Source organism: Chenopodium album, chromosome 25 (assembly GCF_948465745.1).
Source record: "Chenopodium album chromosome 25, dcCheAlbu1.1, whole genome shotgun sequence".
Taxonomy (NCBI): domain Eukaryota; kingdom Viridiplantae; phylum Streptophyta; class Magnoliopsida; order Caryophyllales; family Amaranthaceae; genus Chenopodium; species Chenopodium album.
Window position 1 is genome coordinate 19,226,265 of NC_137858.1, and position 119,124 is coordinate 19,345,388.

Below are 119,124 nucleotides of genomic sequence, written 5' to 3' on the forward strand. Positions count from 1 at the left end.
CACAAACTTCTTTTATGTGTTGAATTACCGACCTTAACCATACACATTCACGACTAGCCTCGTGAATTGCTAAAATCTCATAATGATTGGAAGAAGTAGCTGCAATGGTTTGTTTCATAGAACGCCAAGAAATGGCAGTACCACCATATGTGAACACATATCCAGTTTGTGATCGACCATTATGAGGATCAGATAAATAACCTGCATCTGCAAAACCAATCAAATTTTCTTTGGACAACTTTGGGAAAAATAAACCCATATCCTTCGTACCTTGAAGATAACGAAGTAAATGTTTAATCCCATTCCAATGCCTCCGAGTTGGACATGAACTAAACCTTGCTAATAAATTAACTGAAAATGATATGTCGGGTCGTGTATGACTTGCAAGGTACATTAGCGCTCCAATTGCACTAAGATATGGTACTTCAGGACCAAGAATCTCTTCATCATTTTCCCGAGGTCGGAATGGATCTTTATCTACTTCAAGTGATCTTACAACCATAGGGCTACTCAATGGATGTGCTGTATCCATAGAGAATCTTTTAAGAACCTTTTCTATGTATGTTGATTGATGCACAAGGATTCCATTCTCTAGGTGCTCTATTTGTAACCCCAAGCAGAATTTTGTCTTTCCAAGATCTTTCATTTCGAACTCTTTCTTTAAATAATTGACAGTCACTGAAATCTCTTCAGGAGTTCCAATGATATTCAAATCATCAACATACACCGCAATTATAACAAATCCCGATCCAAATTTCTTTATAAAAATACATGGGCTGATAGGATCATTCTTATAACCTTCTTTTAACAAATACTCACTTAGACGGTTATACCACATACGCCCGGATTGTTTCAATCCATAAAGAGATTTGTTCAATTTAATACAGAAATGTTCTCGAGAACTAGATTTTGCTGCTTCTGGCAGTTTGAATCCTTCTGGGAGCTTCATGTAAATGTCATTATCCAGTGGGCCATATAAATAAGCTGTGACTACATCCATCAAACGTAAGTCAAGTCCTTCTCTTATTGCCAGACTAATCAAAAATCTAAAGTAGTTGCATCCACCACAGGAGAATATGTCTCCTCATAATCAATACCAGGTCTTTGTGAGAATCCTTGTGCAACTAAGCGTGCCTTATATCTTACAACTTCACCCTTTTCATTTCTTTTTCGCACAAAGACCCATTTATATCCCACTGGCTTTACACCTTCAGGTGTACGGACTACAGGTCCGAATACTTCTCTTTTTTCAAGAGATTTTAATTCTGCTTCAATTGCTTCTTTCCACTTTGGCCAATCATTTCTTTGTCTACATTCTTCAATGGATTTTGGTTCATGATCCTCATTATTATCCATGAAATCTAATGCTACATTGCATGCAAAAACATCATTGACGTCGATTTGATTTCGGTTCCATGTAATTCCAGACATGATATAATTTGTTGAAATTTCTTCATTATCAGGTACCTGAATTTCTTCCTGTATCATGTCTAAATTCTCTTCTGGAGATCCTTCGGAAATTGTTTCCTCAATTTGACCATCATCAATCAATGCTCCTTTTCTTTTCCGAGGATTCTTATCTTTGGAACCTATTGGTCTTCCACGTTTCTGACGTGGTTTAGACTCATAAGCAAATTTATTTTGTCCTTCCGGGACATCTATTTTAAATGGAGCATTTACAGCTGGAATATGTGACTTGGTCACTCTTTTTGGGTCAGCAAACGAGTCTGGCAATTGATTCGCTAAACTTTGTAAATGAATTATCTTTTGAACTTCCAGTTCACATTGTTTAGTTCGAGGATCAAGATGGGATAATGATAATTCATTCCATTTAATTTCCTTTTCCAGCTCTCTTTTTTCTCCCCCTAATGTTGGGAAAAGTGACTCGTTAAAATGACAATCTGCAAAACGAGCCGTAAATAAATCCCCTGTTGTAGGCTCAAGATATTTAATTATTGACGGGGATTCAAACCCAACATATATTCCCAACCTCCTTTGAGGACCCATCTTAGAGCGTTGTGGTGGAGCTATTGGAACATAAACCGCACATCCAAAAATTCTTAGATGGGAAATATTTGGTTCCTGACCATAAACCAATTGTAATGGGGAGAACTTATGATAACTTGTTGGCCTAATGCGAATTAGTGCTGCTGCATGTAATATTGCATGTCCCCAAGAAGAAATTGGGAGATTGGATTTCATAAGTAATGGTCTAGCAATTAACTGAAGACGTTTAATTAATGACTCAGCCAGACCATTTTGTGTATGAACATGTGCTACAGGATGTTCAACATTTATCCCAATGGACATGCAATAATCATTGAAAGCTTGAGATGTAAATTCACCAGCATTATCAAGCCGAATAGTCTTAATAGGAGTATCTGGAAAATGTGCCCGTAACTTAATCAATTCGGCAAGTAATCTCGCAAACGCCAGGTTACGAGTTGATAACAAGGACACATGTGACCATCTAGTTGATGCATCAATTAAAACCATAAAATATCTAAATGGTCCACATGGGGGATGTATGGGCCCACAAATATCTCCTTGTATACGTTCCAGAAAACTAATTGATTCAAAATTAATTTTAGCTGGTGATGGGAGAATTATTAACTTGCCTACTGAGCAAGCAGCACATGAAAAATTATTATGAAGAATCTGCTGGCTCTTCAAAGAATGTCCACATGAATTCGTAATTATTTTTCGCATCATTATTGAACCGGGAAGGCCTAACCGGTCATGCCAAACAACAAAATTATCAGTAAACTTCTGGTTTACTATAGCATGAGTTTCAATAGTATTGATTTTTGTGTAGTACAAACCACTAGAGAATGTAGGGAGTTTCTCCAAAACATGTTTTGTGCCTTGAGTTATTTTTGTGATTTGAAGGAATTCGCTATTTTCTTCATTGATTGTCTCAATATGATAGCCATTGTTGCGAATATCCTTAAAACTTAATAAATTTCTTTGAGACAATGGGGAGTATAAAGCATCAATTATTTTAATTTCAGTTCCCCAAGGCAATTTTATAGTGGCTCTTCCGGAGCCCTCAATAATATTTGTGCTACCCGATATGGTACTCACATTAATCCTTTTCATCATTAATGTAGAGAAGTATTTTTTATTTCTAAGTATTGTATGAGTAGTTGCACTGTCAGCAAGACATAATTCTTCACCATTCATAGCAAACTGAACTTGAGTAATATCCATGTTCTTCATGAAATAAAATATACGTCAAAATATTAAGCATAAAAATAAAAAATGATAAAATAACTAATTCAATAAAAACACCCAAATAGTTCATAAATTCATAAAACATATAAAGTCCTTATTACAACCGTAGAAAATAACATAAGAAAATAACTAGATAAAGTCTAATACTTAAAGTTGACATAAAATAATATAAATTTAATTATTCCCTTCCGGGGCATTGAAGAAATCACCAACTTCTAAATGAGTTGTACTGCCGAAATTAAAATTATTCCCTTCCGGGGAAGTAAGGAAATTAGCAACATCGAAATGATTTGCATTGCCAAAATCAAAATCACCTTCACCATCTTCAAGAACAAGGTTTGCCTCAACTTTCTTTCCTTTCTTTAATGATTCTTGATAAAGTTCAATAAGATGCTTTGGAAACCCGAGACCAATGACCTTTTCCTCCACAACGGTAACATATATTGGTCTCATTTTTCTCTTTATCATCCCTACGTTCCCACTTCTGGTGGGAATGATAATTTGTGTAATGACCTCCACGACCTCTACCATATCCACTAAAACCACGCCCACGACCGCGACCACGCCATTGGCCACGACCGCGACCGCGACCTCTACCTCGACCACTACTACCGGAATGGTCTCTGTTCTTAGTTTCTTTCTCGTTATGGGTTGTTACATTCGCTTCAGGGAATGGAGTAGAGCCAGTAGGACGTGATTCATGATTTTTCATTAGCAGCTCGTTATTTTGCTCAGCCACAAGAAGACAAGATATTAATTCAGAATATTTTTAAAACCTTTTTCTCTATATTGTGTCTGCAGGACAATATTATTAGCATGGAAAGTGGAGTATGTCTTTTCAAGCATTTCTGCATCAGTAATATTTTCTCCACATAATATCAATTTAGAAGTTATTTTAAACATAGCTGAGTTATATTCACTAACAGATTTAAAATCTTGTAATCTCAAATTCAACCATTCATAACGAGCTCTAGGGAGTATCACTGTTTTTTGGTGGTCATACCTTTCCTTTAGATTACTCCAAAGGATTTGTGGGTCTTTCACAGTTAAATATTCATTTTTGAGCCCTTCATGGAGGTGATGGCGAAGGAAAATCATGGCTTTAGCCTTATCTTGAGCTGTTGCCTTATTAGCCTCCTTAATAGTTTCACCAAGGCCTTTAGCATCTAGGTGTATTTCAGCATCTAACACCCATGATAAATAATTCTTTCCGGTAATATCAAGGGCCACAAATTCAAGCTTGGCAAGATTCGACATATTTCACTATATAAAATAATATTCAAAATTAGATCTCATAAAATATCAAACATATACATATCAAAACATAATGGTTGATATTAAAGTGTATACAAATAAGGATAATAAAAACTTGTAATGGGTGAAGTTGTAAAGAAATATCAGATTATCACAATTATGGCAAAACTTGTAATGTCAGAAAACAATATTGGATAGAGTGTATATCTAGGCAAAAAAAGTATGAGAATAATATATACATGAACCACCATACTTAAGATAGTCATAAAAGTGATATTTACAAGCTATAATGACCATCCATTATTAACATATTTTATAACAGGATTGCTATTGAGTTGGAATAATGGAGAGTGAAAACCTAAAGCTAAGAGAGACAAGCAAGACTAGACACAAGAAACAAGTCTCTAGCAAGAGTGGAAGCATGGTCGAGCCCAAAGATAAACTACTGCTAAATGGAGACAAAAAAGACTCAACTACAAGTAAAAGCTCACAAATAGAAAATCAAGGAAGCATCTCTAAAACAAATACTTAAGGAGGCTAACTTCTATTAGAAGCCAAGAGAACCGGATCATCAAGACTTGGAGAATAAGGGCCTGTTCTGTTACGTTGAAATTCAGTTCAGTTAAATTCAGTTCAGTTCAGCTGAGTTCAGTTCAGTTCAGTTCAGTTCAGCTCCTAATTTCCTTCTCTTATAAAATATTCATTTCAGTTCAGTTCAGTTCAGCTGAGTTCAATTCATTTCAGTTCAGCTGAGTTCAGTTCAGTTCAGTTCAGTTCAGCTGAGTTCAATCAATGAGAACAGGCCCTAAGTCCTCAAAATGTTGCTCGAAAAGTATTGTAACAAAAACAATCCCCTTGCCAAAGATTTAGAAATAATGAAGACTTCATTAAGTCACCCTAATTAACAAGGAAATTGCTCACTTGTATGGAATATTTCAAGCATCCCAAACTTGAACCCCACTGTAATCATAAAATTAAGTATGGTGGCGTCCAAAAGGAAAGAAACAAGAGCAAAAGAGTCGCCTACAAGTTTTAGGAACTTGTTAATCGTTCATATGGTAAAGGTTACACCCCTCCACGATCCATGAGATCGCTAACTCCATGGTCTGGTACCATGAATGGATATTCGGGGATGAGGGTACGAGTCCAGTCTAAAAGAGAAAGAACCCGCTCTATAAAATAGGCCGCTACTTTATTCTACTCGTATTCATGTGTGCTTTCGGACTAATATGAAATCATTAGGTTAACCCTAAACCTGTTCAATCTATGTTCGTTGAGTATTAGTGCACAAATATAACTATTATTGGCGATCATTTGAATTAAAATCATATTAGCCTAAACCAAATTATTAATTATCTTATTAAGCGTGATTTCAAGCACAAATTCCCTTTAAACCTGCATAAAAGGCGTGATCAAACAATAACAATAATACATATCATCAAACAACCTGATTTTAATCATCATCATAATAAAATTATCATTAAAGCATAATAACATCAGCAAGATCCTAAGCATAATACTAACAAGATTAATAACAAACATTAGCATGTCACTAAGCAATAAAGATCGAAGCTTTAGCCCTAACATGATACTAATATGATATTAGAATGAAGAAAACACCTAAACAAGATACTAGAAAGCAATAATAACATCCTAACATGATACTAGGAATTAATAAAATAATAAACATGCTTTCTACAAGAATAGAGCAATAAGATTACATACTTTGATGCCTCGTGCCTCTTTCTAATAACAAAATACACGCGTTAGTAAACTTCAATGAAATAATAATCAAAGAATTAAATTAAATAATTGAAAGAAAGAGTTAAAAAGTTTAGACTAGATTTAGGTCCAAACCCTCAAAAAGTATCAATCTTTCACGTTTGGGGCGAAGACAACTTTGAACTTGGCTAGGTGTGTCTAGAATTAATGAATGCGGTATGGTGTATTTTGAGAAGGCTAGTTTAAAAAGCAAGAGAGAGAAAGAATAAGCTATATTGCTCAAAGAGAGAGGAGAATATTAGAGAATTCGGGGATTATTGGTGACTGAAAACGGAGGTCCAAGGATCTTATTTATAGAAAAAAGTCCGGAAACCGATAGAAAAGAGATCGAGTTCCATTCGGAATAAAAAACTTCCTGTCGCCAGACGACAGGACCAACGCCGGACGACAGGGGTCAGCGCCAGGCGCTGAGTACCAGCGCCAAGCGACAGACCTTAGCGCCAGGCTCTGATTAAGAGTTTAAACACGCTTTGTACACGAAATCCACTTCTTAATACGATTAAGTCATAAATTCTGTGTTTTACAATTAAAATTAGATTTTCATAAAACACTTATTTTATTCCAAATAAAACTCTTTAAAATATAATTATCAATCCTAATTCCATTAGGATTTAAGAGAACCTTAAGTATTCTAGAAAACTATAATCAATCCTAATAGCTTAAGGAATGATAATTAATAATAGGCCCTCCTCTAGATCATTGGGCCGTATGTAAGAACCAAATCGAGCCCAATTTAGTATTTTGGTCATAACTTCCTCATAATTCATCGGAATTGGGCTTATAATCTATCTTTGGAAAGCTCTTTTCGAGCCCGATCCAACTACACTTTTATTGGACCCTTATCATGGACCAAACTAAATTGGATTGGCTATTTTCATAAATAGCGCAGGTTTTCGGAAATAGAAAGAAGGATTTTTAATAAAAATTATCGCATCAATAGACTTTTCACACTTTCACTTCAATCGATTATCATTCGACGTAAAAGGTATTCATAACTGGGTTTTGTTTTGGGGAGACATATTTGGGTGTCTACACTCATGAATGTCCCCAGGGCGTTGGATAAACTAGCTAAAAGTAGAAAAGTTAAATCAAGATTAACATTATTTATACCGATCGAAGCGTGATTTTATCATGTTTTCCCAAATTAATGTCATTTTAGGTAACAATTTAAATTCTTATCTAATGCCCCGAGGGCGTTCATTAGCAAGATCCAATTAACAACAACACAGAAATAAACTTTGAAGGAGCAAGTAGAATAAAATTTTCATTTTCATGTAATCTTTCTTGAATGTCGTTAGTACTTTTTATGACTTTTCCTTTAAGTTTTCTAAAATTTTGATGTTATTATCATGTTACAATCAATGAAATGAAATGCAAACTCCTCATTGTTGTCTCTTTTTGTATTACTTATGTATTGTTTAAGCCTACATAAATATTATGCCACACTTGCTTTAAAGCTCCCAAAATCAACTAAATTCAATATAGACCCTAAAATAGGTTAAATATCATGAATGGTTATCACAAACCCAATTGACCTCATTGGTGATGTGAGGCTTTGTGAGACCATTGTTTCTCCTCCCCTTCCTCATGTCCCTTTTTCAAGGAAATTCGACCACATCCCCTATTATCCTATGTTCCTTCCTTCTTTTTCTCTAAGAGCCTATTGGGGACCCTCCTTCTATTTGTGATATTAAAGATCCCCACTCATTAATTACTAAGGAAAAGGATGATTATGCCACCCAAAAAGATTTTGAGGAGGTTTTGCCTTTTTATTCTTCTTCTTTTTCTTCTTTTTTTTCTTGAATTTTCTTTTGATTTTCCTTCTTTCTTTTGGCATCTCCCTCCTCACTTGTGTGCAATAATCTTGTTGCATGTCCTCTTACCTTCATTTGCCTATTGCTTATCCTGCTCTTGCGTTCGTTGCAATATTATTTACTTGGGCGTTAAACAAGCCTTTCTCGGCAAGTAACCCAAGTTTTTATTGCTTTCACTTTCTTTTCTTTTTAGATTAGATTTTCTCTCATGGAAATGTTTGTGTGCCTTTTTCTAGGTACATGACTTGATATACACTTATGCGTTGGTTTGGATCAAGAAACAAGGAAGTTTGTCGCCTTTTTTAGCTAGCATATCGAAACCAAGATTCAATTCAAGAGGAATTGGCTTTGAAAAGTTAAATTGGGTCATTTTCGGGTATTTACACCCACCAATATCCGGTAATATCTTTCCTTGCTCTTTCTCTAATGGCTGGTGACTTGTTGGACATGTGTTGGCTTGTTGGATTGATTTCCTTCTTTTCCCCTCCCATGAATTCTTTGATAAATGTTTGAGCATGTTGTCTCATTCAAGTTTGGGGGAAGGTATTCTATCATGCTTGGGTAGAATGTTGATTCATTTATGCCATGCACTTGAGTATATGCATTTCCATGTCTTTTCTTATATTTAGAAAAATCTAAAAAGATTTTTATTTACTTTCAAGGTAATTTTGGCAAATTGTGTTTTGTTTGTTCTTGTTTTGGACATTCTATTTTGGGACTTGTATCCTTGGATGCTTTTCTTCCTAAGTGAAAATGTGTGCACAGTTTGAGAGTATCATTGGTTAACTCTAGGATACTATATGCTAAGGTAGCCGATTCAAGAACTTTTAGGGGTCCATGAAGCCTTAGTTCACGGGAATGCGGTAAGATGGAGTTGCTCTCTATGATGGATTTGAAACCCTTGGTTGGTATTTGCTTGGTTATTGTTTTGGGTGTTTTTGTCCCTCGGGAGAGTTACAGCTCGAAGACTGGTCCGGAGCGGCCTGTACCTGCAAGACAAACGGAGACACCTGTTGGTTGGTGCTTCGCCTCCGACGATTAAGTTAGTAACTTGAAAGGAGAGAAAAAGGTGCGAAAATTTAGGTGGGGATCTTCTAGGATTTCTAGCTCAGTTGTCTCTATCAAAGGGACAGTTTGTAATAAAAGGAAAAAACGTGCCTTCCAAAAGAGGGGAATCTCCCTATTTATAGGGTCCTTGGGAATTGTGCCCCTGATTAGATTACAGAACCCTAATCAGTGATGGGCTGCGCCGCATTGCGGCTTTCTCGGGATTTCGGCCTGAAGGCCGACATTTTTCCCCCAAATATCTGGGATGACACGTGTCAAGCAGGGATAGGTCCATTTTGGACCATCCCCGGGCTGACACGTGTCGCCCTCTAATTGGGCCACATGACGGGGTAAAATTACCTTAAACATTTGCCCCTCACAGATGTGACGTGGCACGCCAAGTGGCATCCGTGACATGTGTCACTCTTTGAATGGTGGTAATTTTACCGCCAAAATTTTGCTGTTCAACTTCTGGGTAAATTACGGGAATACCCCTTCATTTACCCTCTTTATATAGCCGTTTACCCTCATATTTTTGGTACGTTTCACAAAAATTTTCAGAGTAAACTTAGAGAGAGAATCTTGAAATAGAGAGCAGAAGTCATCCGTCTGAGTCAGGCGTAAGTTAAAGGAAACTTAATTTCACCAACACAGGCGGACCCGTCTACCTTCAGATTTCAAATCTAAAGGTATCGTCTCTGACTCTCTCAGCTCTTTTTTCATTTTACCGCTTGTATATATTCCTTGCAATAAATGGATTCATCACCAACACACACGGCACAACCTAGGATAGAATCAAGCCGTTCACCAGGAACGGCTGAGTCTAGGACTGGTAGTGCCGTCTCAGGGTGTTGGGACCACCCTCATGCTTGGATTCCGACCATTTGCGCGTCTGTGCAGGATACAATGGCCCGGACAATGCAGACGGCACAGGACCCAAACTATAGAAGCAAAGGCTCAGGCGACCAAACGCCTGAGGGAGACACGTCTGGCTCTGAACACCAAACGACTCCGGAGAGATCCCCTCCGCGTGGCACCCCAACTCCTCCTGACTCGTTTTTGGACGAGTGTGACCAAGACGGGGAGGAGGCCGTCGACCAAGGCGGTGAGGAGGCCGCCTCAGCTTCCGTTTCCTTATTTGGGGAGGAGACGGGAAGCGGACTTGACATCTCCTCCTTAGAGAGCAGCGACGATCTCCCTCCGCTTGAGGATAGCGAGGAAGAAGAAAAGAAGAAATGGAAAGAGAAGGATGATCCCTTCAAAATCCACGTCTCCCTCAAAGATAGAGACCTTATGGAAAGAGGTCTTGAAAACTTCTTGAAGATGCACCCAATGGGAGACGGGTGGAAAATAAGGGTGCCTCCCCCAGACGGCACCATTTTCTGGACAGACGAAGAACGAAACGCAAACGGCTACTTCGGCTGTTATGAAGTGACGTTCAAGGCGGGTCTTCGCTTCCCCCTTCACGAGGCGGTGAAGGCAATTTTGAGAGGCTATGGCCTCGGAGTCTGGCAACTTACCCCCAACTCTTGGGCAAATATTCTGGGGTACGTTGCCGCATGTGAATTCCAAGGGATTCACCCCGGCTGGGAAGCATTTGCTAAGATGCATTATCTTAGCCGAAACCCAGGAGGGTACAGAGCGTGGTATACTCTAACCACGTTTCCTCAGTACATGATGACCTTAGACAAGGTCTCAAAATTCGACGGCTGGAAGAACAGATTCTATCTGTTGACGGCTCCCACCAGGCGGGAGAACTTCGAGCTCCGTCAATACAATAAGAAGCCTGACCTTCTGGGTTGGAAATGTTGTCTTCCCCGGATCCCGGATGAGGACTATGACAAAATAATTGAGGCTGACTTCTTCGGCCTCACAGACGCCACATTGTCAACCGGGGAGACAATAAAAGTCCCCAAGAACTGGATCCCTAAAAGCTCCTGGCTTAGGGATGAGTGCTTCATAGCCGCCTGTGGGCTAGGGCACATGTTCGACAGACGTATGCGCCCGAATAACTTCCGTCTGTAGTACTTTTGTGTCGGAAATATTTTTTGATGATGTACTAATTGATTTCCCGTTTGTTTTTGCAGAAGCAGCATTGAACATGTTGCCAGAAGAGAAGACCCCCAGACGGTCCTCTGCGCAAATCCGCCGTGACTTGGCGGAGGCCCAGGCGTGGGAGTTTAAGGCCAAGGTAAACGCCTGACCATTTTGTGAGTTTACTATCAAAGTTTTCTTTCTTCGTCTGCTAACATTAAGTTGTTATTTTTTCAGGGAGGAAAAGTGGACAAGACGTTTGAGAAAACCCTCAAACGGGCTAGGGAGGAGACCACCGTCTCTAACCCCAGCAAGTCCTCAAAGAAGGCCACCTCCACTGCAACTCCCAACGCCCCAGTCGGGAGACAAATGCGGATAGGGGGGAGAAAAGAGAGAGTGACTGGCTCTCTTGGCCTTGACTTGGCCAACCCTCTACCTACAACCGGGGGGTTCTCTACGCCTGCCAGCGGCTCTCGCCTGGCCGGATCTGCAGGTAAGAACCCTTTTGAATCCCCGCCTGAGCTGGGATGGCCGTTGCGAGTGAAATCACACTCCCAGCAGAAGTCATCCTCAGACGGTCGAAACCAGATAGGCGCTGCTTTAGTATCTCAATCTGACGCTGATTATGGTGCAGATCAATCTCCCCGTTGGCCAGACGTCCAGAAGCATGCCAAGGCCATGCTGGATGCTGTCAGCAAACGGGATAAGGATACTATCCCGGGGATTGAGACGTTCAACCTTGAACGTATTCTGACCCTCCTTGCTGAGGTAATATACTTAATCAATTTTTCAATAAATTTTTCCGTCTCTTTCCCCGCCTGCATTATTAACCTTGTTTGTTTTTGCAGGCCTTGCTGCGGGTAGATGGGCTCAAACGTCCTTACACCCGCAAACGGGATGAGGTAAGACGGTCCAAGCAGGCCGCCACAAACGCCGATAATGTTGCTTTGTACTCCTGTATTGTTAATGATCTTGAAACTAAAGCAACCCAAATGACACAGGCGGCCAGGATTACAGAGCTGGAGACGAGTCTGCAAGCGGCCAACAAAAGGGCTGAGGATGCCGAGGCGGCCCAGAAGCAGGCAGAAGTGGACTTCCCTAAACTTAGGGAGGACCTCAAGAAAGCCCAAGAAGACCTCCAACAGCTCCAAGGAGTCTCTTCAGAGAATGCTTATCTGAAGAGTAAAATTGCTAAGTTGGAGGAGGAGGCGGCCAAAGCTCAGGAGAACTTCAAAGCAGCTCTCCAGGCGGAGGAAAACCGTCTGGTTGCTGAGATGGCTGCCGATAATGAGGCTATGATGAAGATCGCCTGGGACGCCTTGTATCCCAACAAGAATTATGGCGTTTGGGCTCTGGCTCACAAGTATGCAGATGAATTTATATACTTGAGAGAGAAGGGTGAACCAGAGCCTGAATCCTTCCTCGCCTGGGCTGAAACTGAGCATCCTGAGCCTGAAGCCGAAGCTGAAGCCGAAGCTCCAGAGACTGAGGCTCCTGAAGAAGGGGAGAAGGGTAATTTCAGCGGCTGTGTGCCAACTTTCTTTTTTTTTTTTTTATCTGCGGCAGTATTCCATTAGTTGCTTTTCCGGCCTGTGCGCCGAGTATATGTGTATCTTTACCGGCTGAGGAGCCGTGTTTGTCAAACAATTTCTCTTTCCCGAACGGGGTCCGAATAACAATTAATCCATCACAGCCGTTTGGCTGGGTGGAAATTTAATGAATGCACCAACTGAGTCGATTTTTATTATTTTGCGCTTGTGTTTTCCTTTTCAATTTTTTTCATTTTCAATTTTTGCCTAACTTATTGAAAGCATCCGGCGAATTTAGCCTAACTTATCAAAACTACGCGGCTGTCCTTGCCCTGGACGGCTGTGTGGTTGGTTTCAAATGGAGTTGGTTGATTGACTTGGGAACGTCTAATGCTGCAAAGAGCATGATACGTTTGTAAGTCAATCAATCACAGTAGTGATTGCCCCAAACCAAGTGCACAGCCGTACATTTACAGGCGTTTCAGCTTCTACCTAGACGGTGTTGTCCGTCTAGGTGAAGTTCATATAGCCATTGCAAAACTCTTTTGCCCCAAACGAGTATGTGTACAATTTAAAAGCGAAAAAACGCTAAGTAAGCAGTCAGTCACCGACTGATGTCCTTGGACATCCGGGTTCCAATCCTTGATCATTCCTTAGACTGTTCAGGCAGACAGCTATGAATGGCTGATTCAGCCGTCCAATTGTGGCCGCCTGCGTTGGTACGTAGAGTAAGCAAGTTGGCTTCTCTCTGCGACGATTACACTTGGAGGGGTGTCGCCGGACGCCTTAGTCCATGTAGGGACAGGCGAATTTATGGGGAAAGCAGCCGTCTGGTCATTGGCCTCTGGTCTTGTTTGAGACCGGCTGTATAGCCACTAAGCCTTTTTGTGCTAAGCTTAATTATCTGGCGATTGGCCTCTCGTCAATCAGACGTTAATTCAATTTCCAAGTATCAAACTTAGAGAAACAAACATGTGACCCGTCTGAAATTCAGACGGGGTATAAGATAATAAAAAATAAAAACAAAAAGAAACTTTTTATTAATGTACTTCTTGTTTACAAAAATTATTACAAAATCTCAGAAGTAGTATTTTTTCAAATTATCTACATTCCAAGTTCTAGGTAGGCGCCTTCCGTCTGGAGTTTCCATGCGGTAGGTGCTGTCTCTTACTTCTTCAATCCGGTACGGGCCTTCCCAATTAGGAGTTAGCTTTCCAAGCTCATTGGCCCTACCGGTTGCCTCCTTTTTTCCGTAACACTAGGTCGTCCACTTTCAAAGGGCGCCTGTGTACTCTCTTGTTGTAGGCTCTTGTCATTCTCAGCCGGTAAATCTCATGACGCAAGGCGGCATTGCCCCTGCACTCTGGAAGTGAGTCCAATGCCAGGCGCATTGCCTCCCAGTTTGCCTTTTCATCATATAGCATGACTCTAAGAGTCGGCTCATAGTGTTCAATGGGCAAGACGGCTTCAGCACCGTAAACCATGAGAAATGGGGTTTCACCGGTTGCCCCCTTTGCTGTTGTCCGGATGGCCCATAGGACATGGATTAATTCCTCAGCCCATAAGCCACCGGCTCTTTCAATTTTCTTCTTTATACCGTCTGAGATCAGTTTGTTGAAGGCTTCAACTTGGCCGTTTGCTTGGAGACGGCCGACTGATGCAAAATAACTTGAGATCCCCTGATCTCCCAACCAAGTTTTAAGCTGAGGCGTCTCAAACTGAGGACCATTATCAAACACCATAGACATAGGAACCCCATACCGGGTGATAATATTCTTCCAGATGAAGGAGATGACGTCTGATGTCTTGATGTTCTTTACCGCCTCAGCCTCCACCCACTTGGTAAAGTAATCCACATCCACCAAGATATAACGCTTTCCGCCTGGAGCAGGCGTGTAAGGACCCAAAATGTCCATGCCCCATTTTGCAAACGGGATTGGGCTGTGGATGGCCGTCAGATCTGTAGCCGGTCGGTGAATAAGTTTGCCAAACTTCTGACACTTATCACATTTTCTCACCAATTCCTTGGCGTCCGCCTCTAGAGTGGGCCAAAAGTAATGTCGTCTGGCTCTGACGGCTAGAGATCTGCCGACTATATGGGAGGCGCAGAACCCTGAGTGCAAGTCTTCGAGAACTTCCTTCCCCTTTTCTAGGGTTACGCACTTCAAAAGAGGCTTAAGAAACCCCGCCTTGAAGAGCTCTCCATTTCTAAACTCGAAGCTTGCGGCTCGCTTTTTCAGAACGGCTGCCTCCTGTGGCGAGTCCAGAAGTGTCCCGTTTGAGATATATGCTCGGATGCCATCCATCCAGGTAGAGCTTCGGTCTAGGACTCCAATGGGATCTTCATAGATGCTTCTTTTTTCAAGTACTTCCCAAAAGACTGACCGAGGCGTATCATGGCAGGCGGAGGATGCTAGCTTTGACAGTGCATCCGCCTGGTTGTTATCAGACCTGGGTACTTGATTCAAATGAAATTCCTCAAGTGACCCAGCCTCCTCTTTCACCGCCTGAAGATATTTGATCATAGCCGGGTGAGTTGCCTCAAATATTCCCTCATATTGGCTAACGACCAACTGTGAATCAGAGTAGGCGTCAATTTTTGTTGCCCCTGCCGCCTTACACATACGGATTCCGGCTAGCAGGGCTTCATATTCCGCCTCATTGTTTGAGGCCTGAAACTTGAACCGTAGTGCATACTCATATCTGTCCCCCTCAGGAGACTCATAAATTACGCCTGCACCACAGCCGTTCTTTGTAGAACTCCCGTCTACATACACTTTCCAAACCTGATCAAGATTATCCGCAGCCACCGGACGGGTCATTTCCACAATGAAGTCGGCAAACGCCTGACCTTTCACTGCCTTTCTTGGTTCGTAAGTGATTTCAAGACTTTGCATTTCAATAGCCCATTTTAACATTCTGCCGGATGACTCCAAGGTAGACATTGGCCGTTTGAGTGGCTGGTCGGTGTAAATCACCACCGAATGAGCCGGAAAGTAAGGCTTCAACTTTTTGAATGTCATGTACAAAGCAAGACCAAATTTTTCGACCACGGGGTACCGGAGTTCAGCATTTTTAAGGACATGGCTAATGAAGTAAACCGGGAGTTGAACGCCGTCTCGCTCAGCAAGGAGAACGGCACTGAGAGCATGATCTGAGACGGCTAAATACATATACAACGTCTCCCTAGGTAGGGGACTGACCAGCCTAGGCAGAGAGTGCAAGTGCTCTTTTAGCTTCTGGAATGCCGTCTCAGCATCGTCTCCCCATTCGAACCTGGTCTTCTTCCTGATTGCTTGGAAGAAGTAAAGGCATTTGTCTCCTGACCGGCCGAGGAACCTTTCCAAGGCGGCCAGGCAACCTGTTAATCTTTGAACTTCCTTGACAGAACGGGGTGACTTCATGTCAATTACCGCCTGTATCTTTTCGGGGTTAGCCTCTAACCCCCTTTGATCAATCAGGAATCCGAGAAACTTCCCAGACTCAACGCCAAAGACGCATTTCTTGGGGTTTAACATGACCTTATGCCGCCTGAGGGTGGTGAATGTTTCTCGGAGATCAGCAAGGTGATCCGTCTGTTGCTTGGATTTGACTATCATGCACTAGTAGAAAATAAGTGATGGGAAGCCCCAAATGGCAAGCGGTTTTAAAAATCCGCTTGCCATTTACCCAATTTTTTTAAAATAAACCTGTAATATTAAATGGCAAGCGGTTTTGGCACGAACCGCTTGCCAATATATGTAATGGCAAGCGGTTTGGGGTTGAACCGCTTGCCATTATATATATTGGCAAGCGGTTCAACCCCAAACCGCTTGCCATTTAGAAAAAAAAAAAGGCGGGATCACAATTCACAAACCCTAAGCCCAATAATTCCCCATCTCACGACCTCTCTCCCCTTTCACCCCTATTCTCAGTTCGCTCTCTCTCCTATCATTCAATCCCTCACTTCTCTCTCCTCTCTCCTCTCTCCCCTCCATTATCACGCCATCTCCTCATCTCTCCTTTCTCCTTCTCTTTCTCTCTCATCTCTTTCTTTCCTTTCTCACACCAAGACCCTCATTGCTGCTTGTGGGTTTTCGAGCTAATTTCGATGGTAATCCGGTGGGTTTTTGAGCGACATCTGGTGGTAGTCCGGTGGGTTTTCGAGCCAATTCATGTGGGTTTAAATGGTGGTAGTCCGGTGGTGGTGCGTGTGGGTTTTTATGGTCGAATTCGACCATTAAAACTTTTGATCTACAATTTTTATGGTCGAATTTGACCCATAAAACCCAAATTTAAAGCCAATTTCGATTTTTTGGTGGTATTCAAGGTATTTCCTTTATTTTGTTTTTTCAGTTTTTTGTTTTTAATTTTATTGTGATGGGTGGTTGAATTGATTTGTTTCATATCTATTTGTTGTTGGTGGTGGTCGTGGTGTGTGGTGGTGTTGGTCGGTGTTCTAGTGTTGGTGGGAGTTGTTGTGGGTGGACGGCTGATGGTGGGTGGTGGTGCTGGGCGGTGTTCTGGTATTGGTGGGGGTCCAGGTGGGCCACGGTGGGCCGGTGGTGTCGGTGGTCATGGCTGGTGGTACGAAGCAACATGAGTTTTTTTTTTTAATTTTTTTATTAAATAGAGCTGATTTTATTATTTGTATTAGTTTTATTACTTGTATTAATTTTTTTGATGTAAATGTAATATTACAACAAATAATTAATAAAAATATTAATGTTTTTACATATGTTTAGTTTGTGTATCAATTTATGTGGAAAAAACCAATAATTTTTTTTTTTTTTATTTTTTATTCCCATAATGGGCAGCGGTTTGGCGCCAAAACCGCTGCCCTTTCTCAAGTAATGGCAAGCGGTTCTGAACCGCTTGCCATTTAAATGGCTAATGGCAAGCCCCCTAAGCCCATGCGGTTCAAAACCGCTTGCCATTAGGGGGTTTGAACCGCTTGCCATTACGTTTATTCTACTAGTGATGTCATCTATGTACGCCTCCACATTCCTCCCAATTTGATTAATGAAGACCGTATTAATCATCCGTTGGAAGGTGGCAGGCGCATTTTTCAAGCCAAACGGCATCACAGTATAGCAGAATAACCCCAAATCAGTGACGAAGGCCGTCTTCTCTTGATCTTTCTTACAGAGGGGTATCTGATGGAAGCCGGAGTAGGCATCCATAAAGCTCATCAAGGCGTGACCGGCTGTAGAGTCGACCAGACTGTCGATCTTTGGAAGCGGGTAACTGTCCTTTGGACACGCCTTGTTGAGGTCTATGTAGTCAACACACATGCGCCAGGTCCCATTCGGCTTCTTAACAAGGACCACATTGGCCACCCAGTCGGGGAAATTACAGGGCCGGATGAACCTGGCGTCTATCAGCTTTTTGACTTCGACAGCTGCCGCCTGACTTCTTTCCTCGCCATGGTTTCTTTTCTTTTGCCGGATGGGCTTCTTTTTGGGATCCACGGCGAGTTTGTGGACAGCAAGATCCGGGCTGACGCCTGGCATCTCTTCCACTTCAAAGGCAAAGATGTCTTTGAATTCTTTCAGCAGAAGGTGCAAGCTTGCACCCAGAGTAGCATAAGCAACCGTCCCAACCTTCACCGTTCGCTCTGGACGGCTGTCGTCCAAAACGAGGTCAACATTTTCTCCAGCCGGTTGGGGACGGAGCTCGTCTGACCGTTCCCCGATCAGTGATTGCTATTTTTTCTCTTTCTTCACCTCCACCAGCAGAGGTGCTTTTCTCATCTTACTAACGGCTGGAGGGGCAGGGTTGGCATCCTTGACATCGTCAAGGTCTATTGGTTCCTTCTCTTGGCCGTCTGGGGCCACAGTATCTTTCACGGCTGAGAGGTAGCACTCCCTAGCCGTCTTCTGATCCCCGTTCAGGGAACCAACAGAGCTATCATCCCGCTTATACTTGATGAGCATGAGAGACGGGATGATCACCGCCTTGGCTTCGTTGAGGGTTGGCCTACCAAGGATGATATTGTAGGCGGTCAACTCCTCCACGACCAAGAACCTGACGACAATATGTCGTCCCTGGCCTTTTTCTCCCAGCCGGATGGGCAAGTCAATTTTGCCGGCTGGGTAGACCATCCCACCCCCAAAACCAACCAAGGGGTGGGTTACCGAATGCATGCTGCTGACATTGTATTTCAGCTTCTACAGGCACCGGAGGCTGATAATGTCCGACGAGCTGCCGGTATCAATGAGGATCCGTCCAACCAGTTGGTTGGCAACCTTACATTCAATGACGACACCAGGTGTAGCCCTTCAGTGTAGCCGGGAAACATCGACACCAGGTGGCATCGTCCCAACCCTGTAAGCACATGAGGTTGGTATATGCCATCAGGTGGTCTTCTGGGTTAGTGGTACCATCATAGGTGCCCACCAATACATTCTTAACCTAAGCCGGCTGAGCCGCCTCGGTTATATTGGCTGCTAAGGCAGACGGCTGTTCGCCTAGCCTCATTAGCCGGAGCTGCCAGTCCAGAGGCTGGACAGGGGTATATGCCGCCTGACCTCCAAATGGAGGTGGCTGCATGAACTGGAGGCCATATTGCCCATACTGCGCCTGGGGTGCGTATGGCATAGACCCTATTATCAACTGTGTTCGGTGTTGACGGATTTACCGCCTGTCCGACTCTCATGCAAGGACATAGAATTCCTTGCAGAAGCTTCCTTGAAGCTGTCTGGAAAGCTTGAGGTAGAAGCTGACTCAGACTATTGCTGTCTCCTCCAATTAATGACATGTCTTGCATCGAAGGTAGACGCCTTTTGGGCCTCCGGCTAGGGTCGCCGAGGCATCAGAATCTTAGACCAGTCAAGTTTTGCGGCTGCCTTCTCCTTTGGATGAGGATTTGGCTGCCTGTCCTTGACCGGCTTCTTCTTCTTCCTATCATTGGGAGTCTTTTTAGCCGGCTGACTCTTGCTAGAGCCTGCCTTGTTTTGGTTGATCATGGCCTTGATTTCACCTTTGAAAGAGGTCATGAATTTCATGAGCTCATCTCGGGTGACCGGGGCTTGACCTTTAGCCTTCTAAGTTTCCCCTTCTGGCCTTCCAGGTGGGCGCCTGCTTGGGCCCGCCTGGTCTACATTTCGCTCCAGTTGATCCCTGGAACGAATGTATTTAGAGATGAGGGAGCCATCTTTAGATATGTAGGTCTCCACATCATTGTCTTCTTCTTCCTCCTCCTCAGTGAATACCTCTGGCTGAGGCTGAGGGATTTTAAACCCTTCCGGCTGAATAACCGGTTGCAAGTCGTCTGGGTTACCCGGACGTAGAGAGGTAGAATTGAGAATTGGTACAGAACTTTGAACCATCTTGAGGTACTCTCCCCACAGACGGCGCCAAATGTTTTGGGTGTTTTTGTCCCTCGGGAGAGTTACAGCTCGAAGACTGGTCCGGAGCGGCCTGTACCTGCAAGACAAAAGGAGACACCTATTGGTTGGTGCTCCGCCTCCGACGATCAAGTTAGTAACTTAAAAGGAGAGAAAAAGGTGCGGAAATTTAGGTGGGGATCTGCTAGGATTTCTAGCTCAGTTGTCTCTATCAAAGGGACAGTTTGTAATAAATGGAAAAACGTGCCCTCCAAAAGAGGGGAATCTCCCTATTTTTAGGGTCCTTGGGAATTGTGCCCTTGATTAGGTCACAGAACCCTAATCAGTGATGGGCTGCGCCGCATTGCGGCTTTCTCGGGATTTGGGCCTGAAGGCCGACATTTTTCCCCCAAATATCTGGGATGACAAGTGTCAAGCAGGGATAGGTCCATTTTGGACCATCCCCGGGCTGACACGTGTCGCCCTCTGATTGGGCCACATGGCGGGGTAAAAATACCCTAAACAGTTATAATCCCTTATGAGTTTCATTTGTTCTAGTCTTCATCACCTTGTTAAGCGGCAATTTAGGATCCTTGACTATGCATGTCTTAATCCTTGTTTTGACCTCTAGCTCCCGAGATCGTGATCAAGCCACTCTAGGGGAGGAAAATGGCACCTTTTCTCATTTTCTTTATTTTCTTTTTGTTTTGTTACAAATTTGGTTTTCTATGTTGCATCAACCTACTTGCTAACCAATTTGATGATTTTCCCTTTCTTGTCTTAACCACATTACAAACGAGATAGCCTATGTTTACCAACCCTTTTAGTTAGTGAAGCATTTGGCATGTGAGGTTTGCGTTTTGAGCGTATTGTATATGAGCAAGAAAACTTTAAGAATTGGTTTAAGGTATTGAAGGTTGAGCTTGATATGAATATGCAAGAAACGCTTCAAAAGAAATATGCAATTCAAGAAAATCAACTGAAGTTTCAAAAAAAAAAGTCGTCCATAGTTTAAAAAAAAAAAAGGCAAGGACATCAAATGAAAAAAAAAAATCCATAAAAATTTGGAAAAGAATAAAAAATAACAAAAATATTTTAGTTGGTTTCGTTTTCTTCCCTAGTTTAAGCATTGGGGACATGTTTATTAGTGAACCTATGCCCTAGGCCTTTTAATATTTGATTTCTTCCTAACTATTCTCTTTACTCATAATCTTCGTAGTATAGTTATTAATCACAACAAATTGGTTACTCTAATAATTTAGACTATATCAATTAATTAGGAGTAGAAAGACTTGTTTCCCTGTGGATTCGACCCTACTTCCCTAACTGCATAAGCTAGTGGACTTAGGTAGTTATTTTTGATTAGGTGATACGACTTTAGCCTGTCAAAATTTGGCGCCGTTGCCGGGGAAACGGTTTTATTTTTTATTTCTAATTGTTTTTGTAGTTTAGATTATTTTTCCCTTTTGCCTCAAAGGACATTAGTTCTTTGAGGTAGTTCTAATATCTGTCTTTTTAGTTCTTTGCTTATGCCCAGGTATTTCAGATCAGGTTACATTCCATTGGATCCTGAGATCGAACGCTCGTTTCATAGACAGAAGAATTTTTATAGGCAGATCCTAGCAGGTTCTGGGAGTAATAATATTCCTAGAAATCCATTAACTACTTCTAGTGATTCGGAGCATTCTTCCGATTCAGAACTAGAGATGGGTACACCACCACCACCTCCACCTCGCAAGCTTAGCGATTATTCGCAACCATCCCTGACGGATTTTCCACATCTTTCTCCTATGCCCGATCTCGAGGGGATCCAGTTCGGGATCAAACCCCAGTTCATAACGATGATAGAAAGAAAGCAATTCAGTGGAGCAAAGGGTGAAGATCCTAATCTTCACATTGCAGATTTTTGTCAATACTGCAATACTATTAGGCAGAATGGGGTAACGCAGGATCAAATCAGGGAGATTCTTTTTCCCTTTTCTTTATGTGGAAAAACTAAATTATGGTTTAATGGTTTGAATAGAGCTGCACTTGGTATTACTAACTGGGAGACTCTAGCGTTGAATTTTTATAATAAATAGGAAAAATTGCTCCCATAAATCCCAACTTTGCCTCGTCCACCCAAATTAATCCCTACTTTTGATTATTATCTATTGCACCCAACTTTAGGGGGTATTAATTTCTATTGCACCCAACAGGTCACCCAACCTGATATAACAGGTTACTTGGACACGTGTCAGCCTATAATTGGCTATAAAAAACCAAAAAAAAAAAAAAACAAAAACCCACAAACCACCCATGGCCCAGCCCGGAATACAGCACAACCCCCACCCCCACCCCCACCCTGCCGGAAAGTCGGCTCCATCCCCGAAACCCCTCCCCCGCTGTCGGAAACAGCCGCCCAGCCACCATTTCCCTTCCCCCACCCCCGAAAACGCCTCCCCGCTGCCAAAAACCACCCCCACCCCGCCGGAAATTCGCGCCCACCCCCGAAAACCCCTCCCCCGCCGCCGAAAACCGCTCCCCAGCCACCCCTTCCCTTCCCCCACCCCCGAAAACCCCTCCCCCACCCCCAAAACCCCTCCCCAGCTTCGAAATTCACCCCTTTCTTTTCCCCTTCCCTGAAAACCCCTCCCCCGTTGCCGGAAAATGGCACCCATCCCTCCCTCACCCTCGAAATCCATCCCTTTCCCTTCCCTCACCCTCAATTTCACCCCCTTCCCCAACAATGAACCACGAAAACGACGGTTACCCGGAGAAATTGAGGTTGTTTCCAGGGTCTGGGATGGGTGGTGGAGGAAGGCTGGTAGTTTTTAGTGGAAGTTCGAGGTTGGCCGACGGTTACCCGGTGAAATTGAGGGCCGGGGTTAGGGTTTCGGCGATTGAGGGTGGTGGTGGTGGTGGAGGTGGTTGTGCGTGGGTTTTTTTTTTAATTTGTTTTGTTTTGTTTTTTTTTTATTTTTTAAATTTTGTTTTAACCTATCATGATGCGACACGTGTGTAATTAATCACAAGTCAGCAATGTTTACCTAATTAACCGGTTGCAAGTCATTTTGGTGCAATAGAAATTAATACCCCCTAAAGTTGGGTGCAATAGATAATAAACGAAAGTTGGGATTAATTTCGGCGGACGAGGCAAAGTTCGGATTAATAAGAGCAATTTTTCCTAATAAATATTACCCTGCAGAGAAAACAGCTTTATTGAGAAGCGCTATCCAGAATTTTGCCCAAGAGACAGATGAAGCATTATATGAAGCTTGGGAAAGATTCAAGGATCTGCAGAGGGAGTGTCCCCACCACAATTTGGCAAAGTGGCAGTTAATTCAAGCTTTTTACAATGGCTTAGGAAATGCATCTAGGACAATTTTAGATTCCGCAGCTAGCGGTAGATTTATGAATTTAAATGTTGATGATGCAGGTTAGGTTATTGAAGATATGGCAATCCATAATTCCCAATATGGGAAAGCTAGAGGTTATGCTAACAAGGGCAAGCATCATGTTGATTCAGTAACTTTATTGCAAGCCCAACTTACTTCTATTTGTCAGAAACTAGATAACCTTACTACTAACAATCCTAATTCTGTTGCTAATGTTTCTGCTGTTTCTAATAATGCTAATGATGCTTTCTGTGAAAATTGTGGAAGTGTAGGTCATTATGAACAAGATTGCAGGAGTTCAATGGAGCAAGTTAATGCTTTTCAAACCTACAAGCAAAATAACCCATACTCCAATTCCTACAATCCTGGCTACCGGAACCATCCCTACTTATCTTACAGTAGCACCAATGTTCAAAATCCTCCACCTCCAACAACCACAACAAGCACCCCCTCCACAGCAGAAATATTATCATCCTCATGCTAACCAGAAACCCCCATCACAAGCCCCTACTACATCTTCCGACCCTGCTTTATCAGAAATTAGGGCAATGCTGACCAGTATGCAAAAACATATGGAGAGTAAAGACCAACAGATTGACTCTATTATAGCCCATAATAAAGTCATGGACACCCAAATAGCCCAATTGTCCTCTACCCTTTAATCTCGCCAGCAGGGAGCTTTACCAGCGCAGGGAATTCAACCTACGGATCATGCTAATGCAATCACCCTAAGGAGTGGTTCACACTACGATGGGCCCCAAATGCCCAAAGAGGACGAACCTTATTTAATTAATATTGCTAATCCCGATTCCGTTGTACCAATTTCCCCTGCAGGGCTGCAGGGTAAAATTCCTGATGCTAATATTTCTGATGTTTCATTGTAGGGTACAACCTCAGGGAAGGATGCACCCCAGGGAAAGAGTAGGGAAGCACCACCAGTTATCAAATTACCATTCCCTAATCGCCAACTAAAGACTAAGTTGGACAAGCAGTTTGTTAAGTTTCTGGAGGTTGTTAAAAATTTGCAGGTAACGGTTCCTTTTACTGAACTTATTACACAGGTTCCTGCATATGCTAAATTTATGAAAGATATTTTGAATAGGAAGAGGGCCTTTAATGAGGTAGAAACTGTAGCTTTTACTGAGGAGTGTAGTGCATTTTGGAAGTTGAAATTTTTGATGTTTGGGGTGTTGATTACATGGGACCATTCCCTTCTTCTAGAGGGAACCGTTATATACTAGTCGCCGTAGATTATGTATCCAAGTGGGTGGAAGCCATTTCCACTCCTACCAATGATGCCAATGTGGTCCATAGACTTTTCAAAAAGACTATTTTTCCTAGATTTGGAGTGCCTAGAGCCATAATCAGTGACGGAAGATCCCACTTTCATGAGCGGAAGTTAGATATCCTCCTAAAGAAGTATGGTGTTTACCATAGGACAGGGTTAGCCTACCATCCCAAACTAGTGGCCAAGTCGAAATGTCTAATCGTGAGATTAAGGTCATTTTAGAGAAGGTGGTAGCAAAATCTAGGAAAGATTGGAGCGATAAGTTGGATGACACCCTTTGGGCATATAGAACCGCATTTAAGACCCCTATAGGTACCACTCCCTATAGACTTGTGTATGGTAAAGCATGTCATCTTCCGGTGGAGTTAGAGTACAAGGCATATTGGGCTATTAAGGAGCTCAATTTGGACGCTAAGCTAGCGGGAGAAAAGAGGCTTCTTCAACTTAACCAGCTTGATGAGTTTGGGTTGATGGCCTATGGTAGTGCGCGAGTCTACAAGGAGAAGACTAAGAGATGGCACGACAAGATGATCCTTCCGAGAGAATTCAAAGAGGGTGATAAGGTGTTGTTGTTTAACTCTAGGCTTAAACTGTTCTCATGAAAGTTGAAGTCAAGGTGGTCGGGTCCTTTCACGGTAAAAAGGGCCAACAAGTTCGAATCTGTAGAGTTATTTGATGAGCTTGGTAATGAGTTCAAGGTAAATGGTCAGCGGCTTAAGATATATCATGATGGGACTACAATTGGTGCAGTTGAATTACTACACCTGACTAGTTCCAGTTCACCTTGAGAACACTATGGTAAGAAGGTCGTGCGGGACCTAGATAAACAACGCTTTGCGGGAGGCAACTCGTATTTTACTTGCTTTTATTTTTGTTTTTCTTCTTTTTCTTATGAGAGGAGAGGGGAGGGAATTTAATGAATTTCATGAGTTCTTGGTACAGATTAGAGGAAAAGAGTTAGCCAAATTTGAAGAAAGTTGAGTCGTCCAACCTTACTCTCGGGCCCGGCCGGGCGGAGCTTCGCCCGACCGGACGCGAGAGTTGACGTATACGGACATTTAATTGGCCCGACCGGGCGAAGGAACGCTCGACCGGGCGCGAGAAGAGGAACTCGAAATTGAATAAAATTGCCCGATCGGGCGCGAGAGAAGATTCCTGGACGTTGAAGATCGCCCGATCGAGCGGTGTAGGCGCCCGACCGGGCGCGAAAAAAAGTTCAAATGGCTCATTTAGATCGCCCGATCGGGCGGAGCCTCGCCCGACCGGGCGCGACGGCCGGCTACTTCTTCTTCTTTTCTTTCCTTTTCTTTTCTTCTTCTTTCCTTCTTCTTCCATTCTTTTCTTCGCCATTTTCTCTCTCTAAGTTCATATTTTCCTCTAACTTCTCTCTAAGATTTCTCCTCCATTTCTCACCCAAATCCAAAACTTTTTACATATTTTTACTCCTCTCTTCATCCTCTACATTCCTATATCAAAATTTTACATTTTCCACAAAAATAAATTTTTGACCACCACTTCCAATGGCGGCAAAGAGGGCCAGAAACTTGTTCGGGGGTAGTTCAAGCGGGTCATCCCAACAATATGACCCGACTCTTCAACTTGCTCAGTGGCCGACGATCAAGATCGCGACGTCGGAGCAACGGGAAAAGCTTGAGGTGCTCTACGGACGAGAGGTAATCCCCTCACGGTGGTTACACCGTCCCACTTTAGAAGCTTTAGGTATTTATGGTTTTGTTAGGAGATTTTTGAATGATATTGGTATGCGTAAATTTGTAGATATGCATTATTCGACATACCGTGAATTAACCTGTGAATTTCTGTCTTCTCTTGTTATTCAAAAACATAAAAGTGGTCCAAAATTAATTTTTAGGCTTAACAATAGAAATATCACTCTCTCTTTTGTGGAATTTTGTAAATTATTTGAACTGGAACCTGAATTAAATAGGCAATGGAATGCTGAGTTTAAAATGGAGGATGTCTATTTTGCTTTGACTGACATTTCTCATGTTTCTGCACAACATGCTAGTGCTAGGCCTATCCACCACCCCGTCCCTAAAATGTGGCAAAGATTTGCCAGTGTCTGTTTCCTAGGTAGGAATGAACCCCACAACTGTCAAACCAATTAATTAGCTGTAATTGGCCATTACATGTTTGGGTACGAGAAATTAAACATAGCCCGGTATATCATCCACCACCTAGGTAGGCATGCTACGGCTAGCAACCACCACACTACCCCCATCCGTCTTGGTGGCATTATCACTAGGATAGCCATCAAGAAGGCCGGTTTTGTAGAGAGTGGACCCCACCGCATGACTAACATGGGACCCGACACCTACATCACCTCTAGGTACCTTGAGGAGCTTGGGTGGTTGCGGGTAGACGAGAACCAGGTCACCCACTGGTGCATTAGGACAGGGACTGAACAACCCTTGCCCATTTTTGCATTGCCCAACCCAGACCTGACCGCCTTTCCTCCAGGGCAAGAGTCTTACACTTATGCCCTGTTATTTGCCCATGCTAGGGGCGAGGATCCACAACAGGCCCAGGCCCAGCCACAGCCTGTAGTTCAGCCCATTCCACAGCCACCATCACCACCCCGACAGTCCTATTCTGTCCCTCATGGTGACTCTGACCCAGTTTGGGACTTGCAGAGTATTGGCCAGGCCATAGGTCGCATAGAGCAGACCCAGACCGAGTTTCGACAGATGATTGGTTCTGTCGACCATAGGCTAGGCTACCTAGAGAGGAACCAGGGTAGGGGACTCTGCCCCATTTATGATGATTACGCTCGTCGGGGCAACATTCCCGACGATGCTGTTTACCCAGACTGGTTCCAGCCCCCACCTCAAGGATATGATAGGGATCACACTGCCCATAGTATTTACACAGACTATTCTTCGTTCCATGGGTACGGCCAGGACATTCCTTTTGGGGGACCGCCGGGGGGAACTTTTCATGCTAACTATTTTGGTGGTAGCTCCTTTGGTGCAGATGGTGCAGGTTCCAGTGGTGGAGCAGGTGGGTCCTCACAGATGGACCAGGATGAGGATGAGTAGCCAGCTGGGCTACATTCGAGCCAATGAGGACATTGTCTGATCTTGGCTTGGGGGAGATTTTTGGATTTGGTATATATTTTCTTCTTCCTTTTTCTTTATTTTTGTTTATTTTTGGTGTGTTTTGTTAGTTTAGATTTATTGCCTTTTAGATTAGTTTATTGCTTTCCTTATATGAAAAATACAAAAAAATTGAAAAATCAAAAAAATAAAAAAAATACGAACCAATGAACTGTAAATCATGCTTCCCTGTGCCCCATACTTGAGAAAATTGTTTAGATTCTTGGTATTTGATTTTGAGCATTGTGAATTTGTTGATCATGATTTGAAGTTTAATTACTTGGATTCCTAAACTTGCGTCAATTTTGCCCAACTACATGTGAATATAGTGCTTGACTAGTTGATATGGTTAGGAATGTGTGATTAGTTTCTGGTATGTCAATGAATTTGAGTATTGGTTTGCAACTATGAGTAGTGTTTCATGACTCACTATTATGCACATGTGGAGGACGAAGGCATTTGTTCTTTTAGGTGGCCTTCAGAATTATTTAGATACATTTGTTCCCTTCTTGCTACCCATGTTGTTGCCTATGCCCTTTTATTGTTTTTACCCACATTGCAAGCCATGTTTGCCCCATTAGTTACTAGTCCCAAGCTTGCCTTGGGGGAGCTATTAGTGAGTGAGGTGAGGGAGTTTGCAGTGTGCACATTATTTGCACAATTTGGGTGGGTTTGAGAAGTTATTTGTTCTTGATCATATTTTTGTTTTGATGAGTTTTATTGTGTATATGTTTGAAAAATAAAAGTGTGATGAAAAAGAAAAAAAAAGAGAAGTTCAAGAAAAAAAGTGAGAAATATGAAAAAAAAAAAAAAAAAAAAAAAAAAAAAAAAAAAAAGTGAACTTCTAAAAAAAAGAAAAAAAAAAGAGCAAAAAGGAAAAAAGTGTTTCATGTTCAAATTATCTAAGTGAAGGTTTATCAAAAGAAAAGAAAAAAAAGTGAGTTTCATTGTAAATATTTGAGTTTGAGTTTGTTTATTCACTCTAGTTTATATTATTATATTTTTGGGAGTGAATTTTGTAAGTATTGGGATTGTTTATATTGATTGGAGTATTATTTGGTGGATTTGTGTTGGAGTTGGTTTTGTTGGAGATATGTGATCATTATATTTGGTCATGGGTTTATTAGGATGTGGCTCCCTTTTAGCATAGCTTTTCTCTCACATATTCCCAAATTTATCCTACCCTTTTACCCTAGCCTTACATTACAAGCTTTAAAAGACCTTTTGACCTTGTGCATAGAGTTGTGTAAATGTGAGAGTGTTGTTTATCAATGCAAGTTATGACTTGACATATTCCGAGTCGACTATTAGGTTGAGTGTATCTCTTTTTAAACACACGAGTGTTGTGAGTTTGGGAGGGCATTGTTCACATTAAAGGGGTTGGGATGGAGAGCGATCGAGTACATCTTCTACTCGCCACATAAATGAGAGTTGAGTGTGTGAGCACTAGTCTTGAATTCTATATGCTCCTGTGGTTTGCTCTACTTGACAATTGTTGGGGAGGAAGGGTGATCAGATGGATAGGATTGGTTGATCTTGAAGCATGTTCACTTGATTTGCCTTGAATCGTTTGTGCTTGATTTTTTATATAGGGGTGAGGCATGTTTTATTGTTCATTGAGGAGCTCTTTGCTTAGGGACAAGCAAAGGTTTGGCTTGGGGGAGTTTGATGTGTTCATTTCATATATATATTTATCCCCGTCCCTTGGTCGTAATTAGTAGTGTTTTTTGCTCCTATGAGCCACTTTTATTACTAATTTGTGTTTTCCAGTGCTTTGGTAGTTTTGCTTGAGTTTAATAGGAATTTGCGTACTTAGAGCATTTTCCCGGGTTTTTCGAGGAGCATCTACAAGTGTTGGAAGACCGCGACTCAGTCAATAGCCCAAGACCGATGGGAGGGATCACATCGGTGATTAAGGGCTCGAGTATGAAGATCCAAGGAGTAAACTCGGATTGGGCCGAGGATAAGAGGCCCAATCGAGGTTCGTTTGGTGGCCCAAGTGAAGCTTGCCCGGACCAAGTGCTCCGCCCGAAGGCGCGCCCGGCCAGGCGGGGCGAAGCAACAGTGTGCCCGGAGACGCGCCCGACCGGGGGCGAGAAACCATCAGAGTAAAGAAAAGGCGGGCCCGGTCGGGTGGCCTCTTGCCCGACCGGGCGCGTGTAGTTTTTAGGGGTTTAGTGATTTCCGTTCAGTTTTGTTTAGCGAACAATACTTGCTTAGTATTAATATGTCTTTATTAGGCAAGTTTAGGGATCTAATCATTATTCTCTTACTCTAGTTTTTATTCTTCCTTCTCTCTACTTAACTTTCTCTCTCTAGACTTTTATTCTTTCTTGTTCCTCAACTCTATTGTAATTCCGCCGTCTTGGTACGATTTCTCTCTTAATTAATCTCAGTATTTTATTCATTCAATTTCTTCATGTCTTGTTTAATTATTATGTTTTGCTTAGTTTTAATTATGTCTGAGTAGTTTTCCTTCTAGGGTTTATGGGGATCTAATAAATAATATGAAGGGGTAATTTTATGATTGTTGATTATTAATGCTTAATTGATCTCCTATTGATTGTTTAAATGCTATGCAATTAGATTTGGCCAGGTTTAATTGTATGAGTTTAGCAATATTGATTCGAGATTCGAGAGATGAGAATTGATGTTTAGGCTTAGTTTCAATAGGCAGATTAATTTATAAATGGTTAGGTTGAGATTCGAGAGATGAGATTTAATACCGGTAAATTAATGCTGTGATTGTAATACGTAGCGAAAGCCCTTTATGATCTGAGTAATTAAAGCATTGATGATTGATTATTGTGTTTGCCTTGGAATATTGTTTATTAGTGAACCTATGCCCTAGGCCTTTTAATATTTGATTTCTTCCTAACTATTCTCTTTACTCATAATCTTCGTAGTATAGTAATTAATCACAACAAATATTGGTTACTCTAATAATTTAGACTATATCAATTAATTAGGAGTAGAAAGACTTGTTTCCCTGTGGATTCGACCCTACTTCCCTAACTGCATAAGCTGGTGGACTTAGGCAGTTATTTTTGATTAGGTGATACGACTTTAGCCTGTCAATAAATAAATTAATAAATCATTTAGGGTTAACTATGCCCTCAATTAATATATTTTTCTCAGGGATTTCATTAAATTTGATGGCGAAGTCACCGAAGATGGTGGGGTTAGGGTTGGTTGTGGTGTCCATGGTTTTGGGCATGAAGTTGGTAGTGTTGGGCATGGTGTTGCAATTCGTTTTCCGTTGATGATGGAAAAGCTTGAAGAAGATGAGGATGGTTGAAGGAAGGAAAAGGGTAAGTCAGCCACAAAAAAACAATTAAATATTTATAAGTTTGCTAATATTTACCATTTTACCATGTTGAGATTGATAAACATACATCAATGTTTCTCATGTTGAGAAACTGGGGTAAGTCCGACCACACCGTATGGTCAGCCACCATTGGGTTGCTCTATTAGTGTTAGAGGGGTTATTAAGTTAGTAATACATAGGGGTTATTATGTCAATATTGTAGGGGTTATTTTGGTTGTGTTATAGGGGTTACTTTGTATTTTTATTTTATTTATTATTTTTATAGGTGGTCATACAATGTACCCAACTGCACAGAAAACACTGCCAAACTTAATCAAAATCGTATTTCAGCTACTTTATTTCTGTTCTTTACTGCTTTAAGGAGGGGCACTATTATTTCAGTAGGAGCATTCACTAATTTTCAGTGGCTTGGGTGTTTGTTTACTACTTTTGTATTAGCCTCTGATTTTGATCTCGGTGTAAGGCTTTATTTTGTTAAGCTGAATATTTGTGTTGTAAACATTATTATTAAGTAAAATATATCGTCTTTTATGTGTTAAAAAAAACTGCACAGAAAACACGTTGGTTTTTAAAAGTAATTTTTTTTAAAAAAAAAAAAACTTAAAATTCAAAACAATAGATTCCATTACAATCTTGTTTCACTCTTAGTTGCAACCTTTAGACAAACACTCTTGTTAATGAACTATAACGATTCACTCAACTCTTAACATTACAACATTTGTTTTCAAGCCTTGTGTTAATTATTACCTACCACTTCAATAAGGACAAAACTGTTACGTGATGACTAAGAAAATAAAGGGCATGCCCTTAATAAGATAATTAAAATCTTCCTTAAAAAAACATTTAAAAATAAACCCCAAATCCAACGTACATGCTACTCCATTGAATCGATCACCACCAACACCCACCTTACCAACACCAAATCCGCCATGACCACCACCTAGCCCTCGAACACCAGTCAAACCACCCTATACACCCCTTAAACCAGTTACCCTTTATAAAAAAACCTCCTCATCCTTTATGAAAAACGAACGAACACAACACACCATTGAAAGAGACTAGATATAGGGTTTTGCCATCTTCTTAGTCAAAATACCCAACCAAGATAACCTTCTTTTTCACCTTCTTGAACTAGGTTAGGATACTTTCTTCGAACACGAAGATTTAGAGTTTTTGGTTCTTTCTTTGAACCACAAGATCTTAAGCAAGTATAATCATATTATAATCGAACAAAATCTTCATCTTCTTACAAAAAATCGCCTAACCAAAGTAAAGATCAATTATCGCTTCAATAGATCTGAAGATAAAGAGAGAGGCAATGAAGAGAGATTGCAGATCAAAGGAGAAAGAAGGATGAAGATGGTGAAGTTAAAGAATTAAGGTTTGTTTTTGGAATAATCCAAAAAGAAGATGAACATTAAATGAATAGGTTAAGTTGTATTTTATAAGTTAATTGCATAAGTGAATTAAATCTAATGGGAATAGATGATTTAATAAGATTAGATTATTTTTTTTAATTGATGTTATGAAATTCTAAAGAAAAATATCTTTGTAGTTTCATTATAAAAAAATTTCTAAAAAATGAAAAGATTTAAAAATGTTACGCATAATGTCAATAGTTTAAGTTTAGCTAAATTAAGAAAAAAGAATATTACTCTCTGGGGGTGTTTGGTAAATGAGAATGAGGGCGAAAATGGGAATTTTAATCCCAATTCATAAAAAAAAATTCTTATTTGTTAGATGGGATTGGGAATAAAGAAGGAATGAGATTGGGAATTAATGGGGTGAATTTCCATCATTTTATGACCTAGGGAGGGTAGAAAATGAATGGATGGGAATGAAAATAAGTAAATAATGACATTTTTGCCATTAATGAAATGAATGGAGGAGAAAGGTTAATAAGGGTAGTTTTGTATTTTTTTTATTTATTCCCTATCTTTTCCCATCCACCGCCCAAATAAAGTATTGTCATATTTTTACATATTCCCAACAACCTTTTCCCAATCCCATTCCCACATTTTAATCCCCAAACTCCCATTCCAAACACCCCGTCTATGTTATCAAGTAATTGACACATTTGACCTTTTTTCACAATTTCATATTCTAATTTTGACTATCGTTCTTTAGATCCTTATAAAAATTCATTTTATCATGAAACATGGTAAATAGATATTTATATAAAGTTTCATAATATCAACTTTTTAAAAAAAATATTTTTAAGTTAATATTTAATTATATATATCTAAAATCAAACTAGTGCATTGAAGTGTGTTTCATGGTTAATTAATCAATTATTTAAGAACAAAAGCTAACACATTACAAAATATATAACAAACAGCAAGTATAAAATTATAGCAAATTTAAAACAACGGCACAGTCAGTCACTAACACTAGCCTATTAATATATCATGAAAAGCATACATGTCAACATGAATTTCAGCTCATAATTCATCAACGTTCACTATGTCATGGCTACAAGACTATGGGCTGTGCTATTCTCTATTAATACAAGATCAAAAAATAATTTTAAAACGAAATACAAGGCAGGCAGCCAAAAGGTCAAAAAAAGGTTTGCCTGAATTAGAACAAAAGCTTGTTAGTTCTGTGTGAAGCCACAAATAAAGGGCCCTTACAAGATACTAGTACACAAAATTGGCTTAAGCGGCAGACAGACTTGGTCACTGCTTACGTTGCTCTATAATGGAGAGGGATGGATAGAAGGCCTAAAAAAGGAAAACATTTACAAAAAGTCCAGACAAATGTATATACAATACGAGCACCTGTTTTAATCTTCCAAAGTCTGGATTTCACCCATCATGATGCGGTTGCTCACGACATTGAACCCCAACACAGCGGGGCTCACCTTCTTTCCTTTCTTTCCCTTCTTTTTCCCTCCTTTAGTCGACCCATCAGCACTCACTACACAGTCTCTATCTAAGTCTCTTGCACGTGAATAGTCGGAATTCATGTCTCTGGCACCATTGTTATAGGCCTTCAGATCATTCCGACTTTGAAAGGCAAGCTCCAGCACATCCGCTGACAGCATCTCCATGTAATTCAAAAACTTCTCAATAAATTCATGATTTGGATCAAAAGATCCAAGATTTTCTACAAGAAGAGTCTCAGCCTCAGATCTGGACTGCTTCAAGCAAAATTCTAGGAAACTCGTGTCTGAAAAGAGTGAAATATTTCATTGTAAGCAAAAAAGGCATTCCAAATTGCACAGATGTATCACTGATATGATCAAAATGTAAATCCACTGCTAGAAAAATCAACCATAATTGAATAAAGCTAATAGTAACATAGGTCATCCGAAAACAAACAGAGAAAAATATAAAAGACATGCAGTAAATGCAGCATTTCATACCCTTGCTTCCAGTAAGCCGAACTGATTCAGTCTCACACCAATGTCTGAAGTCCATCGCCTCTATACACCGATATACAGAAAAGGTAAGGAAATGCTAAAGATAAAAAAGGAGTTTAATTCAATATCAGTTTAGAAAGGTAAATACTCACCCAAGTGCTTAGTACTTCCATCTCGTTTCCCTTTCCCGGAAACCTGAGATGAGACAGGTGAAGATGTAATACTGTGCTCCACAGCCCTGCTACCAGTGGACTTTTGTCGGCTGATAGAAGCTGCAGGAGTTCCTTTTACAGGAGTGCTTTTGGCTACCAAACTCCCTTGGTTGCCAAGTTGAGGAAAGACTGACCTACTCACAGAACATCATTGAGGAGAACAAGTTAAAATCTTTTTAGCAGCTGATCCGTTTTCAAAAAGATCAATCAGCAGGTGCTTTGTTGTCTCAGAAAAGTATAAAACTATAAATCAGAAAACAACATACTGAAGCTCTAACACATAAAAAGATCAAACATTATATTATTATAAAAGATTGAACAAATAAAGCCACCACGCCTACCAGAATACAATGTGGTCTACAGGAGAAGTTCAAACTCTAATAAAGGCCTTTAATTTTTATTTATTTTTTTTCTCATTTGGTTACACACCACATGCTGCTGACCAGTTCAAAATTTGAAATGCAATGATAATAATAAATAGATTTCAGAAAAACAGCTCTTTTGTACTCATTCACCGACTTCTATATCCAGGGAAAATAAGAAAGTTTAATATATATCCTAGATAGCAAATTAAGGAGTCGCAATGGTCACTCCCAAATTCTCAAGGGAACTTACACAAGATATTCCAGTGTTTATGCAATATTTGCAACATGCCTGTAATTATGAAACTTTTAACTTGTATGTAAAATCTTTCAAAGAGGCGAATGTTGGTCCCATGATTGATTTAACATGCACCCAGCAAAAATCACTAATGTAAAATATCATAGTATTTATCAAGTAAGCACGAATACTGAATAGAAAACATGGTATAACTTAAAATCCTTGTTAATGTTGTCCCTACACTAACAACAAAATGAAAAGTGTAAAAAGGATCTAGCCCCACTTCTAACTCTCACCCAAAAACATACAATATCATTAAAATATAAAAAACTAATACAAACAATATGCTCATTGTGATTCATTATACTGCCTACGTTTGACTATCTTAATATTATTTAACATTAAAATATCAATTGTTAGTTTGAATATCATTGCCATATTTATTGTTCGCTTCAAAACCAATGCAATGCATTTATATTCCTATAAATGTGTACATTACCCTAATGTATTTTCTCATAAGGAATGGAGGGAACACATTTGAACTTGGGTTCACTTTAATTGGGTCAGTCACACACACTTACAAAAACATACATTGTCTATTTCAAATTAAATTGCTTCCCCAATTTGAATTCACCTCAGCCCCAAATCCAAAAATCCAATGCATGGTTAGAGTCAAGACCATTAATAGCAATCTACCAATGAAAGAAAAAAAAATAGTAGATCAACCCCCCCCCCCCCCCTAGATAAGATGGTTTCGCAAGAACTTTCCACCATCAAATGACCAACTTTGGCTACATCTTCAATGAATACCTTCCCCTATTTTCTTTAACTATCGAACTTCAATAACTAATATTATAAAAATCACTTATCCTTAAGCTTTCACTTGAATAGCAATCTTCCACCTACTTCCTTCAATGCTTTTAGTTTGAGTTACTCCCATTCCCAAATAAATGTATCATTTCCCTCTAGCACACATGTTAAGAAGGTGAATAAAAAAATAAGAAAGTGGAGCTTGGCTAACTAAAGGTGAACATGACAGCGGGGTTTTCAGTTATTATAAGAGCAAGGCCAGCCATTGGTCATAGTTTTGGTCATGAGGAGAGAGACGATTAAATAACACTTCCTCCATCGTTTTGCACCATTTAGAGTTTCAAGCATGCCAATGTAAGACTTTGTCCTTTAACTTGGTTTTAGTGAAAATAACAGAAATATGATATTGGGAAAACCAAAAAAATATATATATATGAATCTAATAAGATCCCAAATAAAGGTGGGCACGGGCCGTGCCGGCACGCGGGCGGCACGGGCCCGGCACGATTCCGGCACGGCCCGGCACGGGCACGGCCACCGGCACGGCACGGCACGGTGGCACGCCTGTGGGCCGTGGGCCGTGCCGTGAACAAAACTTTTAGCTCTGGCACGGGCACGGCACTTGGCACGGCGGGCGGCACGGTGGCCGGCACGACGGCCGGCACGCTGGCACGACCCGCCGGCACGGCACGTGGCACGCCAGGCACAGCCCGGCACGAAGCCAGGCACGGCCCGGCACGGCACGGCACGGCCCGTGCCTAGCCGTTGGAAATATGGTCGTTTATGGCCGTTTTCCAACAGCTATAAACGGCCATATTTCCACCCAATTTCCCACCCAAATCCCCTATAAATACCTCATATTTTCCTCCAAAATTTTCACAATTCATCAACTCATCTCTTCTATCTTATTCTCTAATTTTCTTACTCCCAAATTCTCAATTCTCAAATTCCTACAAATCATACAATCTTCCTCTCTTTTGTGAAAAGAAAAAAAAAATTCCTACTCTCTTATAAATTTTACATTTTTAATATTATTAGTCTACTACCAAAAAAAAAAAAAAAATTGTTATATTTACATTCGGGAAATTATAATTTCGGGAAATTATAAATTCGAGAAATTATAAATTTGGGAAAGCATTGAAGCGTCATTGTAAGATCTAACTCAACTTTATTTTAATTTGTTATTGTTATTGTTATTATTATTGTTATTATTATTATTATTATTATTATTATTATTATTGTATACTTGGAACTACTTAATTACATAAAAACTACTTTCTATTTTAATTGTGGGTTATTTGGATTGTTGAAATCTGTCTAAGGCGGGATTTGGGCTCTGGACAACGTCGATCCTAACCATAACCAACCTGGGATCTCATTGATTTAGATAATCTACTATTATTATAATTATTTTTGAAAATTTATTTTAGATAAAAACTACTTATTAATTCTCATTCATCTCATTGTTGTTAATTGTTACTTTGTTACTGTTAGTTGTGTAATTATCATTAATTAACCATAACCCGAACGTTGCAAATGTACTTAAGTTACGACTTCATGAAAGGCATGGACGATGAAGAGAAGTTTGGCCTCGACATCCTCGATTGGTGGAAATCACAAGTCGTGAAACATCCAATTTTATCGGCAATGGCTCGTGATATTTTTGCTATCCAAGTCTCCTCCGTTGCTTCCGAAAGAGCTTTTAGTGCGTCGGGAAGAGTTCTAGACGATAGAAGAACAAGACTAAAACCCGAAACACTTGAAATGTGTGTTTGCTTCAAGGATTGGTTGGATGCCGAAACTCGTTCTCAAGATCGTACTTATGCACAAAACGACGACGATGAAGGAACGTCGACTTCTTTTAGTTCTCAATCCACTCAATTGGCGGATGAACTTGAACCTCTAGGAGACGAAGACGAAGATGAAGATGAAGACGAAGGCGAAGGCGAAGACGACCAATAATAATTACATGATTACATATTTACATTATACACTATTGTATTCTTTTTGTATTTGTATTATCGAACTTCGTATTCCGTATAATAAATGAAGTTATTCAATATTCATACACTATTGTGGCATTTTTAATTATCATTACTTATTTTGTAATTTTGTATTATTCAATTATCGTACATTCGTACCGGCTACCGTCATATAATAAAATAAGTTATTCTTCAATTTTTTGCGTTTTCGAATTATCGCACTCATATTTTTTTTTAAATTATTTGCATTTTTTTTTAATTCGTTTTTTTTTTTAACATTTATTTTTTAAAAAAAAAAAAAAAAAAAAAAAAACCGAGGCACGATTTGGCACGCGGCCCGGCACGGCACGGCCCGCTAGGCACGTGGGCCGTGCCGTGCCGTGGGCTGGGGTGTGCCAATTCCAGGCACGGCACGGCACCACCCCGGCACGGCCAGGCACGGCCCGCGGCGGCACGAGCACGGCCCGTGCCCACCTTTAATCCCACATTATCTTTTCCTATGCATTAAACACAAAAATAGTTCAGAGAAATGTATGTATAGTGAAAGACCTAACGGTGCAATTAAAAAAATGGAAGAAGTACAAGGAAATAGAAGAGAGAAGAATGACTTTGGGCATAATGGGATTGAAATAAGAATATATACGAAGGAAGAAAAGAATGACCAAAATTTTCAGGCAACTTGAATTTTGGTCACTTGTAAGGTAAATGAGATAGAAATAATACTTAATTTGATAAACAAAAAATTTAGGTCTTCCATTCTGTTTACTGAAAAAAAAAAACAGGGACAGAGGGTTGGGAGGGGGGGGGGGGGTTATAGGTCCAACGCGAATTTCACTTGGGGACAGGAGTAACTATAACTGAACATGGTATAACTTAAATTTAAAAAAAAAAATAAAAAAAATAAAAAAAAATAAAAACGAAAAAAAAGGAAGCATAGAGAACCAAAAAAGAGGGAGAGAGGGTTGGGGGGGAGGGGTTATAGGTTAAATGCGAATTTCACTTGGGGACAGGAGTAACTATAACTGAACATGGTATAACTTAAATAAAAAATTAAAAAATAAAAAAACGAAAAAAAAAAGGAAGCATAGAGAACCAATCGCTTGAGCTAAAAGCAGTCACATCAATCTCGTGCTCCCACATGCACTTAATACACAATTGCATGTCTTCAATCATCAGTAATGAAAATTTATTAACATAATAGTATTACCCAACATGACTTATTAGCTAATGCAAGAGTCAGTTGCATACTTCACATAATTAAACTATTCAGCTATGAGTAATAGCAACAAAATATAATCCCATGAAAAGCCACTGTCCATTAATACTGCCAGGAAAAAAAAAAAAAAAGCTGAAAAGTAATGTAGACAAATGTATGTGGGGAAAGACTTACTGTTTGGCTTCTTGCTTTGATTGATCCGGTGGACCCCAAAACAGGTCATCTTCTCCTTTATACTTTGATTGTGTAGAGAGTTGGGGATTGACCTGAACAGGAGACGCAGCTTTTGATGGGGATGAAGCTGAAACTGACCAAGAGCCTGGTCGCGTCTGAGTGGTATTAAGTTTTGGCGGAGTTGATGTTGGTGCGTACTGCTGAGCTGGAGTTCCTTTCTTCCCCTGTTCTTTCAAAATATCCCTCAGTGATGTGGGTTTGGGAAATTTACCAGAATCTGAAGACCATGCAGGAGCTGGAGAAGGGCTAGTTGATTCACCCTTCCATGGAACAAAGTCTCCCAGAGATGGACCAGATGGTGGAACAGGCAATACTTCCTTTACAGCTTGTATATGCTTAGTACTTTTTACTTTCTCAACAGGACTGGATGCAACAGCCACATCAGCAGAAGCCACTGATGCTGAAACCTTTCCTCCAGCAACTTTAGCCTTTGCAGCTTTCTTGCGACTCTTCTTGGTATCTTTAGCCTCAATAAAATTATCATCATCAACCACATCTGGCTGACTAGACATTGTTGGTAAAGGAGGGAGACTTGTAGAATTGTCAGTCACAGTACTTCTGTTGCTAGACTTTGATAAAACTTCTGCAGCCAAAAGATCATGTAACCCACTCTTCTTGCCCTTTGGTAACTCCATTTTACCCATATGCTCACTAATATTACTATCTGGGTGAATTTCTTTACCCACTTTCGGTTCCACATGAGTAACCACTCCACCCCAAGGAGAGGAGAAACTCATAGGACTAACAGAGGCAGTGACAGAAGAAGCAGGGATCTCCATCTGTGCTCTCTTCTGCTCTTCTTGTTGAATTTCTAAAAGTGACTTCGGCTTCACAGAAACAGCTGGTTTCCAAGCCCTCTGAGCAGAATTTACCTGAGCACTTCTCTGTGTAGTAGAATCACTCTGTTTCTGTTCACCTTTGCCCTCCATAGATTCAAAAGCATTGCCAGTATGATTAGGTGAAGTAGAAAGATCAATTTCGGGTGTATTCTCTATTTCCCTAGCCATCTCCATAGGCCTTCCATCTAATGCACCTTTGGCAGTGACAGACACATCCGACTTGTTTGCACTAAGTGCTCCTTCAGCTTCAGATTGCTTAGATTTCTGCACATTAGACACTTTGGAAGCCCCCTTCCCCTGGTCAGGAGATGGTTGCGCTTTGGAAGACTTGAGCTTTCTTGATTTCTTATCAGAAGTTTTCTTAACCTCACGTGCCTCAACGTTCTTTACTTCTTTTGAAGCTGATAGCTCTTCAAGACTCTCTTTGACAGAGTTTTCCTCGGGAACACTGGCAGATGTAAGCTTTATCTCATTTCCCTGAGGAACCACAGAGGATCTGCTAGCAGATGATTCAGAAAACTCTGAAGGTACAAAATCAGCTGTTGACAAACTCATCCCTGTGTCTGCAGCCAAAGTAGGAAGTGGGGCTGTCAAATCAGAATTGCTTTCTACCACCTGGTCAGAAAAAGACGGTGCACTTAAATCAGAATTGGAATGTTCAATAGCAGCGGCACTCAAAGGTTTCTCCATTGCTTCAGAGGGGGCAATATTTTCCATCATTTCTGATCCTGATGATAAAGAGTGGTTCTTATTGCTATCGGCATGTGTTGACATAGACGGCCAATTATTCTGAGGCATTCCTAACATCTGATGAGGTAGGTGCAAAGAAGAGCCCTCTGCAGGTACTTGATGACCCAAATCCTGAGAAAGTTTTGGAGGCATATTGGCAATGCTGATATTCCTATCATCTGGCACACCAGAAACAGGAACTTGAGAGTTAGATTGGAACATTGATGGTGAGAGCTGAGCCAAAGATTGGTCACCAGGTGTATTTCCAATAGGTGATGCAGATGTTTGTAATTGTCCAAAAGCTGGATCACCAAAGCGTTGAACAAGCTGCTGCTCAGACAAAACCTGAGAAAACAACAGTTGTTGCTGTCGCATATGTTGCTGCTCCTCGTGTTTTTGTTGCTGTTTAAGCAGTAGAATCTTATCCAGCAATGACAGCTGTCCTGGGACGGCCTGTTGAGATTGTAATTGCAGCAGATACTGCTGCTGTAACATATTTAATGCTTGAGGGTCCTGCATAAGACCAGCTGAGAGTAGCTTGTCAGGCACAATGGCAGGGTTCTCCAGAGACTGGGCAAGTAAATTTGTCATGGATGGATGATTTTGTGGCTGCAGCTTATGCTGTTGCATTCCATATGGCACTTGAGGAAAATTCTGTCCGTGATGCAAGTCAATTTTATCTTTAAATGGATCGATGCCACCTTGTACAGAGAAATTTGGCCAACCACTTAATCCATTGTTCACCCCACTAGAAGGCCTATCAGACAATCCTTGAAGAATGGACATCATCTCAACATTCTGAGGAAGAGATTGTTGGGGAATATCACCAATCGTTGAATGGAGATTTGCCTGTGGCACAGAAGAGTTCCTAACAATGTCAGGGCTTGGAACCACAGGGGCTCCATCTCTATTCGGCCAGTACGGATAAGATTGATTCAATGATTTTTGTCGTTCTAGGTTCAATCTTTGGGCCAAGAGGTTGAGGGCATCTGCATTTTCAGCCCCAGGTGGAGGCATACCACTTGAAGTCTGTCCTACAAATCCTTGCAGTCCTGCATATCATAGCAAAATTAATAAATTTAATAAAATAACACTGAAATTTTAGCAAACCCCCATAACAAATTGCAGAAAAATAAAAACATTATTCAATCAATAATTAGCCATGGTAGCAACCTTTTGAAACAAATCTCTCCATGTGAGAACTGCTGACATCTCCAGCCATCAATGACTCCAGAAATTTGTTCTCTGCTTCTGTTGACGTTCCGCGGGTAAGCCTATGCTCATTTCCCAGCAAATCACCCCCGGTAGGAACAGGAAGGGGCTTCCCAAATCCACTTAAACCAGGAATGCTAGATACATCCGCAACCTCATTCTGCTTTGCTGTATTAAACCCAGGTGGTGGCCTTGCCTTAGCTCGTAAGTGGGGCATCACGTCACCAAGTAAGAAGAATGCAGAGTCAATTGGAGCATTTACTGGCCGAACTCGTAAGTCTATGCCAAAATAACCAGCCTCAAACCACCCAATTATATCACTACCTGAAAAGGGACCCTGAACTTGACCTTGTGGATCTTTATAATAAAGAAGCATGTCCTCCGGAGAAGGTTGTAAGAGTTTCCTTGTTTCTTGCTCCCGATCAGCTGTCACAGCAGGATGTTTTCTGACAGCAGAATCTTCACCAGCTTGCCATTTAAGTTCATTGTGAGCAAAAGATGAATCAGGTAAAACATTAGAGCTATCTTTTGGTGCTTGTGTCCAGCTAATGTCAGAGCTTCTAGAGCGAACACCACTTGGACTATTAAACCAATCACGTGAGTGAGCATTTGCATGCTCTTCCAGCGAAGGTGATCTCCAGGGAGTTCCCGACTGAGGATAAACACGTCCCTTAATGCCAGAATCTTTGTTATCAGTGACTTCATCGCCCTTCTTTAAAGAAGAATCATCATCTCTTGCAGCTGCTTTCAAGCAAAGAAATATACATCTAGATGATGAGCTAGCGACAAACAAAATGAAAGACACATAAAGTCATAAATGCAGCTCAATTCACACAAGCTAAGACCACATTATCAAAAAGCACACACCATTAGTCTGAATCATACGCCAAAGATTTTTTTACTTATATTTTTTCATTCTTCAACATTCCCTATTATGACTTCAAAGCAAATTGAAAGAGAATCAAGTTGCCAAAAAGGATGAAAATAAAATACTGCAACCCCATTGTAGCTGTCACTAGACTCTATCCACCCATAAGCAATACCTAAAAATCAAAGCAAGCACTCCTCCTATCATCCCTCACATAATCCAAGTTAATGATGAAATTGAACCCATCCATAACCACTTAACTGACAAAAATAAAGCAGAGTATTCTATTATCTAAATTACATATAAAAATTCTCAGACTTATTTTTGTACAAAGTGAAGAAATCTCAAATCAAGATTCCAGTTTAAATAACGGGTAAGACCATGCTTCATTTTCTTTATCGGAACATATCCCATTGACACACATTAGTGAGAAAATAGCTAAAAGACTTGAACAATGGTAAGAGGAAAATGTTGGGTTATCGGTGATTTGATATCAGTAAATTGTCCATTTAGCTTCTATAATCTCTCCAAGTCTCCAGTAAAAAGTGTGCTAAGCGAGTGTTAAAATAAATATTATGAAGAAGAATTTAAAGCTGTTCCAGTATTTACTTTTTAATCATCAACCTATTTAGATATGATTCATATGGTTCATTAATTGACAATACATTATAAAAATATCTGTCAAACTATTAAGTTAAAAGATTGTTAACAAAATTTTCAACTAAATCTAAACAATGAGGACAAAAAAATTAGTGCATTGCCCTGTAAATTTAATCAGCAAGCCCTAGTCATCATACCCCATGTGGAAATTAGAAACATCTATAAATAAGCAAAGAAATTATTGACAAAAAGTAATACCTGGAACTCTATATTTATTCTCAGCATACATCTGATGACTTTCACTGCCATCCATCGTGACATTTGAGCCATATGTACCTTTATCATGGGCTTCATCTGGAGGTAGAGATACATCATCTCTACTGCCTGACAAAAAGACAAAAATTAAATTTGAGTAACTGCATTAGAAAAAAGTTTATCATAAACTACTAATGAAAGGAATATAAAACAACATTGTTACAATGAAACAACACACACAATTGGTACCATGTTTTATTCGCCTTGATTGAGCAAAATCATTTGAGCTTCGTCCAGCAGATCCATCCTTAGAATTCTGGGGTGCACCACTGCTTACTATTTCCCCCCTGTCAATTCCCTTCATAATAACCTAAGTAGTATAACCAAACATGAGAATGATAACACTGAAAGTCACACCATAATAGCATATATTTAACTTACTGATTCTTCTGAAGTAGGTGCACATAGTGCCAGAGGCTCCAAAGGTTCTTCCTGAGTAAGAGAGGAAACTTGCTTTAATCCATCCAATATCTTATTTGAAGATTTTATCTCGGTCAGCCGATAAATATCAAGCAACTTTGTCCTATTATAGCTGAAAGGAGAAGGTTCTTCATGACCATTATCACCTCTGTCAGAATTATAAACTGAGGAATGAGAATGAACAGAATAGTTACTGATGCTCCCAGCACCAAAAGTAGCCCTTCCACGACCAACAGAAAATGTTGCATTATCCCCACGACCTCTCCCATGGCCAAATGTAGGACCTTCTTTGCTAGTCATTTGAGGCTGGTGATGTGGTGGTTCTGCTTTTGCACGATTTTGCAAAGAGCTAGGCCTCCATGGCCGATGATGATCACCATCCTTCTCATCCTTTCCATGACTAGCAACTGTAAGTGACTGCCCTTTATCTTGAGGCATCTCACCATGTTTCCCAGCATCAGTCCACTTATCCATCTCTTTATCATCAGGACCCCAGCGTGTGTTCCACTTACTCTCACGGCGCTGATCATAGTTATTCTCCCTACTAGGATCAGCCCATCTGTCAGCTGGAGCTCGACGTGCTTCTCCAAAGTTCTTACTGGACGGGTTATCAACCCACCGGTCAGTCTTCCGACCATCACCAATCTCTTTTTCTCCCTCCCTCCAACGGTCTCTACGACCTAATGGGTTAGTGTCCCTTTCTTCATCACGCCAGCGATCACGACGCCCAGATTCTTGATCAAGAAAAGTTGGTCTGAAAACATCCTTTTTCTTATGGCTATCATGCATCTCCTCACCATGTCCTGGAGGCTTGATGAAATCTGAGCCATCCCCGTATCCAGGATAAGGACTTGGGCGATTTCCCTGTACAAAAATAAAAATCATCATGCAAGATACAAAGCAAGGTTAATCTTAAGTTCAATACAAAAGAAAATCAGTTGCATAACATCTACCCACAAAAAGTAGAGATAATTATACAAACCCCTTGAGACATCCCAGTCTTAGTCTCCCCTGGCTTAGGGAGGAGCCATTGAGGTGAAAGCGGAATAGGATTGTCTGGCCCAGGGAAATCTGCAAAATAAATAAATAAATTTTAAAAAGGGCAAAAATCTTAAATGTAGACAAGCTTATTACTAAAAAGCGGTTTTATTCTTTAAGATCTACCATTCTCCAGCAGAGGCAGAAAATTGTTTAAGATGAGCAGTTTCTAACATGTTAACTACATATTCTAGTCTAGCAATTTAAAATGTGAGAATGTAATGCATTCAACAAAAGCTCATTATACCATACGAAAGACGTACACTACAACAGAGTATCTAGCCTCCTCAATCTCAGCTGACGCATGTATAAAATTGCACATCTTATCAATTCATGGCAAAAGTGGAGCCTAACCTTAATATATTGGATATGTCTATGCACCATAAGCACATAGAAAAGCAAAGATAATACCAACAAAAGGAGAGCAAGAGAGATAGAAAGATCAAAACTTTGGTTTGGGTATTCATTTGGTGCATATGCTAAAGTCAACTATAGTAGCTTTTACTTTTAAAAAAAAAAAAAAAAAAATACTCAAAGAGAACTGAGACTCATTCATATGAAGATACGGACTGACAGATCGTTACATAATGTCGGCGTCTTTACTAATTTTAGACCATTTGTAAGTTAGGTATTTAAGATTTTTCTGCTTATTCTAACAATAAATTTGCTGAATTATTGTGATAATGGCATAAATTATGGGCCTCAAGGGATCCCACTATCTTTCCATTTAGCTCATATGTAGTAAAGTTTATTGACACCTATAATAATAAATAAATAAAATAAAAAATAAAAAAACAACCAGACAACCACTTTAATTGGTTACATTGAGGTTTAATGTTCTCCAAATAACATTTACATTATAGTGCTGTGCACAGGGACCTCTAAAATACTCTTTCAAATCCAATACTTAAATGTTGAGCTAGAGATTACTGTGTATAATCCCAAATGCAACAGCTTTTATTTTAATCAAAAAAAAAATCTACAAAATCTCAAGCTTACCACTAACACCATCCATAATAGTAGACAAACATAAAAGAGTGAAGCACTGAAGCTACACAATTCAAATAAAAAAATCTAACTACAGGTAACACAAAAAATTTCCAAACATACTATCAATTCTTCCTCACCCATCAACATCGCTCGCCCTAACCATCAAACACCAACCTTGCACCTTTTTCCATAACATCACCGCCCTTTTTCCATCTCCTCCACCATCAGTCCTAAAACTCTCTCACCTTTCCTACTACCACCCCTAATACAAAAAACACTATGAATATTAACACTTCCCAATCATTTTAACCATTGTGTACATAAAAACAAAACAATAATTACCATTTCACACTCCACTTAATCCTTTCAAAACATTGGTAAATCCATGTTTCCAGCTAGCACATATCCAATGGTTTAAATGGAAGTAACAGGTTTATAATCCTATGATTTGAAATTAAGTTGCAAACATACCTAGACCCGCATTTCCAGAAAGATGAAATTTACATTCTTATACCCGTCGACATTGTTGTTTTAGTATAAGCAAGCGGTCACTAGCCTCATTACCGAATTTATAATCCTCAACCTCATATATTAATCTTAAGAAATAAAAACGGCTAAACATATCCCACTTTCACAGAAAAAAGCAATTAGGGGAAAATACATCAACTCAGAAATTAAACCCCAGAAATTTCATAATGCAAAAACACTCAGAAAAATGAGACAAAAACTAACTTACAAGGTCAAAATCAAAAAAACCCTGACTATTTAAGAAAGTTTTATACTACAAGATCAATAGCGACAGAATCAAATCCTTGTCTTGCTACAAAGTTTAAAACTTTGTATTAATTTACAGAGAATGGTAGAAAGTTTTCACATTTAAGCAAATAAGATATTATTACAAATTTCTAAAAAATCCAACAATTACAAAAACCTAATTAAAAAAAAAAAAAAAAAAAAAAAAAAAAAAAAAAAAAGCCCAAAAATGTTCCAAAGAAAATTAGGGTTTTACTAATTTACACAAAAAACAAACCAAAATACAAAAAAGGAACCCCATTGGTACCAATTAAACTCCATTAAAGCAGTAAAATAGAAAAAGAATGGTGAAAACCCTAGAAACTCGACATGAAGAAAAGAGGGGAGAGAAAAAAAGGAGTGAAGAAGAAGAAAAAGGAAATACCTTTGGCGATCTGGTTGGGAGGAGTAACAGTGATGGGATTGCGAGAGTCGGAGGAAGCCATTGATGATCGAAGATGGAGGAAAACGAAGAGGAGAGAGAAAAAGAGGGTTGCACAGAAGAGAGGAGAGGAGAGGAGAGTCGAAGTGGAGGAGGAAGGCGCAAAATAAAAACCCTTAAAAAGAGTGAATGAGTGATAACAGGAAGAAAGTAAGGAAGCGAAGCAAAGTAGTTCGAGCGGAAGGAATATCAAGATTGGGCAGACAAGGGTTAGTTTTTCAAATATACCCCCGTGTAGCAATTTTTATTTTTTTCACAACTCACTTCACGCGTGGCGGCCTATGATTGGCCAAAAAAATAAAAATAAAATAAATACAGTAAAAATAAATTTAAATAAGTTAAATTTTTATAAAGAAAAAATTAAAAAAAAAAATTAATTATCCAAAAACTACCCACGGCTGCCACAGCCACCTTCCCGCTATCTAACTCCACGGATCCCGAGGTGATATACGACGATGAGGCTACAATTGAACGCACCAAGCAAGCAAGGAAGAATAGGAGCAGTTAGGCGCGGCCGCGCAGGCCAGCAACGCGGGCGCGCAACCAACATGCGCGGGTGCCCTGCCCCAAACCCTTTTATTTTTCTTGCCCCATCTTCTTTCCTCATTTCCTTTCTTTCCTCCCTCAACCTCACCCCGTGCGCACCATATCTCCCTCAAACCAAAACTCTAACTCTCTTTTACACTCAAATCATCCAAAAACACTCTAAAATCAACAAATCCTACATCAATTTTCATCCTTTTCATCAAAAATCATTGGTCTAAACTTGCTCCTAGTATGGTATAATCATCTTTTCTACTCTTATTTTACATTATTTCATAAATTAGGAGCTAGAATTTATTATTCATGCTTGTGAATAGAGGTAGTATTGATTTTTGGAATTTTGTCAGATAACACCTTTTAAAAGTGTTTTGTTGTGAGAAAACACCTTATAAATTTTCTTTTGTGAAAACACACCTAATACCAGAAATTATTTGTCATGTAACACCTTAAGGTGGTTTCCGAGCTGTTGACTTGGTTTTACGGCACTGAGTACCACGTGGTAGTCACGTGCACCGATTTACCCCCCTCCCACTTAATTTTTTTTACCCTTTCTTTATTTCCCTCCAACTTTTATTTCTCTCTCCTCTCAACTTCTCTCTCTTCCCTTTCAATTACTCCTCCCAATTAAACCCTCTGCAATTTCAAACCCACACTCCATTGCTCCCCTTTGAAGAAGATGAACTCCTAATTTAAGCTCAAATTTCTGCAAATATACTCAATTAACCTATTTACGAATAAGTTAAGAAGCATTAATTAAAGTTTTATTCCATTAATTTTGTTGATTTGCTAATTATCCTTACTTAGGGTTCGTTTTTTCAGTTTTTTGGTTTTTTGATTTTTAAAATCATATGATATATGTAATTCAATGAATTAAAAATTAGTCTAACTTATTAAGATCATAATAATTTTGAAAACTGACAACAAAAAAGTGGAAACACCTTTTTCTTGTTTCCTGTTTTTGGTAAAAAAAAAAAAAAAAAAAAAGAAGAAAACAAAAAACAAAAAACGATGCCAAACAAGCCCTTAGGGTTTGAAATTTGTTTTTTTTTTTTAATTTGGGGGTTTAATTACTGTTACCATTGTTCTGTAGGATGGAGGTAGCATTAAATCCTAGGGGTTAGAAGTGCTTTTGTGGTCTTCCAATTGCTGTTAGGACCTCCCGGACACATAAGAATCCAGGGAGGAGGTTCAAAGCTTGTAAATTTTACAACTTTGAGATAGGACATAGAGGCTGCAACTACTTTGAATGCGTAGATGAGGAAATCTTGGATTGGCAGAGAGATGCTACTAATGTGCTCATTACTGAAAAGCACAGACTTGTAACTTATTTGAGGTTGGTGCAAGCTAAATTGGATTGTACCAAAAGTTTGAAGAGAAGACTTGCTCAACAACTTGACAACATTGAAAAGAAGAAGTGGAAGCAGAATGAGGTCATAGCAAGACAACAAAATAGACAAATTAGTGTAGTTATTGCTGCTTGTATTGTTGTTTCTGTTGTACTAGTTAATGTACTAGTGTACTAGTTAGTGTTGTTTACGCTGATTGGTTAGGAGTGGTGTTCTTCAACCACATTATGCAATGTAATGGAATTAAATCCCTTAACATGGCTATGTGTACTGGTTTGACCGTTTAATGTTCTATTAATGAAAAGTTGTTATTTTGCAAAGGTTTGCAAATTTCATTAAGTGTTATCCTAACTGTTTACTACATCAATTGAAGAACATACTCAAAAACAAACTAACATCCATCCATAAATTAAAGTGTGCAAGGTGATCATAAACCACATATAATAGTTATTGATAATCAAAGTAGCATATGTTTGAAAAACACACAAAATAGCATTTCATAAGTTCTGAAAAAACAAATACAAAAGTAAAGCAAAGCGTACTTTGTTGCTTATTTTGTCTTGTTGGCAGAGGTGATAGCATTAGTTGAAGCTTGTGAAGAGTTCACAATAGCCAAGGATGATGTTTTCTTTGGTTGTCTTGATGTTGAAGTTGTTGATGCTGCTTTTCATGCCTTTGCTGCCCTTGTTGAAACACCAGAAGTAGATGGTGTTGTTGCTGTTGAAGTTGTTGCCTTTCTATTTGTTGTGTGAGCTCTAGCAGTGGTAGTGGTGGTAGTTGCTGCAGATGGGCCTGATGCAGGTGCAAAAGTGGTGGTGGGTGCTGCAGATGGGCCTGATGCAGGTGCAGAAGTAGTTGCTAATGCAGTGTTGGTTGGTGGTTGTAATCCTGTTGAGGTGGAAGTTTGAGTGGCTTTAGGTCTTCCAACCTTCTTCTGCTGAGGTTGTAATACCCCGTATTTTATACGTATTTTTATTTTAAAGTATGTATTTAATGAAGTATTTAAGTAGATTTAATAATATTAATTAAAGCATTTTACTAATATATTTTTATATTAGGAAAGTTTATTTAATTATCTTTATTTTAAAAAGATGGGATTTTAATCTAAGAAAGTTTATTTTTAACAAGTTTTAATTGGAAAGGGATTAGGAGAATTAAAAGAGGAAAGTTTAGGGTAAAAAGGGAGTATAAATATCCCACTTATGAGGCAAATCAACTTTGCCCAGAGTGGAGAAAACCCAAGGTAAGTTTCTCCCCTTTTCTCCTTAATTTTCTTTCTTTTTTTTTCTCCCTTTTCCCTTCCCTTCTCATGGCCGGCCACCACCACGCACACCACACGTGGCCGGACCACCACCGCACACCACCAGCAGCCGCCGGCGCACGGCCAGCAGCTGCAGCGGCGGGCGGCAGCAGCCCAGCCCTGCCGCGGTGGCTGCTGCTGCCGTGGCCTGCTCTCGAAAAAAAAAAAAAAATTAATCTTTTTGTTCCTAATTAATCTATGATTAGATCTATGATTAAAATTTGATGTTTGAATATGGTAATTATGTTAATTAACTTTCAGATTTTGATTTTAATTAAAAAGCCCCAATTTTTGAAACCCTGGGTTCTTGATTTATGAAATTATGAAAGTATATGATGTAATTATGTTTAGACCTTTAATTTAAGCACTTTAAGATTGATTTTCAGCAAGTTTTAATTATAAAAATAGTGCAGGAATTTTAAGAAGAAACCTAAATTTTATGTTTTTAAAGGGGATTTAAATTACCCAAAAAAGGGGGCTTATTTATGATGTTTTAATTATAATTTCAGCTTATTCTAATTAATTTATGGAGGGTTTTAAAGTAGTATATATTTCTGGAAATTTGTTTAGAATGGATGTTGATACACAATTATAATTTTAATGTGTAGGAGACTTCGAAGTAAGCGATTTTTACTAGTCGTGGCGAATTTAAGATCATATTCAAGGTACGTTCGCGTACTTAGCATATTTTGATGATGTAGAATCATGCTAGGCTTAAATTCAATCAATTATAAGTAGCATCATGCTAAGGTTCAAGTATTGAATTGTGAATTATTGGCGTTGGTGATTGAATTGTAAAGCATGAATTATTTGTGATGATCTATGGATTGGAAAATTATGTTTTGGCATGATTATATGGACTACATATTTATTTATGGCATGTTAGAGAGTATGTTTAATTAAACTAATTGTTTAATTATGTTTGGAATATTAAAAAGGAATTTTATTATGGTTCATATAATTTTTATTGATGCTTTAAGCATGAAGTAGGAGCTATATAAGTGTCTATGTACACAAGGAATAAATTGTATGTTGGTGCCTTTGAGCACTTAAGGTGTTTTTAACACCGAAGGATAGGATTGTTGGCGCTTTATGCGTTTACAGTGTCTATGACACTGAGGTAGAATTAAAAAGGGTTCAACATTAAATATTATGTGGTCATTAAATATTCAAGAATTAAATTGATATGTTTGAATGGTTGAATTATTATTGATGATTGAATTGTTATGCTTGAGAGTCATCACCAAGTCTAATAATATGTAAATAACGTAAAGTGAAAGAGGTTACGCACCAAAACTCTTGGAACGTATATACCTTGAGTATGAACATATGGGGGGAGTTATGTGACTTTATATTTGATCATAACTTCTAATGGAGTACAGGACGCTGTATATTCCCTTTTATTATTATTATTATGCGCTGGAATTCCGCCACCAATGTGTGGCACAGGTGATGCTGGCACGGTTAGCTCCCGTGTCAGTGGTCCTCAATTTATTGAGGAAGGTTTAGTTGGAAACCCGTTCGATGCGTAATCAACGCTAAATAAATTATTTAGTGACTAGTTAAAGAGTCTTGTTGTGTTGTGTGTGTGCTTGTAAACAGGTGCAATGAGGTAAGTGCGTGTGTTGATAGGGAAATGCATGTTAGTGTGTTTAAATACGCTTATGTACTCAGCTTTGCTGATTGTGTGTTTTGTTTGTGTCTGGCTATGTCTTTATCTTGGCCCTACGATGATCCATTTTAATGGAGAGTAGTGGGGGCAAGTGGAGAATCTCTTTTCAGGTATTGAGGCATGATCATGATGGGGCATGAGTGAAGAGAGAGCTATGCTAGTTTTCATTAGGATGTGATATGTTTAAGTTTCGAATAATATGTTTTAGTAATTGTTGGACTAACATTTTATTTGGATCGACGGTTTTGAATAAGGGCCTTAAAGGTTCCAAGTTGTAGTAGCTAATCTTTAACTTGGTTTTGTTGATTTCCAACTTTACTTTCGTTTGGTTCGGTTTTTAAATTGTTTTATTTCTTAGTTTGACTTCCAAGTCTTCCGCTGTGTATCTTTGATAAATGCCTTAGCCGTATTTACGGTGGCGGTAATATCTTAGATATTCCTTAATCGTGTTTTAAAGAGAGTATAGTGTGTTTTAAAAAGAAAGGAATTTCTAGGGTGTTACAAAGTGGTATCTGGGAGCTTTGGTTGAGATTTTAAATTATCACTAACACGAAAACGTTCTTTTATGATTTAAACTTGGCCAAGTGCTTATTTATTTTAATGTACACTTTTTCCCGATTTTATTTTATTTTATTTTATTTTATTTTAAATTTTTTTTTTAAGGGAGGTCCGAAATTATTTTTTAATTTTGGGCCGAATTTTTTTTTATTTTATTGTGTTATTGGTCCGAATTTTTTTTTTTTTAGGGCCGAAAAAATTTTTTTTTTTTTTAGTAGGAAAAATATTTTTTTTGTTTGTTAATTTTGCAGGGAGCAAGGATTGAGGTAAGAATTATGTGTTAAAAGCTTTTATTAACATGTTGGTGAGCTTGGGTAGGAAAGGAAAGGGCATATAGGCTAGAATTTAATTTCTTCCCTGCGTGTAATAATATTATTTCAGGGTGTTCATGCATGTTGTATGATTAATTGTTTAATTGAATGAAGTATGAATATATGTATTGTTTTGTGGAAATTTTTCAAATTGTATGATTGAACACCAAACCTAAATTCTTGCACGAATTGTATTATTTATTTTATTTCTTTGGGGAAGGGAATTCTTTCTAAGCCTTTTTCCTCTACAGGATGCCTAACTTTCCTAGTAAGTATACACAAATGGGGTCATTAATAAAGAAAAATGATGAGCACCCCTATGACTTCGTAGAGAAAATCAGATACTATTGTTCTTATAGGAGTAATGTCTTGCGGGACAAAATATTTGAGACCCCTGATCGTATCTCAGCAATGATTGTCCACTGTCTGCCAGAGGAGCCTCCTTATATTGCTATCAAGGAAAAATTTGCTGACTTTTACCTTCCAGGAGATGTTCCAAACTATTACAAGTACAAAAATTATTATGGCCAATGGTACCCCGACTACGTTTATTTAACTAACTACATTGTAAGGGTGGAAAGAGCTCACTATCAACGTTTAAATCTTCCGTACCCTAAATACTACTATGACAACCCAGTAGAGAACAACCCCCATGTAAATCAACAATCAGAAAGTTCCTCTTCTGCATCATCAGGGAGTAACCAAGCGGAAAATGGGGAGCAACAAGAGGGGGATAGTTCATTGATGGAGATATCCGATCCTAATCCACCTCCAACTCCAATTATAATTGACATATCTTCAGACGAGGAAGAGGAGGGAGAATTCGTTCACGTAGAACCTGAACCTGAGTCACCTGAACCAATGGAGGATTCTAATGACAATGATTTCGATCCTTCGAGTTATAGGCAATCCACTGACAAAAGGGACAACGTTCGAAAGGACTAATTATTATAATCTCTTCTATTAGGACTTACAGTTATTTCGGTATCTTTAATTTTTGCAACTAAGTAATAAGTGGTATTTCCACAAACATTTAGTGATCCTATGAACACTTGCTAGTGATTATACTCATTTATATTCCAGTTTTTATTTATTTTTCCTAACAATAAATTCCATTTTCTTTCCTTACTACTTCCCAATAATTCAATTATTTCAATTACAGCAATCACTCCACCTCCCAATAATAATACTTATATTGCCATTCCAATTCTACTAACCAAATTCCAGCAAATTTAATGCTAGTTTTAACCATCAAAGGGTTAGTGGGGACTATTTTTATTTATTATTGTGATGTTTTATTAAATGCTTGGTTGGTTAGCAATCAATAATTAATTGATAAAGCTATGAACTTCGGATTTGGTCAATCCAATTCAAAATTCGTTAGCTTCAAAGGAATTGTGCAAGCTTGAATAGTTCTAAACCTAGTGAGTGAATGCCTTGGGAATTAACCTACACCATCTAATTTAGAACCTGATCTTTTAATTCAGGAGAAGAAAGATGGCAGGAGGAAGCAGTACCAACACCGGAGGAAATGAACTTAGTGAGGTAGTAAGACAATTAGCAGCAGTTGCTCAGCAGCTGGCTAGAAACACGACCGGCAATGGGGATACTCAGGGGGAACTCTTTAAGAAAGTGGCACAGAGTAAGCCACTCGTTTATCAAGGGGAGCCTGACCCTACCATTTTGGAAAACTGGTTGAGAGAGTTCGAGAAACTGTTTGAAGCGGTGGGGTGCCCTGAGGATTCCAAGGTGGGCTGTGCTACCTATTACCTAAGGGGTGAAGCTGACCTTTGGTGGCAGCAAAATGAAGCAACTGTTAGGACCCTACCTGGATTTAACTGGACCAAGTTCCAAGAGAAAATGAGGGATAAGTTTTACCCTAGCTTTTTGCAAAACCAGAAAGCTGAGGAGTTCTCCAACCTCAGAATGGAAAAGATGTCAGTTACGGAATACTATACTAAGTTTATAGAGTTGTCCCGATTCGCTGAGGAAACGGTCGCTACTGAAAAAGCCAAGGCTAGGAAGTTTGAGAGCGGTCTAACTACGGATCTGCAACTAAAACTCTGCGGGCAGGTATTTGAAACTCTGGATGAGGTGTATGGGAGAGCCGCACACCTGTATGCGTTGGAGGAAAAGAAGAAGAAGGAGCTGACCGACATGGAAGGGAAGGAGAAAAGAAAGGAGGTGGTGCAAGTTTCTGGTAACCAGCATGGAAACCAGAATGGTTTTAAGAAGCAAAAGTACCACCACAACAATAACTTCTCCAATAATAATAACTTCCAGAATAATAACCGTCCAGGTGGGCGTGGCAACAATGGAGGGGCTAGAAACAATAACCGAGGGAACAACAAAGATGGAAGGTATTATCATTGCAGAAGGTGCAATAATAATCACCCTGGGAGGGACTGCGAAGGCAACCTAGTTACTTGTCGTGCCTGTAACAAACTAGGGCATAGGGAGTACGAGTGTTACTCCAAGAATGCTAATGGGAATAAGCAGAACAACTTTAACTCCAAAGGGAACCAGAGGAATTTCCAAGGGAACAACAACAACAACAACTTTAATGGGAACAAGGGAGCACAACAGAATGGAGTGAAGAATGGTAACCCCAATAATAATAATAGCCAGAATAAAGGTGGAGCTGCTGGAAAACTGAATGTGATGAGTAGGCATGAGGCTGAGGCCACGAACGATGTTATTACTGGTACTTTTTCTATTAACTCTATTCCTGTTAAAGTATTGTTTGATTCTGGTGCAACTTTTTCTTTTGTTTCTAAGGGTACTGTGACAAAACTTAGGGACTGCTTAACAGCAGTCAAACCAAAAGATGTACCCATAACAATTCCGACAGGTGGGGTAGTGAATTGTACTAAGGCATTCATAGATGTGCCTTTAGAAATAGAAGGAAAGATATTTTCTTCTGACCTTATTGAGTTTGGGTTGAGTGACTTTGATATTATTCTAGGAATGGACTGGATGAGTAAGTATAATGCTGAAATTAGTTGTAGGTCACGAAAAGTCAAAATGGTTGCTAGTAGCAATGAATCAGTGACATACTGGATGAAAGGTGGTACTAAGTGCCCGAGATTAATTTCTGTCCTAAAGTTGGCAAAATACATGAAGAAAGGGCATCCAGTATACTTTTGCAGTGTCAGGGATACGGACCATGAGCAAGTAACCAACCCAGAGGATATAACAGTAGTGAATGAGTACCTGGATGTATTTCCAGAGGAAATTCCGGGAATGCCACCTAAGAGAGCAATCGACTTTACCATAGATTTAGTTCCCGGGACAGCCCCTATATCCAAGGCACCATATCGAATGGCACCTGCGGAAATGAGTGAGTTAAAGGAGCAGCTGCAAGACTTACTGGAGAGAGGATACATTAGACCAAGTGCTTCACCTTGGGGAGCTCCAGTTCTATTTGTAAAGAAAAAGGATGGAAGCATGCGGTTATGTATCGATTACAGAGAATTAAATAAGGTGACGATAAAGAATAAGTATCCTTTGCCACGAATAGATGATTTGTTTGATCAATTGAAAGGAGCCACAGTGTTCTCTAAGATCGACTTGAGGTCCGGATATCATCAATTGAGAATTGCCGATGAGGACATTTCTAAAATGGCATTTAGGACAAGGTATGGACATTATGAGTTCACAGTTATGCCTTTTGGGTTGACTAATGCTCCAGCAATCTTTATGGATTTGATGAATAGGGTGTTTCATCAATTTATGGATAAGTTCGTAGTAGTCTTCATAGACGACATTTTGGTATACTCCAAGAACAAAGAAGAGCATGCAGAACATCTAAGGACAGTTCTACAAACACTGAGAGAAAACCACCTTTATGCAAAGTTCTCTAAATGTGAGTTTTGGTTGAAAAAGGTAGCATTTCTAGGACACTTTGTGTCTAAGGATGGAGTAGAAGTAGACCCAGCCAAAATAGAAGCTGTGAAAAGTTGGCCTACACCCAAAACTGTATCTGATGTGAGGAGTTTCTTAGGTTTAGCAGGGTATTATAGGCGCTTCGTTAAAGATTTCTCCAAAATTGCTAAACCGATGACTACTTTAATGAAGAAGGACAAGAAGTTTGAATGGGATGAGAAGTGTGAAGAGGCATTTCAACTCTTAAAGCACAAATTAGTTACAACACCAGTACTTACACTTCCCGATGATAGTGGATTGTATGATGTATACAGTGATGCATCAAAGAATGGGTTGGGATGCGTGCTTATGCAAAATGGAAAAGTGATAGCATACGCATCAAGGCAGCTTAAAACACACGAGGTGAACTATCCAACTCATGACCTAGAATTAGCTGCCATCATTTTTGCCCTGAAAATTTGGCGTCATTACTTGTATGGAGTGAAATGCAGGATTTATACTGATCACAAGAGCCTAAAGTATATATTCACTCAAAAAGACTTGAACTCTCGGCAGAGAAGGTGGCTGGAGTATACAACAGATTACGACTTGGACATACAATACCACGAAGGAAAAGCGAATGTGGTTGCGGACGCTTTAAGTCGTAAATCTAGTCATGGAATAAACTCGTTAGTAGTAGCTAATGAGTTATGTAGAGAGATGGCAAAATTGAACTTAGAAGTCGTGGAATGGGGAGTACCAGCAGGTATTTTAGCGAATCTGAGTGTCCAACCAACAATATTCGATGAGATTCGAGAAAACCAAGAGGGAGATGTGAAGTTGGACAGGATTCGTGAAAAGATTAAACAAGGAAAAGCTACAGACTTCAAAGTTCATGAGGATGGAAGTTTAAGGTATAAGGGTCGATGGTGTGTACCACAAAAATGTGAAGAAGTGAAAAAAAAGTTGATGGAAGAAGGTCACAATACACCTTACTCAGTACACCCAGGAGGAGACAAGTTATATAAGGATTTAAAGAAAATGTTTTGGTGGCCTAGAATGAAAAACGAGGTGGCTGAATTTGTGGCAAGGTGCTTAACTTGTCAAAAGGTGAAAATAGAACACAAGAGACCTCAAGGGACTGTACAGTCATTGGAAATCCCAAGCTGGAAGTGGGACTGCATTTCAATGGACTTTGTGACCTGTCTTCCTAAGTCCAAAAGCGGAAATGACACCATTTGGGTAGTGGTGGATAGACTAACAAAATCAGCAGTGTTTATACCAATGAAAGAAACTTGGAAAATGGAACAACTTGCAAAAGCTTACATCAAGCACGTTGTGAGGTTACATGGGGTTCCAAAAGATATCATATCTGATAGGGATTCCAGGTTTCTATCAAAATTTTGGAAAAGTGTGCAAGAAAACTTTGGTACAATCCTTAAAATGAGTACAACATTCCACCCTGCCACGGACGGGCAAACCGAAAGAACCATTCAAACCCTGGAAGATATGTTGAGAGCCTGCATTATAGATTTCCAGGGAGGATGGGAAGATAGCTTGGATTTAATTGAATTCTCTTATAACAATAGTTATCATGCGAGCATTGGTATGGCTCCATTCGAGGCCTTGTATGGGAGAAAGTGTCGTAGCCCAATCTGTTGGAACGACATTAGTGAAACTGTAGTCCTTGGGCCTCAACTAATTGAAGATACAATCAAACAAGTAAGGGAGATCCAAGCTAAAATCCAAGCTGCTCAAGATCGCCAGAAAAGCTATGCAGACGCAAAGCGAAGAGAAGAAGAGTTTGAAATAGGCGACAAAGTGTTACTAAAGGTTTCGCCAATGAAGGGAGTTATGAGATTTGGCAAGAAGGGAAAGCTCAGTCCAAAATACATTGGTCCATATGAAATACTGCAAAGAGTAGGCAAAGTAGCTTATAGGTTAGCTCTACCTATGGAACTTAGCAAAGTACATGACGTATTCCACGTATCACAGTTGAGAAGGTATATTCCTGACAAGTCCCATGTGCTTCAACCAGAAACCATTGAATTAGATCAAAGTTTAACCTATGAAGAGAGACCTGTTAAGATTCTTGACAGCAAGGTGCGTAGTACGCGCAATAAGAATGTTAAGATCGTAAAAGTTCTGTGGTCTAACCAAGAATATGAGGAAGCCACTTGGGAAGCCGAGGATGAAATGAAAAAGAAATACCCGGAATTGTTTCAGGTATGTAGAGTTACGGGGGCGTAACTCGTTTTCTTTAAGGGGGGTAGAATGCGGTAGAATTTCGCGCTTTTACCCAAATTTCAGTCACTTTTGGTGCTCTTGGCACAAATTTCAACAAGTATTTCTAGTATTTATGCCCTCAAGAGACATAAAGCAGTAAAAAGTATAACAAAAAGTACAGCAATACTATACATAATTAAGAAAAAAGTCCAATTTCGTTCCCCAAGTTTCGGGACGAAACTTTTTTTTAAGGGGGGTAGACTGTAATACCCCGTATTTTATACGTATTTTTATTTTAAAGTATGTATTTAATGAAGTATTTAAGTAGATTTAATAATATTAATTAAAGCATTTTACTAATATATTTTTATATTAGGAAAGTTTATTTAATTATCTTTATTTTAAAAAGATGGGATTTTAATCTAAGAAAGTTTATTTTTAACAAGTTTTAATTGGAAAGGGATTAGGAGAATTAAAAGAGGAAAGTTTAGGGTAAAAAGGGAGTATAAATATCCCACTTATGAGGCAAATCAACTTTGCCCAGAGTGGAGAAAACCCAAGGTAAGTTTCTCCCCTTTTCTCCTTAATTTTCTTTCTTTTTTTTTTTTCTCCCTTTTCCCTTCCCTTCTCATGGCCGGCCACCACCACGCACACCACACGTGGCCGGACCACCACCGCACACCACCAGCAGCCGCCGGCGCACGGCCAGCAGCTGCAGCGGCGGGCGGCAGCAGCCCAGCCCTGCCGCGGTGGCTGCTGCTGCCGTGGCCTGCTCTCGAAAAAAAAAAAAAAATTAATCTTTTTGTTCCTAATTAATCTATGATTAGATCTATGATTAAAATTTGATGTTTGAATATGGTAATTATGTTAATTAACTTTCAGATTTTGATTTTAATTAAAAAGCCCCAATTTTTGAAACCCTGGGTTCTTGATTTATGAAATTATGAAAGTATATGATGTAATTATGTTTAGACCTTTAATTTAAGCACTTTAAGATTGATTTTCAGCAAGTTTTAATTATAAAAATAGTGCAGGAATTTTAAGAAGAAACCTAAATTTTATGTTTTTAAAGGGGATTTAAATTACCCAAAAAAGGGGGCTTATTTATGATGTTTTAATTATAATTTCAGCTTATTCTAATTAATTTATGGAGGGTTTTAAAGTAGTATATATTGCTGGAAATTTGTTTAGAATGGATGTTGATACACAATTATAATTTTAATGTGTAGGAGACTTCGAAGTAAGCGATTTTTACTAGTCGTGGCGAATTTAAGATCATATTCAAGGTACGTTCGCGTACTTAGCATATTTTGATGATGTAGAATCATGCTAGGCTTAAATTCAATCAATTATAAGTAGCATCATGCTAAGGTTCAAGTATTGAATTGTGAATTATTGGCGTTGGTGATTGAATTGTAAAGCATGAATTATTTGTGATGATCTATGGATTGGAAAATTATGTTTTGGCATGATTATATGGACTACATATTTATTTATGGCATGTTAGAGAGTATGTTTAATTAAACTAATTGTTTAATTATGTTTGGAATATTAAAAAGGAATTTTATTATGGTTCATATAATTTTTATTGATGCTTTAAGCATGAAGTAGGAGCTATATAAGTGTCTATGTACACAAGGAATAAATTGTATGTTGGTGCCTTTGAGCACTTAAGGTGTTTTTAACACCGAAGGATAGGATTGTTGGCGCTTTATGCGTTTACAGTGTCTATGACACTGAGGTAGAATTAAAAAGGGTTCAACATTAAATATTATGTGGTCATTAAATATTCAAGAATTAAATTGATATGTTTGAATGGTTGAATTATTATTGATGATTGAATTGTTATGCTTGAGAGTCATCACCAAGTCTAATAATATGTAAATAACGTAAAGTGAAAGAGGTTACGCACCAAAACTCTTGGAACGTATATACCTTGAGTATGAACATATGGGGGGAGTTATGTGACTTTATATTTGATCATAACTTCTAATGGAGTACAGGACGCTGTATATTCCCTTTTATTATTATTATTATGCGCTGGAATTCCGCCACCAATGTGTGGCACAGGTGATGCTGGCACGGTTAGCTCCCGTGTCAGTGGTCCTCAATTTATTGAGGAAGGTTTAGTTGGAAACCCGTTCGATGCGTAATCAACGCTAAATAAATTATTTAGTGACTAGTTAAAGAGTCTTGTTGTGTTGTGTGTGTGCTTGTAAACAGGTGCAATGAGGTAAGTGCGTGTGTTGATAGGGAAATGCATGTTAGTGTGTTTAAATACGCTTATGTACTCAGCTTTGCTGATTGTGTGTTTTGTTTGTGTCTGGCTATGTCTTTATCTTGGCCCTACGATGATCCATTTTAATGGAGAGTAGTGGGGGCAAGTGGAGAATCTCTTTTCAGGTATTGAGGCATGATCATGATGGGGCATGAGTGAAGAGAGAGCTATGCTAGTTTTCATTAGGATGTGATATGTTTAAGTTTCGAATAATATGTTTTAGTAATTGTTGGACTAACATTTTATTTGGATCGACGGTTTTGAATAAGGGCCTTAAAGGTTCCAAGTTGTAGTAGCTAATCTTTAACTTGGTTTTGTTGATTTCCAACTTTACTTTCGTTTGGTTCGGTTTTTAAATTGTTTTATTTCTTAGTTTGACTTCCAAGTCTTCCGCTGTGTATCTTTGATAAATGCCTTAGCCGTATTTACGGTGGCGGTAATATCTTAGATATTCCTTAATCGTGTTTTAAAGAGAGTATAGTGTGTTTTAAAAAGAAAGGAATTTCTAGGGTGTTACAGAGGTGGCAAACTTACATTTTGGCGCTTGGACTTGTTGTGTCGTAGACCACCACTGTTGGAGCACTTGTTCTGCTTCTTTGTTCTTTGCACCAACTGCCTCTCTTGATCCTCCCCTGGCTCTTTCACTCTCTTCTTTTTACTTAGCCTACCAGGCATCTTCCTATAAGGAGGGGGGTAGTGGCTTTGGCCGAGGTTGAGTTTCCCATTGTTTGTAGCCTAGCATGGTTTTGAAGATGGGGGCATATGTGGCTGCATATGTGCTTACATGGTAAGCTTGGTGTATAAACTCCTCATATTGCAGCCTTCTCTTTGCAATACATGCCAAAGCATGGTAACAGGGAATCCCTAACAAACTCCACCTATAACGCCCACACACTTTATCTTGCAAATTCACAAAAAAAGTATCACCATCATCATCAACTTCAAATTCAAACAAATCAGCTTAATTAGTTCACTCTCATGTTTGACACATTTTTCATTCCTTTTCTCAATCATTTTTACTACAGAAGGCATAATCAATCCTTTAAAGGTTTTTAACCCTCCCTAGCTCTTTGCACAACATCTTTTCATTACATATCTCCTAATCCACTCCATAAGGGAAATGATGGGTTTGGTTCTAGCTTCTCTCAACACATTATTAAAGCTTTCACAACAGTTTTTTTAGAATCATACCAGACTTAGACCTTGTTGTGAAAGCATGCCTGGACCAATTACATGATGGTATTGCCTCCAAATACTTGAAATCTTCAACATCTATTCTCTTAATTGCAGCCATATGTTGTTTAAAATGATGCTGAAATTTGTATAAAACAATTCATAAATGCCCTAATCAATTAAACTTTTGATATGTAATTACATTTACATCTTAACAAATTAACTAACCTTAGTTGAGCTTCTAGCTGCCTTCCAAAAGTGATCTCTATAAATCTAACCAGGGAACTTAATTTTGAAGTTAGACTAGATATGTCTACAACAAAAACGAATATCAGCATTTGGCACAACAGTCTTGAAAGCATCCTACAGACCCTGCACATGCATTTCATGAGTAATTAGTTCATCATCATGTGATAGAATATACAGTAACAGAAAAAAAAAATTAGTGAATGCAGCAAGCAAACCTTCTGTCTGTCAGACATGTATGTCACATCCTCTTCTCTTTCATGCACCCAAGTTACAGAACTAGCCACAAAAGCTATGTCTTTCACTAACAATTCAAGGAACCATTTCCAAGTCTCTGAGTTTTCTGTTTCAACAACAGCCTATGCAACTGGGAATATGTTGTTGTTCCCATCTTTGCCAACTGCAGTTAGCAAAATGCCAGAAAATGGGCCTTTCAAGTGAGCACCATCTACTCCAAGTATAGGCCTACAGCCAGCCATAAACCCTTCCTTGCATGGCTGTAGGCACACATACATTCTTTGGAAGATTGGGGGTGGATTTTCAATACCAACCACCTTGACTATTGTTGTGCTACCTAGGTTGTACTTACATATAGCAGCTGCATAGTCCCACACTCTGTTGTACTCATCAGCAGCATCACCAAAAAGCATTTTCAAGGCCAGTTTCTTTGCAAAATATGCCTTGTAATACCCAATTTCAGCTTGCACTTCTCTTGTAGCCCTACTAATGAATGGTCCTAATTTCATATCAGGATCATCTATCTCTAAACTCTTCAAAGTACCTTTCTGCAAGGTATGCTGAGGTCGCCTTGATGTTTTGATGCTGGTGACCACAAACATGTGAATCTCTAATGCTCTTTATTTGAAAAGTTTGCTCATCCTTTAGCTTTCTGCAATGAACCTTCCACCTGCACTTCCTCTTTTGCTTGCAATTACACTTGTACAACATCTCTTTGCACAATAGGTAGAAATTCTCAAAGGTTTGATGTGCAGAAAATAACAATCATAGCCATTCTCAATGACATGGTGCCTTAATGCTTTCCTAAAACACCAACTAGAAGGGAATTTCAGCCCAATTTTCAAATTTATCTTCTGCTTAAAATCAACAGCTGGGTTAAAGATGGGATAATCTTGTCCTTCATCATCTGACCCTACCTTGTTCACATCATCCCCATCACTGTCCTACACCTCATCATCCTCAAGCCCTTGACCACCATCTAATTCCTCTTCCACATCCTCATCTACATCATCAGTAGCACCTATATCATGCACAATAATCTCTCCAGATGCACCACCCAAACTCTGAATCATTGTTTTCGTAATTCCAGCATCTACATTCTCAGCGAAAATGTCATCATAACCCTGATCTTCAAAGTCATCTTCACTTGAATACAGGGCATCTTCTTCAGGGTCAGATCTCATGAACTCATCCTCACCCCCTTCTTGCTCCTCCTCATCCTCTACAATCACTTTCTCTAGCTCAAAAGTGTTTGGTTCACTCTCAAATATTGTTTCAAACTGACTGTTTGGTTCACTCGCAATGCTCGGTTGTGGCTTAGTGTTTGGTTTAATCTAATACTATTGTTGTACCTCAGTCTCAGGCTGCAGTTGAGGTTTGAAGTAGGAGAAGGTAGGTTATTGTTTACTTCTTTTGGGTTTCAAAGGAAATGAGTGGTTTTCTAAGGATATAATGTTGGATAAGGGGTTGGGTTTGGAGAGCAAAGTTGGTGGGTTGTAAAAAAAAATAGGGTTTCCAAGGGAATCTTGTTCTGGACTCACTACTTTTTTGTTTGACTCAACACTCACAAATGCAGACCCACCACCCAATAACTCCCCCACCTGTCCTGCTTCCATTGACTCACCCATAGCTGACGACTCACCCATCCCAAATGCTGACTCACCCATCCCTCCATTTGATTCTTCCCTTTCTGAAGATGTACTAAACACCTTAGAATCTGAGTAAAAAGAAACCCCAGGTCCATATCTAAGTGTGGCAGGATCTATTGGTTTCTTAGAAAAGTGAACTAAGTACAACTCATACCAACCATCCCTTTCATTGGCCTCTAAAAATTCTGGAAAGTCAACATCACTCATCATTTGTTTTCTTCCAGAATGTAAAGTACATCCCTTCCTCCTAAACCAAATCTGCCCAACCTCATCATAACCTAATTCACTTTTAATCCAATGTACAAACTCAAAATAACATACTTCATCAACATTTGGGTGCAAAGACACTCCATAGTAATCAGAATCACCCTTAACATATGTTGCTTTCCCATTTTTAGTCTGAAATTCACCACCATACAACATCCTAATATTAATTGTGTAATCTCCCGTATTTATATATATATTATAAATGAATTTTTATTTTATTTATAATGTTTATATGTGTTTTTCCGGTATTTAAGTTTTAAAGTTCCAAATTATGTTTGGGTTGATAATTGATTTTGTTCTAAAAGGATTTTTAATTATCCATTCAACAATTTATGCCATACATATTAAACAAAGCTAGCCCATTTCATTTATCTAATTGGCCCATTAATTTTATGAGGCCCAATCTTAAAACTAACCCTACACCACTCTCTCTCCTATAAATACCCCATACATTACCAAAATTTTCCCCACACAAAAGGTTATTCTTATTTTTCCTCCTCTTTATTTTCTTTATTTTATTTTTCCTTTATTTTTCTTTTTCCTTTATTTTTTTTCCTCTTCTTTTTCCTTTTCTTTTTTTTTTCTTTTCTTTTTCCTTCTTTCCCTTTCCTCCTCCTCCTCCACGTGAGAATGCTTCTCACTGCTGCCCACTTTCTGCTGCCGCCACTGCACGCCGGAAACCGGCGCCGACCACCGCCGGCCGTCGGCGACCACCAGCCTAGCCACCACTTGTGGCTGCCTCCTTCCTCTCTCCCCTTTGTTTTTCTTATTTTGCTTAAAATAATTAATTTTGTTTATGGTTTGATTTTTTTGTAGTATAAAGATTATATTTTTAGTATCAAATTCATGTTTTTGATAGCTTAAACTTATAAATTTCAGATTTTAATTATGTAATAATTTTCAGATTTTATAATTAATAAACCTAGGGTTTTAATTTAATCAAATTGGGATTTTAGGGTTCTTATGACTAATTAATTTGGGGCTTTTGTTCCTATTATATTTATAATGATTAATTAACCATAAAAACATGTTTTTATGAAGTTTTAAGGACTTTTAATGTAAATTATATTGCTGGAAATTTTTGTAAGTATTAATTTGTGATTATTGGTTGTTTTCTAGGAGGTAATTTTTCTCTAGGAGACCTTTAATTAATTAAAAGTGGTGCAAAGGATTGTTTATACGAGGTACGTACATGTCTACTTCGTTGCAAGTAGTATCATGTTTAGGTACCAAAAGGAAATAAATTAGTTTCAGATTAGAGAGCACTTGGATGGAAATTGTTTGGTTATATATTTAATTAATTCATGTATTTATGTTTATGAGGCATGTTTTGGTGAATTAATTATGCTTGTATGGAATTATGAATGCAAGTATGTGGAATTATATTGGATTAATTGTTTGTATGGAATGTTGATACAAACACATTTTATTGGATTGATTTGTTAACCACATTTGGATTATTAAAGGATTGGAATTAAATGGTTTAAGTGGAATGAATTTATTAATTATTCCACAAGGTTATTATTATCTGTTTATTACTCAATCATAACTTGTTAGTATGTTGATTAAAGGTGGATTAAGCCAAAATGTATGGCTAGGTGGGTTGACTATGTTCAACAATTTTGAATAATTTGGAAGTTTAATTTGTGATGTGATCATCATTGTCCTAAATAAGATTAAAAATGAATTGATGTATGATTGTTATGTATGGTCTTCTTGAATGAGTCGGCTATTAATTAAAATTGTAATCACGTAAAGTGAAACATGGATGAGCAATAAAACTCTGGAAAGCATGCACTTCTAGAGTATTGACAATTATGGGTTGGGGTACACGGTGGTAGCCCGTGGCTTTTCGAGGCTTGTTTGATCAACATGTCCTCTTCTCCTTTGGTATTTACATTTTATTTTATAATGAAAGTTAGATGGGATCCTAGACTAACTTTGTGAGAATAGAGTCGCGCCCATTCTTGCATCGCGCTAAACTTTTATTTCAAATGGTCATTTGGACCAAAATGATTTGGTGGATTGGACAACCTCATCTATTGCTTACTCCAAACTAAATTAATTAAATTAAATATAGAGTCAAGTGTTTGGAATTAGTTAGTAAGTATGTTGAGTCAATTAACACTACTACAAAAAAGAGCCTATTTCCGATGGCTTAAATCCATCGGAAATTGCTCAAAATCCGTCAGAAATATGATTTCCGATGGTTTTCCGTCGGAAAATGGTTATCGGAAAGTCCCTCGTCGGAAATTTACACTTTTCCGATGGAAAAGCCATCGGAAAACTTATTTCCGATGGTTTAAAATGGCCATCGGTAATTTCCGATGGACTTTTCCATCGGAAATTGGTCAAATAAGCCATAGGAAAAATCCGATGGCCAGGCCATCGGAAATGCCTGAAGAAAAAAAAAAAAAAAAAAAAAATGCCGCCGCTCTCTCTTCCTCCACCCTAACCCTAAACCACCCATTCAACCGCCCATCTACCTACCCAAAATTTGCAACCTTTAACAAACTAAACCCACTCACCATAAACCACCACACTAACCCTACCATACCAACCACATTTTTTACCATACCCACCTCGGCCCACCCTCACGCAAACCCAACTAACCCACCGCAACAACCACCGCCGCGACATCCATACCCCACAATACCAAAAAATTCAAAAAAATATAGAAAATAAACTAAAAAAAAACATCACAAATTCATGCCCAACAACATTATACCGACAACAACCACCAGAAAATTCACCAACCATAATAGACTAAATTCAAAAAAAAAAAAAAAAGGGAAAAGAAACTCAAAAGAAACTAGCATTAGAAGAAAGAAATTTACAAAAATAAACACTTACCTTCCAATTTCACCTCGAATTTGGTTTTATGAGGCCAAATTCGACTATGAAAACTCTAGATCTAGAGTTTTCATGGTCAAATTTGACCTTAAAAGCCTTGAATTTGTTTAACATAAAAAAACACTAGATCTTGCATTTTTTTCATGACAATAGCATCTTGCGGAGAGAAAAGGAGGAGGGGAAATGAGAAGAAAGAGAGAGAAGACTAAGATGAGAGTGATAAGATGGAGCCATGGAAGGGAAAAGAGAAGAGAAGAGGAGAGGAGAGGAGAGAGAATTGAGAAGATGAGAATTAAGAAGAGAAAATGAGAAGAAAAAAAATGCAAGGAGCGGCCGGTGAATTTGTATAAAATTAGGGTTTTTTTTTATTTATTAACTTAGATTCCGATGGTTTATTTCATAAAAGCCATCGAAAATTTCCGATGGCTTTTAAAACCGTCGGAAAATTTGTATTTTCCGATGGTTTTTTCCCATCGGAAATTTCCTATGCCCTTTTAAGACATCGGAAATTTCCTATGGCTTTAAAAGTCATAGGAAATTATATAATTTCCGATGGTTTTTAAAGCCATGGGAAGTTTCCGATGGCTTATAGGAAATACGGTTTTCGATGCTTATTACGGCCGTCGAAAATTTCCAACAGCTTTATCCATCGGAATTTTTTTAAAACAATCGGAAATTTCCGATGGCTTTTAAAACCATCGAAAATTACTTATTTTCCGACAGTTTTGGGTGGCCATCGGAAGGAACCCATCGGAAATAGCGTGTTTTCTTGTAGTGTAAATTGTTTAAGTGTGGAGTCTTGATTATTGAATTATCGTTGTATGTTTATTTACTTTAATTAATTAAGCATGCTAGGTTTTGTACGTTGTAGCTTGTGTGTACTCAGCTTTGCTGATTGCGTGCTTTTGTGTGTTTTCTTTTGGTCATGGCCTTCGCCTTTCAATGACCCTGTGATGATCCAATTATTACACTTGTATTATTGGGGAGCAGTATCACACATGTTATCTTGATGATGTGAAGTTCGGGATTTGACATACGCATTGTCAAGGGTTTGGTGTGGTTGAGAGTATTCGATTCTTGTGTTGAACTTATTTATATTTTGCTATTTAATTTATGTTTTGGACTTTGATTATTGGTTTGGTTTTAAATGAGGGCCTTATATGGTTCCAATTTGTAAGCTTTGACTTATTCGTTTTTCTAAACTATGTGATTTTAAATACTTAAGTTTGTTTTTCCGCTGCAATACTTTGATAAAGCCTTAACGTTTTAACACGTGGCGGTAACACATCAATGGTTCTCTACTATTTTATTTAAAGTAAGTGGTTTGAAAAAGGGAGAATTATTGGGGTGTTAAAAATTGGTTCATCCATGAATTTATACCAAGGATAAAACACATAATATATCCTACCATTAAGCCTGATACAATGAAACACATGCACACTAATTTCAGAAGCTATATCTGACAGGCTAAAGTCGTATCACCTAATCAAAAGTATTACCTAAATCCTCTAACTAATGTAGATAGGGAAGTAGGGTCAAATCCACAGGGAAACAAGTCTTTCTATTCCTAATTAATTATTATAATCTAAATTATCAAATAACCAAAAGTTGTTGTAAAGGATTATACTACGAAGAATAAGTTTAGGGAGAAAATCAATAATAAGAAGGCCTGGGGTCACAGGTTCACCAATAATTAATATTCCGGGATAAAACATAACAATCAATAATTAACATTGCACAAATAACATGATTAACAGGCTCTCGCAATTTATTAATCAACAAAGACCTAACAGGCTCTCGCAATTTACTAGATCTAAGTTCCTATCGAAAATAGCCTTTAATATCAAATTAACATCTACTCGATTCATCAATTCAATATTGCTATGATTTCACAATTAAATCACATCTACTCGATTCATAATCTAATTGCAAAGAATCAAAACAATTCAATAAGAAATTATCATGGAATATCAATAATCAACAATAACAAATTATCCCTTCATATTAATTATGGATCCCCATAAACCCTAGAATTAAACTACTCGCACATAACTAAAACTAAACTAATTAAAGCGATTAAAGAAAACATGATTGAAAGCAATAAGCAATTAAATAAAACAATTATAGAGCATAATAAAAACAATAATTATAAAAGCCAAAATTAAAGAAAACTACCAAAGTAAAATCAACAATAATAACCAAACAAAAGTTAAACACTAATACTCATAAAACAAACGAGGAAACAAAAGTAATTAGTGCTAAGACGAAATAGACGAAAAGCGATATAAAACAAAAGCCTAAGAAAATCCTAACTAGCATGCCATTACGGAAATCCCTACCTTATAAAAAGTAGAAAATTACTCTTATGAATAGTTTAATGCCAATTATACCCTTTAAAATGTGTATTTACATATATACCCTCATTAATATGTATAAGTTTTTTTAATGAATAGTGTTTGGACAATTATAAATATTTAAGTACGTACTTATTTGCTCTCATGCATTAATGTTAGTTGTCTTGGATATTTATACCCATAAACATAGTTGTGTACATATTTTTTTGTCATTAATTCTGCCAATAACTAAATTTGTGATTTTAAGACCAAGCCGAAAGAGTAACTAGATATGACTAGCAATGCGCGCGCATCGCGCGCGTTAGCTACCCTAGTCTAAAAAAATTAAAAGCTCCAAAACTAAGACTAAAGTAAGTAAAAAGCTGCTCTCCAATTCCTATCAAATTGGCTACTTATAGCCTTAAATCCCACCGCCAAAGGATTTGAAACCGACAAACCAAGACAGCCCATAATAAATTGGGCCCGTTTAACCATCACGGCCCAGCATCGTACTTTACCTAATAGGGACAATAGTCCACCCGATCGGGCCCGGACTCCTACAGCAGCAACAAGCATTGGGCTACTTTCTTGGGCTTTTTTTGTTTACTCTTGGACCTTTAATAATGCAACTTTGGTCTCTTGTCTTCAATGATCATGGTGATCTATTGGTACTCCATGATTTCTTCACTTAATTGAGTCTTTATGTCGAATCAGATTCTTTTAACTCGATCTTAGGCTTTAAATATTCGTTCATAAATACGATCCGACTCTAATGTCTTCGTAGTGGTTCAATAAGCTCTGAAATTGTCACAAATCTGCAAATTCTTACAAAATAATACCAACTCTACAAAAACACTAGAAAACGTATATTAGTAATAAAAATAGCTTCGTAGAGCTCAAATAAGCACCAATATGATCGTGGGACGGGGAATAAAATATATATAAAATAGACTTATCAAACTTCCCCAAGACAAACCTTTGCTTGTCCCTAAGCAAAGCAATGAATAAATAAATCAATACTTCACCCCAAAAACAATTAAAATCAATAAATATAATTCAAGGTAAATCTGACAAACATGTGTCAAAGTAAACCAATCAAATCCATCCAACTACCAATCTCCCCTAACAATTGTCAAATAGATCAAACCACGAGAGCATATAGAATTCAAGACTAGTGCTCACACACTCAACTCTCATTGATGTGGCGAGTAAAAGATGTACTCGATCGCTCTCCATCCCAACCTCTTTTATGTGAACAATGCCCTCCCAAACTCACAACACTCGCGTGTTTAAAGAGATAAGCACTCAACCTAAATAGTCGACTCGGAATATGTCAAGTCATCCTTCGCATTGATAAACAACTACTTTCACATTCACACACCTCTATGTACAAGGTTGGAATGTCTTTAAAGCTTGTAATGTAAGGCTAGGGTAAAGGGTAGGAAATATTTGGGAAAATCTGAGAGTAAAGCCATGCTTTAGGGAGCCAAATCCTAGTAAAAACAAGGTCAAAATTAATGACCAAATCATCTCTAACACAACTCATCTTCACAAAATTCACCAAATACAACTACAAATATAAATAATCCCAACACTTACAAATTTCACTCATAAAGATATAATAATGTAGCACTTGAATGAATAAACAAACTTTAAACTCTCAAACTTGAAATTTTTTCTCATGAAACTCATCATTTTTTTCTTTCTTTTGATCAATCTTCACTTAGAACACTTGAACATTAAACATTTTTTTCTTTTGCTCTTTTTTTTTTCTTTCTTCTTTTAAAGTTCACTTTTTATCATTTTTTTTTTAATTTTTTTTCTTGAAGTTTTTTTTTTTTTTTATCAACATCATGCTTTATTTATTTTTTTCTCAAAAGATTTAACTTTCATAATTATCAAAAATAAACCACAATCAAGAACAAACAACTTCTCATAACCACCCAAATTGTGCAAATAATAAGCACACTACAAACTCCCTGACCTCACTCACTAATAGCTCCCTCAAGCCAAGCTTGGGACTAGTAACCAATGGGGCTAAATAGGCTTGTAATGTGGCTAAATAAACAATAAAAGGGATAAACAACAACATGGGTAGCAAGAAGGGAACAAATGTATCTAATATCGTCTGAAGGCCACATAATAGAATGAACGCCTTCGTCCTCCACATGTGCATAATAATGAGCCATGAAACACTACTTATATATAGTTGCAAACCAATACTCAAATTCATTGACATACCAGGAACTAACACACATTCCTAACCAAATCAACTAGTCAAGCACTATATTCACAAGCAGTTAGACAAAATTGACGCATGTTTAGGCATCTAAGCAATCAAACTTCAAATCTTGACCAACAAATCCACAATGCTCATCATCATATACCAAGAATCAAAACAAATTTTCTCAAGTACGGGGCACAGGGAAGCATGATTTATAATTCATTAGAACGCATTTTTGGATTTTTTATTTTCTAATTTTTTTTTTCATTTTCCAAAGCAATAAAACTATACTAGAAAGCAATAAAATCTATACTATGAAAGCAATAAAATCTAAACTAAGCACAGCAAAGAAAATAAAAGGAAAGGGAAAGAAAGAGTACCTATATATACAAGAAATTCCCCCGAAGCTAAATTAGACAATGTCCTCATTGCTTAAAGGGAAGCTAGTAATCCAAGTGACTACCCCTCATCATCAAACTCGTATCCACCACCATCCAAAACATTGCAATGCATCACCTTGGTACAATTTTGGACAAAAAAGAAACAAAGTGTGAGTAAGAAAAGAGGCAAAAACGAGTCAGGTTCACTACTTTGCTCATAACTTTTGTTATATAAATGATAATGCAGTGATTCTAGTTGCATTGGAAACTAGACTTGAAGAGAATTCCAATGATAGGTCATATGCAAAATTTCGTTAGGAAACGCAAAAGTTATGGCCTGTTGAAGTTGAGCAGTTTTGCTATCGCGCTCTCGCGCCCGATCGGGCCCGTCCCTAGAGTCCGACCACGTCGTTTCTTGCTCCCTGCTACTCGAGAATTCTCTTTGGCCTCATATGCCTTCGTTTTTTCCACAAGATTGAGCATTTATCACCCGATCAGGTGGGAGTTTCACCACGCGCTCAATTTCCGCAATTTGTTTCTCTTTCTCTACTTGTTCATCCTTAAACCCGAACCCTACACAATTTAGAGCTCTTTCTATAGCATCCACATCATCTTTCCAAGTATTAGTTTTTCTTGCGGAAGATATAACACAAAATACCGCCTCCAAGGGATCTTTAACGAGAGCTTGGGGCTTATTAGAAAATTTATTTACATCAACCACACCAACACTATAACACTTTTCCTCTAACATGGGGCTTTTAGGGACATTATTCAGATTAAAAGTAATATTTTCATCCCCTACTGATAATGTAAGTTTACCACTTTTTACATCTATTATTGCCCCTGCAGTATGAAGGAATGGTCTACCCAAAATAATCGGAATTTGCAAATCTTCCTTCATATCAAGAACAACAAAATCAACAGGTATATAAAATTTACCTACTCTAACAGGAACATCTTCTAAATCACCTAAAGGGTATTTAATAGAACGGTCGGCCATTTGCAGAGTAATATTAGTAGATTTTAGTTTACCCATATTTAATTTAGAGCTCACAGATAATGGCATAACACTTACACTAGCACCCAAATCACATAAAGCTTTATCAATCATCAGATTACCAATATGACATGAAATAGAAAAACTACCCAGATCTTTTAGTTTAGATGGAGATTTATTATGTAATATAGCACTACATTCTGCAGTAAAAGCAATTGTCTCTACCTCACTAATAGATCTTTTTCGAGTCAAAATTTCTTTCATAAATTTAGAATATGCAGGAACCTGAGTAATTAAATCTGTGAAAGAAACCGTTACTTGCAAATTCTTCACAACCTCCATAAACTTACCAAATTGTTTATCCAACTTACTCTTTAAATGTCTATTAGGGAATGGGAGTTTGATAGATGGACCCTGCATATCTCCACTCTTATCCTGGGGTTTACCCTGCAAAGAATTATCAGAAATATTAGTATTACCCTGGAGCCTTGCAAGGCTAGTAACAACATCATTTGGTATAACGGAATCATGATTAACAATTTTTGTTATAACAGGTTCATCATCTTTGGGCATAGGAGGCCCATCATAGTGTGAACCACTCAGGGTAGGTTCTTGGTTTAAGGGTCCTTTCCAAGGTGGGTTTGTGTTTAGGCTAGTGGTTAAAGGTTTTGGGGTTGTTAATAAGGGTGGAAGGTGTTTGGGAGGTGCTTTGTTCTTTCTGGATTTCTGAGTAGCTTCTTGCAGTTTATCAAGGCAATGAGCCTGCTGAATAGAAGTGGGTACAAACATTCTGACAGCCAATTGAATCTCCTCCTCCAAACCCCCCATATAACAGCTTAATAGGTAGGTTTGGGATAAGTCAAGTCTGCTAGCCAGGGCATCAAAAGCATCATGATACTCCTGAATAGATGCAGTCTGTTTGAGAGCTTTCAGGTCTGACATGGGATTATCAAACAATTCCCCAAACCTGCTAGTGATATCCTGCACATATTTATCCTAACTAGGTGGTAATTTATCTCTGATGGAATTTTGATGCCAGAGAAGAGCTCTCCTTCAAGGTGAATGGCAGCTAGCTTGACTATCTTAGCATCAGGAATACTATCCAATTCAAAAAACTGATTACACTTATACAACCAAGATTTCAAGTCACACTAGTAGAATAAACAAAATGGCAAGCGGTTCAAACCCCACAATGGCAAGCGGTTTTGAACCGCTCGCTATTGGGGGGCTTGCCAATGTCCATTTAAATGGCAAGCGGTTCTGAACCGCTTGCCATTTGAAGAGAAAGGGCAGCGGTTTTGGCGCCAAACCGCTGCCCATTAAGACTATAAAAAACAAAAAAATAAAAAAAAAATTTGTTTTTTTTTTCACTGAAATTGGTAAACAAACAAAATATATATAAAAACAATAATATTTTTATTAATTAATTGATGTAAGTAATACATTTTCATTAAAAAATAATAAAATTAATACAAGTAATAAAATTAATACAAGTTCTGTAAAAAAAAAATAATAATAATACAAGTTGTCTGAAAAAAAAAAAATCAATACGAGACATCTCTTGTTCCACCACCACCAGCACCACCACCGTCCACGTGCACCACCACTGTCACCACCATCCACGCGCACCACGCACCAGCACCACCACCACCCACCAGATCCCAGCCCTTTTCGCCCACCACGACCCCCACCAACACCAAATCGACCTGAAACAAACCAATTCAACCACACATCACCATTAAAATAAAAAAAAACTTAAAAATAAATAAAAAAAGAGAACAAACCATGAATTCCACCAAAACCTCGTAATTTGCTTGAAATTTGAGTTTTAAGGGTCAAATTCGACCATGAAAACTCTAGATCTAGAGTTTTTATGGTCGAATTTGACCTAAAAAACTCGAAATTCCACCAAATTAAAATCGAAACCCAAAAAAAAAATAAAAAAAATTGAAACCTTGAAATCGGAACCCACAAATCGAAACCCACAAATCGGAACCCACAATTCAAAATTTGCTCGAAATTTTACTCAAAATTCGCTCGAATTTTTTGGGGGTTTAGGTACAATTTTTTTGGGGTTTTGGTTAGAAATTTTACTCGAATTTTCTGGATTTTTTTGGGGGGTTTTGGTCGAGGAGAGTAAGAGTGAGAAAGAGATCAAGGAGAGTGATATTGAAGGGAGTGAGAAACTAAGAAATGGAGGGAGAGGAGAAATAATGGAGGGAGGAGTGAGAAAAGGGAGGAGCGAGAAAAAGATCGAGAGAGGAGAAGTGAGAAAGAGATCCACTGAGAAAAGAGGGGAGGAGAGAGAACAGGTGAGGGGTGAGCTGAGAGTGGGTTATAAAATGGGTAGGTTTTTTTTTTAAAAAAAAAAAGGCAAGCGGTTTATGGTATGAACCGCTTGCCATTTGGGGATTTTGCAAGCGGCTCACACAAAACCGCTTGCCATTTACAATTTGGCAAGCGGTTCACCCAAAACCGCTTGCCATTTACAATTTTGGAAGCGGAATTTCAAAACCGCTTGCCATTTGGGGCTTCCCATTTATTATTTTCTACTAGTGTCATCACCATTGAATTTAGGAAATTCAATCTTGTGAGTCTAGTTGAGTACTGGTAAGTAGAGTTATTGTGATCATTCGAGCCACTATTCAACTATCCAGAATTCTCCATAGATTTATCAAGGGATTTAACAGGAGATTTCTCAAGTGAGTTAGCATCAGAAATTAGCTTCGTAACCTGAACAGACAGACCTACCATCAAATCATGTAATTCATAAATGGATTTTGTATTTTGGCTGATATTTATGGTATTATTATTATTGTTTTCCATCACAATTTTGTTCTGTTCTTCAATGAGAGACTTAAGAGTTACCTCTAATTTCTGCAGATCAGTAGAGGTGACTGACTCAGTATCATCAAGGGGATGCTCAGTGTTCTTCTTATGAGGCATTTTCAGGCCAAAAATCGAACAGCTCTGATACCAATGATACAATCAACATACAGAGGATAGTCACACTGTCACCTGATTCAACCCAATTGAATGGATGAGAATCAGATTGGCTAGCTCAGAGGAAATCCAGAGAGAATGAAAGGAATCCTCGAGAGTGATAACCAATATGAACAACATTCAGAAAAAAAAAATAAGAGAGAGAGAGATGTTTAGAGAGAGAAGGAGAGGATTTGTATTAAATTGATGATCGCAGATTACAACCGCTAATTAGCTCTATATAGCCTCATTACATATGCATGCACTAAAATAACAACTTCATAACAAACTTTTATCAAAAGGAATCTAATTAGTTATTCTTCCCTCCCTCTTCCAGCTCACTGTCCAGCTCAGCAGTAGCTAAAAACAATGTAACAAAATTCTCATCATTATATTTCCCATTTTTACCCTTCAGCTCACTGATGCTTGCATCAGGCGACAACATCGGATTTGGTAAGCCGAGAAGCCTGAGCGACTGGTGGAGATTGGTGAGCGTGAACTGTTAGAGGAGATTTAATACACTAAGAGAGCCCACTAGATAGTTGCGACGGTGGTTGATGTTGGTGAAGAAGAGTTGAGATTTAATTTGAGATGATAAGAGGAGAATGAGAAATTAAAATATGAAAAGGAAAGATGGGGAGTGGCGTAGGGTAGTTACAAGAAAAGGAGTATTAGGTTTGGTGAGAGTCAGAAGTGTTTTTTTTTTTTTTTTTTTTTTTTTTTTTTTTTTTTTTTTTACTGTATAAAAAATTTAGTGGTTTTATACGGATATCATTCGGATATCGGATATTCGAAATCCAAGAATTGGATATCCGTATCCAAATTTTTCGGATCGAATATCCGACCGAAATTGAATTTCAGATCAAGTATCTATAACTTTCGGATGGGATTTTCGGATAGTGTTACTCAGCCCTAGGCATTGTTTCTTTATCAGCGTTAGCTTGGTACTCCTGACTCCTGAGTTGCTTTAATGTTCTAATATGACTTTCACGGTATAAATGGACTGTCAATATTACAGGGAAAAAAAAAGGAAATAAAGGCCTCTTCCTCAGAGGCAAACCATGCCAACATGTGCTGGAGTTCAAGGGCATAATCAGCTATGTCGTCCAACTTACAACATTATATTTACAATTACAACTACAGTTACAGTTACAATGTACTATTATATTTTGTAGGTACGTAATGCCCCTTACAAATGATAGGTTTAACAAGGGAATCAGTTCTATTAGCCTACAAAACCTCGACTTGACATAAGCTTTCTCCGGCTTCATCAGCAAATATAATTTTTTTCTCCTTGTGAACTGTACTTTTAGGAGGCGAAAGGTTGTGGTCATCCCTGGGAAGTACATGAAATAAGAAATGTATAAAATGACAGCAAATAAATACTTACAAAATAAACAATATGAATAAAATACAAACAAAATCACAAGAATTAGAAGTGAGGATTTACTGCTTAGTCTCTGAAACGAGACTACTCTGGCATATCACCGAATCTGGGATGTGCTCATCATTGCTCTTTACAGGAGAAGCACCATTTTTTTCAGTTAACTCCTGTTGGTTGACACAGTTAATTAAGGTTAATAACAATGAAGTATTTCCATCTAAAACCAAAGTCGGTCCACAAAAAAGTTGAAAAGGGTTTGAAATGGAATAACTACCATAATTTTGCAGAAACGAGTGCAATCCCTTGACATCATGGACAACCACTTCTTTGTTGCTTCCTCGATCTTTTTAACATTCTCGACTGCTACTCTGGCCTGAAGCAATTATATAAAAGTGTATTGAGATTTTGGAATGTTAATTCATGCTTTCAGTTTCTGGAAAATACGTTTAAAAATTATGCACAATACCATGTCCATGATACAAATAAAAAACATTAACTATTAACATACAAAGGATATCATAAAAGACATCCATTAAAGGTATGCATGTTTTAATCTAATAATGTGTACACCCAAAATTTAAGTACCTACATATATAAAAGTATGAATGAGAAAGTCATGTTCATTTTGGAATAGAATTATATCACAACTATGTTTACCCTTTTACTTATACAACTATGGCCTATTTCTTAATTTTGCAATCACAAATCTTAAAAAATGGATTAAAGCAATTAAACCCTGATTCCCAGAGCATCCAACAAAATCTTAAATGAGCAATGGTATGCTTTTCAATGTTACTACATCAAAATAACACTGAAAATTCACTGAATTTCGTGTGCAAGACCAAAGACATTAGATGTTGATATGTGAGCATACTTCCATTAAGAATTTCAAGCAAGCCATTTATTCTAGCTATACACCATAAATTAAATAAAAACAGGTCTTACACAGAACTTCTAACAGTCTATTTACCTTGTCTGTGTTATGTCTTGATGTTGAGCACGTTAATGTATCTACAACCATTTCTTTCATTGAATGCAAATCTGACAGAAGTTTCAATGCAAGGCGTTCTGTATCGATCATCTGCTGCTGTGAGAATGCAATGGCATTTTTTGAGCAACTTTGAGAACTGCACACACTGGCAGCAGGTACTGATGAAGAAGCCCGAGGACCATTAACAGTGCCTTTTATAAGAGAAGTTTTTCTCTCATATTTTCCTTTCTTCAGTATTTGCCTACTATTGGCTCTGATCTCAGTCATTCGTAAGGCCTCCAGTCTTTTGGATGTAATGATTATCCGAGCTTTCTTAAAACTTGACTGTGAAGATGAATTGACCACACAATTCTTCTCAGGGAATAGTTTCTCCTTGCAAGCTATAGAGAAGAAGTAAAAAATAAAAATCAGGTGCCCTGAAACTGCTAAAGACTATGAAATCTACTTTATTTATTATGACGCAGAAAACAATATTTAAAATTAATCAAAGCATAATCTTTCACGCTGGCTGCCTGATATTTAAGCTTTCGAGAACTTTATTGTGATTCCATGGCAGTCTAGTTAAGAGACACCATAATTGAGAAGCTCTGAATCCTAGCAAATTTTTAATTTTTTCAGCTTAAATCTACAAGTAAATTTTTTTATTATGATCAACAAATTAGAGAATAGAGCTAGTTGATAGACCAAAGTTCAAAATGTTTCATATTTAAGCTAATCAATAAAAATGGCATATGCTTTTATCAACTTACAAAGATTCTGAGTATTGTCTTGTATTTCAACACAATTCAAAGCCCTGCGTAATCTTTCTTTAGAATTTGGAGAAATCGACTGCAAAGAAGCAAAAAATTATGTTAGTCGGATTTCAGTACGAGGAACTATTTTTCTTATTAGCCTCCTTTATGAGGCTTGGTTTGGGGATTCAGTCACCTTTCTGGCTGAAAAGAGCCTTTCAGGAGGTTGCTGCTCCAGCTTGTCTGTGCAGCACTCTTCAGTTACTGCAGATCCAGTCTGTTGGTCAATAACATTGCAAGGCTTCGGAAAACAGGTTAGAGGGGTGATAGCATCATTAGGTAACGAAGATTGCTTGTCTTCGACTACAGACCTAACATTGCACAAAGAATCCACACTATGGATCAAAGGCAAATGATTTTCATCTTGTACTGCTACTTCAAAGTTCTTGACATCTCTTCTTATTGCTTTTGCTCCAGGATCTTGACTGTCATCCAAACATCTACTAGTATCACCATTAGTAATAAATTCAGAATTGTGACAATAACTCTTTGGACCCATGGTAGATGCTGGTACCTCTTCAGTAATAGCATCAAGTACCGACAATTGTAGATCTTCTAGTCTAGCTATAGAGGCATCCAGGGAAGCCATACAACTAACTGCAGAAAATTTATTATCACATTTTACCTCAGAATTGTAATTGGTAGCAGCTTTTGTCACGACTTCTTCAATATCTTTATATTCATCCGTTGACTGTATTGATTCACCAGGGTAGATGATTTCAGCAGTTTGACAGTCCCTATTAGGAGCCATAACAGAAGCATGCACCTTTAAAGAGGGATTTCCATCATGTGAAGGTTGGAGATAACGAGGAAGAACAACTTGAATATCAGAGCTATCGCCACTTTCAAGCAAACCTGTTTCAGTAGGTTCAGTACATGCCATAACATCAGTCATATCTTCCTCTCTACTGGCTTCTGAGACACGAGATACCAAAGGCTGATGGCTCACAACTAACGAATTATCTACCATCATAACTTCTTTAGTATCTGGAAATTCAGAAATTAGTGGATTCATAGCACAATCCAGATGTTCGTATGAAACTTGATTGAGATCACATTTTGAATTTCCAGAAGCTACAGGCTGCACTAGATAACCACTTTGAGGATATACTGAATATGTATCAAGAACCTGATCTGGATACAAGTGTTCAATAGCTTTGACAGAGTCACTAACTATACATCTGGGGTCATCACTAAAAGTTAGGCTTCTGGCTTGCAGTTGTGAGTAATCATGTAGATTATCTTCAACTTTGTTATTCACTGGCTTGCAGATTTTGCTGCTGACATCAAGTAAATCTAGATTGGCATGTGTGTCCTTTGATCTACCATCTATAGAGTTAGTTGTAGACGATATAGAGTTGCACTTAACACCTTTCTTTTTAGATTTTCTTTTCATGAGCACCTTGTGCTTCAAACTACCAAGAGTTTCTTTGAGATCAAAATTGCCCTCTTCAATTGGATGGTCATCATCTTCCTTTTTAACAGTTGTCAAATCAATAGATCTTGCAGCTTTCCTTTTGTGATGTTTGCAATTGTTTTTGATCTGCCTTAATGTCAATGCACCAATATCAAACCCATTCTCTTCTTCTATAGGCTCAACCTTAACCTCAGTCTTTAATTCAACAAAACCACAAGGCATAGCCAGTGACCTGTCAGCTTTTGGACATTCTGTAAGTGAATCGTGCCATTTTGAGTCAAAGGAAGAATAGATTTCTTCAATGTTCTTCAACTTGAGCTTCGGATTTCCTCGAGCAAGATTTAAGACTTTGATCATTTCACCACCTTTAATAATTGTGAAAAAGTGTAACTGAGTACAGCCTCTTAGCTCCATCAACTTTTGTAGAATGTGATCCTATCAAATTAAAAGAAGACTGAGAATCTTATCCCATACCAAGTAACCTACAATGTGCAGCTGTGCCGCATACAGCTATTTCGAGTAATACTTATCCACAACAAATTTACAATAAGAATCTAGATATAATGGAGAAAAAGATAGCAATACATACATCAGAGAGACAATATTGAAGCACATCCAATACATTATATAAAGCAACATAAACTGGTAATAAGATGAAAAAGCAGTGCATAAACATATTTTCTAGGAAATACAATAACAAGTGAACATAAAATGGTGATAACTTCTAAGGAATAAATGTCACAAAAGCAATGCAAACCAAATTATGCACAAGACCCTCCAATACTGAAATATTTGGACAGGCAAGTTTAGGAACCTTTGTACACAAATAATCCAGCCTTGTAGCATAAACATCATTTAAGGGTTTAATTATAATATATTGCAAAAGCAGTGTTGTTTCAACGTAGGCTTTTTTTTAAAAAAAAAAAAAAAAAAAAATGGGATTGATTTGTATACAAATTAGTGAAACATGTAGGAGGTGGGTTATTGAGCAGAACATATTTATCCAACTTAGACACTTCGTGATGTTACAAATCCCTTTATAAAGCCTATTCACAAAATTGTTCGAAGAACTCTTGTATTCACTTGAGCTTCATTTAATTACATAAACTTTCTATGAATTTTCTCTTAATTGTTTAGTTGTTTTTATTCAATGGTTCTAGAACCATTACTCCACTCAGCTCTTTCTATTCTTTACAGTTTTAACTTAGTTCAAAGTATAATGAGAAAAATGCAAACAAATGCTTTGAAAGATTCGGGAAAATCTTCATACTATAAAAATCTACGCAAATCATTTTTATTGAAATCGTGTGTGGCAAAAGATTGTTAAATACTTTCAGGAAGCTAATTATTTCAATCAAACTGAAAAATCAATAAAATTAGCATCCAACCCCATATTCAGATATCTGTAATACAACACTAAAAACATGCTCATAAACACTGCGTCCCAACATACAATTATATCTTCCCAATCAACCGGGTTATGATACATTCTGAAAACCTAACTGAGTTACAACAGTATTGAGACGAGCATTAACACTATTACCATTTACACAACTCTATTTCGAATGGAAATGCATCATAGTCTAATTCCCTATAGATCTGATCTGCTATTAGTTCAAAACCAGAAAATCATAGAATTCTATAGCAGTAAAATTTCGGCTTCAAAAATTTTTAAAACCCTAAAAATAAGTTTCAAATAATTCAGTGCCCGCTTAATTAAAATCAGGAAAATACAATTAAATCCAGACACTAGATTAGATAGATCAGTAAACAAATTAAAGGAAAGCAAGAAATCTAACTATATCCAGATTCCACAAATTCAGAAACCCTAAAAAAACCCTAAAATAGAAGCTTCAAACAACATGAGCTAGATAATCCAATCGATTGCAATAAACCCTAAATTAAGAGATCAGAAATGACGGAAATGCAAGAAATCAAAGTAAAAGAGAAGCTTGTAGATGTACCTGAGAAGAAATCGAGCTGCAGAAGAGTTGAGGGTGCTTGAAAATCAGCTGGAAGGGTGGAGAGAGGAGAGAGAAAGTGAGATGAGGTTTGACTGTTTGAGTGAAGCTGGAGAAGAGAAGGCGGGAGAGAGTGTAGGTATGAAATTTAAGGGGGAGTAGATCTGCCGCCTTTGGGGTTTTGGCGGGAGTTCAATGGAAAATCGAAGGCGGGCCAGCCGGGCCTTATGCTTGGGGAGGCAGGGGAGTCGAGTATTCCCTTCGTCCTTAAATGATGTGTATTTTTTTTTTTTTTTTGGTCAAGTTAAATGATGTGTATGTAATTGTACTTCAAAAAATGGTGTTTTATTCTCTTTTTAAAATTACTAGTTGTGGTCCCGCGCGCTACGCGCGCGGTCCCCCAATGGCGGTGATAATTGTCCGTAAATTATGTATGTAGTGGTATTGTTACTTGTTAATTATGTTTGCGTATTGTCTAAATTTTGTATGCATTTAAATTATTAAAGTCAATGTAAAATGAAAATATTAAAATCTAAATCATCATATTAAAAATATGTAACTTAAATCATCGTATTAGAAATAAGTAAGTCAAATTATCATATTAGAAAAAAGTAACCTAAAGTATGCTATATTTGATTAGTTATTTGTTCGTCACGAATTATGAATTTATGTGATTTTATTTAGTTATGCTTTGGCAAATACAAAGGTTGACCGTAAACTGTAGAATAATATATAGACAATTTTGAAAAGTTTACTACAGATGGCAAAAGGATTAAGGATGGTGTAAGGTAAAGCAGTCATTTGTATTTTTAAATAATTGCTATAATTTTTTAAAGTGTTCTTTATCTTTCTTAAGCATTTTAGTAAACCTTTTCCGAAACTAATTGTCCGACCTATATTCTTAAGTGGTCTTTCTTTCTCCAAAGCTAATTACCCTAATTTTCTTAAGTAATCTATTTTAAGTGGTCTCTCTCTCCCCCTAAACTAATTGAATTGAATTTCTTAAGTGAACTTTCTTAATTAAATGGTCTATATCTCTCTTTCCTAGTGATCGTTCTCTCTTTTTGAGTGATCAATCTTTCTTATTGGTCTCTCTCTCTCTCTCTCTCTCTCTCTCTCTCTAGCTTTTAGTAACTCTTTATATTAAGCTAATTTCTCTTATCTTCTTAAGTGATTATTTCTTAGAGTATGCACAGCGGATAACCATTGTGCATGGTTATTAAGAGAGAGAAACTAGGAAAATAATAAAAAATTGAGGAGAGAGAAAATTTGGAGCAAAATTTTTGTAACCAGGTTATTGTTGTAACCGGTTGTGAAGAGTGGTTATTGAATATAAAAATACCACTTTTTGGGTTTAAGTTTTGTCTTTGGTGATGTGGCACAAGGAGATCGAGACACCCATTTATTTGATGAATGGTTGAGATTTACTCTGAATTTATAACCATTGTAATTTTTGTAATGGCCATAATTTTTAAAATACAATTCTAAAAAATAAAATAAAAATACCATCGGTTGTATTTTATTTTCCTCTATAAAATGAGCCCAATATTGACGTATTTTGAAATAATTTTTATGAAAGTGAATATTACTCTTTTGTAAATCAAAGTGAATTTTTATAAGTCATTTTATCTAATTAATATATGTTAACAAATAAATATTAGTTTTGATTGAATATTACCAAGTGCATTAGTTATATATGATAAGATTTAAGGTGTAGATTGTGTGGTGAGGTTGGGTAAAAGTAAGAGAGAGAAAAGTATAACCAAAAAGTTGTGGTTTTGGTTATTAAATGTGTATAGAAGTGGTTATAGATGAGGTGGAAGATGGAGAAATTAATAAAATAACCAATAACCACAATGGTTGTGGGCAACCATTGTGTTTACTCTTAGTGGTCCATATCAAATAATGTTTTTTTAAGTAGGCTCTCTTTTGCTCTCTTTCGCAAGTGATCTTTGGCAAGCTAGTGCATATTCTCTCTCAATTGATTAATTAGCTATAGTGATCCATTATTTTAGTAAACCGTTTCCTAAGCTAATTGCACAATTCGAAGCTAATTGCTCTTATTTTAAAAGTGTTCTCTCTCTTTCCCTCTCTCCATCATTTTATTTAGTCTCTTCCTAAGCTTATTGTGTTTTCGTAAGCTAATTGTTTTTTAAGTGATCTCTTTCTCCTAAGCTAATTACCCGAATTCACTCTCTCTCTCTCTCTAAAATATTGCAAACCCATATATAACATGTGTATCATCCAATTCAATATAGCAGTGTAACAACTACTCATAATAACCAACAAAAAAATTCATCGTATTCATTTGAGGTGACATTAATAGGATGGTGTGACAATTGCTGTTATTTAGTAATAAAAAATTTGTTATGGAAATTGATCAACGCAAAATGAAGAATATTATACACTTTGTATTAGAAACCGTCTTTTGAAATGTTAACCCTCTAAATGAGTATGAAATAGAGTAGTTTGAATTTTAATTGCTTATGTAAAAATTATAGTCCTAAAATAATTAATTTCACGTCAAACAAATCCATCCATTTCAAATCTTGTATTTACTATATGACTATATCACCTTAACAAAGGCATTGTATACAAAACCAAACAAATATGCAATTTCACAAATTATTGATTCGTCTAACAAAAATATGTTGAATGCACATCCATCGAATTCTCTCTATCATCATAACTTGAAAAGTGGCAACTCTATTTCTTCTCCCACTTAGCCCTTTCCCCGTTGCTTACTCATTCCACTTTCATGGTTCCATGTAATTCACAAATAAATGAACATATGCATGTTGTGGCATAGATACGAAGCACAACTCACAAATTCACTATTCAATTTCCAAAAACCAAAGCATTTGGAGTCACCTGAATATCTGCATCAAATCCTGTATTAAACTATTTTATTATAACAAGTACAATTTAGCATTTAATACTCGACCAAAGAAAAAAGTCACAAACACCGAATTATAATTCCAAAAAAAAAATGTAACAAAATACCTGAAGCACTTACTTAAAGCTAACAATATTGTTAAAATAAGCCAAATAGAAGCTAACAAATTTATAGCCAACTAAATACCTAAAGCACTAAATTCTCCTGTTATAATCTATGGAAACCATTTTGGTAACATCAAATTCAAAAGTCTATTCTTTGATGCCTGACATATTCTTGTGTATGTTTTATCATTGCAATTATAAAGTGTATATTAAGATTATAATAAAAATAATAATACAAAAAAAGGCATCCTTCACTTGATTAGCCATCAATGTACGACAGGCACGGGAAGAAATAGGGCTAAAGAAATAACAGGGGCATCTTGAATAGGCTTTGGCTTCGGAGACCTTAATCTGTCCCTAAAGTCTTGGATTGCTACACTCATGTCCCTCCATTGTCCTGCATTAGATTTGAACAAATTAATTCATCACACCTAATGGATATTGATATTAGAGAAAAATCCCATCAAACACAGTACACAAAAGCAAGTAGTAAAAGATTTTGGGACTATTAATCGACATTTGACAGAATGTAAAGTGGGACTACAACTTTCTAATCTTAAATTATCATTTAGAGTTGGAAGTGCGCTTGCTTGATATCTTCATTAGTGAACTGCTGCAAGGGTCTTAACCCTGTATTCCTCCGCATAGTGGTCACATACAAATGTTTGAATAAATGCACAAGAAAACAATAGCTGCAAGAAACATGGGAGAAATAAAGAGTGCAGTAATATGTTTAAAATAACCTCAAATGCTCAATACACCCTAAATCACACAGGAAATACCTAACAAAAATCGCAACACAACTCTAATAAAATCACACCCAAACAACCACGATAAAGAAATTCGAACCAAACAGACCAGTCGAAACTAAACAAACCAGTTAAATAGCAGATGAAGTCCATAAATTCAGAAAATTATAGAGGCTGAAGGAATATACCCAATTTTTTTGGTAAAAAAAACAATCACCTAAAAATCTGTTTATGATAATATTTGTGCCATAATGCAGAATATAGGAGAAGTAGATTGTGATACTCACCAGCATTCAACTGTTTACACGATGATGGTTTTTCAGGATATACTTTTCAACCAAGGGAGAGAATACAGCTTTAGAGCTTTCTGCTGCTGTTCTTTTCTTCAGCTTCATTAGTGGTTTCTCCTACCTTGTTAGCTCAAAAGGGTTCCATAGCATAAAGTCATCTTCCCTACATGAACAAAATAAGAATGAAAGTTATTGTTATGAGTGATAAGTTTTATGCGCAATCTATCTTCTGAGGGTTAAGGGTGGTCATAGTTTTAAAGCTCTCATAATAGAGCTAAATAACTAACAATAGACCAAAGCATTAAGGATAGTCCACATGGGAAGGAACACTCAATAGGATTCATTAATGCCTCGAAATCACACTTAAATATGTACCCAAACATAGAAACATAGCTGTTGCATGAAGGTTGTTTTTAATTAGAATAGGCATGCTGAACATGATATTAGATATTGGTGCTCATAGTCTCAAATTTCATAAAACAGGTTAAGGCAGGAAAAGAACAGTGAAGAGCCACAAGGGTCAATAATGATGCATTTCTACTGATAGGAATGGGGCAAATATGCAAAAACATCATATGTATGTGCAACACACTTAATTTGAATTACCACGCATGTGGACTGGACGAAAGCAAGAATGAGCTCATATTAGAAATCACTATAACTACTAATTAAATAACAAGAGCATACTTAGATAATGTGAACAAATAACGAGTCACCCTATCAGAATCAAAAAAGAAGGCAAAAGTTATAAAAAAACTGGAGATAAAAGTGGTAAGCTTACCTTCAAACCAACATCATGTGAATAGATTGTAGCAGTTCTAAATTCTCATGATCTTTGGAAGTCCTCCAACCTTTGTTGCATGGACAACTCCATAAGCCCATAACAACCTAATTAAGAGCTTTCATTTGAGACACCAATGTATCTTACCTACATGTGTACTTTTTGTTTTTTTGCAGCAAAAAAACAACAATAAGGCAGGAAGAGGCAACAAAAAATAATAAAAATAACTTACATGACAAAAAAGCATGCCAACACGGAAATTTCACAGCATAATTTTAGTACAAAAGTTGATATAAAACTACAAATAAATTTTTAAATGAGTGATCCTAGAAGTTATAAAAAGAGGCAAAAGGGAGCAAGTAAGCAAAAATAAGACAGGAGAAGCAGTTGTGAAGATGGGTGAGCTGTGAACAGATTACTATGTGCTTCAATTGATATGGTTTCTTGGGGAGGGATTTGAACATGGGCCTTGTCATGGTCTCTCCCCATACTCCAAACAATTACATTTTTCTTGAAATGACGGGAGTATTGTTCTCTTAAATATAACTTTATACTTAAAATTGATATTCTGCCTCCTTCCTTATTTTTTTTGGGATTCTGCCTTACTCATAACAATAAACAAATAAAAGGAAAACCTTATTTATGAAAATAAGAAGAAAAAAAAATTGAAAAGTAAAATCCCCTCATGAAATATATATATTACTACTTTAAATTTAAAAAGGAGAACTCAAGAAATGGTGACTTGCGTAGTTGGATAACTTGTCCCCATTAGCCAGCTCTGCAAACACGATATTCAGTTTTTTACAAGCTACAACATCCTTACTCCAATAAGCAGTTATCCAACACTCATCCTAGTCAAAGAGGATATACTACGTAGCCAACATTCTACACCTTAAATCTTTTCATGTTTATACATCTTATCTCAATTTTTAGGTTTAGAACATTCTCAATATCCATCCATTGAATAGGGTAAATAACACTCATTGAACAATGTGAATAACATAGTAGAGATCCCATCAAACATCCTATATTCAAGGGGTAATGTAATTAAATAAAGTTATTGGTAGGTTCAAAATAATTAGGCTATATTAGATATGCACTCTCATGTGGACCTTTAACGGTAAGTATACATGCCACAAGTATGACTCGCTATCAAGAATATGCTACATATGTTAATACGCAGCATGCTGCCAGTGATTAGTATTCAATAAGATTGCTCCTAGGTCTATAAATTGATCATATTGAAATACAGGGAATAAATCAAAAGCATTGGCCTATCAAATTGTAGCTTTACAAGAAGCCTTTCATGAATGTTCGATGAAGTAAACCTTTTTATTACGAAGGATTAGGTGATTAAATGATTTCAGAACAGAGTGAACCTCAAAGGACAGTATTTTCAACAGAACTTAGCCGGTAATTTAGGTATATATATTAGTAGCATGATCTCTGGGATAGATGTTTAATGTTTCAGCAATGTCTTATTAGCTTAGACATATGTAATGTAACAAAAGAATTATAAATACAAAATAATTGATGCATTCATAGAGTTATATTAATATATATAGTTCTAGGATTTAGAATAGAGTTCCTGAAGAGCATTTGAGCTTAAAATCATCTAATAAACCAATCAATTTAATCTGGTATTAAGTTCACTCAAAAAGCAAAAGTTATAGATTTAGAAGCTGAACAACCAGAAATTTTGATCCAAACATCTGCCTACCTTTTTCATACAAGGACTCCCGAATATTAGCTTTGACCATCATTGAAAAGCAAAAGAAATAGATTTAGAAGCTATGACACCCTAATGTATGATCAACGCTAATTTGTTGAGTTCTTCAATGACTCATAATGATATTCTAGAGAAGCCGGCAAAGGGGTCAAAAGAAAACAACACCTTACGAATTTGATCTAGAATAGAGTTATCTGTTGCTTGTTCCTTGGCTGGTTTTCCAGCTCTCGACATCCCTACAACAATACTTTTTGACCTGCAAAAAATGTCGTAACACAAGTTAATAACATATTAATTTTCTTTCTACAGACACAACAAGCTATAGTCATCTAAACAACTTAATCTCCTCCAAAGTTAAACATCTAGGCAGAAGTTTCACAACACAGTAACCATCAAGCGGTGGCAGCTCTCTACAAAATAGTTCTTTACACTTTACCTGCACAATTAAAAATTCGGGAACTTAATCATTGTTTGTTTTAAATAAAATGTACGTCATAATTAACACAAAAATCTATTTAAAAAAGAAAAAACATTTTATCAACTGATTTCTTTGATGTAGTTAAATGCAAAGTTTTTCAGAAGATATCATGCATATGTATCGAGGTTGACTCCAATAGCCACAAAATTTATCAAATTGGTTTAAGGGCTTGATTCAGCTCAAAAAGGCAACAGATAAGTAACCAAAATGACTGAACTATGTGTCATATTAGCTCAAAAAATCACATAATTTCTTCATGCTTGATTTTTATATCAGCATAAGTTGCGCACAGATTATTTTTAGCAACAAATTTGCTCGTTAATACCTCTTAATTTATTAAATATGACTGATACTTCAATACTTTGCCAAAGAAGACCCCTTAATTGGATATATAAAATCATCATTATTGCACATAGAAGATATAAGCAACAAATTCGCTTGTTAAAATAAATATGCCAAATATTTCAATAATGATGTCATTCAGCTTTTATATATCAAATTAATGATTGAGAGAAGGAAAAAAAACAAGATAAAAAGCCTAATCATGACAGTTTATGTATAGCTAGAACCCTGGTGACCAGCAAGTTTGGAAATAATCTCAACTTTACAGTAGAAACAATCGATAGGACAATTAGTTTCAGAAAATCACATCAGTCATCACAATAAGGTCTTGACCAGCATTTGTTGAAGGTTGTGACCAATATTCATACAACAATTTGACATACCAAACCAACAAATAGATTAATAACAGAGCCAAATCAAAGGTTGAGTGTTGATGAAATTGCTTGCGTTTTACCAGCCACTTAATTTGATAAGCGCATTATAGAAGAAAACAAGACACACACACACACACACACACATCAACAATTAATGACAAGCAAGGGTTACGTCATTAAAAACAGTACCAGAGGCAATAAGGAGAGCTATAAAATTATGACCCCAGATTTCATAGAGTACACGACACCTCTCTACAGACCGAAAACAAGTTGTAATAACATCAAATTGAAATTAAATTTATGAAACAATGCTGTGATTTACAACCACAATTAGAGATTACTACATATAGGGTCGTTAACAGGAAAAGACAACAAATAAAAACTGATTAAGAGAGACAATGGAACTTCTGACATACTGCAATGTCAAATAATGATAGTGGGGTTCTTGCTTTTCATAAAAATGTAGTCAAAGGACGGTATATAGATTGTTACTCACCTGGACATATAACTTCAAAGATGAATTTTGGTGTCAAGACATCCCATTTAAGAGTAGAATTATCATTACAGCCAACTGGAAGAAAATGACATCCCTCTTCAGCAAAAGATAAACCATCCTACACAATGCGATAAAGAATCTAATGTATGAGTATAAGATAAACTATATGGACAAAAATAATTAGGAGGAGATGGATAAGGACAGAGCAATTCCTCTTAAGTCATGGCTATCCAAATTATTTACAGTGAGTCAAACACGAGCCAATTAAATAAAACTGTTTAGCTGGGTAAATTTCTGCAGAATAGCTTGGTAAATAAGCTTGTTGACGGTGAAACGTGTAGACAGGGGGAAATTATAGAAGTAAAATTGCATTTCATACGACACGTTTGGTTGCATGATGATCACACAAATAAATTAAACTAATTTCAAAAAAAAAATAAAAAAATAAATAAGAGAAGTCTAGCTCCTATATCAAGATCATCTTCAAGATAAGTTTGAACGTAGATATCATTTACTTGCAGTTAATCAGTGATCATAAGTTAATTGATGATTAGAGCAGAAGAACAAGTACATTATGGGAAAACCTAATTGAAAAAACCTATGCAAGTACATACAACATAGTAATATAAGCATCAACTGATAAATTTTATTTTTTATTTAAAAAAAAAGGTAAAAAAAAAGGTCAAAGAAGGGAAGAAGGGGAGGTACCAGCAAGAAGAGGAGAAATGAGAAGGGACGTGAAGAAAGCACAAAGAAGAAATTTCACCAAGATATTGCCGTCCATCCACTCTCCACTCTTTATTGCCCATATTAACACTTTGTTGCCTCAAAAAGTCAAAACACAAACACACTTTCTCTCTCTGCCCCTCAAACGCTTTAAGCTGTTTACTTCCCTGTGTTGTGGAGCACAGACCAGAACTAGAATGCTCAAATTAAAGTTTATGAAAGCCTAGAACATAAACATATGCAGGACCCTTCTTAGCTTTACGGAATTGTTTAGGCTTCAAACGTTTCTAACTCATACTCCCTCTGTCATTCAGTTTGAGTATGGGATTGATTTAAGTTACCAGGAACCATAACTCAAACTACACAATATGAACACCACCATACCAGTGCCCCATGATGACTATAACCTATGGCAAAGTTTAAATACTTGAGCTTCTCCACATAGATGTAATCCCCATTATTACTCACCTTAAATTGATGTAGTCCCATCTACATCCTAAAATAAAGTCAGAACCCCAATTAAACACACCAAATTTCAAACAAAAGTACAAAATCATCAAAGGAGACCTAAAAACCACTAAATCTAAGGAGACCTCAAAACCACACTAAATTCTTGTCGCCTCAGAATATCAAAGTAAATTACACATATCAAAATTATAGAACCAAATTGACCTTTACAATTTCTAATAGCTTCACTAATTGCAGCTCAATAATCTGGCATAGAACAACCAAAAGTTGACTTACCTCACAATTAACTTAACGATAAACCCAAAAGAGAAATTGATATTCTATGGTTTTGAGAAAAGTATTAACATACCTCAAAAGCTGCTTCAATATAATAGAGCTTCAACCTAGTGGAGGATCAATTTTCTGCTGCCTTCTTCACCTCGTAGACAAAAAATTAAGATTCTATCAGCACCAAGATTAATTTCACAACAAAAACAAAGAAAATTCCATACTCATTACAATCGAATACCACAGAAAAAATAAAAAAGAGGAAATTCACAACAAAATAAGCAAAAAATTAAACCCTTCTCCCAAAAAGCAATAAACCCTAAAACAATCGCATCAAAATTAACTCTTCCTTCCAATTCAAATACTAAACAAAAAATTAGGGTTAAGTACATGCATATTATACAAATTATATTCGACCACCATCATTTTGCCTTACATTAACCCGCGCCGTAACTTCAATTATACCCGCAGATAAGCGTGAACGACCATAACCAAACGAGGGTCGAGATCTTCACCTTCAACTTGCTTTAATTCTCATAAAAGAAAGGTGAAAGATAAATCTTGACAAAGGAAGTGGAGGCCATGCCGCCATATATCCGGTCCTGTGAAGGGGGAGACAGAAAGAGAGTTGGAAGAGAGCGAGCGAAATGAGTGATGGTGAAGGAAAGCAGCAAAAGGTATTGATGGCAGAACCGTAAAAAAAAAACCCAGTTGGAGGGTACTCCCTCCGTTCCACAATGATGTTCCTGTTTTGAATCTTTGACTTTTTTAAGAAAGAGAGAATCTTCTAAATTTCTCTTAATCTATAAGAATAAATATAGTCATGTGGGATCTAGTTTGATTCGTCTTGACGAGTAGATTATTAATATCTAACTTTTATAATTTTTGCTAGTGTGAGATTAAAGATATTTGCGGTCAAAGTTGGGTAAAAATTTACATCGATTTACGAAACAGGAACATCATTCTGGAACGGAGGGAGTAGTATTTTCCGCGCACTGGCCAACTGTTCATAAGGAACAGTGCCGTGAACTTCTCTCTTTTTAAAGAGTGTAGATGTATAATTTAGGAAAAATTGTTAGAATAAAACTTTTAAAAGCCTCATTTTGCACCAAAAAAAAAAAAAACCATTTTAAAGCATCAATAACTATATACTAAAAGAAACACCAGCATTCCTTCAAAAAAAAAAAAAAGAAACACCAGCAATAACACTTGTCATCTTTTGGTGTAACCTTATTTTTTTTTTTAATTTTTTTTTTGAAAAAAAAAACTATCCAAGAAACAAATCTTTTTAAATATATAAATTATTAATTTCCTAAAAGTACAGTAGAATATATTGATGAATCTTTCCAAATTAAAACATATTGACAATCATAAATTTATGCAAAAATAATTAAAAATAATAAATTCTTAACATATTTTGTTATGAGCTATTTTTGTAGGAAAGACACCACATTTATTACAACGATATTATATAATTTTTCTTGATTTTTTTTTTAAATTATGTAATCGAAGTTACAACTGACAAGCTTGAATGAATAATGAAATGCGAATATCAAATCATCAAATGATGTTTTTTTTTCTTGAATGCTTTATGATTATTAGCAGATTATTCTTAGTATAATTTTTCCAAATCATAAATTTATGCAAAAAAAATTAAAAAATAATATATTCTTAAGGAAAATTTGCCCGGAATAATCCGACCTTTGCCTCATCCGCCCAAAATAATCCCACCTTTTGATTATTTTTAAATAATATGACCTTTATACCTAATCCGCTCCCAATGGTCCCAAGTGACTTGAAACCGGCTAAACAGGTTATTATTTGTGACTTGGAAATGTTTGCACATGTGTCACCACACAATTAGTCTAATTTTTTTTTTTAAAAAAAAGAAAAAGTAATACAAAAATTTAAAAAAAAACCAAAAAGACGACCACCCTCTCTCCGGCAAACCCACCACTGAAACCACCTCACCTACCCAGCCCGTCCACCGAAACCACCTCCTCTACCCAGCCCACTCACCGAAATTGTCACTTTGCCCTAGGATTTGCGGCTTTAATGGGTTTAATTTGCGATTTAGGGGTTGATTTGTGGGTGCTTGAAGAGACAGCTCTTGTTTGTAGTGCCTGCCAGCTGTTATTGGTGTAGTTTTGGTGGTTAGCGATTGATCGTAATGGTGGTTGGTGGCATCGTTTGGTGTTTGCTACGGGGAGATTGGTTGTGATGTTGTGGCAGGTTTGAGGGTGGCACATATGTGAATTGCGAAGGAGAAGCAGCATCATTGCAACAGTCAATCTACTTTTATGGCAATTTAGCGGGCTAGTGCTACGGTCGAGTCGGCCAGAAACAAGGAGGAAGAGGAAGGGGCGGTCGGAATCAACAAAGGAAAGAGAGTTGGTGGCTGGATTCAGGGAGGGGAAGGGAGATGGTGGCTGGTGGCTGGGCTGCCGGAATCTGGGTTGCGGTTTTTAAACTTTATTCTTTTTTAAAAAAAAAAATTATTTTTTTAACCAATCAGAAGTTGACACGTGACTAGTAACTTGTAATAACAAGTTAGGCGACTGGTTAGGACCATTTAAACCGAAAGAGGTATAAAGGTCAGATTATTTAAAAATAATCAAAAGGTGGGATTATTTTGGGCGGATGAGGCAAAGGACGGATTATTCAGGGCAATTTATCCTATTCTTAACATAATTTGTTATGAGCTATTTTTGTAGGAGAGACATATTATGTACTACATCCGTTTCGTATTAGTTGCAACTTTAGAATATTTTATATCTCACAAATAATACCCCAAAGTTGCAACTTTAGAAGTACTATATACGTTTATTACAACGAGATTATATAATTTTTCTTGATTTTTTTAAAAAAATTATGTAATAGAAGTTACAACTTACAAGCTTGAAGAATAATGATATGCAAATATCAAATTATCAAATGATGTATTTTTTCAATTTCTTGAATGCTTTATTATTAGCAGATTATTCTTAGTGTAACTTTTCCAGCCATTTTTTTTTAGATTTTCAACATTTAATTGATATGAATATAACATATGAAAGTAAAAAAATTATATTACATTGTTAATTTAAAAAAATAGTTATTGAAAATTACTGTGCATGGCACTCCCTTGACGATCAATTGTTTTGTTTGATGAAACCTGGACCCTCTTTTTTGGTATTGACTCCCACAAACGTTGACCCATTACTTTTCATACTTGCTGCCGCTTGTTTTAATAATAGCACTACCCCTTTTATTTTTCTCTCTTATTTTCCCCCCTAAGAAATTCCTCTCTATTCTCTCTCTCATTTCCTCCATGAATCCTCTGCAACACTATCACATCAAATTGGGTTTCTCTCTCTCTCTCTCTTTCTCTCCCCCCCCCCCTCTCTCTCTCAGCTCACCATTAATACTACAACCGTAAATTGAGGTAAGTGTGAAATTACTGTTTTCAATGGCTAAAGAAGGAAGAAAGACGACGCTTGGACGCAAAACAAGGTTCCCCAATTACATAGTAAAGTACATACCCAGGTATGTTCTTCAATTTCATACTCATTTGCACACTTCTCGTTTAAATGGTTAGGAATTATCACAAAAATCGACAATAAATAAACTCACTTAATCAATAAATAAACTATGGAGCGCTACATTGGTGAATTCATCACTACAATTGTTGAAGAAAATGTTTCCCATCATCATCACCATCATACCCAGCATCTTCTTGTGAATTGTTGTTAGTATCTTCTAATTCTGGTACAAAAAACTCTTCATATGTAAATTGATGAAATGATTCCCATGTTTGCTCCTCATTATACAGTCGATGTTCATCAAAAAAGAGTTCTTCAAAGAACTCTGCCATGAGTGCCTCCTCTATTTTATTTCGGGTAGTTTGAAGGTGATGAAATGGAGCCCAGAACTTTTTGGATGGTCTTGCACGGAGCCTGGAAGAACTGAACTCAGTTGCTGCTTTTGTAATTTTTAGCACTGTGTATTTAGGCTAATTTGAAACTAATTTTAGTGATGATGTAATTTGTAGGGTCTTTGTTGTGTAAACAATATTTATCACCCCTTTAACCCCCCCCCCCAACCCCCTCCCTAATCTCCCTTCCAACTAAAAAACAAAGTTTGATGTTTTTGGGAGTCCTCTATTTATGAGGGGGACTTGGTTTTAATGTGTTGGAATTTGAAGGTTTGGGGTTATTTGGCAAAAAATTTGAATTTCATTTTAAAAAAAAGAGAGGGAAAGGCTTTAAAAAAAAATTTTGGGTACTCCCTCCTCATTTTTGCAGAAAAATAAGGAGGGAAATACCCCTCCCACTTGCTGCTCTAAGCCCACGTGACTCAGGCAAAAAAAAAGGGAGGGAAATCCCCACTAATTCCCCTATAATAAGCAAAGGGGCCACATGCTTCCAATTTACTTTATTTACTTAATTACTACCTCCACACATGCTTAAAGTCCCCTAAAAATTTTGCCTAGGTTTGCGTAAATGTGTCCTTTGTTGCAAGTAAATCGAACCGGAGGTAGTACAATTATTAATCAACTATACAAGTTTCACCCAATCCCTAGCCAAACAACTACTCAAGAATCATCATCTAATCAACAAAACTCTAAAGAAATCAAGAATCAACAAAGTATGAAGGTAGAACAATTACACTAATCAAGAATGAAACATCAAAATCAAGCAAAACAAACATGAAATTATTAACTAAAGCAATTAAATGAGATAAAGTTAGAAATCCTCATTGATTGATTATGGAGATCTTCAATACAATTGTCACCTTATATCTTCAATCTCTCAAATCACCATTGAAATCTCTCACTTTCTCTCTCTAAATCTACTCCTAAACTAACCCTAAAACTAGAGAGAGAAACTCTCAACGAAGCTAAAATTATGATCAAAATTATGTCTAAAACATCCTTACAAAAATCGGGTTTAGATTAGGCATTTATAAGAGGCGCGAAAACAACAAGCAAAACCGGGAACCAAGGAGGAGCGCCCGCGCGAGCAGGGTTGCGCACCCGCGCACGTGGCTTGCGCGCCCGCGCTCTTCCGGGTTTCTTCGACTTTCTTTGAAGCTTCGTGCGATCGTAAATGGGTCTTCTTGTGCATGCAATACGTTTGACAGGCTAAAGTCGTATCACCTAATCAAAAGTATTACCTAAATCCTCTAACTAAAGTAGATAGGGAAGTAGGGTCGAATCCACAGGGAAACTGGTCTTTCTACTCCTAATTAATTAATATAGTCTAAATTATCAAGGTAACCAAATTGTTGTTATAATACGAAACTATACTACGAAGATCAAGTTTAAGGAGAAAATCAGATATAAGAAGGCCTAGGGTCATAGGTTCACCAATAATTAATATTCCGGGATAAAACATAACAATCAATAATTAACATTGCACAGATAACATGATTAACAGGCTCTCGCAATTTATTAACCAACATAGATCTAACAGGCTCTCGCAATTTACTAGATCTAAGTTCCTATTGAAAATAGCCTTTAATATCAAATTAACATCTGCTCGATTCATCAATTCAATATTGCTTAGCATTCACAATTAAATCACATCTGCTCGATTCATAATCTAATTGCAAAGAATTAAAACAATCCAATAAGAAATTATCATGCAAAGTCAATAATCAATAATAATAAATTACCCCTTCATATTAATTATGGATCCCCCTAAACCCTAGAATTAAACTACTCGGACATAATTAAAACTAAGCAAAACATAATAATAAAGCAAGACATAACAGAGATCGGAAAGAATAAAATACTGAGATTAATTAAAGGAGAAATCGTACCAAGACGGCGGAATTACAAGAGTGTGAGGAACAAGGGAAGAAAATAAAATCTAGAGAGAGAAAGTTAAGTAGAGAGAAGGAGGAGAAAAACAAAAACTAGAATAATAATAATGATCCGAGAGAGTCATCTTGCCTAATAATAATTACATTAATACTAAGCAAGCTTATTCGCTAAAACAAAACTAAATCGGAGAGCTAATTCCCTAGAGAATCCACACGCGCCCGGCCGGGCAGAGGGCCGCCCGACCGGGCCCGCCATCCCTCTCATAGTGGCCTTCTCGCGCCCGGCCGGGCGCGTGCACCGGGCGCGTCTGCTTTGGCCCGCCCGGCCGGGCGCGTGCACCGGGCGGGGCTCGTGAACTTGGGCGGCTTCTCTTGGGCCACCAATAACTCGATTGGGCCTCTTTTCCTCGGCCCAATCCGAGTTTCTTCCTTGGATCTTCATACTCGAGCCCTTAATCACCGATTTGATGCCTCCAATCGGTCTTGGGCTATCGAACTGGGTCGCGGTCTTCCAATACTTGTAGATGCTCCTCTAAAAACCCGGGAAAATGCTCCAAGTATGCAATTTCCTACAAAACACAAGCAAAACTACCAAAGCACTGGACAAACACAAATTAGTAATAAAAGTGGCTCGGTTGAGCCAAAAACACTACTAATTACGACCAAGGGACGGGGATAAATATATATATAAAATGAACACATCAAACTCCCCCAAGCCAAACCTTTGCTTGTCCCTAAGCAAAGAGCTCCTCAATGAACAAATAAAACATGCCTCACCCCAATATAAAAATCAAGCACAAACGATTCAAGGCAAATCAAGTGAACATGCTTCAAAATCAACCAATCCTATCCATCTAATCACCCTTCATCCCCAACAATTGTCAAATAGAGCAAACCACAAGAGCATATAGAATTCAAGACTAGTGCTCACACACTCAACTCTCATTTATGTGGCGAGTAAAAGATGTACTCGATCGCTCTCCATCCCAACCCCTTTAATGTGAACAATGCCCTCCCAAACTCACAACACTCGTGTGTTTAAAAAGACATACACTCAACCTAACAGTCGACTCGGAATATGTCAAATCATAACTTGCATTGATAAACAACACTTTCATATCTACACAACTCTATGCACAAGGTCAAAAGGTCTTTTAAAGCTTGTAATGTAAGGCTAGGGAAAAGGGTAGGATAAATTTGGGAACATGTGAGAGAAAAGCTATGCATAAAGGGAGCCATATCCTAAATAAACCCATGACCAAAAATAATGATCATACACATCTCCAACATAACCAACTCCAACACCAATCACCAAATATAATCCAATCAATACAAATCAATCCCAAAACTTACAATTTCACTCATAAAAATATAATAATAAGGAACAAGAGTGAATAAACAAACTTTGAACTCAAAACTCAAATATTTACAATGAAACTCAATTTTTTTTTTCCTTCTTTTGATAAACCTTCACTTAGATAATTTGAACATGAAACTTTTTTTTCTTTTTCTAGAAGTTCACTTTCTTTTTTTTTTCACTTTTTTTTTTTTTTTTTTTTTTTCATCACACTTTTATTTTTCTCAAGAACGTAGTGGGAAATTGTGCAAACAATGTGCACACTACAAACTCCCTCACCTCACTCACTAATAGCTCCCCCAAGCCAAGCTTGGGACTAGTAACCAATGGGGCAAATAAGGCTTGTAATGTGGCAAATAAACAACAAAAGGTCAAGGCAACAACATGGGTAGCAAGAAGGGAACAAATGTATCTAAATAAATCTGAAGGCCACCTAAAAGAACAATATGCCTTTGTCCTCCACATGTGCATAATATTGAGTCATGAAACACTACTCATAGTTGCAAACCAATACTCAAATTCATTGACATACCAGGAACTAATCACACATTCCTAACCAAATCAACTAGTCAAGCACTATATTCACAAGTAGTTGGACAAAATTGACGCAAGTTTAGGAATCCAAATAATTAAACTTCAAGTCATGATCAACTAATCCACAATGCTCACTATCAAATACCAAGAATCAAAACAATTTTCCTCAAGTATGGGGCACAGGGAAGCATGATTTACAGTTCATTGGTTCGTATTTTTATTTTTTTTTTTTTTTGATTTTTCAATTTTTTTTGTATTTTTCATATAAGGAAAGCAATAAACTAAACTAGAAAGCAATAAAACTAAACTAACAAAACACACCAAAAATAAACAAAAATAAAGAAAAGGAAAGAGAAAAGTATATACCAAATCCAAAAATCCTCCCCCAAGCCAAGATCGGACAATGTCCTCATTGGCTCGAAAGTAGCCCAGCTGGCTACTCATCCGCATCCTGGTCCATATGAGAGGACCCACCTGCTCCACCACTAGAACCGGCACCATCTGCACCGAAAGAGCCACTACCAAAATAGTTAGCGTGAAAAGTCCCCCCCGACGGTCCCCCAAAAGGAATGTCATGTCCATACCCATGGAACGAGGAATAGTCAGTGTAAATGCCATGGGCAGTGGGATCCCTATCGTATCCCTGGGGTGGGGGCTGAAACCAATCTGGGTAAACCGCATCGTCGGGAATGTTGCCCCGACGAGCGTAATCATCATAAATAGGGTAGAGCCCCCTACCCTGGTTCCTCTCGAGGTAGCCTAACCTATGGTCAACAGAGCCTATCATCTGCCTAAACTCGGTCTGGGTCTGCTCTATACGACCTATGGCCTGGCCAATACTCTGTAAATCCCAAACTGGGTCAGAGTCACCGTGAGGGATGGAGTAGGACTGTCGGGGAGGTGATGGTGGCTGGGGAATGGGCTGTACAAGAGGTGGCTGGGCCTGCTGTGGATCCTCACCCCTAGCATGGGCAACTAACAGGGCATAAGTATAAGACTCCTGCCCTGGGGGAAAGGCGGTCAGGTCGGGGTTGGGCAAAGGAAAAATAGGCAAGGGTTGTTCAGTCCCTGTCCTAATGCACCAATGGGGGACCTGGTTCTCGTCCGCTCTCAACCACCCCAGCTCCTCAAGGTACCTAGAGGTCATGTAAGTATCCGGCCCCATGTTGGTGATCCTATGAGGTCCACTCTCTACAAAACCGGCCTTCTTGATGGCTATCCTAGTGATAAGGCCACCAAGACGGATAGGGGTAGTGTGGTGGTTGCTGGCCGTGGCGTACCTAGGTGGTGAATAATGTACCGGGCGATGTTCAGTTTTTCATACCCAAAAATATAATGACCAATCACAGCAAGTTCGTTGGTCTGACAGTTATGGGGTTCATTTCTACCTAGGAAACATACGCCGGCAAATCTTTGCCACAATTTGGGGACGGGGTGATGAATAGGCCTAGCACTAGCATGTTGGGCATTCACATGTGGAATACCAGTTAAAGCTAAATAAACATCCTCCATTTTAAATTCAGCATTCCATTGGCGGTTTAATTCCGGTTCCAGTTCAAACAATTTACAAAATTCCGCAAAAGTAAGAGTGATGTTTTTATTGTTAAGCCTAAATATTAATTTAGGACCACTTTTATGGTTTTGAATAACAAGAGAAGACAGAAATTCACAGGTTAATTCACGGTAAGTCGCATAATGCATATCAACAAATTTACGCATACCAATATCATTTAAAAATCTTCTAACAAAACCAAAAATGCCTAAGGCTTCTAAGGTGGGACGGTGTAACCACCGTGAGGGAATTACCTCGCGTCCGTAGAGCACCTCGAGCTTCTCCCGTTGTTCCGCCGTCGCGATCTTGATCGTCGGCCATTGGGGAAGTTGTAACGCCGGATCGTACTGCTGTGACGAACTGGAGCTACCCCCGAGTAAGCTTCTTGCCCGTTTTGCCGCCATTAGGAGTGGTCGGAAATTTTATTTTGTGGAAAGATGTAAAATTTTTATGTAGGAATGTAGAGGATGAAGAGAGGAGTAAAGATATGTAAAAAGTTTTGGATTTGGGTAAGAGGAGGAGGAGAAATCTTAGAGAGAAGTCAAAGGAAATTTAGAGTTTTAGAGAGATAAAGTGGAGGAAGAAAGAAAGAAGAATGAAGAAAGAAGAAGGAAAGAAGGAGAAAAGGGAAATAATTCTCGGATTTTTGGTCGCGCCCGGCCGGGCGTCTCACTGCCCGGTCGGGCGATCTGTGGCCTTGGGGGAATTTTCGTCTCGCGCCCGGCCGGGCGGTCATGTGCCCGGTCGGGTGATCTTCTCTCCTTTGTGAACGTTATCTCGCGCCCGGCCGGGCGGTGATGTGCCCGGTCGGGCGATCGATTCCTCTTTTTTTGTTCAACTCTCGCGCCCGGTCGGGCGTGATCTTGCCCGGTCGGGCGATTTTTCTTCAAATCTTAGGTCTCTTCTCGCGCCCGGTCGGGCGTAATCCCGCCCGGCCGGGCCAATTTTTAGTCCGTTTACGTCAACTCTCGCGCCCGGTCGGGCGAAACTTCGCCCGGCCGGGCCCGAGAGCAAGATTTGACGAATTTTTTTCTTCTTCAAAATTTGACTAACTCTTTTCCTGTAAACTGTACCAAAAGCTCATAAAACTCATTAAATTCCCTCCTCTCTCCTCTCATAAGAAAAACAAAGAGAAAACAAAAATAAAAGCAAGTAAAATACGGGTTGCCTCCCGCAAAGCGCTGGTTTATCTAGGTCCCGCACGACCTTTTTACCTCCATTGAGCTCATTTAGGAAGTGGAGTTAGGAGAGTCTCCTCCACATCCTTAATGGTAGCACCATCATGATACACTTTGAGTCTTTGACCATTGACCTTGAACTCTTCACCTTTGTTGTTCACCAATTCTACCGAACCGAATTTGTTCACTTTTGTGACAGTGAAGGGACCGGACCAACTAGATTTCAACTTTCCTGGAAAAATCTTCAATCTAGAGTTAAAGAGAAGGACCTTATCACCTGGTGTAAACTCTTTTGGTAGGATCCTCTTGTCATGCCACTTCTTGGTCTTCTCCTTGTAGATGCGTGCATTGTCATAGGCCGACAATCTAAACTCATCCAACTCATTGAGTTGGAGAAGTCTCTTCTTACCCGCGGCCTTAGAATCCATGTTAAGCTCCTTGATTGCCCAAAAAGCTTTGTACTCCAATTCTACGGGAAGATGACATGCCTTACCATAAACTAGCCTATAAGGTGAAGTACCAATTGGTGTCTTGAATGCCGTTCGGTATGCCCAAAGTGTGTCATCTAGCTTCATACTCCAGTCCTTCCTAGACTTGGCTACTACCTTCTCTAAAATCGCCTTGATTTCTCTATTAGAGACCTCAACTTGACCGCTAGTTTGGGGATGGTAACCAAGCCCGGTTCTATGATACACACCATACTTCTTAAGTAAGTTGTCCAACTGTCTCTCGTGGAAGTGGGAACCTCCATCACTAATAATAGCTCGTGGGACACCAAACCTGGGAAATATGATTCTCTTGAATAGCTTGATGACTACCTTGGAGTCATTTGTTGGTGATGCTATGGCTTCAACCCATTTGGACACATAATCGACGGCCACAAGTATGTAACAATTCCCATTGGAAGATGGGAACGGCCCCATATAATCGATACCCCAAACGTCAAATATTTCAACTTCAAGTATCCCAGTTTGGGGCATCTCATGCCTCCGCGAAATGTTGCCAGTCCTCTGGCAAGAGTCACAAGCCTGCACAAAAATGTTAGCATCTTTAAACATGGTAGGCCAAAAGAAGCCTGACTCGTTAATCTTGGCCACCGTTCTAGAGGGGCCGTGATGTCCACCATAGGGTGAAGTGTGGCAACTAGTAAGGACGCCGTGAACTTCCCATTCGGGAACACACCTGCGAAATAATCCATCTGCACACTCACGAAACAAAAAAGGATCATCCCAAAAATAATGTTTAACATCTGAAAGGAATTTCTTTTTCTGTTGGTAGGACAAGTCAGGAGGTAGAGTACCACCCACCAAATAATTAGCGAAATCTGCATACCAAGGGTGATTCTCTACTACTGCATACAGGTTGTCATCGGGGAATGAATCATCTATAGGAAGAGAATCCTTACCCTCATCATACCTGATACGTGACAAGTGATCTGCCACTACGTTCTCTGCTCCCTTTTTGTCTCTTATCTCAATATTGAAATCTTGGAGCAAAAGAACCCACCGGAGTAGCCTTGGCTTGGATTCAGCCTTAGCTATTAGATATCTCAACGCTGCATGGTCAGTAAAAACAATGACTTTAGAACCAACAAGATATGATCTAAATTTTTCTAAAGCATAAATAACAGCAAGAAACTCCTTTTCCGTGGTGGCATAATTGACTTGGGCCTCATTTAAAGTTTTGCTTGCATAATAAATAGCGTGCAAAACTTTATCCTTCCTTTGTCCAAGCACGGCTCCTAGAGCATAGTCACTTGCATCACACATAATTTCGAATGGAAGGTTCCAATCGGGAGCACATATGATGGGTGCTGATATCAAAGCCTGCTTAATCCTGTCAAAAGCCTCAAGACACTCGTCAGTAAAGACAAAAGGGGCATCCTTAAGCAAAAGCTGGGTTAGTGGTTTAGCAATTTTAGAAAAATCCTTGATAAAACGGCGATAAAACCCCGCATGACCCAAGAAACTCCTAACTCCCTTAACATTAACTGGGGGAGGTAATTGCTCAATCACTGAAATTTTAGCTTTGTCCACCTGTATGCCCTTATCAGATACAATATGACCCAAGACTACTCCCTCTGTCACCATAAAGTGACATTTTTCCCAATTTAGAACCAAATTGCATTCTTCACATCTTTTCAGGATTTTAGCTAGGTTAATTAAACATGCGTCAAATGAGGAACCATAAACACTAAAATCATCCATAAAGACTTCCATGATAGACTCTATGAAATCAGAAAAAATGCTCATCATGCAACGTTGAAAAGTAGCAGGCGCATTACACAAACCAAAAGGCATTCTACGATATGCAAAAGTGCCATAAGGGCATGTAAATGTAGTCTTTTCCTGATCGTCAGGGTGGATCGGGATTTGGAAAAATCCCGAATACCCATCCAAATAGCAAAAGAACTTATGGTTTGCTAACCTCTCAAGCATTTGATCAATAAAGGGGAGAGGGAAGTGGTCCTTTTTAGTGGCGACATTTAATCTACGATAATCAATGCACATACGCCACCCTGTAACAGTTCTAGTGGGAATTAATTCATTTTTATCATTTTTAACGACAGTCATCCCACCCTTCTTAGGAACCACCTGTACAGGACTTACCCATTTAGAGTCAGAAATAGGATAGATGATACCTGCATCAAGTAACTTCATAACCTCTTTCTTGACTACTTCTTGCATATTAGGATTCAACCTCCTCTAGGGTTGAATGCAGGGCTTGTAATTGTCCTCTAAGTGTATCCTGTGCATACAAAAATCAGGGCTTATACCCTTGAGATCATCAATACTGTACCCTATTGCCCTTTTGTGGGTTCGGAGAACCTCTAAAAGTTGAGAAATTTGTGGGCCATCCAGTGCAGTACTAATGATCACAGGGTACAATTCCTGCTCATCAAGGAAAACATATTTTAAATGGGAAGGGAGAGGTTTTAGTTCAGGTTTCTTCACCTCTGCAGGTTTTGATTCCTGAACCAAATTTACTACCTTCATACAATCATTAAGATCAGATTCCTCGGTGGCAAGAGCTCTTTCTATATCATCCACCTCCTTGCTCCATACGCTCATGTCACCTGCAGACAAATTTCCACAAAGAATTTCCTCCAAGGGGTCCCTTGCAAGAACCTGTGGTAAGCTTTCCTCGCAAATATCATCCATTATATCAAGCACATCAATCAAATAACAATTTTCTTCAAGCATTGGACCTTTTAAAACTTTCCCTAAATTAAACGTGATATTATCGTCGCCTACAAAAAGGGTTAGTTTACCATTTTTGACGTCAATAATGGCTCCTGCAGTATGAAGAAAAGGTCTACCTAATATAATGGGAATTTGCGTGTCCTCAGCCATGTCTAGAACAACAAAATCAACGGGGATAAAAAATTTACCAACTCTAACAGGTACATCCTCTAAAATACCTAAGGGGTATTTAACAGAACGGTCTGCCATTTGCAATGTTATATTAGTAACTTTTAAATCACCCATATTTAATTTAGCACAAACAGACGATGGCATTACACTAACAGAAGCACCTAGATCACATAATGCTTTATCAATGAAAACATTACCAATATGACAGGGGATAGAAAAACTACCAGGATCCTTTAATTTAGGAGGGGATTTATTCTGTAAAAGTGCACTACATTCCTCAGTGAATGCTACGGTTTCAACTTCATTAAAGGCCCTTTTCCTAGTCAGAATGTCTTTCATAAATTTAGCATATGCAGGAACCTGAGTAATAAGTTCTGTGAAAGGAACTGTTACCTGCAAATTTTTAACAACCTCCAAAAACTTACCAAACTGTTTATCCAACTTAGTCTTCAAGTGACGGTTGGGAAAAGGTAGCTTGATAACTGGTGGTGCTTCCCTACTCTTCTCCTGGGGTGCATCCTTCCCTAGGGTTGTACCCTGCAATGAATCATCAAAAATATTAGTATCAGGAGTTTTACCCTGCAGCCCTGCAGGGGAAATTGGTACAAAGGAATCAGGATTAGCAATGTCAGATAATTCAGGTTCATCCTCTTTGGGCATTTGGGGCCCATCGTAGTGTGAACCACTCCTTAGGGTGATTGCGTTTGCATGATCCGTTGGTTGCATTCCCTGCGCTGGTAAAGCTCCCTGCTGACGAGATTGAAGGGTAGAAGACAATTGGGCAATTTGGGTGTCCATGACTTTATTATGGGCTATAATAGAGTCAATCTGTTGGTCTCTACTCTCCATATGCTTTTGCATATTAGTCAGCATTGCCCTAATTTCTGATAAAGCAGGGTCAGAAGATGTAGTAGGGGGTTGTGATGGGGGTTTCTGATTGGCGTGAGGATGGTAATATTTCTGCTGTGGAGGGGGTGCTTGTTGTGGTTGTTGTGGAGGTGGAGGATTTTGAACATTGGTGCTACGGTAAGATAGGTAGGGATGGTTCCGGTAGCCAGGATTGTAGGAATTGGAGTAAGGGTTATTTTGCTTGTAAGTTTGGAAAGCATTAACTTGCTCCATAGAACTCCTGCAATCTTGTTCATAATGACCTACACTGCCACAATTTTCACAAAAAGCATCATTAGCATTATTAGCAACAGCAGAAACATTAGCAACAGAATTGGAATTGTTAGTGGTAAGATTATCTAATTTCTGACAGATAGAAGTAAGCTGGGCTTGCAAAAGAGTGACTGAATCAACATGATGCTTGCCCTTGTGAGCAAAACCTCTAGCATTCCCGTATTGGGAATTATGGATTGCCATATCTTCAATAACCTGACCTGCATCACCAACATTTAAATTCATAAATCTACCGCTAGCTGCAGAGTCTAAAATTGTTCTAGATGCATTTCCTAATCCGTTGTAAAAGGCTTGAATTAGTTGCCACTTAGCCAAATTGTGGTGAGGACACTCCCTCTGCAGATCTTTGAACCTTTCCCAAGCTTCATATAATGCTTCATCTGGTTCCTGGGCAAAGTTCTGAATGGCGCTTCTTAATAAAGCTGTTTTCTCTGCAGGGTAATATTTATTATAGAAATTCAATGCAAGAGTCTCCCAGTTAGTAATACCAAGTGCAGCTCTATTCAAACCATTAAACCATAATTTAGATTTTCCACATAAAGAAAAGGGAAAAAGAATCTCCCTGATTTGATCCTGCGTTACCCCATTCTGCCTAATAGTATTGCAGTATTGACAGAAATCTGCAATGTGAAGGTTAGGATTTTCACCCTTTGCTCCACTAAATTGCTTTCTTTCTATCATCGTGATGAATTGGGGCTTGATCTCGAACTGGACTCCCTCGAGATCGGGCGTAGGAGAAAGATGCGGAAAATCTGTCAGCGATGGTTGCGAATAATCGCTTAGCTTACGAGGTGGTTGAGGTGGTGGTGTACCCATCTCTAGTTCTGAATCAGAAGAATGCTCCGAATCACTAGAGGAAGGTAATGGATTTCCAGGAATATTACTACTCCCGGAATCTGCTAAGATCTGCCTGTAAAGATTCTTTTGTCTATGAAACGAGCGTTCGATCTCAGGATCGAATGGAATGTAACCTGATCTGGAACACCTGGGCATAAACAAAGAACTTAAAAAAAAAACAGATATTAGTACTACCTCAAAGAACTAATGTCCCTTGAGGCAAAAGAGAAAATAATCTAAACTATAAAAAAACAATTAGAAATAAAAATAAAACCGTTTCCCCGGCAACGGCGCCAAATTTTGACAGGCTAAAGTCGTATCACCTAATCAAAAGTATTACCTAAATCCTCTAACTAAAGTAGATAGGGAAGTAGGGTCGAATCCACAGGGAAACTGGTCTTTCTACTCCTAATTAATTAATATAGTCTAAATTATCAAGGTAACCAAATTGTTGTTATAATACGAAACTATACTACGAAGATCAAGTTTAAGGAGAAAATCAGATATAAGAAGGCCTAGGGTCATAGGTTCACCAATAATTAATATTCCGGGATAAAACATAACAATCAATAATTAACATTGCACAGATAACATGATTAACAGGCTCTCGCAATTTATTAACCAACATAGATCTAACAGGCTCTCGCAATTTACTAGATCTAAGTTCCTATTGAAAATAGCCTTTAATATCAAATTAACATCTGCTCGATTCATCAATTCAATATTGCTTAGCATTCACAATTAAATCACATCTGCTCGATTCATAATCTAATTGCAAAGAATTAAAACAATCCAATAAGAAATTATCATGCAAAGTCAATAATCAATAATAATAAATTACCCCTTCATATTAATTATGGATCCCCCTAAACCCTAGAATTAAACTACTCGGACATAATTAAAACTAAGCAAAACATAATAATAAAGCAAGACATAACAGAGATCGGAAAGAATAAAATACTGAGATTAATTAAAGGAGAAATCGTACCAAGACGGCGGAATTACAAGAGTGTGAGGAACAAGGGAAGAAAATAAAATCTAGAGAGAGAAAGTTAAGTAGAGAGAAGGAGGAGAAAAACAAAAACTAGAATAATAATAATGATCCGAGAGAGTCATCTTGCCTAATAATAATTACATTAATACTAAGCAAGCTTATTCGCTAAAACAAAACTAAATCGGAGAGCTAATTCCCTAGAGAATCCACACGCGCCCGGCCGGGCAGAGGGCCGCCCGACCGGGCCCGCCATCCCTCTCATAGTGGCCTTCTCGCGCCCGGCCGGGCGCGTGCACCGGGCGCGTCTGCTTTGGCCCGCCCGGCCGGGCGCGTGCACCGGGCGGGGCTCGTGAACTTGGGCGGCTTCTCTTGGGCCACCAATAACTCGATTGGGCCTCTTTTCCTCGGCCCAATCCGAGTTTCTTCCTTGGATCTTCATACTCGAGCCCTTAATCACCGATTTGATGCCTCCAATCGGTCTTGGGCTATCGAACTGGGTCGCGGTCTTCCAATACTTGTAGATGCTCCTCTAAAAACCCGGGAAAATGCTCCAAGTATGCAATTTCCTACAAAACACAAGCAAAACTACCAAAGCACTGGACAAACACAAATTAGTAATAAAAGTGGCTCGGTTGAGCCAAAAACACTACTAATTACGACCAAGGGACGGGGATAAATATATATATAAAATGAACACATCAACGTTCATGATAGACACTAAGCATGGAAGATTCAAATGGACTTGACAGTGGGCTCGACACCGCATCTTCATGAGAGCTCGGCTTGAGAGTGCAAGAGCTAGAACTTGGAGCATCCATTTCCTTGCATCTTGAGCTTTCCCAATGCTATAAGTTTTGCTCCAAATGCATCTTCAAACTTATTAGGCCACCAATATCAAGATCTGAACCTCGTACAATACCACAACCATGAAAATACAATAAATAAAGGAGAAAACACTAGAACCATTAAAACACAAAATAAGAGAGAAAAGGTAAAATAAAGAGAAAATGCATAAAACTAAGCATTTATTAGGAAAGAAAGCTATGAAAAGAAGGTAAAATCAACCTATGAGCTCATCAAATGAGTGTCATTTATGACACTCATCATATGCCTCCTACTTCTCAAAAAGATCATCAAGATTTTTCTCCAAAGCCGCGCCTAGCTCAATGTTGGCTATAGAAATTAAACCCCTGACTTTAAACCTCTTTTAATTGTTTTCTGCCTTGTCAATTTTATTATCAAGGTCAGAGAAATTTCTGTCACTCTATCTTATAAGATCCTCCAAAGTGAGGCTGAGCCTAACCACCATAGACTAGCCAGCAGCCCCATCCCAAGCTTTTTTCACCATGTGTACACAAGTAGGGTCGAGAAGCCAAGCAGTCTCGAAACGCAGCGATTTCTTCCCCTCCTTTTTTTTTACTCTTTGCACGTTGAAACTTCAACAAAATTGGGGTATGATCCGACTTATATAGCACAAGATTCTCCACTTCAGCATTCGAAATTAAAGCGCGCCAAGCTTTTTTACTATAATGTCGATCCAGCCTCTCTCATTTAACCCTCACTGCCTAGATTATGCAAATTGCAATCACAAAGAGCTTCCCTAAAATCAGCAACACCTCTTTTCTCAGCATTCGCACCTCCCTCCTTCTCGTCATGACTCAATATCTCATTCAAATCCCCTCCAACTAGCGAAGGGACATTATGAGAATCATACAATTTTTGAAGGAGTTTCCAAGTCTTGGATTTATTTGCCATTTCCGGCCAGCAATAAATCCCAATAAAATGCCACTGAACCTTATCTCAATCAACAATGTCACCACAAATATTATTATTTGAGAAAGAAACTCACGAAAAATCAAGTTTGTCTTTATTACAGCATATACACAAACCACTTTAAATTACAAACCAATACTTCTAACTCTGAAAGCAGTATCAAAATCTAAACGAGTTTTATGATTTTCAGACTCACCTTTATCGACTTCAGCCTCTGAGATAAAGAGTAAGTCCGAGGCAAGTTTTCGGCACCATATTCGTAATGTGTTAACTGCACGAGGATTGTCCGCTCCTCTGCAGTTCCAACACATGAGATTCATTGCTCTTTGCGAGGTTGGAGAGTCCCAACGCTCGCTACTCGAAGCTTAGAGTGCTCCACATTATCATGACCAATAGAAGCCACCTCACCTCCTGTCAAGTTCCCACCATCTCTTTTCACATCATTCTTCCCACTATGATATAATTCTACTTTTTTTGCCCCTCCCAATATATAACACCTCATTCTCCTTGCTTCCTTCATCCCCCAACATTCCCCTTTTTACTCCCACCCTCACATGACTAACATCCCCCAACCTCATGTTTATTTTATTTCCAGCTTTCTTCCACACTCTCCTCAAATTTTTTCCCTCGCTCACTTGAGTTTTATCCCCCAAAGCATCATCTCCCCCATTACTTCCCTCCCTCACTGTAACACCCTAGAAATTCCTTTCCTTTAAATACTCACTTTACTCTCTTAAAATAGGTTTTAGGAATATCTAAGACATTATCGCCACCGTGAAAACGGCTAAGGCAACTATCAAAGATAATTTAAACCATTTAAACAAATCAACTCAAAAGTCAACCAAATGAAAGTAAAGTTTAAAACCAACAAACAAAGTCAAATAAAGTCAACTACAACTTGAAACCGTTGAAGGCCCTTATTCAAAACCGTTCCAAACCAAACCTTTGCGTTAGTCCACAAAATAAATATCATTGATAAACAAAGCATAAAACACATCGTAATCTAATGAAAACTAGCATGATTCTCTCTTCACTCATGCCCCGTCATGAACATGCTTTAATACCTAAAAAGTGTATTTTTACTTGTCCCCACTAATCTCCATTGAAAATGGGTCATCAAAGCCCAAGATAAAGACATGGCCAAACACACACAACACACACAATTAGCAAAGCTGAGTACATAAGCGTAATTAAACACACTATCATACTTCACCTATCAACACACACACTTACCTCAAGCACCTGTTTACAAGCACTCACAACAATCAACAAGACACTTTAACTAGACACTAAATAATTCTTTAAGCACTGATTACGCATCGATCGAGTTTCCAACTCTACCTTTCCCAATAAATTGAGGTTAACTGACACGGGAGCTAACCGTGCCAGCGACAAAACCACACATAGGTGGCGGAATTCCAGCACATAATAATAAAAATAAAAAGGAATGTACAGCGTCCTGTATCCGTTAGAAGTTATGATCAAATATAAAGTCACATAACTCCCCCCATATGTTCATACTCAAGGTATATACGTTCCAAGAGTTTTGGTGCGTAATCTCTTTCACTTTACGTTATTTACATATTATTTGATTTAGTGATTACTCTCTAAGCATAATAAATCAATCAACAATAATTATTCAATCAATCAAACATGCCAATTTAATTCTTGAATATTTAGTGACCACATAATATTTAATGTTGAACCCTTTTTAATTCTACCTCAGTGTCAAAGACACCTTAAACGCACAAAGCGTCAAAAATCCTATCCCGCGGTGTTAAAAACACCTTAAGTGCACAAAGGCACCAACATACCATTTATTCCTCGTATACATTAGACACTTATATAGCTCCTTCCTCATGCTTAAAGCATCAATAAAAATTATATGAACCATAATAAAATTCCTTTTCAATATTCCAAACCAAATTAAACAATTAGTTTAATTAATCATGCATTCTTAACATGCCATAAATAAAAGTGTAGTCCATATAATCATGCCAAAATATAATTTTCCAATCCATAAACCATCACATATAATTCATGCTTCACAATTCAATTACCAACACCAATAATTCACAATTCCATACATAAACCTTAGCATGATACTACTTGTAATTGATTGAAACCAAACCTAGCATGATTCTACATCATCAAAATATGCTTAGTACGCGAACGTACCTTGAATACGATCTTAAAATCGCCACGACTAGTAAAAATTGCTTACTTCGAAGTCTCCTACACATTAAAATTATAATAGAGTATTAAAATCCACTCTTAACAAATTTCCAGCAATATATACCATTTTAAAACCCCTCATATTTTAATTAGAGTAAGCTGAAATTATGTTTGAAACACCATAATTAAGTCCCACTTAATGGGTAATTAAAAATTCCTTCAAAAACATAATATTAAGTGTTCTATATAAAATTCCAGCACTTTATTTTAATGAAAACTTGCTGTAATTTAACCTTAAAACACTTTAATTGAAGATCTAAACATTAATACATCATATACTTTCAAGAATTCATAAATCAAGAACCTAGGGTTTCAAAGATTGGGGCTTTTTAATTAAAAACCAAATCTGAAAATTAATTAACATAATTTCTATAATCAAACATCAAAATTAAATCCCAAAACTCATAAACTACAATTAGATTAAAGCATAGATTAATTAAAATAAGAAAGCTAAGTTTTTTTTTTTTTTGAATATCATGCTCGAAAAAAAAAACAAAGGGGGAGGGGAAAACGGCAGCCACTGGCTGCTGGCAGCGGCGACGGCCACCTGCTGACGCTGCTGGCAGTGGAGGCCACCAGTTGCCAGTGGCTGGCAGCGGTGGGGGAAGGGCAACCGAAAAAAAAGAAGGGGAAGGGGAAAAAGAAAAAGAAAGAAAAATAAGGAGGAGAGAGAGAGAGAAGTTTACCTTGGGTTTTCTCCACTCTGGGCAAAGTTGATTTGCCTCATAAGTGGGATATTTATACCCCTCCTCTACTAACCCTCTTCCCTAAACTTTCCTCTTTTAGTTTTTCCTAATCCCTTCCCTAATAAAACTTGTTAAATAAACTTTCTTAAAATACAACGCCAATTTTTATAATTAAAATAATTAAATAAACATATTAATTAAAATACCATAATTAAAATAATTACAATTATTTAAAGGATTTTTTTACTTTTACCACCAAAAAAAAATCAAAAAAATGTTTTTTACCACCAAAACTTCTAAAACTTTTATTTTACCACCAAATAAAAAATTAAAAGTTGTTTTTTACCATCTGTCGTCAAAAACCTAACGGAATTTTTTAAATTCTTCGATTTTCGTGTCAAACACATGCTCTTTAGGGGTTTTGGGGGCACTTTAGCCCTATGGACCCAATTTGAGGTCAGAATTGACAAAAAATGATCGGAAATGCCTCGTTTTGCGTGTCTAAAAAAACCTCGATTTGCGTGAACACGGAAAACGAGGCATTTCCGATCTTTTTTGTCAATTTTGACCTCAAATTGGGCCCATAGGACCAAAGTGCCCCTCTAAACCTATGAAAAACATATTTTGTGCACGAAATTCGAAGGAAATTTTTTTAAGCCGCTAAATTTAACGGTTTTCTTGACGTTTGGTGGTAAAAAACAATTTTTAGAAATTTTTTTGGTGGTAAAATAAAAGTTTTAGAAGTTTTGGTGGTAAAAAACAATTTTTTGATTTTTTTTGGTGGTAAAAGTCAAATTTTCCTTATTTAAATACTTTATAAAATTCATACTTTAAATAAAATACGTATAAAATACGGGGTATTACACTCACGTCTTCCTGAGTAGAAACTTTCACCATCATGGGAGTGGGAAAATTATTTGGCACTTCTAAAGGCATAGGTCGAAGGACAATTGTTGCTTTCCTCTACCACCGCACGTAGCGTTGCCTCTCTTTCTTTCAGTATAGGGGACTATACTTGACAGAAGGGAATTGAAGCTTGCGCGCTACACTCGGGGCCCCCAATCTAATTGCTTGAGGATTGCGATATGAAACTCTATGCATGTGCTTCTTGCTAGATAAGCTCTCCGGCCACCTATTTCCTCTCCTTCTCCCTATCCGCTAAAAAAGTGCATAAGCGTTGGTGCGGGGAAGCCACCAAAAAGGGACCATATTGGAATACTAAGGCCCCGTCTTCGGCCATCCTCTTGTCCTTGTTCTAGGTGATCCTTGTCAATATGCCCCAATCTTCCACAGAAATAGCAGAAATCTCCTAATTTTTCGTATTTAACCTATCCACTTTGTTCATTCTGGAGTTCACTGCCACCTTAATTCTACGCCACAAAGGTTTCGAGATGTCAAGCATGATCTTAACTCGCATAAATTCCTCCCAACCAACCGGGTTTGAATCGTCAAACTCCAGGAACTCTCCGATAGCATCACTAACATCTCGTGCAAAGGCAACATTACGACGACCAAAGGGATTATCAAGCCAGCGAACCCAAAAGGGCGACTTGTCAAAGACTATGTCAGATGGTTGGTTATCTCCATCAATAGAGTTAAGCATTAGCATTTGCTTATCGAAAGACCATGGCCTCCCATCCAGAACCCTATTTTTATCTTCCTCGTGAAAGAATTGAAAGATAAACAACTTCGTCTCCACAACACGAACTGCCACATTGTCTTGCAACCTCCACAAACCCTTCAAAACTCTTTTCATGGCCTCCACATTGAAGGGCTTGTTAGTTAGCATCTTCCCTACAAGGGCAAGGTCCAATCTCACCTTTTAGTTATCATCACTTGAATTGCAATCACCATCTCCAATCACTAGGTTTTCCTCCTCCGTAAGTTTGAGTTTTTCCCAATCTCTAATAAGATCCTCTACCGCAGCCATTGATCCACTAGAGCTAGACATTCAAGGAGAAATCGTCTCGAAAAGCTGTTAAATTTGCAGTGGAAATTGAAAAAAAAATCGTGGATTGACTCTCAAATCTCAAACCCTAGCAAGCACTCACTCAAACCCTAGCAGAGCACTTACTCGACCCTGCGCGAGGGACTCTTTATTCATAGACCTATTTAGGTTACAATTTACATTTTTTTTATTTTAAAAGGCTGTAATTGGCAAAGTAGATAATTTAACTAGTTGCATTAGACAACAACTACTTCATCCGTATTTATTACTTGCTCCACTTTCTTTATGACCATATTTTATTACTTGCTCTATTTGTTTTGGAAACCTTTCACAATCAATCAATCAATAATCAATACTAAAAGACACACCAACAATGACACGTGACATCTCCTGGTATGTCTTTAGTTATTTTTCTTTTTTTTTAAAAAAAAATTATTGATTAAGGAAATCAAATTATTTACAAAAATAACAACATTATTTTATATACATATTCCATATTAATAAGTAATAATTATAATATTTACAATCAAAAGATTTCGCAAATCTTTCTAAAATATAAACCAAAAATCATACTCGCAGTAACTTGTGACCTACTTTATAGCAAGAAAATATATAGCTTTGATTTTTTGCCTACTTTTGTTTTAGTTGTGTATTAGAAGCTACAATTAAAAAATCGACATATCACATACTTTATTATTTCTCAACTAACTTATACTTTGTAATAAAATACTTATTAATCAATAATCTATAATTATATATAACTGTAGATCACCGTGCATTGGACGAGAGCTAACCTAGTATTTTACTAATTAATTCTCTTCTAGTGGACCCACCAAGTATCCACTCCAGTCTAGCCAACTTGTTAGCCTCAGTCAGTGGGGGCTTAATTGCATTTGTATGTACTTTTATATCTCCCCTCTTAATCATTCTTCCAACTGTTGATTTTGAGATATTGAGATTTGTTGCAACATCTCTAATGCATGACCTTCCACCAATCCCTAGTTTTGTAATGTCCCCTACTGGAACCGTGATTCTTTTCCTTCCAACCAGGTGATAGTTTGTGCATGGTTTGTATTTTCCCAGTTCTTGTTTCTGTTTCTTTGCTTGATTCCAAACTGAGCTGACACATTTTCTTTTGAGGTTGAAAGGTTCCATGGCTGCTTTGATTGCCCCTCTTTTAATATCATCTCCTTCTTGATATTTTAACAGGAAAATGAGGACATTAAATTTGTCTTCACTGTTGAGCCTGACTTGTTGATGCTTGTGATGAGTTTGCACTTGATTTTTTGCCTGAGCATTTGTTCTTGGTTCTTCTTGATTGGTCGCTGAATCATCGATATGCTGATTTCCTGAGTTATTCTGTATATTTGCCCCTGTTTCTTCAACTGGCAGCTGATTTAAATCAAAAGAATGTCCCCTAATATCGACATCGTTTTCACCTCCATGTATTTCACGATCACTTGGCAACCAATCTTCATTCAAGTCCATTTCTGAGGCCTTCAACAGCAGGCAATGATGCAGAAAATCTTAATCAGAAAAATGCAATTAGTTTTATGTAATTAATCCTAACATGGATACTGAAACATTCCTTCTTTTATTTTTCTGGTAATGTAGTGGTATTTATATGTTGATGTAAGCTGATGGTGTAAGAAATTTAAATCACCTTTGAAAAGGTGAAAAATATGGCGGCAAAGGCTACACATACAATGGTTGTATGTAGGCCACCCACATACAACCATTGTTGGCAGCATTTAATTGGTTTGCATTTTGGGGCCCATTTATTTCCCCTATTTTTTAGTCTTATTTTTTCTCCTTCCTTTTGATGTGGCATACATGCAATGGTATTGTATGTGGTAGCCCACATACAACCATTGTATGTGTAGCATCTCTCAAATATGGCGCCATTGTTTTGGCTGAAAATTATGGCGGTTTTTTTTGGCTGAAAACTTTTGATATTTGTTTCTCAATCCGTGTGAACAACAATATTGAAATGCTATTGGACCACACTATGTTATTTTTGAATCCTATTGGTTAACAATAAATGCAAGGATTGTGGTCCATTGGGTAAAGAGATGACACCTATTTTCTGATATTTTAAAGTTTTTTAAACAATGCATTAAAACAGCCCCACATGGGCATTGTACTTCCAATGATTAATGTACAAGGAATCTTCCCATTTTCTTAAAAATTGTGCTTTTAAGAGTTATTTGCCTGTA

General features: G+C 38.0%; 4 protein-coding genes and 1 non-coding gene across 8 annotated transcripts; 2 read left to right on the forward strand and 3 right to left on the reverse strand.

Moving 5' to 3' along the window:
- Positions 1–33,484: 33,484 nt before the first annotated feature.
- Positions 33,485–47,958, reverse strand: LOC145613238 (protein ESSENTIAL FOR POTEXVIRUS ACCUMULATION 1-like). Of its 4 annotated transcripts, none has more exons than XM_081668309.1 (10): positions 47,714–47,958; positions 45,491–45,579; positions 44,470–45,372; positions 44,278–44,398; positions 44,032–44,157; positions 42,267–43,049; positions 39,466–42,145; positions 34,624–34,817; positions 34,475–34,534; positions 33,485–34,278 (listed from the first exon to the last, which is right to left on the reverse strand). In XM_081668309.1, the coding sequence occupies exons 1-10, from the start codon at positions 47,772–47,774 to the stop codon at positions 33,893–33,895; spliced, it is 5,403 nt and encodes a 1,800-aa protein (XP_081524435.1). In that variant the 5' UTR covers positions 47,775–47,958; the 3' UTR covers positions 33,485–33,892. The 4 variants fall into 4 exon arrangements, with proteins under 4 accessions (XP_081524435.1, XP_081524434.1, XP_081524433.1 ...); XM_081668308.1 differs by having other exon boundaries at positions 42,267–43,046; positions 44,269–44,398; XM_081668307.1 differs by having other exon boundaries at positions 44,269–44,398.
- Positions 47,959–54,997: 7,039 nt separating this feature from the next.
- Positions 54,998–63,173, forward strand: LOC145613847 (uncharacterized). The gene is made up of 6 exons (XM_081668890.1): positions 54,998–56,194; positions 56,279–56,719; positions 57,386–58,278; positions 58,423–58,606; positions 59,360–59,467; positions 63,159–63,173. Exons 1-6 carry the CDS (start codon positions 54,998–55,000, stop codon positions 63,171–63,173), a joined length of 2,838 nt encoding a protein of 945 aa, XP_081525016.1.
- Positions 63,174–63,646: 473 nt separating this feature from the next.
- Positions 63,647–64,126, reverse strand: LOC145613848 (uncharacterized). Its single transcript, XM_081668891.1, has one exon. The coding sequence runs from the start codon at positions 64,124–64,126 to the stop codon at positions 63,647–63,649; it is 480 nt and encodes a 159-aa protein (XP_081525017.1).
- A 14,054-nt stretch (positions 64,127–78,180) lies between these two features.
- Positions 78,181–83,904, reverse strand: LOC145615244 (uncharacterized). Its single transcript, XM_081670312.1, has 7 exons — positions 83,757–83,904; positions 80,512–82,227; positions 80,334–80,412; positions 79,564–79,964; positions 78,868–78,966; positions 78,660–78,760; positions 78,181–78,545 (listed from the first exon to the last, which is right to left on the reverse strand). Exons 2-7 carry the CDS (start codon positions 82,204–82,206, stop codon positions 78,440–78,442), a joined length of 2,481 nt encoding a protein of 826 aa, XP_081526438.1. The 5' UTR covers positions 82,207–82,227; positions 83,757–83,904; the 3' UTR covers positions 78,181–78,439.
- Positions 83,905–108,748: 24,844 nt separating this feature from the next.
- LOC145615864 (small nucleolar RNA R71) lies at positions 108,749–108,855 on the forward strand. Its single transcript, XR_014107440.1, has one exon. It is a non-coding gene; the product is annotated as a small nucleolar RNA R71 (small nucleolar RNA).
- Positions 108,856–119,124: the final 10,269 nt, after the last annotated feature.

Excerpts from the sequence above, each read along its gene's own strand:
- LOC145613847 (XM_081668890.1), top strand. The coding sequence starts at position 54,998 with ATGGCAGGAGGAAGCAGTACCAACACCGGAGGAAATGAACTTAGTGAG. Across the intron at positions 56,195-56,278 it reads AGGCTGAGGCCACGAACGAT|GGTACTGTGACAAAACTTAG; the intron begins GTTATTACTGGT and ends TTTGTTTCTAAG. Across the intron at positions 58,279-58,422 it reads CATGAGGATGGAAGTTTAAG|AATGAAAAACGAGGTGGCTG; the intron begins GTATAAGGGTCG and ends TTGGTGGCCTAG.
- LOC145613238 (XM_081668307.1), bottom strand. The coding sequence starts at position 47,774 with ATGGCTTCCTCCGACTCTCGCAATCCCATCACTGTTACTCCTCCCAAC. Across the intron at positions 43,050-44,031 it reads GAATAAATATAGAGTTCCAG|CAGCTGCAAGAGATGATGAT; the intron begins GTATTACTTTTT and ends TTTGCTTGAAAG. Across the intron at positions 42,146-42,266 it reads GGAGAGATTTGTTTCAAAAG|GACTGCAAGGATTTGTAGGA; the intron begins GTTGCTACCATG and ends TATGATATGCAG.
- LOC145613848 (XM_081668891.1), bottom strand. The coding sequence starts at position 64,126 with ATGTTTGTGGTCACCAGCATCAAAACATCAAGGCGACCTCAGCATACC.
- LOC145615244 (XM_081670312.1), bottom strand. The coding sequence starts at position 82,206 with ATGGAGCTAAGAGGCTGTACTCAGTTACACTTTTTCACAATTATTAAA. Across the intron at positions 78,967-79,563 it reads CAAGACATAACACAGACAAG|GCCAGAGTAGCAGTCGAGAA; the intron begins GTAAATAGACTG and ends TAATTGCTTCAG. Across the intron at positions 78,761-78,867 it reads CTCGTTTCTGCAAAATTATG|GAGTTAACTGAAAAAAATGG; the intron begins GTAGTTATTCCA and ends GTCAACCAACAG.